The following is a 124,115-nucleotide window of genomic DNA, read 5'->3' on the forward strand; positions in this document are numbered from 1 at the left end:
GGATTTAGCAAGAGCTCCATGGACAAGTGTCACCATGGTTCTTCATGGACACCTGTCTCACCAGAGGTGCATGGGGCTCCAGTAGACCTCCATGTCACCAATATCAGTCTCAAGAAATCATTTCCCTGGGCAAGGGTTCTTCTGCTGCTGCACAGAGTCCCATGGACTTGGACACCTGTGACACTGGCAAGGTCCCGTGGTCTACGGATCCAGGCCCAACTTTACAAGTAGAGAGTGTGAAGGTCCTCTTGCTCGCTCTTGTATGGGAACTGTGCCAGGGTCCCAGAAGGTGATGCAGACCCACAGCTAAGCTCATCCAGAGGAGTTCTCCTGCTTAGTCTTGTCTTTAGAGGCCTTGACCCACACCACTCGAGGAGATGAGGTTCTGACACGCTCTAGTTTGTCTGTCCCTGAACTTGTAGTAAAGACTTTCAAGTTACACTTAGTCCCATCGAGGAACTGGTTAGTTGTGATCGTTTCAAGATACTACTGAGTTAAGAGTGATACAGTATTATCTTCAGAGGACTCAACATCTCAGGCCTGAGTGTTGACAACTCTTTGTTAGTACTGGCCCAGCTAAGAAAGAAGTGTTCAAGAACACTATTGCTTTCTAGCCTCGTGAGGCTATCAACGATTGGACTCCATGCCCAACATATAGCCAGGAGTTCACTCCAGGTACCTCATGAGGATAGGGACAATAGTCTGTCCCTCACACTCGGAAGAACCTGTTGGTTGTACAGGTACTATTAAGACAGAAAGTTATCTAGGCTTTACACTCTGTCTCTCTACCTTCAGGACATTGCCCACTTTTTCCCTGGTCCTGCGCTGGCTGCTCAACAGTTTGTGTAGCTTGCCCAGCTCCCGTAGTGGACAGTTTGCATCTTGCCTCAGGTGTTCAATGACAAGAGTGAATGTGTGTGGGGCTGGCCCCCTCCCTCCTCTTCTATCTTTCCTCACTTGCAAAGAGAGAAGTGCCTCAGTGGCATGGTCGATATGGTGTTGGCCTACCACCTCGGTGGCCGCGAGTTTGATTCTCAGGCAATCCATTGAGGTGTGAGAGATGTGTATTTCTGGTGATAGAATTTCACTCTTGATGTGGTTTGGAAGTCGCGTAAAGCCATTGGTCTCATTGCTAAATAACCACTGGTTCCATGCAATGTAAAAACACAATACAAAAAAACAACAAACAAACTTGCAGAGAGACAAGAAGCCATCTGTCATGCTGGTTGGGTGGGCCAGGCAGGTGAGCTGAGTACCCTGTCTATAATCTTAAAGTAATAGATGCAATTCATCCCCTCTCTCTAGCAAGGGGAGAGGGCTGATAATAAAATTACCCATTTGTTATTTCTAGTTTTATTGTCTCTGACACTCTAGGTTCATCCAAACCTTTTTAGAAGCAATGTTGCCACACACATTAATTCGAAAGATCCAGAAGTCTGACAGTTGAACACACGGTTGTTCACACTCAAGTTCATTTTGTCACAGGCATGGCCTTCTTCCTTTGCTCTTTGTATGACCAGGTAGGAGGCCCAGGTGAGGCAAACTACCAGTTAGTTCAGAAGCTTACTCAGATTCATATCTCTAAGGAAGTAAGTCATCCTATTGTAAAGACCAGTGGTTTGTATATTGTGTAGGAACAAATGACAGATTTTTTAAGTATGTATGTATATTTCTTAACTATACAAACCTGAGGTCTTTACTTTTATATATGTATATTTCCTAACTATACAAACCTGAGGTCTTTACTTCTATACCGCCCACCTCAAGCCACCCCTCATTCTGCTCCCTAGGTCAAAAGGCAAGGTGAATGCTTACTGACTTGGGTGGGTGTGACTCCCACCCATTGTCTGTAGTCAACTACATATTTAGCTACCTGGTTTAAGGTTAAATGGCTGATCTTCAGTTGCACTGAAGACCTCAGGTTTGTATATAGGAAAAATACAAATTACTTTAAAAAGTTGTCATATAACTTTCAAAATCCAGTTTTCTGATTGGCAGAACAAAGATGAGAGGCTAGTGTCACAATGTCGTTTGTAGTGCAAAACTATAGCTGTGGGGCACTCCAAACTATTTTCATATTTACAATGCCGCAGTCAGCAGAAAGGTGCTAGACATGCAGCTTTGATCCAGATTAATTTTTATCCAAATGCTGCACCAGTAAGTTTTCTGGACTAAAGTATGTTGAAAAGTTGGACTTTTACTGTATATCAGACAGAAGGGAAATCCTAACAGTTAATTATGCAATGGAATGGAGTATACAGTCAAACCCCCTAGTCGCGGATTCGCCTATTCACGGATTTTTGAATGGGGCACCTATACATATTATTCACAGAATATTAGCCTATTTGCAGTTTTTACATTAAGAAATATTCACTAATCCCTGTATTTTTTTATTTTCATGACAAAAGGACAAATTTTCTAAGACAATTTGTATATTTCATAGCTACAAACCTTCAGTCTTAGCAATACAATAATTAATTTTCTAGCACATAGCTGGATCCGGTTAAATCGCAGATGAAAAGCAAGGAATCTTGAGAGATCTGGCAATGCGTGCATATATCGGGTGAAAACTGGCCAAGGACCACGCACCCACGCTACTGCATTCAGTCTTTCCCAACCCAGGATGTCTTTCTTAACCGCCTGGGTGAGTCATGGTTGCCCTCTCTTGGCCTTTTACCCGGTCCATTGCCCGCTTTCGCTTGTGATTCTCTGTGTGTGTGTGTGTGCTTGTATTATGGCTTCTGCCAACGTATGTGCCAGGGTACACAAGGTTTCCCGTGTTCTCGTTTCCTGGCTTCTTCAGCAACAGACCCACATACCACTTGCAGTAGGTGTCGTTCTAATGTTTGCACCATAACGAATCCCAGCCCGAAATGTTGTGTGTGGCCTAGAGAGCAGTGGAAGTTATTTTATATTAGAGGGAGCATCGTAGTTTTTACCCTTCCTTTGTAGGAGGGATTTTCATCTCTTCCCGATGCTTCGTCTCCTGCCGCAGTCACACCCCATACTAGTGTAGTGCCCATGTCTCCTTCCTTTTCTTCCATCGATTCATCGTTGGAAGTATCGGGAGGCCCTCACGCTGATTTATTATGTAATATCACCCCTCTTCCTCGGGAGTTGCTTTTTTGTCAGTTTCTTTCGTTTCAGAGTCGGAGGCGTCCAAAATGGCGGTGCTCTGGGAGTCGCTTTGGCTATGGGGTCCACCCTCCTTGGAGGGTTTGTTGACACGCTTCATGGATGCTCGCCTTCCCCCTCCTCAGGCTACCCAAGCTCTCCCCCCCGCCTCCTGGCCTCGTCTTCATTGGTAGCCAGGGTCAGCCATATTGTATTACTCTGCCAGTGACGCTTGCCGCTTCTTCGAGTCAGAGAAGCCTTGGCGTTGGTGCTGCTGGTGATGTCACGGGGTCAGCCATTTTGTATTCCTCCCCCAGTGACGTCACTTCCATTGATGACGTTACTCCCAGTTTCCTCTGCTGCGCTGCCTCGCTCATGTGTCGTCATTGTTTGCTCCTGTGACGTCATTGCTGCCATCCAGTTTGCTGCTTCTCCCTTCCATGTCCTTGTACTTGTATGGTGTTTTTACGTTGCATGGAACCAGTGGTTATTCAGCAACGGGACCAACGGCTTTACGTGACTTCGGAACCACGTCAAGAGTGAACTTCTATCACCAGAAATACACATCTCTCACTCCTCAATGGAATGGCCGAGAATCGAACCCGCGACCACCGAGGTGGAACGTTGATACCATACCAACCAGGCCGCTGAGGCGCTTCCCTTCCATGTCGTCAGCTCCTTCTCTTGCTGATCTGTCTGAGGCTTTATGTCAGGCAGTTCTAAGAGATTGGACTATGTTTTGGAAGATAGGTTTGCTGCCATGTCAGCTGGGAGGACTGGAAGCAAGTGTGTTGCGTCGCTCCCTCCTCCTGCAGAGATTGTGTAAGGAGTCAGTGCTGTCATCCTCTCCTTCTCCCCCATCTCCGCCGCGTCGGCATATCAAGCGTCGGAAAGTTAAGGACTTTGCCTTTTCTTCGTCTACGAGTGTTTCTGCGAGTGTTAGTGTTTCATTCCTTGTGCAATCCGCAGTGGCTGCTTGGTGCTCTGCATCGAGTTGCAAGTGTGTTGCAACCTCGCACATTCATGCACATTGCTAATTCTGCTTCTCCAGCACCAGTGCCTATTCGTCGCCTTCTCAATGCGCCTTTGAAGAGATCGAAGGTTGTGAACGCGGAAATAGTGCAGCAGGTGTGATAAAACTATTAAAATACTAAGGTATAGGCATTTTTTGTATTTGAACTGTCAAAATAGGCAGTTCAAAGAGTTTATATTGGTTTTAAGTATTCGCAGATTTTAGCTATACGCAAGTATGTAGGCCACTGTAAAAAGCCAAAGGTCAAGCACTGGGACCTACAAGATCATTCACTTCTGAGCAGTTCTTTATATAACTCTCTTTCCCATTCTTTGTTGCTCAATCACTCCTACCAAGAGATACACTGTAATTCCTATGTAAATTTTTCGTCTCCAGTTTTCTGTATAGGAGATGGCATAATTGGCAGCAGCAGCACAGACACCAAAGGAAACATCCCCACAATCAGTGTCAAACGAGGCTGTCGTGTCACGCTCCGTATAAATTGTTTGGCTTCAAGCTCTGGCTTACTAAGTCCTACAATAGCCTAGGTTTTCCACTGGCCATTGGTCCTAGTCAGGTCTCCAGCGCCTGTGAACCCTGATCCAGAAACGAGTCTGATGTTATTTTAATATGATTTTGCTTGCACAGGAAAAGGAGTATTCCTTATTGCAATCTGGAACTGTTTTTTGAAACTTGGTAACACAGTAGTTATAAATGGTGGTTGAGGGGGTGAATGAGGAACACTCCTTCCCACCTGCCTTCGTTGAGCACTTTTCTTTGGCCTTTGTCGAGTGAGCTACTACTTTCTGCAAAATTGAAGTTTTATTTTTTTTTAATGCTATGCTCTCATGGAAAATATGTCATTATCAGAGGTGTGAAAAAATCTTAAAATTGCTTGTCATGATTCCAAAAATGGCCATGTTACATTTGTAAAGCCAGATATAAATTTAATAATGTGTATAATTGCCACAGTAGAACAGCTTTACATCTGGCTAAGAATAACTTAAAAAAAAAAAAAAAACATCTTGTATCTCACCAGTACCCCTGAAATTGGTGCTGCTTGGCATTAGACAAATAAAAATTGTGTAGAACATTAGTAACCCTTGCAAGTACTTAATGGAACTGGTTGCTTGGCATTAGATATAAACATTCTTGTTCAAGGACAAAGGATGCTGCTTAAATACTAGTCTCATTTTAGTCCCAAATCAGTAAATATAAGGAGTAAAAAGTTAACTTTGAGAGCTCTGAAAACGGTATCTTTGTTAATCCATAAAGGGGTAAGTGCACCTAATCATAATTCTTTGTTTGTCTGTCACACTGCCTACTTCTACTTAAGAACTTTTTCTTCTTCAAGTAAGGATCATTTACAAAATTTATTGGTCTTTGATAGGATTTCCTTAATGCTGAAACAGGCGAAGTAAGGACCACCATATATGTACCTCATTTGGTTTTCTTATCTAAATGTGTCTCAAGTTATCTTTGGTTTCTAAATGGAGAAAAAGCAGTCTTTGGTTTCTAAATGGAGAAAAAGCAGAAGTCTTGGCCTTGCCATTAGTATTATGAACATTCACTTAGAAGACAGTTGAGTGACACTTGGTGCTTGTAGCACAGTGTAGTATTAACACATACTTTTTCTATAAAAGAAGACTAAAGCTAGTGGATAATAAAAATTATAATCAAATGCTACTTTATATTTTTGTACAGGGTTATAAAATATTAAAATATACATATCTACATAATACGCATAATACCTTTTATTAGTTGAATACATTGATATGAAAGATAGGTCAAAAAATGTCATGTAAAAGAAACTTTCACAACACATTATATGGAATGAAATCATAAGTTTTTAAAAAGTAAAATGTCAAAGCTGTCTATTTCCTTTGTTGATTACTTAAAAGTGTAATGCATGAGTATGTATGTCTAAAATTATAAATTAAAAGATATACATTGCACTTGAAATAGCCTTAGTCTGTTTAGTCCACATCTTAAGTTGATGATAAAATACAATCTAAGTGATAATGAAAGATTGGTTAACAATATTTTATGTATAAGACTTACTCAAAAAAAAAAAATATATAAAACAATTTTTCCAGATATTTGTCACTGCTGGCTGAGTACGGATTTAATGACAATTAGGAACTACTTTTTTTCAGGATTCCCAATAGTACTTATTTTTCAGCCTCCCTGCTGGAACTATTTTTCACCAATTGTTTTTTCCAACAATGAACTTCATGTCTGCTTGTGATGTCTTCAAAACCGAACTGATGTAGACATGAAAATGTTTAGCAAATGAAACTGATTTTAATATTCTTTGATTGACTTCAGGGACAAAATATTTCATATATTCAACATTTTACAGCAGTTTCATTGAAATTGTGTAAAACTGTTTACATTCCAGATTCAGTCTCAGTCACTTGACATAACCTACACAAAATGTTTTATTGTTAACTGATTTTATGTGTACATGTAAACAAGCATTGTAATGCTTTTCTACATGTGGAATAACATGGACTTAAGCCTGGCCATTTTCAACTGCAAAATTACCAATAATCATCAATTCTTTGCAGTTCTACTGTCAAATGAAATGTTCCTTTTGATTTACTCCACTTATGTTTGTACTTATGTTTGGATTTATGAAGTCTAAAACAAAACTTGTCTGAAAATTCCATTTGACAAAGCACACAAATGTATGGTTTTGTAAAACCTTCAAAATCATGCAACATATCAGTGGGCTCCCCCTTTTTAGAACATTTATGAATTACAATTTCACCTCTATGGTTGGAGGTACTTTTCCCACTACTGGTTATTGCAAAAGGTTTTACCCTTTTTTTACTAAGTAAACAATCATTTACATGAAAGCTGAGTAGTACCCTGCTTGAAAATATTTTCCCACATGTCTTACAAATATGCTGTCTCCTGTTTGCCTTCAAGTCCCTTCTGTTGGTAACATAATCACTTCCATTACCATTATGTACAACTAATCTATGGCTGTATAAATGATAATAAGATCGAAAAACTCTACCACACGCAGAACAGGCGTGGGATCCTGAAGACATGTTATTCGTATTTGTATCATCCCCTGTTGAGGTTCTAGGGCCAAACTCCTCCATTAGTTTTCTATAATGCTTGGGTGTCTTGTTAATGTCATCATCAAAGTTTCCATTAGGAGAGCACGTTTTATCAACAGATTTTTCATATGATTTGGGCCTACATTTGAGTGTGTGGTATTTTAAACTAACTTTATCATCACACACCTCAAGGCAATACAGACATCTTAATTGTTCATGTGCAAAAGGCATATGGTTCTCAAAATCATTTTGACCTTTCTTCTCTACATATTTGGAATCTTGGCTGCTACCCACATCAGTTTGTCTATCAGTATTAATACAGTTATTATAGCCATTAATAATACTCTTTGGAAATAAGGTATTTTCAAATGGAGAGTTAATCTTTTCCTTATTAAGCTGAGAGCCAAGACTGTTTGTAAAACATGCTGAAATTTTGCCCTTACATCCAGAGTAATTTTCCAAAGATTTAGTACCTTGATAGGATCTGAAGTAAAGACTGGTTTCATGAACATTATTAACATTATCACAATCCTCTGCTGCATACAGATTACTACAATCTTCTGTTACACGAGGTTTTTCAAACTTCCTGGTAATTATTCTATTTCTACACTTTTCCCGAATATGATGGTTTCTTAAACTTATTTCCCAAAAGCCCTTCTTACAGAATGAACACTCATAGGGTTTAAATGGTGTATGAGTAAATAGGTGTTCGTACAGACACCATAAACTTTGAAATAATTTCTTACATACAGGGCAACTCAATTCATGTCCTGGAGAAGTTTGTGAGGATATTCTTTCCTTATGTTCCTGCAGTTCCTCACACAGCCTTTTAATACATTTTCTAAGATGTAGCTTACCAAATTTGTGATGCAACTTTTGCCCACAAAAGATACACTTTTGTTTAGAACTGCACAGAATTTGTGAAGAACCCTTACAAATTACTCTCTTTTCTGTATCTATATTAGTCATTTGGCTTAATATATTACTAGAAGTAGCTACATTGTGCCTCATAGCATTTTCAATTATTCTGTTTCTATAGGTGCTATTAAAACAATTCACCTCAGATACCTCTATCATTGACAAAATTTCAGATCTGACAGAGTCAGAGTTCACAATATCTGCATGCACTCTGAAAAGGTGGTGTACAAGTTTGAAGTTATTTTCTAGTTGACTGGGGCAGAGAAAACATTTGACAGATTTTCCATCACATTCAGATTTCTTTCTTGTTCTCCCTCTCTGTCTTCTCTTAAAGCACTTTTGCATGTGAAGAACTAAATGTTCTTTATTTTTAGAAGCAAATAAACACTGTGAACATTTGTATGGTTTAAGACCAGACACTCTCTTAACATATGTATAGTCACCATAATTATTTTTAAGCGATGTGGATGATTCCTGCAAAATTTTACTGTTATTAAGATTAGTAGAATTCCAATCAGCCTCACAAGAATTTATCTCTTGAATTTCTTCACAGCTCCATAGGTTATCATTATTTGGACTTGCAATCTCCATATCTTTCTCAAGAGCTGGCATCATTACATTACCACCATTTAGAGGGCTGTTTTGGAATGAGTGATTTTCTGCTGTTTTATGTAAATGCACTTCTGAAACTACTTCCTCACCTTCCCATTCATCTACATGATAAACCTTTTCAATTCTGAGATGAATGTCACCATCTTCCCCTAATATATTTTTAGGGGTACTTCTATCATATTCCTCAGCAGCAGTCTTTTCATGAATTTCATTACTATTAACATTTTCATGAAATATATCTTTTTCTGTTGTATATACATCATCTACTTGAGAATTAAAAATACTATCTGTGTTTCCAGCAACACTTTTGGAAATTCTTTCATTTAATTCTTTTTCTGTATACAGTTCATTTAAATATAAAAACTTCCAACTCTGTGGATGATATTCTTCCAGAAAAAGTTCAGACTCCCTTGGAGCACTCTCTTTACTGTGGTTCTCCATGCAAATTATATCTCCATTAAAATCTTCTCTTTCTTCAACTGATACCATATTTTGGTTAGTTCTTGTATCAGTGACCACAGGATCCACAATTTCTATTTCTTTCTCACATTGGATCAGTTTGACTTCTCTTGAATGTTCTTTCATTTCCGAAGTTCTGGGAACACAATGTTTGTTTGTTTCACTTACTGAAGTATTCATAATTTCATCTAGTTTTCTTACGGTCTCGTCTAAAAATATTATTGTACTCTTATCATTTCTAGAAGCAAAATCAATCCAGTCTTGGTTGCACGGAACATTTGCTATAATAATTTTATTGTTGCGTTCCTTTCTTGTACGGTTTCTCCCACGATTACGTGTTTTTTTAGATTTAATCTCATTTTCACCATTATCGGCATTGCCATGAAACAATGCATATCTTTCATTTTTACTACTTTTTGAATAGGGCAAGTCCATACTGAAAAGTGACTTCGATACTTTTGTAGTATTTCTATTCAACTGTGTCAGTTCATTAATACGAACATTAGTGGTGTAATCATAGTTAATTTCTTTTCCAAGAGACAATCCACATTCAAGTTGTCCTCTTTCACAAAAATTATTGTTATCTTTTTTTGTGGCTTGACTGCTAATTGTAGTATTACAAGATAATTTACCATCTGCTTTTTCTTGCATGATGCTATTGACATTTTTCTTCTCAACACCCACTTCGTCAACGATATCAAGATCTACATCAGGCAAACTTGACTGGCAGTGGTATTTACTACTTATGTCTAACATTTCATCACTATCAGAAATATAAACAACCTCTGCAACATTTGAATTACCTGGTACACTTTTTAGTTCACTGTCTAAAAACACTTTTTCAATATCAGGTGAAATTCTTTTTTCTTCACAAAAACCAAGCTCTTTTTTTGTTTGAAATTTGTTTCCACTTCCTAGAAAACTAGTAAAATTTTTTTTAATATCATCTGCCTCTATAAGAACTACCCCTTCCACATCATCTTTACAATCTTTTGAGGAAAGTCCATATAATGACAAATTGCTATGCTCATACTTTATGTGATCTAACAATATACTTGAGCTTGTGAACACAGCATTACAAAAATGACAATCAAACATCCTTTCTTTACAAGTCGAGGGCAACTTCAATGGATAACCACTTAACCCATGAGTTTCCATTTTCCTTGGGCACAACTACTCCATCCAGCAAAGTTCCTCTATTTTACAGTCTGACATCTATGCTGGAAAGCAAATAAAACTAATTATTTCATTTAGAAAAAGTATACTACTATAATGCATTACAGTTTACATTACACAACATATAGTACTGTACAGGCAGTCCCCAGGTTACGGCGGGGTTTCATTCTGAGCAGAGTAATGAAGGCCGAAAATCGCCTCAACCTGAATCATCATAATTATATAAAGGGAACAAAATAAAAACAGCATTGTAAATCCAGGTTACAGTGCTGTGCAGCAGGTTAACAGTGCCATGAGGCAAGCACCTTAAGTCCGGAACGACTTAACCTGAACCTGACGTAAACCAGAGACTGCCTGTACACATTATAAAATGAAGTATTTATGATAAAACAAAGTTTTATGAATACTTACCTGGCAGATATATATATATTTTAAGGCCCACCCACCTCCCCTCAGGAGACAGGTCGGGCAAGAGATGATCTGAGGAATAGAAAATGGGAATGGTTCCAAGTACCACCCTGTAAGGGTTGTTAACCACCTAACCGGACACCTACCACTCGGCGGTTGCCGCGAGTTTTGAAAAATCGGCCGAACCAATAGAGACTATAGCTATATATATATATATCTGCCAGGTAAGTATTCATAAAACTTTGTTTTATCATAAATACTTCATTTTTATGAATAGAACTTACCTGGCAGTTATATATATATAGCTGATTCACACATTTGGAGGTGGGTGAAAGACAGCCAACATCATTGGGGAAACAACTAAAAGTTGTAGGTTATAACCTTGATTCCTTACCTGCTAAGGTAGCTGACTTCAAAAGTTCCTGCCTCTTGAGTCGCTTTCCCTTAGGAGCGCCAGCCAGGATGAGACCTGCTATGCTGAAACCACTCAATAGAGTCTGTCAAATGGGGCGAGACCAACAACGTGACTAGACTTCTGCACTACCTATTCCCCTTTTAATTAACTGCAACCTTACTCAACCTAACCACCTAACCTTGCAGACTAGATATTTTATCTATCTAGCTAGACTGAGGGTGTCATCTCGACCAGACCACTCCTCAGACAACCATAAAAACACAAACCCCAATAAAGGTATGTCAAACTAAAGTTAAGGTTGAGGGGAGGTTGTAACTCCTTCGCCCAATAACGAAGACGTAGCTACGTATGGACCCAAAGAGTAACACTTCTCGTAGTCTACTCTTACCTCTCTGAGATAATGAGAAGCGAATACAGAGTCGCTCCTCCAAAATGTCGAGTCCATTATTTGTCTAACTGACATGTTCTTCTGGTATGCCAAAGACGTAGAAATAGCCCTCACTTCATGGGCCTTCACTTTTAAGAGACCGAAGTTCTCCTCCTCACATAAGAGGTGAGCTTCTCTAATTGTTTCCCTCAAGAAGAATGACAATGCATTCTTCGAGAGGGGCCTTTGAGGATCTTTAACGGAACACCATAAAGCACTGGAAGGTCCTCTTAAACTCTTGGTCCGTGACAAATATGTCCTGAGAGCTCTAACTGGGCAGAGGAGTCTCTCCTCCTCTTGACCCACCAAGTTTGTGAGGTTAGGAACCTCAAACGTCCTCGGCCAGGGTTTGGATGGGTTCTCATTCTTAGCGAGGAAGTCGAGCCTTAAGGAACACACAGCTCCGTCTTGACTGAAGCCTACGTGCTTCTCCATCGCCTGAATCTCGCTGACCCTTTTAGCTGTGGCGAGAGCCATCAGAAATAACGTCTTCTTAGTTAAATCTCTAAGGGTCGATTGCGAGATGGGTTCGAACTTCCTACAGCATAAGAACTTCAAAACCACATCCAAATTCCAAGCCGGGGGTCTTACTGTGTGTTTAGTAGTTTCAAACGACTTCAAGAGATCCTTCAAATCCGTATTTAGTGATAGGTCGATGCCTCTATAGGAACAGAAGAAAATCAGCAATCTGACTCACAGGGAGTGATTGAGGACACTTTGTGTCGTTTACACCAAGATCTAAAAATTTCCCACTTCGATTGGTATACTCTCTGCGAAGATATCCTCCTCGCTCTTGCGATAGCTCTAGCCACTTGCTCAGAAAAGCCTTTCGCTCTGACAAGCTTCTCGATAGTCTGAATGCAGTCAGCTGTAGAGCGAGGGGGTTTTGATGATACCTCTTGAAGTGGGGCTGTTTGAGAAGCTTTGGACTTGGAGGAAGGCTTCTTGGAAAGTCCACTAGCATCTCCACTACCTCTGTGAACCATTCTCTTGCTGGCCAAAAAGGTGCTATCAGGGTCATTCTCCCTGTTTCGAGAAGGGCGAACTTCTTGATGACCAGATTGATGATCTTGAACGGGGGAAACGCATAAGTATCCATCCCTGTCCAGTCCATCAAGAAGGCGTCCACTGCTATTGCTTCCTTGTCCGGTACCAGGGAGCAGTAGTTGGGGATTCTCTTGTTCTTGCTGGAGGCGAAGAGATCTATCGATGGCCTCCCCCATAACTTCCACAGTTCCTGGCAAACTTGCAGATCGAGGGTCCACTCTGTTGGAAGAACTTGCCCTTTCCTGCTGAGCATGTCTGCCCTCACATTCTTCTGTCCTTGTACAAATTTCGTTAACAGATTTATTCCATTCTCCTTCGTCCATAGAAGGAGTTCCCTTGCTGCTTCGTATGGGGACAGAGAATGAGTTCCTCCTTGCTTTCTTATGTACGCCAGGGCTGTGGTGTTGTCCGAGTTGACCTCTACTACCTTCCCCGAGACTACTTTTTTGAAGGCTTTTAAACCTAATAAGATGGCCATCAATTCTTTCTTGTTGATGTGCCATCCTTTCTGTTGCACTTCCCAAGAGCCCAATGCTTCCTTGTTCCCCAGTGTTGCTCACCAACCTGACTCCGAAGCGTCTGAGAACACAACACTAGGTCTGGGTTCTTCTTGTATAGGGATATTCCTTCCCTCAATTTTGCGGGATCCAGCCACCAACTCAACTGCCTTTTGACGTCTGCTGGAATGGGAAAAGAAAAGGAGGAGTCCTGATTTCTCCTGTCCCATACTCTTGCAAGGAAGTGTTGCAGAGGTCTGAGGTGCAACCTTTCCAGGGAGACAAACTGCTCGAGCGAGGAGAGGGTGCCCAGCAAACTCATCCACTCCTTCGCCAAGCACTTCTCTCTCCCTAGGAATTGCTGCACTTTCTCGAGGCACTTGTTCTGCCTCTCTTGAGAGGGAAAAGCCCCAAAACGAGCCGAGTCCAGAACTATCCCCAAATAGAGAATTGTCTGACTCGGTTCGGTCTGGGACTTCTCCTTGTTGATGATGAGTCCCAGTTCCTGGGTCATCAGAAATGTCTTTCTTAAGTCCTCCAGACACTTTTTCTTTGATTGTGACCTTATCAGCCAGTCGTCTAGGTATAGGGATACCCTTATCCCTTCTTGATGAAGCCAAGCCGCTACGTTCGACATTACCCTGGTGAAGACTTGAGGGGCTGTACTGAGGCCGAAACAAAGGGCTCTGAACTGGAAACACCTGTTCTGAACCACGAATCTTAGGAATTTCCTTGAAGTCGGGTGGATGGGGATATGAAAATAGGCGTCTTGCAAATCCAGGGACACCATCCAGTCCCCTGGATGAACTGCTGCCAGCACAGACTGAGCCGTTTCCATGGTAAATTTTGTCTTCTCTACAAAGACGTTCAGTGAGCTGACATCTAGAACGGGTCTCCATCCCCCCCGAGTTCTTGGGTACTAGAAACAGGCGATTGTAAAAGCCTGGTGATTCTAGTTCCAGTACAGGTTCTATGGCTCCCTTTCCTAGCATCTGGTCTACTAGATCTAGGAGAGCCTCTTGTTTCGTAGCGTCCGAGTATTGAGCCACTAAGCTCAATTTGGTAAAGCTCTCAGCCAGGTAGGTATATCCCAGGCAAACGGAATGTGGTCGCAGACAAACTCGGTCGCTGGGATCAGATCCTAGGCACAGAGTGGTCCCTTCATCAAGTAGTGGCAGACAAGCTTTTCTAGATTTGGGGGAGACCCATGCTGGACCTTTTTGCGACTCACTTCAACAGGAAGCTGGAGGTGTTCTGTTCAGTGGTTCCAGATCCTTTAGCATTGGCAGAGGACGGATTCCAACATCCCTGGGACAACCTGGAGTTGTATGCCTTCCCTCCGTTTTGTTTGATCCGTCAGGTTCTGAACAGGCTAATGAGTTCACAGGGTCTCAGGATGACTTTGGTAGCCCCTCTGTGGCCTCAGGCAGAATGGCTCCCAGATCTGCTGCTGTTGTTGACAGAGGTTCCGAGGGAGATTCCTCCTTGGTGACGTCTCCTGTGTCAGCCCCATGCAGAAAGGTTCCACTAGTCAGTAGAATCCCTGTCTCTTCATGGTTGGAAGCTATCAGGTATCTCCTCCGAGCGAGAGGCTTTTCTCAGAGAACAGCTGGGCCTATGTCCAGCATTCTTAGAAAGTCAACCTCAACAGTTTACCAAAGCAAACGGGTGATCTACTGTGAATGGTGTCGTAAACGGGGTTTTTCTCCACTCGCAACCTCTATTTAGTGAAAAGCAGACTTTTTAACCTTACTCAGATACGAGAAACGTTAGTCTGTTTCTGGCCAAGACCCAAAATCCCTCTGTGCATGGTGACAGGTTCACTTCGTTTTCCATTCCATCACTGAATAACTTTGTGGGTGGTGATGCTTAAGAGCTTTTGTTGTGCCCTGTCCAGGCCCTGCGTTGCTATCTTAAAAGGACTCGGTACCTTAGACCAGGCTGCTGCAGGCTTTTTGTTAGCACAGGCCGTACGAAGAAAGAGGTGTCTAAGAATACTATCTTTTTTTGATACGGAAGCCATCAGACAGGCATACTTGACTCTTGATGATTCCACCACCACATCTGTGCAGGCTAGAGCGCATGACGTTAGGGGTATTAGTTTCTCTCTGGCTTTCAAAAAGAACTTAGCTGTACATAGAGTGCTGAGAGCTGGTACTCTGTTGCACCAGTCCATGTTCACCTCCTTCCCTCTTCAGGATGTTGCCCACAGATCTGCGGACATGTTTTCCCTGGGTCCTGTGGTGGCTGCCCAACAGGTTGTGTAACTCATAGTTGACCTTAACAGGGTACCTTTGTATCTTACCTAAGATGATTGTGTGGATGAGAGAATGAGTGAGTTGGCTGGTCTCCTTCTTTCTCTTGTACTTTTCCTTCTTCCTTCGGGCGGTTTAAGGAATAGACATGTCATTCGCTGGACTGGTCTGATATGCTCCACTCCTTGGCAAGGAGGGGCTGGGAGTAATACAAACCCTGGTGTCTTGGTTTGTTATTGGACAGTCAAAGTTTTTCTTTGGTTCCCTATACTATGGTTCTCGCATATATCATTGTACATCACTCAGGTTCTGAGTGATTAGATATCAATTTATCTAACTTCTCAACAGGCTTCAGTCCCTCTCCAGAAATCATTTCTTTTGGGAGCTGGGCTGGTGGGTAGGCCCCCAGCCGGTATAGGATGTCTTGTACCTCCCTCCAAGTATAAGTCTATCCTATTGTTAAGACCAAAGGTATGTTCACGTATGAACAAATGACAAATTTTCTAAGACAATTTGTATTTTTCATAGCCACAAACCTGAGGTCTTAACATTATACTGCCCGCCTCTAGCTGCCCCTCTGTTTGTTAAGTAATCCTGAATTGGGAAAGATTGGTGTAGCGGCGTGGTCCTTGACCACTCCTCACCCGAGCTATGCTTGCGTTGCCAGATATCGCAAGATTCCTTGCTTTCATCTGCATTTTAACCGGATCAAGCCAGGCACTAGAAATTATCCTATTGTTAAGACCTCAGGTTTGTAGCAATGAAAAATACAAACTTTCTAAGAAAATTTGTCATTTTATGATAAAACTATGATTTCTGTACTAATTACAGTGTTCTGCTGTGTATTAATGTACAGTAGAGCCCCGGACTTCAGTGCTAATTTGTTCCAGAGGTGACGAGATTATTTTTGTTGAGATCTGAATTAATTTTTCTATAATAAAACTGAAAATGGATTGATCTGTTCTTGAAAACTAGTTATTGCCCTTAACCCTAACCTCGTACATTTTTCATTTTTAAATAAACACTGGTCCCCCGTATTCGTGGGGATGCGTACCAGACCCCCCCCCTCTCCCGGTGAATAGTTAGAACCCGCGAATGTTTGGAACCCCTCTAAAAATGCTAGAAACAGTCTGAAAAACCACTAAAAATTTTCATACTTGGTTTTTTTTTAAGTTTTATCACAATAAGTGAATTCTATGATGAAATTGAAAAGAAAAACCCAGGAATTTGTGGATATTTCTCATAGTAAAATACTATGAATGCGCGAATTTTCCGCGAATAATGCAGGGAAATGTTCCCGAGAGAAATCTGTGAATGTGTGAGTCCGCGAATCTTGAGGATGCGAATGCGGGGGTCCACTGTATACTGTAGTAAAATAACTGCCTTACATACACCCAATTCACCCAACGTTATTTGCCATCTCTATAAAAATAAAAATAAAAATCGCAGGCAAAATTGATGTTCAAAACTAGCGAGGTTACAATCAAGTATTGTGCCACTTTTAAACCCCAACTTTGTTCATTTACAAGGAAGTATCTAAATTACATATCTTCTACCAGCCAAGTGTAATGGCAATTAAGATATCGATAGCTCAATCGGCCGAGATTTTGAGAATGTTAACAATATCTAATACAAATGGCATAGATATCAAAGCATTTATCCAGTAAAATACTTTTAACTTTTTCAAATTATAATTTTCTCCAGAAAATATTTATGTTTAGGCTTATATAGACCTCAGTTTTTAGAATTACGGATAGAGATCCTACTCCTGTAACAAAGTGTGAACTCGCTCATCCTAACGTCTAATTATGGTAATTATCCACAGTAATTACAGTATTAAAAGTTGTATCACTAATGATCCATTTGAATAACCTATGGTTTTTACCATTATTAGGTTTCAAATGTTTTGTTTACAGTGTCAATAGTTAGTAGATAGTTGTGACTGTAGCCAACTATTGATACAACTATCGACACTTCAAGGGTTAGCCTATCATTAAAAATCTCACATGATTTTAAGGTTGTCACAGAATGCCTCTTACTTTAAAATTTTCTATAATCATAAGTTCAATTGTGGTTCTTACCATTTTCCTCACCAAATGAGCATGGGAACAATGTCTATTAGCGGCGACTGACCGAAGTGTAATTAATTAGCTTATTGCCGGGAGAATTATTTAGGAAAATAATTTAGTTGCTAAAAGAAACTAATACATATATTAATGTAATTATTTTTTATTTTGTGCTTAAAAGTTAAGGCACAGTAATTTATATTTCATTAAGAGAGAGAGAAAGAAAGATCAGCTTGGGATGAGAATAACAATGATGTGTTGTTTACGTATGAAATTTATATTTTAAATGTTTCTACAGTGATTAAAGATGAAACATCAACAGTAATAAAATATTTTCTGGGTTCGACCTGTGTCTGCCGGTGAAAAATCCCTGTAGCTCATTTTTCAAGTATGTATAAATATATCCTAATATATACCAGAGAAAAAGCTTACATGGTATGCTGAAGTTACTACCCTCAGCGCGAGCACCCCGAAGGGTGTCGGTATAAGTAAAGGGCTGAAGTGGTTACTATTCACAGATCCTCTGCCACTTGGAAGATTCCCTCTTCAAAATCCCTCTGCGGTGGGAGCCGTTCCAAGCATCCCCCGCCTCACCCTCCACTCGCAACTACTACTAGTACCCATGCGCATCCTCATTCCTGTAATTAGTGGTCTTGTGTGTGCTGCACGTCTTTTTCGCTCCAAGATTTTTCTCCAATTCTTCCAAGTTTTTCATCATGGCTTCCTCAGATGTTACTAATACACCAAAGTTGAGTACCCCAATTTATGTGTTTTTCATTTTATGTTGGTATTTCCCCCATAATTCGCCTTCGGCCCTTCAGAATAGTATTAGAGGCGCCGTCGGCTGAGCCGCCATTTTGGGAGGGTCATCGGGACGCGTGCAAATTTTCAGCACACGAGACCTACGAAATTTTACAAGCCTACCTCTTCCGGGCCGGGCTGGCCCTGGGCCATCCCGTCCTCGGAACTTATGTATATATTAGTCTGATATTGGTTGTAAAGTCATAATTTTTTATGTCCAGTCTGTACATATTAATCCAAGTCACTTTAGGTACCATGTGGTACTTTAGTATTACCAGTTCTTGTATATATTACTCTTAAGTTGTAGTTTAAGCCATACTTTAAGTAGTATATAAGTTTATTTCTACATTAAGTTTAGTTATTAAATTCCATTTTATTGAAACCTAAGGTTTTATTAACCCCCATTATTGTACTGGTTTGTTTTCTATTTGGCTTGGATGGTATTCTCTTATATGTTTTCACCGGCAGACACAGGTCGAACCCAGAAAAGGGATTTTGACGAAGGAAAAATCTATTTCTGGGGGAAGACCTGTGTCGCCCGGTGAACCTAACCCTTTTTCTCTTTCGCCTTACTCTTCCCCACCCTTGGCCAATCCAAGCCTGGAGGTATATTCCAGGAATGAGGATGCGCGTGGGTACTAGTAGTAGTAGTTGAGGTGGGGGATGCTTGGAACGGCTCCCACTGCAGAGGGATTTTGAAGAGGGAATCTTCTAAGTGGCAGAGGATCTGTGAATAGTAACCACTTCGCCCCTTTACTTATACCGACACCCTTCGGGGTGCTCGCGCTGAGGGTAGTAACTTCAGCATACCACGTGAGCTTTTTCTCTGGTACATATTAGGATATATTTATACTTGAAAAATGAGGTAGTACCTCGAGATACGAAAGGCTCAACATACGAAAAATCCAAGTTACGAAAGCCAATGCGAAAAATTTTACTGCTCTACATATGAAAAGTTTTCAAGATATGAAAGGTTGTTGCTGTAAAGTCCCGAGATTCGCCCGGACCACCGAGAACAATTTTAAAACTCCCGCGCCGCCAAATGAGTAAACTCGCCACCATCCTCCCACTCTCCCATTGGTTCCTGATGCTAGTCACCCCATAAGGTCCTGCTCTCCTATTGGTCAGCATCTACCCCTTGTGCTTTAAGTATTCTATTGGTAAAAGGTTGCTGTAAATTGAAAAACTTATTCATGCAATACATTTAATAAAAAAAAACATTAGGTAAAGATAGAATAAAGAATAGAAATGAATGGTTATTATACTGTTTGGTAGTTTCAGTAGTTGAAGAGAGATAATTAAAATTTATGGCTTACTGTGTAAAAGTGATTGCTTGGCGATTGTTCGATACTCGTAAGTGCTGGATGTAAACAGACGTTTGGAAGCTTTTTTTTTTGTTTGTTTATTATAGTTAATGGTTACTTAATAATTTATTTGTGAAATGAGTCCACTGCAATACATTTAATAAAAAAAAATAAAAAAAATGTTATTGTTATGATACAATAAAGTTTGTTCATACTTACCTGGCAGATATATATATAGCTGTATTCTCCGACGTCCGACAGAATTTCAAAACTCCCGGCACACGCAGTGGGCGGCCAGGTGGTTAGTACCCATTCCCGCCGCTGGGAGGCGGATATCAGGAATCATTCCCATTTTTCTATTCAGATTTTTCATATACTGTCCCCTGAGGGGAGGTGGGTGGGTACTTTAATTATATATATCTGCCAGGTAAGTATGAACAAACTTTATTGTATCATAACAATAACATTTTGTTCATGAAACTTACCTGTCAGATATATATATATGCTGAATCCCACCATTGGAGGTGGGAAGGGACAGAATAGAAGGATTTAGGAAACACCTCAAGTGCAGATGATTGACATCTTGATTCTTACTGTTGAGCATAGCTGACTTCTTGATTACTGTCACCGAAGTCTGCTTTTGCTTTACTAGAGTTGCCAACAAGGTAGTGACCTGTGTAGTTGGTGCGCTCTAGATGATCTGTCAACGGGGGCGTGACCACAATGTGACTAGACCATATTGACCATACTGTGAGGGCAACGAAGCTAAAACCACCACCTGACCTAACCTATCGAAGTTAGTCCCATAACTTCTAGGCTAACGAAAGGGAAAGCGCCTCAAGCGACCAACCCTTCAAAGTTAAAAGCACACCTATCCCTTTTTCTATAGGATAGGATTCGTGCTGCTTCCTGCCTCCAATAATATTTCTACGGATAGTATGGTCCTAGCGACTCGCAGATCTCATATGTCGTCTTCACATCCCGTCGGGAGTGTGAAGCGAACACAGAGTTTGCTTCGCTCAAACGTGGCACTCAGGATATTACTGAGTGTTCATGCTCTGTTTGAAATGCTTCCGAGGCCGCGCCCTCACCTCGTGAGCATTTACTTTAAAAGGTTTCAAATCTTTGTTCAAACATGACGAATGAGCCTCTTAGAAAGACTCCTTAAAAATAACGCCAGGGCGTTCTTCGACATGGACAAGTCTGGTCTGTTTACGGAACACCGCAGATTGTCCGAATGACCTTGACTTTCTTTAGTTTTATCAAGATAAAACTTGAGAGCCCCGACAGGGCACAGGACTCTCTGTGGCTCTTGCCCAATAATTTGTGCCATCCCCTTGATCTCCAGGCCTCTGGGCCAAGGGTTAGACGGGTTTTCGTTCTTTAGCAAAAGAACGGAAGGCTTAGAGGAACACCGAATTATGTCCTCTAAAGCCAAAACCTCTGATGATGGCTAAAAAAAAAACCTCACTAACCCTCATTTCCGTAGGCTAGAGTGGTTAGAAAATTAGCCTTTCTGGTCACGTGTATTAAGTTTACAGAAAGGGAGGTTCGAAATGCTTTGACATCAAGAACTTCAGACTACGTCTAAGTTCCATCAAGATTTCCGCAGACCTCAAAGATCGTGAAGGGCTTTGTTGTTTGACAGATCCGAATCTCTGAGCCTAGAGGCCCGTCAACAACATATTTCCGTATTCTACAATCGTTGGGACTGTTAGCTTATCCCATACTTCAGACGGAATGGGAAGGCGGTAAAGTCATTCACAGAGGTCAGAGGTAGAGGAACAGTCATTCTTCCTGCCCTATGTCCAGAAACGGCCCACTCCGATTGGTACACTGCAAAATATGCAGCATTGCTTTGCTTTGGCAATGAGACTTGTAATTAATCTTGAAGATCCATCTCGCTTCTCGACAGTCTGAACGCATCCAGACTCAGAGCGGAGAGGTTTTAGGTACCTCTCGAAGTGAGGCTGTTAGAGTAGACCGATTCTCTCGGGAAGGTCCTTGGAAAATGCCCTCTGAAGGACGTGACCTCTGTGCAATCCAGCTCTCGAAGGCCAACATGGGGCGATCAGCGTCTTTCTCGCTCCCTCTGACGCCAGCGTTATCTTATCAGCTTTCCTAAGCTTTTGAATAGGGGAAAAGAGACTAACCACTATTCCCCCATTCCATACTATAGATTGGCGTCTATTGCTACCGCTCTCGGATCGGGGAGGGGGGGGGGGGGGGGGAATAAGGGAGCAACGTAGAGGAAGCTCTTCGTCTTCAATATTGCGAAGAAATCTACGAAAGGACGTCTCCAACGTCTCCACAACTCTCGACATACTTCTAAGCGAGGATTACTCAGACGTCAGTAGTTGCTGCCGCCGATCGAGAAGAAATCCGCACGGACGTGCAATAGTGTAACGAACCTCTTGAGGATCGTTCACGGTTCCGTGCCTATGTCGATAACCATCTCTCTCTTCTTGGGATATGAGAGTAGCTGCGAAAAATTTACTGAGATGATTGGACCAATCGACCAAAAAACTCACTCTTCGAGGAACTGGAGAGCCAACCCAATTGCTTCCAATTCTCTTAGATTATGTGCCAGGACCCTCTGTACCTCTGTCCGGATGCCTGGCACCCTCTCGGTATCACCTGAGGTGATCATCAACCCATTGAGAGATGTTTAAATTTTTAATTTTTCTAGATCTTTGATGTTTTTTATTATTCAGTCCCTCCCTGCAGGAAAAAATACTGTAGAGGTCTGAATTGCAGTCTATTCAGGGAAACAGCTTCTCCAGCGAGGAAATGTTCCCCAGCAGACTCATCCATTCCCTCACTAAGCATGCTTCCTTCCCTAATAAGGCTGCGCTTTGCATAAGCAGGAGAGCATTATTATAGTGCTATGCCGCGGTAAACTCGTACAGAATTGCTGTTACAGTGCGGTAAGCAGCGCTGAACAGGTCTAAAGAGATATCTCTGTTGAAAATTTCTTAGCAATAGGAAGTCGTGTTTATTCATGATTACTAGAAATCCCCTCAACCCGAGGCGAAAGTCATGATTGTAGGGTAGAGATATGGTTTCGTCAATCAATCCCGCGGGAGAGAGACGTAACCGACAGAGCTTAACAGCGAGCTACCTGATACTGAGTTGGTGACACTGTGACAGTCACAGGCAGCAGGCATCAGCTTATGTTCACCTTCTCGCAGTCTTATGCCGAGTTGCCAGCTATTCTATTCATCTAAGGAATAGATTTTACATTATTTGAACAGAAACTCTCAAGTTGGCATATTTAAGCGAAACAAAATTCGCTAAATACAGAAGCTGATTTTGTGTTGTCGTAACATTACGCTTAATTAACCAAATGTTAAATCGGAAAACTCTGGAAAGTTGCCTGGAGTACCGATTTAAATATACTGCGTCATCCACAATGACAGCAACCTCTCGTCTCGCACTATTCTGCCTGAGTTACCAGCTACTCTCTTCTACGAAGGAATAGGTTTGTTACTATTATCGATAAGGAAATTCTCAAGCAGGCATATTTAAGCGAAACATAATTCGCTAGATGCCGACGCTGAGTTAGTGTTGTTGTAACAATACCTTTAGCGTTGTCCTTACAGCGGAAACTCCTGGAAGTTTGCAGGAAGGACCGATTAAATACATTTACAATAACCGTCTTTTCGGTTGCCATCTGGGTAAGGAGGTAACCATGAATATGCGTATATGACTTGAACCCACCTCACATTAGTAATATGACGCAAAGATAAATACGTAAGTATTGTAGTCACTTGAACATAAAATTCTCTCTAATGAATGAGAGCTCTCTCGAAGTTTGTTAATGAGAGCTTATCCGCTTAAGCGATAAAATGTTATGAAGATCTTTGTCAATGAGAACTAACCCATTTACATGACAGAAAAGTAATCCAGGAATTCGAGGCATATAGTTTTCCCTATTCCCGCAGAAATCGAGGAGGGGAAGGGGCAAGATTCCTAATCAGAGACTGGGCTTACGACAGGAAGGACCTTAATGTTCCCCTTCGGCAGCGCAATCCCGAAAGCAGACGAGGCGTTTTATGACACCGAAATCTGCTTACAGTTTTCCTGGAATTCATCAAGTGATGGATTCTATTGAACGCTCCCTTCGTAGAAAGCGAAGTAGACATCTTGACGAGACCAACTCCTTCCTCTACTTCGGACGACGCCCTCTTGAAGAGCGTTCTTGCAGGAATCCTGCCGACGTCTTGATGCGTAGGACGCCTATCGTTCTGAAGAACGTCCTGGCCAGTGCTCTACCGAGCGTCATGACGTGTAGGATGCCGCAGCGTCTTCAAAAGCGTCCTCGCTAGCGTCCTGGCGAGCGTCCTCGCTAGCGTCCTGGCGAGCGTCCTCGCTAGCGTTCCTGCGAGCGTCCAGATGTGTAAGACATCGAGCGTCTTCCAAAAAGCTTATCAATGTTTATGACGTCGAGCGTCTTCCAGAGCGTCCTGATGAGCGTCTCTTCGTGTAGGACGTCGAGCATCGGCAAAAGCTTCCTCACGTCTCAATGCGTAGGACGTTGAGCATCTTCCAAAGAGACGGTCCTCGCGAGAGTCTTACGAGCGTATTGGTGCCTAGAACACCAAGGGCATCTCAGAGAGGGATCTTGTCGAGCGCCCTGATGCATGAAAGGCCATAAGACTGACCATACCGTAGACTTAAAAGTGAATTCTCTACTACATTCATCTTCTCACTAAGCATGTACTCTAATAAGCCATGCTTTCGTAAGCATGAGAACATTATATAATATATAGTGTTCTGCTGCGTTAGATTCCTTTAATAATGTTACCTACGGTAATCAGCATTGAAAGGCTGGAATATCTTTCTTATTGAACGTATCTTAGCAAAAGGCAGACAATATTTTATTTATGTTTGCTTAACTATCCCCTCAATCCGAGGCGCTAAGACCGCGATTGTAGGGGAGAGATACGGTTAGTCATTCCATCCCGCAGGACCGACCTCTCATGACTGAGCAATAGATGGTTACTGCGTTGGTCTAAGCGATAGCAGCCCCCTCCGTTAGCGTCTTCTGAAAGGCCACCCGAAAAGCGTCCTGGAGAGCCGCACACTGCTCCTGAAGTGTGAGAGCCCTATAGGAAGACGTAAGGCTATCGTCTCCAAGACGGCCTTAAAGACTTTCGTTACCTTCTAACAAAGACGGTGGCCGCCTGTGCAACATTTTGCGTCTTAGTAATGCAAATGAACATATCCAGACACGCGCTCAAAAAAGGAACGCCGAGCGTTCCGAAAGGCATCGTCGCGAGGTGCTTGCCGAACGTCCTGATTGCATTCTTTGAGCGTCTTGAAGAGCGTCCGGAATAGAAGAGCGACGAACATCAAGGGAAGCGTCATAGTGAATGACGTGCGTCAACACGAGTAACTTGAGAGGCTTCCTGGCGAGGGGAGAGCCGCTCATGAAACGCGGAGGCGTCCTAAGCATAAGTACGGTGATCGTCATCAGGACGAGTCTTCAGGACGTTCGCCACTCTTGACAAAAACGACGGCCGGCTGTGCGACATCTTGCGTCTTTGTCACGCTCATCGACACTGCAGAAGGGCATTTAAAAGGACGCCTGTGTGTTCTTGGGTATGAGGAATTCTTTGCCCTTCTCCTGTCGAAAACTAGGATATCTGTCCAGTGTCATCTCTGTCCGCTGACAGAGCGTCCCTTAGGGACGAGTAAGATGCGTCTTGGCGAGCTGTTTGACTATGCAAATCAGCTTGCCGGACGTCAATCTTATGAGCTTGAACAATATCCCGTTTCGTAGTAAAGCGAACGTCACATAACGTATACATAACGCCATGAGGGGAGGAGGAAACCTTAGCCGATGACAAATAAGACCTCCTTGGAGCGTCCATCCAAATTGGCGAAATCTCCTTGAGAAGAAGAACGGTGCTTTCAATCCTGCTTCTTCTCCTGTTTCGTACCAGAATCCCAGCTCTCCCTTCAGTCTAGATGGAGGAAGTGCAAACGAAGTCTTTCCTCTCGATAGAGCGTTGAATGTCTCGAAAGGCGTCCTTGTGAGGGTCCTGCCTTAAGGACATTTTTAATCTCTTGACTCAAGACGACAGCCGCCTGTGCGACATTTTGCGTCTTTGTCACGCTTATCGATATTAAGTCAAGCCGAAGGGACGCCAGATCGATGTGGGTTCCCCGTAACCCCTCCTTCGGCTTTCGACATGCCCTCTCCCTAGTCCTGGGAGTCCGACAGAGGTCCAGGCCCTAGAGGCGTTATGGGGCGGATCTGACGTTCCCTCCTGACGAGAGAGAGGACGTGAAGCGTCCTCTTCTCTAAAGCTTCTTAGAGGGCGCGAGTCCTTCCGAGAGCCCTCCAACCTTGCGGGGAGGACGCCTCGGAGGACGAGAAGCAATCTTTCATGATTCGTGCACGTGCACGTCTTTGGCATCCTTATCCTGCCGAAGGGACGCCAGATCGGTTGGGGGGGTTCCCAGTAACCCTCCTTCGGTTTTCAACTTGCCCCCTCCCTGGTCCTGGGCAATAGGGAGTCCGACAGAGGTTTAGACCTAGAGGCGTTATAGGACCGATCTGACGCCCCCTCCACAACACTAGGGGCAAAATCAACATCACTACACTCACAACACTGATTGGAGAGCGAGCACTTTTTCAGTTTACTTGATGTAATCCACAATAATAGAAAGGGCATTACTTCTCACAGAACTTCCTCTAGGCCCGTAAGCCATACCACAGGGTTTTAGGCAAAATAAAGTCCTACTGGAGGTTAGTAGGTTCATTATCCTAACTTCTGTTACTGTGGAGGAAGACCTCCTGATTCTATCACGCTCTAATTTGCGTACATACGAATCATACGTCTCTTTCGGAATCAGTCAACATTACACTAATTACATTGATCTCTCAAACAAAGAAAACATGTAAACGTCATGTATACAAACGAGTGTCTACCGAAGGTTTCGGTAGCCTCCCCTTACCCGTTGCAGACAACAAAACAAAAAAAAATCTGAAACTAGGCTACCTAGATTCAGACATCATATGCAATGAAAAAATTTTAATTAATTTATGATAGCGTATGCCTAGCCACAAATCCAAGTCAATCATTCAAAAAAAAATAAGTAGGATACTTAAGCGGCTAATGAAGTTTTTCAAAATCCTAGGCGGAGGTAGTGGGAACACAGGTGTTTTCACTACCGCGACAGAGAAAAATCTGAATAGAAAATGGGAATGATTCCTGATATCCGCCTACCCAGCGGCGGGAATGGGTACTAACCACCCATGGCCGCCCACTTGCGTGTGCCGGGAGTTTTTTGAAATTCTGTCGGACGTCGGAGAATACAGCTATATATATATCTGACAGGTAAGTTTCATGAACAAATTGTGAATTAGATATCATAAAATATAAAATAAATCAGACTGCCAACAAATATGTATTTTTTAGAATTCTTCTTCTGTTTTATTATTAAGTTACGTATACGCATGTTTCATTATAGCTGTCAGTAACTCGGTATCTTCATTAGGTAAAGATAGAATAAAGAATAGAAATGGTTATTATACTGTTTGGTGGTTTCATTAGTTGAAGAGAGATACTAATGACAATTTATGGCTTACTGTGTGCTAGGAAAAATGATTGCTTGGCGCTCGTTCGATACTCGTAAGACGGGTAAGAGCTGAATGTAAACAATCGATTGGAAGGTTTGTTTTTTATTTGTTTGTGTATTATAGTTAATGATTAATTAATAATTATTTGAAATGAGTATATACTGATTATTTATACATTTTATTGGCATATTCTAAGCTTTTAGCTCTTAGGTTTAGATGTCAAAATCATAGACTAGGCTACAGTAGCAACCGCTAACATAGGCTAGGCTTATTGCTAAGGGACATATGCTAAAGTCCTAATATATGCAGTAAAAATGGGGTTGAACATTACATGCAGTTGAATATTACTCAAGTATGTACAGTATTTTGCCTTTTTGGAGTCATATTTCTTCCGTCGTAACCCTAGAACATGTGTTTTAGGCCTGGAAATATAATTTACTGGGGTGTTTTTGGAGGGCTTGGAACGGATTAGCCATTTTACATGTAAAATGTGTTCCAAGTTACGAAAAACTCATAATACGAAGGCCGTCTCAGAACGGATTAATTTCGTATCTCGAGGTACCACTGTATAGGGATTTTTCACCATGCGACACAGGTCTTCCCCCGGAAATAGATTTTTCCTTCGTCAAAATCCCTTTTCTTGTATACTGTTATAATAATAATAATGTGATAATCATAGTCAGCTAAACTTGTAATGAAGCACGGTTCAGTAAATCAGAGGATGAAAAAGAAATATGGCAAGAACTACCTACAGTAACAATTACAAATGTCGGGACAATCTTGTTTTCTTTTAACACATATGATAATATAGATCAATATTATAGTTTATTCTGTAAGAGAAATAAAGTTTGAGAGTAAGCAGTTGAGTGATTTTGTAGGATTTTATTTTAGCATGTTATTGATATTTTGCCATTTACTTTGATATTATTATTTGAAAATTAAATATTTTTTTTATCTTAAAAATTTGTATTTAGTCATGAAATTGAAATTAAAATACAGTAATTAGTGAATATTGTTCTATGAACAAATTTGCAAAATAGTCAATTTTCTGGGATATACTACTTGGAGATAAGCTCACCGAAAAACCAGCAATTTCTGAAACGTGAGTAAGTGAGGACCCACAGTGTATATACAGGCAGCCTCTGCTTATTAGCAATGTCTGTTAATGGTGTTCCGGTTTTATAGTGCCTGGTTGACAATGATTTTAACCAGAGTTTTGGCGACTGTAAGAGATTTTCGGCGTTGGCAAGTGGTAAACACAATCATGTACGTAGGGTACACATGTACTATGCAGGGTACACATGTACTATGCACACACTCATTCCATACCATCAGTGAAATTACTACAGCCAATTTGGTTTTGTCTTGCTTACATATGAAATGTGCATTTAAAATAGTTATGTACTACTATATGTGTAATAATCATAGTACTTAGAGTCAACTAAACTTGTAATGAAATACAATACAGTAAATAGAGCAAAGAAAAAATATGGCAACACCTACCTATGTGCACATGCACTCATAAACTCTTAAGATTTTTATCGAGTTTGGTTCAGTCTTGGAGAGAAAATAATTAAATTTTGAAAAAATTAATATTGAGTTTGGTTCAGTCTTAGAGAAAATATTTTTATTTTGAAAAAATTAAGCTTTGAGAAAACGGCAAAACGAAAAATTTTGGACTTTGAAGAATCCTGAGAATCAGGGCATCTTGAGGAAGTTTATCCCTATTAGCCTATCACTAGAGAGAATGGGACCTGGCAAACTTTAGGTTAGCCAATTTAAGAAAGATACATCAATGGAAACAAGAAAATACACATGGTTAAAAAAAAAAAAAAAATTTCTGTACCATCCAAGGGAAGTTGAAAGTGACAATTCACAACCCTGTATGGGGCTTTTTTTTTTTTTTTACAAGACACTTCTAAAAATTTTCTAATTTTACAAAGTTATACATGTTTTTCTAATGTTTTATGTTTAGTCAAATTATAATTAAAGCTGGCACAATATCCTAACAGATAAGAACTATAATGTGTATTATTTTAAAATATTTATATTTACTGAGATGAGAGATTCAGTAACTTTGTGAGAGGTATACATATTTTTTTATAATATTTTGCAAAATTACAATTATAGCTGACACTATCATACAAGATAAGAACTAAAACCAACAGCAATCCCTGGGTATATTTATGAGCAAATTGTAAATAAAAAGATGTCATGGGACAGAGGGGTAATTAATTTTAATTCAGAATGGAAATAATTTTACTATGTATTGTGACTATGTATTGGAATGGCTGCTTTTAGTGAAAAGAAGAGGGAAAGAAGTAAATTTCTGCCAGGTGCCTTACCATGTTGGGGTGGTTGGGAATAATGAGAAAGCTGACCCCGAGAACCCACAAGATGCTTACTGCCATATCAGGATTTATATCCTCTAGTAGGTCTGAGAATTAAGAAATGTTGGCAGTCCCAATGGGAGGATATTTTAACTAGACAAAAAATGTGCAGTATCACATCATAAGTGTCTCCTTGGTCATATCCCTATATGCCAAGGAGACATGAGGCTAGCACTGTGTGAACTTACATTCACCACATTTTAAAAAATGGAGAAAAACGCTTTCAAAGTTTTCAAAATTGGTAATGCCATAGCTAGTTTATTATTTTAGAACTAGTAAAAAAATTATACTTCAGAACTTATGCTACTAGAAGCTATTAAATAGTAGTAACTGAATTTGCTAAAGCATTTTTTGGCATTTGAAACTTTAAACACGTTTCTTTACCGCTTAAATAGTCAACAAGTTAATTTCCAATTGTAAATTTGTTACTTAGCCCAGATACGATTTTCAGACTTTTCATTTGCTACTAGAAGTGTCTAATAGGCACCTACAAGTAGCAAGCTTATAATGAAAAAAAAACAAAAACACACAAAAACTGTGTAAAAAACAGACTTAAATAAGAGCAAAGGAGAGTTCTGTTACAAAGCGACGCTCCGCTCAGCTGCGGCTGGGTAGCTCGCACACCATTGGCTGACACGTGACTTCAGTGGTGAAAGTAAGCTCTCGCTCGCCAAGAGAACTCTTAAAAGCAAGAACTTGCATTCGTATAAAAAAAATACTTATGTATAGAGGCCATATGGTTGACTTTACAGTGCCCAATCTTAGATTTGCCCCCCATTCCCCCCAATAGTTTAGTTGGCGAATAAGCGTTTTAGACCAAAAAACGCATTTTGACCAGCTGTGGCAAATGCAAGTTCTCGCAGTGCTAGCCTCACATCTCCTTTGTCATATCCCTATATGCTAAGAGACAGGAAAAGATGTGCAGATGGAGGATTGGCCATAAACGATTCACTCATGGGATCTTGATATCCCAGGAAAATCCTCCATTTTGCGATGACTGTACTGTGCCCTTGACTGTGAGACATTCGTTGGTCAAATGTTCCATACTTGGGAACTTGAGACACAGTTCCTGCCCTGTGTGCATGACAGAGATGGTAATTTTATTCTAGCTAGAATTCTTGGAATTTATTGTAATATAGAGCGGTTGTATGTCCTTTTGTGGGAGGCAGGCCTTCTCAACCAATTTAGGATGCATGCATATAAAGTACCAAATGTAGCATAATTTCATGTTTTTTTTTTTAGCATAATTGGACCCAAGAATTGGAGCTTTGCATAATTTCTTTCACACTTGGGGTTCTAGTACAATTTTAGAATGTATTTTCACTAAAATTTTAAATAAAATGCAGAAAATTTCTCAATTTCATTCATACACAGCTATAGTGAATATATGTATCTTCATAGTGAAATTGCCTCAAAAGCAGCACTAACAAATGAGTTAATTGCTAAGTTTGAACCCAACTAAGGAATGTTAAATTTTTGTGAATATAACATAATAAATACCCACAGTGGCATGACAAACGATCAGTAAAGTGTTAATAATGTTTTTTTCTTCATGAGTAAAGAATTACTTTTTTTCCTTTTTTTTGAATTTTGTTTTATTTTTTTTCAGTAGTTATCAAAATTTTAATTATGTCTGAAGTGATTTTCACACAATTTTCAAGTATTTATTCAATGTGTAGGTGATCTGTGGCATGATAATGATCAAGTAATAAGTACGTATGTTTTTCTTCTTGAGTAGAGACTGGTTTGTTTGTTTACCTTTTTTTTTAGTTTTAATTTTTCAGTAAATATCAAAATGTTATATTTGAAGTAATTTTCACACATTTTCAAGTATTTATTAATTGTGTATGTGACCTGTTAAAGAAAAATGGTTCTCAGTGGCATGATAATGATGCAGTAAGAAGTAAAATTTGTATGTTTTTCTTCACATTTGTATGTGTGATCTTCACACATTTGTCAAATAGTATACTAGTGATTGCGTATGTGATCTATTAAAGAAAAATGGTGTTTTATTTCGAGTTTATTATAATATTGTCTGTTCGTCACTTTGTATCATTTCACCTAATATATAAATGTTTTAAATTTCCATTACATCGTTGTTTTAGCTCAAATGTATTAGAGAAATGAGATAATGATAGATTAATAGCATAATTCTGGCACAAAATTGCCCCACCTTTGGCATAAATTCTTGCTTGGACCGACTAGCATAATTTAGCAAAACGGTTGGTAACACTGGTGACGCCACTCAGCATTGTTTAAAGTCCGCAACTATTGTTTACAAACATTAACATGTGTCGTGTCTCGTACATCTTGCGCACATTTCATTTGCTTTTCGTTGGTATCAACTCTATACGCAGTTACCTTTTGATTCATCTTGGGTCCCAACATTACTACTGGCTGTCTATGTTCAAACCTTTTGCTATTGTTAATCTCTGAAATAATGGAAAAGTGTTTACATGGCATCTCGCGTTTTCCTTCTTCAAAATGTTTCTATCATTTCCAACTCCAAAATAAACCTTAAGTTTCGTCTATCCTCTCCTCTGCATGAAAGTGATGAGCGAAAAAAAGATTTAATCAAGCACCCTTGCTTGATTTTTTTTCAAGCGTAGACCTATTCTAAAACCATGTTCACACTTGAGGCGCGCGTTTCAGTAGCAAATGCAATACTTATTTAAGTGTTACGTTTGGAGTGAAAGCAATGTTACGTACGTAGGTTACATGTGCGGTTCGGTAGCGAATCCAATCTTTAAACTTTGCTAAGCTTGCCGGTAAAGAAGAGGTTAGCCTTAGCTTAAATCAGAGAAGCCACTATGCCATATTAAGTACGTAGTAATTAAGAAATTAAGACTAATCTTTTATGTCGTACTGTAATACGTCTGTTTACGTGTAAGATTTGGTAGTGAAACCAGTTACATATGTAACATGTTCGGTTCGGTAGCAACGCAATCTTAAGCTTTTTAAGCTTGCCGGTAAAGAAGAGGTTAGCCTTAGCTTAACTCAGAAGCCGCTACGGTATATATTAATTATAGAAATTAAGTAGATTCTTTTATGTCTACTGTAAAAATATGTCATTGTTTACATGTGAGATTTGGTAGTGAAACCATTGTGACATACGTAACGTGTACCGTTCGGTAACGAATGCAATCCTGAGCTTTGTTAAGCTTGCTGGTAAAGAGGAGGTTAGCCTTAGCTTAAATCAGAGAAGCCGCTATGGTATAGAATAATTATAGAAATTGAGAAGATTCTTATGTGTCTACTGTAAAATGACGTCAATGTTTACGTATGAGATCTGGTAGTGACGCAGTTACATATGTAACGCGTGCTCGGTAACGAACGCAATCTGTATGCATGGTTTATAAGCGTCCTCGTAAAAAAGAGGTTAGCTTGATATTAAACTCAAGAGATGCTGGTACGTAATGGTATAGTAATTATAGAAATTAAGAAGATTCTTTTACTTATACATACGTATATATGTACCACGCAGTACCATAATAATTGTCAGTCCAATAAGACGCACCTTTTTTATAAGGACATTTATGAAACAAAATCGTTAGTATCATAACATTTACTGAAAGATAATTTTCAAGCGATTTTGTATACAGTATTGCAGTTGACTCCGTAAAAGATTTACCATAAATTAATATCGAATGTAAACGTTTCTAGGCTTATAGCAACGATATGGTTTGTTTACTACCATAGTCCCGCTATAAACCACCAGGTCTGGCTATGGTTTGTTTACATCCTTAAGTGCCGACTTACTGTAGGCCAATTTTCCTAAGTTTTTTATCAATGTAAATTGGGTTTAATTTTAATACTTTATTAATTTACTGTAATAATTAGACTTGCTTTTCAATGTTTCTATTATGTTAGCAACACGTTTTATGCCTACCCACTACACTATGTTCTACTTACTATTTACCTAGGTAGCCTATGGCGCTTGGTCAACAATCAGTTGGACGCAGGCCAGTTTTCTTTAATACATATATTATACATTTAAAATTATAAATATACGTTTAACATGATATTTAACTTTTGACTGATTTAGTTGTAAGTTACATGTAATGTATTGTATAAAAAGGCAAGGTTAGGGTAATAACTGATGGTCAAGAACGGATTAATCCATTTTCAGTTATTTCTTATGGGAAAACTTGATTCAGTTCTCGAAATAATCGAATTTCGACGCTCCTTCTGGAACAAATTAGCGTCGAGAACCGAGGCTCTACTGTATTACATTTTTTTATTCTGGTATGAATACATAACTAAAAGGAATGCAAGTGAAACTTTTCTTTTTGCATAAAATGAAATAACACATCAATAAATACATATATAAAAACTTGTAATAAATATAAAACTAAATATAAAATAAATGCAGAATACTCGCTCGTAATCCTGACTCTTCGTTCTGTTCTTGTTGTCTCCCTCCTCCATTGAAGAGTCTTGCATTTTTTTCCTCTCGACATGATGAGGTACAGGTGGAGGAGGGAGACACGCGTCCTTACTGCTGATGGGCAGCCGCCCTTCGGTGGCCCTCTGCGCCCTCCATTGTCCCTTGGGCAGGCACACTCCAATATACAGTGGGCCCCCGTATTCGCGTTCTCCGGATTCGCGGACTCACACATTCGCGGATTTCTCTCGGGAACGTTTCCCCGCATTATTCGCGGAAAATTCGCACATTCACGGCATCTTTCTATGAGAAGTATCCTCAAATTCCTGGTTTTTTTTTTATCAATTTCATCATAAAATGCACTTTTTGTGATAAAACTATTAAATAAACCAAGTATGAAAATTTTTAGTGGTTTTTCTTGAGTTTTAACTAACAAAATAGGCTGTTTTTAGCGTTTTCATAGGGGTTCCAAACATTCGCGGGTTCTAACTATTCATGGGGGGGTCTGGTACGCATCCCCCGCAAATATGGGGGGACCACTGTATGGCACACCCGGCACCGTTTCTGCCTGCGGCCTTGTAGGAGCTCGTGTGTGATCCCTTTGCTGCAGCCGACACACAGGGTCCACTATCTGACGAGAAGTCTGAATCTGAGCGCGGCCGGGATCATCAAGGACGGCGGCAGCAGGGGCAGGAGCAGGACGACCAAAGTTGGCCCTCCTAACACCTGCTCTTTCCTCTAGGGGCAGATCTGGAGTTCGGGGCAGGGGGGCAGTGATGGAAGGCCACTCATTGGGACTAAAGTTGATGAGGGCATTCCCGGCTACCTCAAGAAACTGGATGTGGGACAACCTCCGGAGTTCCGAATTGTAGTACCCACAGTAGAGGATGTAGGCATTCTGGAGGGCCAACTGAAGAATGTATTTGAGGACTTCTGTATCCACCTCCTGGTTCTCCTGGTGAAGGGATAATACTGGATGAGTTGATCAAAGAGATAAACTCCTCCCATGTGCCTATTGTAGTGCCCAATGACGGTAGGCCGCTCGACACAAAAACTCCTCATACATAACTCGGCCCTGCCAACGTGCTTCTTCAGCTTGACAACCTCTTCTTGGATGGGTTCATGACTCATTGTATGGGGACGAGTCGGACCCCCCTTCCGACACATGATGAAGACAGCTCCCTTCCCCCACCACTCTTGTCTCTTCTCTTGCCAGATGTTGCGGCTGGTTAGCAAACCTCTTGAGGACATTCCGGGCCCCACGCACCAACCAAAGGGTACCACTGACGTGCACATCTGCTTCATACAGTTCCTGTCCTGGGCCAGGGATACCAAGTTATAATAATTATCCATAAACATGAGGTATCCCTGGTTACGGAAACGATCCACAAGACTGAAGACAATATCACGCAGCGTGGAGAAGACCCCGGAATACACCAAGAAGTCCACGACGTATCCAGTGTTGGACTCCGTAATAAAGAACAATTTCACACCATATTTCTTTGGCTTCTTGGAGTTTTACACATTTATGCTCAGACGTCCTTTGTAAGGAGATCGGGGTTATTACGGGGTATGGCCCTTCGGTTGAAGGAATTGAAATACCTGTCCAACGCCAGGAAACTATCACGGGGCATAACGCCGGGCACATTGGGAGTACTTAAAAAAAATTCCGCCTCCAATATTCCAAAAAAAAAAAATGTGGAGCCCCAAAAAATGCGCCATGTCGGCGAGGTTGCAGCCCCGCCAGAGATACGACAATGTCGTCTGTAGTTCGTCACGGTAGTACCAATCGTAGTCCGCCGTCTCTGCTACCAGGTATTCCAGCAATTCCTGCATAAGGAACAGCTGAATAAACCCCAGAGCAGTAAAAGGAACAGGTGTGGTAAGCCCAGGTGCTAACATGAATGGGTGCATGTTAGGTGGGGTGAGGTCCTCCGACCACCCCTTGTGACTCTCGGACAACCGACCTTCACTTTGGCTGGTGCGACGCTTCGACCTTCTACGTGCTTGTGCGTGCTCGGGTACGGTTTCACACTCGAAACCCCCCAACTGGCCCATCTCCCTCACTTAGGCCTTAGCTTTCTATGTCGTCATCGGCGACAAAACTAGCCGATAACTCCTCCTCCTCCTCAGATTCCCCCTCAAAAGCACTAAAACCACTAAACTCCAACTCATTTTCAGCCTATAACCCTCGTACGGACACTGGGGGCAAATATTCGGGAGTGATGTCCTTGTCACTAAATGACCAACCGTCATCAAAATGAGGACTTGCGACATGCTCCCGATCAAGCTCGTAACAAGTAATTGTCAATGTCCTTGGTTCGAGGCCTCCCAAATGCCTACAAGTGCCCCTCAGGACACCTCGATGCTTCCTAGGGGTTATAAAAGGCACACGAGACTCACGTTGTGGTGCTTGAACACTTTCGGCTACACAAGGCCGCAAGGAATGGCGTTGAGGAGATGGGTCATCTTCGGTGCTTGGTCCCTCGCCAGCATCCAAGTCCAAAATACGTCTCACACGATTCCTCCAAGAGGTAAAACGCGCCTTTCGCACTCCATACGACGTTCAGACATCTCTACATACGTCTTGTACCACCACAAATGCTCAAACTCTCGCAAAAGTTCGGCAAAACATGATTGCGCCAAAAGATCGCTCTCGGACAACGCAGCTTGATCCGTGAGCTCCCAGCATCCCTTGAGGCACATGATTCGAAAGTGTTTGCCTAGTAGGCCTATAACTATTTTTCTGCGAATTTTTAAAAAAACTATTTTGCATTAACGTACATGTCGGTTCAGCACCTGACAGACAATTTTCGTCGACGTTTAATAGATCCAATCAGCGTTTAAGGGTTAATGCTTTGGAAGTTATTGAAAGGTCTGTAAACTGCATTTTTATCAGTTTCAGAAAAAAAAAAAAAAAAAAATTATATTGTTTTCCCTTCTTGGAGTTGTATTTCTTCCGTTGGTTCAGCATCATGACCGTCATAGCCCAGGATATGAACAAACCAGGAAATAATTTGCGAGGAAAAGTTTCGCAACCTCTGATCATCGTCAGCCGGAACTGTTGTAAACCTGGGACTGCCTGTACATGTAATATCCTAGCCTGGGCTTCTTAGTGGAGTTGATGTAGCTTACCAGGGAATCTGAGATACAACATCCTAGCCTAAGATTTTTTTGTTGAGTAGTCATAAGCTGCTTGGGAAATTCTAAGTATAGGATCCTAGCCTAGGCATCTTTGTTGACTATCTGTAACAGTATTACCTAGCCTAGGCTTCTTTGTTGACTAACTTAACCCATTATGTTAAAAGAACTAGCTTATTAGAATATTTCAGATATAGTACCCTAGCCACAAGATCCTTGTTGAGCTGTTGTAGAGAATCATAGATACAACATCCTAGGCTAGCCACGTTTATTGAGTAATTTATAGCCAGTTGGGAATTTTTTCTAACTAGCTAGACAAATTCTGTGGTGAGTAGTCAAAAACATACTTCAGCATACAGGCAGTCAGCGGCTTATGACGTTCCGAGTTTGTGGCCCTTTTCAATTATATTCATCAGAAATTATTTCCGGGTTTACAACACGTTCTAGGATTATGACGCAAATTCAATGGAAGAAATATTACCCCAAAAAGGCAAAATACTGTACATACTTGAGTTATATTAGATTGCATGTAATGTTCAACCCCATTTTACTGCATATATTAGGACGTTAGCTCATATCCCTTATAACGTTGAGTTCTGATTCTGGTGTAGGCCATGTTAGCAGTTACCTAGGATAAGATTCTGACATCTACAACTCAGAAACTAAATGCTTGGAATATGCCAATAAAATGTATAAATAAGCAGTATGCAGTATGTACTCATTTCAAATGATTATTAATTAACCATTGACTATAACAAAACCTTCCAACCTTTTGTTTATGTACATGGTTTTGTTAACTAACACTTCTGAGTAGTGAACTATCGTCAAGCAACCACTTTTAACTAGCACACAGTAATCATGAGTTTTCATTCTCTCTCCTCAACTACTGAAACTACCAAACAGTATAATAACCATTCATTTCTATTCTTTAATCTATATTTACCTAATGGAGATACAGAGCTATGATGAAACACATAATGACATTATAACAGAAGAATTCTAGAAAACATTTGCTGGCTTCAGTGAGAGCAGTCTATGATTAATTTTCTGTCTTATGATATTTGATTCACAAATGTTTGTTTTCTTTTCATTAAATGTATTGCATAAATTAGTTTTTCAATTTATAGCATCAATTTACCAATAGAATAAAAAAATACAAGACTTTGTGAATCGCGACTGAAGAGTTATCAGCTGGGGCTAATGAGTACTTTGTTTCCATTCAGGAAAAGAAGGTAGGCCGCACTTATTAGCCTGGAACAGCCGTAAAATAAAAACAACATAATAGATTCTCAGATAAGTAAAACAACATCTATATTTACTGTCGTGGTCATTACATGAAAATAAAAGTTTGTTGAATTCTGTGGAAACAAATGCTGCTTTATTGACTTCATCAGGAAATCCAAAGAATGTGGTAGGCTTAGCCTTGTCCCTAAATTTTGCACTTTTCAAATATAGAATCAACAAAACAATAATAAAAGATTCTCAAATAAGTCTAACAACATATGTATATATTGTCTGTTGTCAGGAAATCCAAAGCCTAGGCTTAGCCTAGTGTCAAAATCTTGTACATTTCCAAAGCTGGCCTCTACCACATGTAATTTTCAATCCCAAAATTTTAGGCTATAAAACTGATCTTTAAATATCAAACCTTACAAGAGTATACACATTAAACAATATTTGAAGGTTTTTTTATGAAAAACAAAATAAAAATACAGTTTACATAGGTTTCAATAGTCACGCAAACCATTCAAAGTAAGGTTTTCTTAATATTTTTTATTATTTTCAACAATTTTCTTGCTTACAATAATTTTCGGTTTACGACGCATTTTCCGGTTTGCAACGCATCTCAAGAACGGAACCCCCGTCGTAAATAGGAAACTGCCTGTATACTGGGAAGTTTTCAATACAGCACTCTTTCTACCCTAAGCATTGTTATTAAGCAGTCAAAACAATACTGTATCTCACCAAGGAATTTTCAATCAGCATCCTTGCCTATGCTTTTATTGTTGGTCATGCTAATAGATAAGAGGAATACTTCAAGAATACAACATAGCTATATACTCTCCTCAGACACTAATACCACAATCACCACTGATAGAATACAGATGTTAACCAAATGCCACTTCAAAAGAGCATAAGGGTAAAAACTTGTCCTGATTGTGCTGTATTCTCCAAACCTCCTGCCAGATGGGCCAACAAAATCAAGTGGGTCGCAAAAGGCCTTTTAAGTAATTCTTGAAAATTTTATTTCTGTGCACCCATGATGTGAATGTTCATACTACTATAAAAAAAATAAATTAAGTAAAGGCCATATTTAACATTTTAAAGGACACATACTCACAGAGTGCATGGAAAAGGATAGTTATAGCAAGGTCCTGCTAGCTTTGCAGCTAGGCCCCGCCCACTGATTATGTCACGACCATTTCTTGAAGCTGATAAGCTAACAGTAATTTTGAAAAGTTGGTTAATGTGTGGTTCTTGTCACCTTTATTTATTTTGCAATGGTTATTTTACCAAACTAAAATTTCTCAGGGGTCTCAGGGCTATGCAGACTGGTATTTCATGTTGATTTCGGGAAATCATACTGTATTTTAATTGTCTTAAAACTGATTCATTGGAATCGTTTACACCTTCGGGGGGGATGACAAGCAGTGACTGCAAGCTACAAAACCAGAATATATCTTTAACCAAAAGTTTCAAGTCATATTGGATATAAATTGCTGAGATTTTTCTTAACGACATTATCTCCTTATGAAATATCATAAAAAATTATGTAGGCCAGCAAGGTTGTGCATCGATTAATGCAGCTTATGACTTGGATTATACGACTATCTTATATTCAGCTGTTTTACTGTGGTTATTCTTGTTTTGATGCTGTTTTATGGTGCTTGCAATGTAGTGACTTCAAAAATTTTTCATATGGTATCCCAACATTGCATACTAACCAAACAAACTAAACCAATTCATAAAATACGTGTAAAGAATTATCTGCCTACTCGTTAACTGAAATATAGTAGTTTGTTTTAATTAAAAGTAACTGACATCTTTATGAAAATAGTAAATGCTAGAATATTCACCTAACAGAGAGAGAGAGAGAGAGAGAGAGAGAGAGAGAGAGAGAGAGAGAGAGAGAGAGAGACTGGTTTGGATCATCTCATACATAACTTTTCAGCTATCTTATAATTTTCTTATTTCATTAAGTATCTTAGATGCCTTCCTACCATAGCACTCATTTTAATAGAAATGCTACAGCAGACTTATATTTACTCATCACAATAATATAATTCTTTATCCCTTTAGTAACTATATTTTCAATATACGTACTACAGGCAGTCCCTGGTTATCGGCGGACTTGGTTTATGCCAATGCAGTTTTATGGTGCTCGTCTAGCACCATGAAATCTGCGATTTATGGCACATAACAGGTCGATTTTCAGTTATCGGCGGCATAAGGTGCTGATAGTAGTTATGGTGCCACAACATACCCAACAGAGGTGCCATTAACCGGTTATCAGCATCATAAGAGCCATAAATTGCAGAGTTTCAGTTAATGGCGGTTTTCGCTTATCAGCAACCCGCTGAGAAAGGAGCCCCCCCATAACCGGGGACTGCCTGGAGTTCATGGACATAAGTTTTTCTTTTATTGGTATAAGTGGCATTACAGTTATTATGGCCGTTCATGCATGTATATGTGCTCTAACCTGTACAACTACTATCCGACTTACAACCTGCTCGACATACGACCACTCGTACTTACAACCTTACTTCAGACAGTTGACCATTGAGTTACTTGGCACTGCGCCATCTCATGAGAACTCTCATCACTCAGGCAGCATCAGTTTGAGTTGCCCTGCCCTATCTGCAGCATCATTTGGTATTAACTGTACTGTAGACTGAATTGCAAACCAATTTACATAAGAATCAACTTCTGAAATGCATGCAAGAACCTAACCCCATTGTAACTCAATGCCTGATTGTACGTAATATATACTATTACATAAATGATTAAAATGTATTAGTAGAAGTACATTATGGTAAAAAGATTGAAATAATGATTGTACATTACATTACAGTACTAAGTAGGCACTTTTATATAGCAAAGGTTTGATAGTATACCCTACCCAGTATGTTGGCCACTTTCTAAGGTTCGACTTACATCCATTCTGACTTACAACCAGTGGGTCGGAACCAAACTTGGTTGTAAGTAGGATAGTACTTGTACATGTACATTCAAAGTAAAGCATACAGGCTACATTCCATATTGTGGAATTGAAACTACTATAGTAATCAAAAGCTACTCTATTTCCAACAGGTATTGGTAGAAAACTTTGCAATAAGAAATTGACATGTAGGCCCATGGCCTGTCAGTCTCAAAATATACAAATTTGACGTGTAGGCCTATCCCTGACATTGTTTCAAAATAAAAGAATTTGATAATTTGATGAGTAGGCCTAAGCCCTGTCATTGCCTCAAAATATGATATTGTAATGATACAATTAAGTTTGTTCATACTTACCTGGCAGATATATATAATTAATTACCCGCCCACCTCCCCTCAGGAGACAGTGGAAATAAAAATTATGAATAGAAAATGGGAATGGTTCCTGATACCCGCCTCCCAGCGGCGGGAATGGGTATTAAACACCTGACTCCCACTACGTGTGTCGTAAGTTTTAAATTCTGTCGGTGTCGGAAATTATCAGCTATATATATATCTGCCAGGTAAGTATGAACAAACTTAATTGTATCATTACAATATCATTTTGTTCATGCAACTTACCTGTCAGATATATATATAGCTGAATCCCACCTTTGGTGGTGGGAGAGACAGAATAGAGGATTTAGGAAACACATATGTGCAGATAATTGATATCTTGGTTCCTTACCTGTTAGCATAGCTGGCTTCGTGATTACTGCCACGTAAGTCTGCTTGTGCTACTAGAGTTGCCAGCAAGGTAGAGACCTATGAAGCTGGTGCACTCCAGATGATCTGTCAACAGGGGCGAGACCACGACGTGACTAGACCATGGACCATACTACTGAGGGCAACGAGACAAAAATACCACCACCTGGCTTAGTTTACCAAAGGTATCCCACTTAACTAAGCTAATGGAAGGGAGACCCGCCCCAGGCGGTCACCCCACAACCATAACACAAATTAAAAACCCCCCTAATCCCTAAAGGATAGGATGAGCGTTACCTCCTGCCCCCAAAACAGTGTCTGCAGCAATGTATGGTCCGAGGGAGAAGCAATTTTCGTATGTCACTTTCACCTCCCGCAGGTAGTGTGAAGCGAACACCGAATTGCTTCTCCAAAATGTGGCATTCAAAATATCTTTGAGTGCCATATTTTTGTGAAAGGCTACCGAAGTAGCAATAGCTCTCACCTCGTGAGCTTTTACTTTCAGAAGCTTTAAATCACTATCACTACACTTATTATGCGCTTCTTGAATCGTATTCCTGATGAAGAACGCCAGTGCGTTTTTCGACATAGGAAGATCAGGTTTCCTCACTGAACACCACAAATTGTCCGATGAACCTCTGCAAGCTTTAGTTCTCTGCAGATAGAACTTTAGAGCCCTGACAGGACACAGGAATCTCTCACGTTCGTTTCCAACTATATCTGACAACCCTTTGATTTCAAAGGACCTCGGCCACGGGTTGGAAGGATTCTCGTTCTTTGCTAAGAACATGGGACTTAAAAGAACAAACCGCACTACTTTCTGAAAAGCCAATCTGCTTGCTAATGGCCTGAATTTCGCTAACCCTCTTCGCCGTCGCCAGAGCGGTTAGGAAGATCGTTTTCTTCGTCAGATTCCTGAAAGAAACTGAATGAAGCGGTTCGAAGTGACTTGACATCAAATATTTGAGCACCACATCCAAGTTCCACGAGGGTACTTTAGGCTGGACTACTTTCCTAGTCTCGAACGATCTAATGAGATCATGAATGTCTTTATTATTAGACAAATCGAGTCCTCTGTGTCTAAAGACTACAGAAAGCACGCTCCTGTAGCCTTTAATAGTTGGAACAGCCAACTTCACTTCCTCTCTCAAATGAAGAAGGAAGTCAGCTATCTGGCTCACAGAGGTTGTGGTGGAGGAAATGCCCTTCTTCCTGCACCAGGATCTGAAGACAGCCCACTTCGATTGGTACATAGCGATCGAGGAGGGCCTCCTTGCGGTGGCAATCGCCTTCGCCACAGGTCTTGAAAAACCCCTCGCTCTGGCCAACTTCTTGATAGTCTGAACGCAGTCAGACTCAGAGCGGGGAGGTTTTTGTGGTACCTCTCGAAGTGGGGCTGTCTGAGTAGATCTTTCCTTAAGGGTAGAGTCCTCGGAAAGTCTACCAGGAAGGACATCACCTCTGTGAACCAGTCGGCTGCCGGCCAGAAGGGGGCGATGAGTGTCATCCTCGCTCCTTCCGATGCCGCAAACTTCCTCATCACTTCCCCGAGGATCTTGAGCGGGGGAAAAGCGTATATGTCTAGACCCGACCAACTCCAAAGTAGGGCGTCTACTGCGACTGCTCCCGGGTCCAGAACTGGGGAGCTATAGAGTTGAAGTCTTCTCGTCCTGGACGTTGCGAAGACATCCACCTGTGGACAGCCCCACAGGTTCCACAGCGACTGGCAAACCTCTTGGTGAAGGGTCCACTCTGTCGGCAACAGCTGTCCTCGACGACTGAGAAGGTCCGCTCGCACATTCTATACTCCTGACACGAACCTTGTCAGGATCGTGACTTCTTGCGCTTTCGCCCATAAAAGGAGTTCCTTTGCGATGGCAAACAGAGAAGGCGAGTGAGTTCCCCCTTGATTTCTTAGGTATGCCAGCGCTGTGGTGTTGTCCGAATTGATCTGAACGACTTTGCCGGATACTTCTTCCTGGAAAAACCTGAGAGCCAGATAAATGGCTGACAGCTCTTTTAGATTGATGTGCCAGGACACCTGTTCCCCTCTCCAGGTGCCCGACACTTCTTTCCCTCCTAGTGTTGCTCCCCAACCCGTGGACGACGCGTCGGAAAACAACACTAGGTCGGGGTTCCGAAGTTTGAGGGAGAGCCCTTCCGCGAGCTTCCGAGGATCTGACCACCAACTTAGGTGATCCTTCACCTCTCTCGTTAAACACAAGATCGCCTCCAGATCTTGCTTGTTCTTCCAACTGTTGGCTAGGAAGAATTGAAGAGGTCTGAGGTGCAGCCTTCCCAGAGAAACAAACTTCTCCAGTGAGGAAATGGTCCCCAGCAAACTCATCCATTCCCTCACCGAGCATGTTTCCTTCCCCAGAAAGGTCGCCACTTTCTCCAAGCATTGAAGTTGTCGCCCCTGGGACGGAAAAGCCCGAAAAGCCACTGAGTCCATCTGAATCCCCAGATAGACTAAAGATTGAGACGGAGTCAAATGCGACTTTTCGAGGTTTACCAGAAGCCCAGGACTTTGCTAACGTCATGGTCGTGTGCAGGTCCTCCAGACACCGTTCCCGCGATGAAGCTCGAATAAGCCAGTCGTCTAGGTAGAGAGAGATCCGTATATTCTCCAAATGAAGCAGCCTTGCCACGTTCTTCATTAGAATGGTGAAAACCATCGGCGCTGTGGTCAGACCGAAGCAAAGTGCCCTGAATTGGAATACCTTCCCCTTCAGGACAAATCGCAGGTATTTCCTTGATTGGGGATGGATGGGGACGTGAAAATATGCGTCTTGGAGGTCTAGTGAGACCATCCAATCCCCCGGTCTCAAAGCTGACAGCACCGATTGAGTCGTCTCCATCTTGAATTTCTTCTTTATCACGAAGAGATTTAGGCTGCTGACATCGAGGACGGGTCGCCACCCCCCCGAATGTTTCGGCACCAGGAACAGGCGGTTGTAAAACCCTGGCGATTCCAGGTCGAAGACCTGTTCCACCGCTTGCTTCTCGATCATTTGCTCCAGCAGATCGAAAAGCATTTTCTGTTTCTCTCCTCGATAAGAGGGAGACAAATCCTTTGGTGTTGAGGATAGCGGGGGTGACTTCAAGAACGGGATCCTGTACCCTTTCCTCACGACATCCAGCGACCAAGGGTCGGCATCTCTCTCTTCCCAGGCTTTCGCGAATCGAAGAAGCCTGGCTCCTACCGGCGTCTGAAGGACTTCCAAATCACTTCCTACTCTTTGACGGAGCAGGGGTTTTTCCTCTGGAAGAGCCTCTTCCTCGGGAGGCTGCTTTCGAGGAAGGTCCAGCACGAAAGGGCTTCGATTTCTTGGCAAACGAAGCTCCAGAAGATGAAGCAGCTGCTGGCCTTCTAGAAGACTGTGCCAGAAGATCTTGTGTTGCCTTTTCCTGAAGGCTTGAAGCTATGTCCTTAACCATAGCCTGGGGGAAGAGATGGTCGGAGAAAGGAGCGAAAAGCAAGTCCGCCTTTTGCGTTGGAGAGACGGATTTGGCCGTGAAGTTACAAAAGAGCGCTCTCTTCTTGAGAATCCCCGAGCTAAAGTGCGTAGCCAACTCCTCAGAACCATCCCTGACGGCCTTGTCCATACAAGAAAGTACGCTGGACAGCTCCCCCAGACTAATAGTATCAGAACTCCTTGACCTGGCATCTAAAACTCCAAGACACCAGTCAAGAAAGTTGAAAACCTCTAGAGTCCTGAAGAGGCCTTTAAGGTGAAAGTCGAACTCATTATGGGTCCAAGTGACTTTTGATGAAGACAGAAGGGCTCTTCTGGAGGCGTCCACGATGCTCCCGAAGTCACCTTGAGCAGAGGCTGGTAGTTTAACGCCTATGTCCTCTCCTGTCTCATACCACATGCCTCCTTTACCGCAGAGTCTTGAAGGCGGTAAAGCTAAAGAGGACTTTCCTGACGCTTTCCTCTTCTCCATCCACTCATGGACTTTCCGGAACGCTTGCTTCGTGGAAAGCGACTTCTTCATTTTAATGAACCCCGATGCCTTCGTTGCCTTAAAAGAAGAAAATTGAGAAGGAGGAGTACGAGGGGCTTCCGGTTGAAAAGTTTCTCCGAACTCCGACTGTAGAAGACGCATCAACACTTTATAGTCCGATGAGACAGTAGCTGGTTGCTGTTCTTCCTCTGCTTCTACTAAATCATCGCTAACTCCTTCCTCAGAAACTGGAGAAGTAGGAGGAAACTCTGAAGAAAACTGACTAACAGGAAGGGTTCCTTCATCCACCTGAACTTGCATTGGTGAGGAACTGGTGTCTACCAGCGCGCGCTTGGCGTCCGAATCCACACGTTTGGCGCCGACAGGTGCGCGCTCGACATCTACTAACACACGCTTGGCGTCCACTGGCGCGCACCGAGCGTCCACTAGTGCACGCTTGGCTTCCACTGTTGCGCGCCGAGCGTCAGTCAGCGAGCGGCTGCCGCCCACTGGTGCACGTTTATCAACAACAGGTGCGCGTTTGGCGGCACCTGAAGCGCGCTCCACTTGCACAGAAGCGCGCTCGGCGTCCACCACTCGCTTGCGAACATACGAAGACTTGCGAGCGGGAGATATTTCATCCTGAGAGCGAGAAGCGAACTTCTCACCTCCTCTAGAGAGCTGCTGGGGAGCAGAACGAACTCCAGAGGGAGACTCGAACGAAGAGAGAGGCGAGCGAGGAGAAAGAGCGGGTCTTGACTTCTTCACAGGAAGCTTCTCATCCTTTCTACGACGCGGAAGAGACTCTCTAGCAGCAGAGCGTCCTGAAGTTGCTGCTGCAGTGACTGAATCATCCTCTTGTTTGGCGAATCTTCCTGCTCCGGGGAGGGACTGATCCTGTGAGCAGAGAGCGGCGAGGGGACGCCTCCCTCCTCCTCCCAGGTACGGCCTCTTCCCGAGCTCTGGAGCGACCGTATCGCTCGCACGAGCTAACTGAATCCAAGTCCGAAGACTCTCTACGCCTTTTCTGCGGCGGAAAAGCGGCGAACGCACTGTCAGGCGAAGATCGCAAAAGCGGAGAACTAGGACGTGAAGCGTCAACATTACGCGCCGTCCTTTTCAGCGGACGTGAAGCACCTTGAGAACTCCACCCTTTACGTGGGGATGAAGCCTCCGATGACGAAAAACACTCCTTGAGGAGACGTGCACGCGCACGCTCCCTGGCAGTCTGGGGATTTTCATCAGTAACTGCCGAAGGCACGTCAGATCGGTGGGGGTTCCTTGTAACCCTCCTTCGGCTTTCGACATGCTCCCTCCCCAGGTCCTGGGAGTCAAGCAGAGGTCCAGGCCTAGAGGCGAAACGAGGCCGATCTGACGCACCCTCCACTACACAAGGGGTATCACTGCACTTTTGCACGTCACTTTTGCTCTCAAGAGCCAACACTTTCGATTCTAGATTACGAATCGACTCCAATATTAAGGATAAAAAAGTATTACTCCCTACAGACACTGCTTCAGGGCCCGGAGGCAAAACTACAGGGTTAGGAGCATTAACAGAAGGAGGGTTAACAGGGGAAACATTAATTTCTTGCACGCCTGAAACACTCCTGGAGGAAGACCTCCTTAACCTATCCTTCTCAAGTTTCCTAAGATAGGTATCATACGCCTTCCACTCAGAATCTGTTAGTCTTTCGCACTCCTTGCAACGGCTTTCATACACACATTCATGCTCCCTGCAACTCTTACAAACCGTATGTGGGTCTACTGAAGCTTTCAGTAGCCTACCTCTACAATCAGTTCTAGAGCAGAACCTAGCGCTAGCTGTACTAGACCCTGACATATTATCCAAGAAAAGTCCAAACCAAATTCAAATCAATCCACTAATAACGTGTGCCTAGCCACCGATCCAATCAATTAATCCAAAAAAGAACCAAAAGGGATACTCAAGTAGCAAAAAGTTTCCAAATCCAGACGGAGGTGCTGTAAACAGATGTTCACAACACCGGCGACAGAAAAATTATGAATAGAAAATGGGAATGGTTCCTGATACCCGCCTCCCAGCGGCGGGAATGGGTACTAAACACCTGACTCCCACTACGTGTGTCGTAAGTTTTAAATTCTGTCGGTGTCGGAAATTATCAGCTATATATATATCTGACAGGTAAGTTGCATGAACAAAATAAGAATTTGACATGCAGGTCTATGATCGTCATTGTCTCAAAATATAAAAAATTGACGAGCAGGCCTATGCCCTGTCACTGCCTCAAAATACAGGCAGTTCCCGGGTTACAACGGGTTCGACTTATGACTTTCTGAGGTTAAGGCGCTTTTCAATTATATTCATCAGAAATTATTTCCAGGGTTATGGCACCTACAACGCTATCTGGCAGATAAAAGTACACAAAAAGAGCAAAATAATTAATATTTGAAGGTTTTTTGATGAAAAATGCAATAAAAATGCAGTGTACATAATTTTCAATGCACCCAAAACATTAAAAGTAAGGTTTTCTTAGGATTTTTGACGATGTTCCGGCTTACGACGAGTCTCAAGAACGGAACCCATCGTAACCCGGGGACTGCCTATATAAAAAATTGACGGCAGACCTAATCTCTGAATGATATTATCATTTGACATGCAGGATTATGATACACTAATACCCAAACATCGGAACTGCCTGCATAAGTTCTATGCTTCACTTCAATTGTGGTCCATGTCGGATCACTTATGTAGGCCAATACTAGTTTAAAAGAAAATAAGCAAGATGCACATGTATTTCGGCTGTGCATGATGAAAAAGAAGAAAAAAATGTACAGACAAAATGATACAAGATGTTCATAATGATATATAACTTTATAATTTTTATCAGAGATGTTAGTGTGATGTCATTCCCCTTTGAGAGCTGGCCAATCATTGGTGAGCAGTGGATGGGGCTTAGCTGCAAAGCTAGGTGAACTCTGCTATAGGTTTTTCATTTTTGGGGGTATATTGACATTTTCCAGTGCCTTGGTTCCAGCCCAGTATACCAATGCATAAGAGTTGAAGCCCCATTTTATTTTAAGGGGGGGCCAGCCGGAACCCTTATATATATGGGGGTATAGGGCGAAAAATGCAAAGTCATGAAAACATTAATGGAGCTTCGTATGGCAATGCAGAATACATATACGAAGTATTTCGTCAAAATTCCTCTTACTTTAGTAACTCAATAGGCCAAAATCATTGATCCGTACAAGAAAATGCAATATTTCTTCTATTATCGTAATTTTTGATAATTATTGTCAAAGAAATTGTGATCAATGGCATCTGTAGAAAGTCCATGAGTCGCAGAAGGGAAGTCGGCAACATGATTCAGTGCGAGCACAAACCTGAAGTAGTGTTCACATTCGAATTTCACCTCTGACATTCGCTTGTCTTTACGTATGTTTACCTTTGCTTCGGCAAGAATTTCATCATGCCAATGAGGAAAAGACAAGCAAAACATCTCGCTAACATACAGCCAAAGAAAATTTGCTCTAATATGATTACAGACTATCATAATATACGTTATATTAGTGTAGTTAGTGAAGAGAGAGAGGGATGGTTGCATAGTAAGTAATGCTCCCGTCTTGCCTAACGTACACATCACACTGTGCCCCAAGCTACGATCTTTGAGCAAAGGGATCTTCGTTTATGATAAATAGCATAGTTATGGTTTATTAATACCCAAAAAGGAATATGAAATTCATAATAATCATGATTTATTTACATAGTTTTTGTAAAAAGAGAGTACAAGTTCAAGTTTCACCTCTCACATTCTCTTGCTTTTACGTTTGTCTTTATTTCAGCATGAATTTCATCATGCCAAAGAGGAAAATACAAGGAAAACATCTCGGTAACATACTGAAGAAGAAAATTTGCGGTAATTAGCCGAGTTAGTGAAGGAGAGAGAGAGAGAGATTGCGTAGGAAGGAGTGACCCGTCTTGCCTGACGCAGAGCCCCAGGCTACGATATATGAGCAAAGAGATCGTCATTTATGATTAAATTATGATAAATAACATAGTTTTGGTTTATTAATACACAAAAAGAAATATGCATTCATAATAATAATTTATATTATCTTTAAAAAATGCAAAAGAAAACTTTGAACGCCTGTTATCTCAAAACTATACTTATTGACCTTCAAATTCTATCTTCTCACTTAGTTTTAAAGCTATAGCATTGAAATTTGGTATGTGACTTAAAAACATTACAGAACAATCAAATAGAGCACTTTTTTTCCAATTTTCTAAAATCTTTTTTATATTTTTTTTTCCTGATTTATAGGGTTTATTTTTTTACCATAATGAAAAATTCATATCTAGCAAAAAATGACTTACCCTCCAATCTTCACTTGATTGGAGGGTAATTCTAAGCCCTCATTCTGCGGTAGACTATGGCTGTTGACGTTTTCCTACGTTATTTTACTTACTGAACAAGAATTTAAAGTAATATTTATTTGGAAGACTGTAATTAACCCCAAGGGGGCCAGTACTAAACACGGCGAAATACATTGAATGCCCCAATCCCTAGTGGATGTCGTATCCACGGTTACATTCCTTGTACGGTAATTCTAAAGAATGCACATTGGGTTATGATGATTCTGTACAAAGAGAAATTGAATAACATTTGACAAGTTAGCCTCGCCTATACGATGATGATGATATCATGGTACATGTATTGTATATATACGATTACAGTAGCCTTGCCTTCAGTATACTGTATACAACATATACGATATAATTTAGTAATTTATTAATAAAAGCCAATTTTGGAGTATCAATGTATTCTGACTCTGACATATCAGTGGAAAACAAAAATAGACACGAAACGGGAATCAGATTCGGACCGACATCCATAAATTATTATTATGAATATGCATTCATAATAATAATTTATATTGTCTTTATAAAAATGCAAAAGAAAACTTTGAACGCCTGTTATCTCAAAACTATACTTATTGACCTTCAAATTCTATCTTCTCACTTAGTTTTAAAGCTATAGCATTGAAATTTGGTATGTGACTTAAAAACATTACAGAACAATCAAATAGAGCACTTTTTTTCCAATTTTTTAAAATCTTTTTTATATATTTTTTTTCCTGATTTATAGGGTTTATTTTTTTACCATAATGAAAAATTCATATCTAGCAAAAAATGACTTAGAAAAAACACTCTTCACTTGATTGGAGGGTAATTCTAAGACCTCATTCTGCGGTAGACTATGGCTGTTGACGTTTTCCTACGTTATTTTACTTACTGAACAAGAATTTAAAGTAATATTTATTTGGAAGACTGTAATTAACCCCAAGGGGCCAGTACTAAACACGGCGAAATACATTGAACGCCCCAATCCCTAGTGGATGTCGTATCCACGGTTACATTCCTTGTACGGTAATTCTAAAGAATGCACATTGGGTTATGATGATTCTGTACAAAGAGAAATTGAATAACATTTGACAAGTTAGCCTCGCCTATACGATGATGATGATATCATGGTACATGTATTGTATATATACAATTACAGTAGCCTTGCCTTCAGTATACTGTATACAACATATACGATATAATTTAGTAATTTATTAATAAAAGCCAATTTTGGAGTATCAATGTATTCTGACTCTGACATATCAGTGGAAAACAAAAATAGACACGAAACGGGAATCAGATTCGGACCGACATCCATAAACCTAGTGATCGATGTCAGGCTGCTGAGGGCTAGCACATATATTTATGAAATAAATACACAATGAATATGCATCTTTTCTGATTCTTTTAAAAGTTATACATTACAGTATCCAATAATATTGTATGTAACATATTCTCATATTATTGTATCATAAAACACTAACAAAGCAGTCAGTGGTTTGGCTTAGAAATCAGCTGATGGTGAATATGAGTTTATTTCTCCATATTTAACTCATTTCAGAGCAAATTGTCTTTCTTCTAGTTCGCGTAAAAATATCTAGATACTCTACTTATATGAGACAAAGTAATTTGTCATTATATGACGTGTTTTCAAGTCGAAATATGAATTTAAACCGTCTCGTGAACTAAAGTATTTTCTTCGTTAACAGACTGCGTTGTGGGCATGTTTATTGTGTAAAAATATTACGTGATTCCGTTCGCTATTTACATTTAATTTCATCGTAGTAGTATGAACTTTACCATTACTTTACTTATCTTGTATCGGCATGAAAGCAACTGTAAAATGTGTTCTTTCGAGACCTGAAGTTTTGATTAAAATAATTTCTCTCAATTTTATCTACGGTTGTGTGTTTGATGGCATAAGTTTACTGGAGTTGTTGCAGATGCACAATAAAAGTATTATAGCCTTACTTGCTATGGATAATAGATCGGCAAGGGCGTATACTGCTAAATTTAATTTGTAAGTTTTAGCTGAAATTGAGGAAAGAATGCTGATACGCTAATGACTATTATCGTGCATCAGCAATGTGGATGAAACTTTCACAAACTTCGGTATAGTACCATCAAACTTGACTGTAAACAAAATTTGAGAGAAACGTGTTTTAATCAAAACTATTGGGAATGAAAAGAACACACTTTACTGTATTCGTAGTATTCTGATGAGATAGATATTTGAAAATATCGAACGGAATGTTGATTTTTGTTTACGCAATAAACATGCCCTCAGTGCCATCTACTAAAGAAAAAAATTACTAATTTCATTCACAAACTATAAGTTTTCAAACGGTATTTTCACTTGAAAACATTTTATATAACGTAAAATAACCTTGTCTCGTATAAACAGAGCATCTTGAGATTCATTTGCGCTAACTAGAGGCAAGAAAGTTGCTCTGATATGAGTTCAACACAGCAAAACAAACTTACTTCGCAATCGCCCTCAGCTGATTTCCAAAACAAAACACTGATTGCTATGTTTGAATTTTATAATAAAAACAAATAGTAATATGAAAATACATATAATTTTATTGGATGCAGTCAAGTAAAACAAAGCTTTTTAAAATATCCATGGAAAAGATGCATATCTATTATGTTTATTTTATCATATGATACTAATATATGATTATTACATACTCAAATTTTATATCTCATGTAAGATGCGGACCCCTTAAAATTTGCTCAAAAATTAGGCTTCAAAAGCCGCATGATATGCGAGTATATATGCTTAAAGCTCTTACATCCTACAATTAACCCTCTTACGCCGATTGGACGTATTAAACGTCGAGTCAAAATGTCTCCCGTATGCCGATTGTACGTATTATACGTCGACTCAAAAAAAGTTTTTTTTAAATTCGCGGAAAAATACTTATAGCCCTACCAGCCGAAAACTTTTGAATCACGCGCCTTGGGGGATGCTGGAAGTTCACGGATCAAGGCGTTGTTTTGTTTACAATCGTTACCCAGGCGCGCAAGCGCGAATTTCTTTCTTATCGCACTAAAAAGTATCAGTGACATCTCAAAAATTATTTCGTCACTTTGACATAATTTTTGCACCGTTTTAAATTATCCGTTACATGGAGTATTTTATATATTAAAATGTGCGCAATTTCATGTAGAATACAAAAAAAAAAAAAAAATAGCCATGATTGTAGCTTTTATCAGTTTTGAAATATTTTCATATAAATAACGATAAGTCCCAAAATTTCAACCTTAGGTCAACATTGACTCTACCGAAATGGTCGAAAAACGCAATTGTAGGCTAAAACATTTATATTCTAGTAATATTCAATTATTTGCCTTCATTTTGCAACAAATTAGACATCTCTAGCACAATATTTCGATTTATGGTAAATTTATGAAAAAACTTTTTCCTTACGTCCGCGCGGTAACTCTTCCAATAAATTTTTTCGTGCGGTTGTCCTAATGTTTGCACCATTTTAAATTTGCCGTTACATAAAGTTTTATGTATGGAAATGTGCGCAATTTCATGCACAATACAACTAAAATCAACCCATGGTTGTAACTTTTATCAGTTTTGAAATATTTTCATATAAATAACGACAAGTGCAAAAATTTCAACCTTCGGTCAACTTTAACTCTACCGAAATGGTCGAAAAACACAATTGTAAGCTAAAACTCTTATATTCTAGTAATATACAATCATTTATCTTAATTTTGCAACAAATTGGAAGTCTCTAGCACAATATTTTGATTTATGGTGAATTTATGAGGAAAAAAAAAAAAAAAAAAAAAAAAAAAAAAAAAAAAACAAAAAAAAAAAAAAAAAAAAAATCCTTACGTCCGCGCGGTAACTCTTACGAAAAAAATCAAAAAAATTTTTTTGTGCGATTGTCGAAATGTTTGCACCATTTAAAAATGATATTGTTATGATACAATAAAGTTTCATACATACTTACCTGGCAGATATATACATAGCTAAGACTTCGTCGTCCCCGACAGAAATTCAAATTTCGTGCCACTCGCTACAGGTAGGTCAGGTGATCTACCGGCCTGCCCTGGGCGGCAGGCCTAGGAACCATTCCCGTTTTCTATCATATTTTCTCTCTTCCACCTGTCTCCTGCGGGGAGGCTGGGTGGGCCATTAATCGTATATATCTGCCAGGTAAGTATGTATGAAACTTCATCGTATCATAACTTATCATTTTCATACAATCAACTTACCTGTCAGATATATACATAGCTGATTGGCACCCTTTGGTGGAGGGTAAGAGACAGCTACTTATGGAATAGACAGGTAAACAACATATGTTGTAGGTATAAACCTTGGTTCCTACCTGATAGGTGGTAGACTTCGTGGGTGCTGCCCAGGAGTCTGCATCACCTCAAGAAACTTTAGCGAGATATATGATCTATGGCCAAGAGTTCTTGTGGGTCTGCCGATGGGGTCTTATCCGCTTACTCGGCAGAGCCTGAAAGGACTTTGTCAATGGGTGCTGATCCACTTAAATGACAATACACCTTATGAAGGAGCAAACAAACAAACCCGACCACCTGATCCTAACCACCGTGTTAGTATTAAAAATTGTTCAGAGTTATCCCCAAACTCTTCACAACAACCATAACTCAAAAACACATTACGCACACACATATAATTAAAAAAAAAAATGATACTCATCTAATAAGATATCACAAGAGTTCCTTACTGAACAATCAATAGTGACTGGCCGCCAGTGCGACGTCTGCACTTTGTCAGCAGAAAGTCTAGAACATATCTAATAGACGGTAAGTATAAATTAAGGATTGGTGTTAGCTCCTATACCCAGTATCGTATCCGCTGACACGAAAGGACCTATAGAAAAACAATTCTCATAGGTCACACGAACATCTCTCAAGTAGTGAGATGCAAATACTGAGTTGCATCTCCAAAATGTTGCTTCCAAGATGTTCTTTAGCGACATATTTTTATGAAACGAGAGAGATGTTGCTACTGCTCTTACTTCATGAGCTTTCACTTTTAGAAGTCGAAAAGCGTCGTCAGGACAGATCTTATGCGCATCTGTAATGACGCTTCTTACAAAGAACGCTAGAGCATTCTTGGACATCAGTCTTGTGGGGTCTTTTACCGCGCACCAAAGACCTTGTGTTGAGCCCCCCATCTGGTGTTTTTTCTGAAGATAAAATTTCAGAGCTCTTACAGGACAAAGAGATCTTTTTGCCTCTTTCCCGACGAGACTCGATAAACCTTTAACCTCGAAGGTCCTAGGCCAGGGATTCGAGGGATTCTCGTTTTTAGCCAGAAATAAAGCTTTAAACGAGCAAATGGCCGAGTCCCCCTTAAATCCTACTTTATCCTCTAGCGCATGCAGTTCACTAACTCTTTTTGCTGTGGCTAAAGCTAATAGGAACAAACATTTTCTAGTCAGGTCTCGAAAAGATGCCAGATGAGGAAGTTCGAACTTATCAGAGGAAAGGAATTTTAAAACTGCATCAAGGTTCCAGCTAGGAGGAGCTGGCCCCGACGACTTCGTAGTCTCAAAGGATCTTATGAGATCGTGGAGATCCTTATTCTCTGTTAGATCTAGTCCTCTATTCCTGAAGACTGCAGAAAGCATACTTCTGTAACCCTTTATTGTGGGTACAGATAGATGCGAATCTTCCCTCGAGAATAATAAGAAATCAGCGATTTCCGTCAGAGGTAGTGGAGGAGGACAACTTCTTAGACTTGCACAACCTTCTAAAAACTTCCCACTTAAGACTGATATACTCGTCTAATGGAAGCTCTGCGGGCTCTCGCAATCCCGCTTGCAACTTTGCGAGAAAATCCTCTCGCTCTGACAAGTCTTTCGATAGTCGAAAGGCAGTCAGAGCGAGAGCAGGGCGGTTTTGATGATACCTCTGGAAGTATGGTTGTTTGAGAAGATCCGTCCTTCTTGGGAGGGATCTGGGAAAATCTACTGTCCACTCCACCACCTCTGTGAACCAGTCTTGTGCTGGCCAAAAGGGGGCTATCAGGGTCATCCGTGTTCCTTCTGAAGCCACAAATTTCTTCAGAACTAGTCCCAGGATCTTGAACGGAGGAAAAGCGTAGACGTCTACGTGAGACCAGTCTAGTAGGAAGGCGTCTACCATCAGAGCTCTGGGATCTTCTACTACCGAACAAAATACCTCCAGTCTTTTGGAAAGGAATGTGGCGAAGAGATCCACATGAGGAGTTCCCCAAAGAGACCAGAGACTCTGACACACTTCTGAGTGGAGGGTCCACTCTGTGTGAAGGACCTGGTTCCTCCTGCTGAGCCTGTCCGCCCTTACGTTTCTTACTCCCTGAATAAATCTCGTAAGCAGGGAGATATTCCTCTGGGAAGTCCAAAGCAGTAGGTCTCTTGCCAGTTCGTAAAGGAACAAGGAGTGAGTCCCTCCTTGTTTCCGAATGTAGGCCAACGCTGTGGTATTGTCCATATTTACTTGAACAACTTGGTTCGATACAAAAGGTTCTAGGCTCTTTAAAGCCAGATCTATGGCAAAGAGCTCCTTGCAGTTTATGTGCCAGGACATCTGCGCTGCTTCCCAGATGCCTGACACCTCTCTCGAGCCTAAAGTTGCCCCCCAACCCTTCTCCGACGCGTCGGAGTATAACACTAGGTTTGGGTTCTGAACCTTCAGGGAGATTCCCTTGTTCTCCTTCAATGGGGGCAACCACCATTCCAAGTACGGCTTCATCTCCACTGGAATGGGAAAGGCGTCTGATAGATTTCCTGTCTTCCAACTCCAAGACCTCTTGAGAAAGAATTGAAGTGGACGAATATGCAATCTTCCTAGAGGAAAGAACTGTTCGAGCGAGGAAAGGGTTCCCAGAAGGCTTAACCATTCCCTAGCCGACGTCCGTTCTTTCCTTAAGAAGAGAGAGACTTTCTCCAAGCCTCTTGCGAGTCTCTCTTGTGAAGGAAATACTCGAAAACCCCAAAATCCATCTGAATCCCCAGATAGACTAAGTTCTGTCTGGGGGTCAGCTGCGACTTCTCGAGGTTCACGAGTAATCCCAACGACTTGATCAAGTTCATGGTCAGAATAAGGTCCTCCAAACACTGTCTCTCTGATCTGGCCCTGATGAGCCAGTCGTCCAGATACAGAGAGATATTCACCCCTTTTAGGTGAAGAAACCTCGCCACATTCTTCATCAGGCTTGTGAGGACCTGAGGAGCTGTGGAAAGGCCGAAACACAAGGTCCTGAACTGAAAGATCCTTCCCTCCGCCATGAAACGGAGGTACTTCTCCGACGAAGGGTGAATCGGTATGTGAAAATAGGCGTCCTGGAGATCCAGAGACACCATCCTTGGCGTAAAGCTGGACCGAGGCCGAAGTCTCCATGGAGAACTTCTCCTTCTGAACAAATTTGTTCAGAGCACTGACGTCCAGTACTGGTCTCCAGCCCCCCGAGGCCTTTGCAACCAGAAAAAGGCGATTGTAAAACCCCGGGGAGTTTTGATCCAGTACTAGTTCTATCGCTCTCTTGTCCCACATCTGATCCACCATCAGTCGAAGAGTATCCCTCAGTACAGGGTCCCTGTATTTGGCTGACAGTTCCCGCGGAGTTGACGTTAGGGGAGGACTGTCGTGGAAAGGTATAATGTATCCTTTCCTTATCATGGACAAAGATGAGGCGTCCGTGCCTATACGTGCCCAGGCCTCTGCAAATTCCAAGAGCCTGGCACCTACTGGTGTTTGGAGGAGAGAAGCATCATTTACCCTTTTTAAAGGGACGGAAGGCAGACCTACCTCTCTTCTCAGGAGCCTTCCTTCTTGAGGGTGCTCTGGAGGTAGGGCCTCCTCGAAAGGGCTGAACCGAAGTACTCGGTCCTTTCTTTTCCACCGCAGTCGCAGGTCTCTTCTTCCTTGACTGAGAAAGAAGGTCTTGAGTCGCCTTCTCAGTTAATGATCAGGAAATGTCTTTCACTAACTGAGAAGGAAACAAAAAGTCTGATAAGGGAGAGTACAAAAGTGCTGCTCTCTGAGAGTGGGAGACCGCTTTGGTCAAAAAAGCACTGAAGACTGTCCTCTTCTTAAGAAGTCCCACTCCAAATAAAGATGAGATTTCTAAAGAGCCATCTTGTACCGCCTTGTCGATACACGACAGTATACAAAGGAGAACTTCTGGGTCGAGTCCTTCTGAATCATGCGCCTTCTTGGACATCACCCCAAGGGACCAATCTAAGAAGTTGAAAACTTCCAATACATGGAAGAGCCACTGAGGAGATGATCCAGTTCTGAAATGCCCCAAGTCACACGGGCAGAGTTCAAACCGTGTCTTCTCGACGCATCGACTAACATCGAAAAGTCCGCTTCAGCCGAAGACGGGAAAGAGAGGCCCATATTCTCTCCCGTCTTATACCAAATGCCCTTTTTTCCAGCGAGTCTCACTAGGGGCATGCAGAAGACCGTCCTGACCAGCTCCTTCTTCGAATCCATCCACGAATTCAAAGACTGAAGAGGCCTCTTCATAGAAATGGTGGGTTTCATTCTAAGAAAAGACGAAGACTTCTTAGCCTTTGCGCTCGAAAACAGAGCGCGCGGAGAAGGAGAAGCGGCAGGGGTTAAAGCGTCTCCATATTCTTCAAGAAGCAGGGCTGTCAAGACTTTGTAGCTTGACAGTCCTTCTCTTCCACGATTTTCGTCTTCTGAGTTCTCCTCGAACTCGGGGTCTAGAGGAGACTCCGTCGAAAAATCAGGACGTCTTTCCTCTGGGGGCCACAAACTCCTGATAGGAGAGGGACTAAGGGAGTGATAATCTCTCCTCTTCATAAAAGTTTGAGCTTTGTGAGAAGCTTCCCGCTTGGCTGGCGCCACACGCTTAGGCATCTCCTCATATAAGGATGACGCCTCGCGCTTGGATGACGCCTCTCGTCCGCCAAGCGTCCTGGCTGACGCCTCGTGCTTGGCTGACTCCTCACGTCTGGACGACTCCTCGCGCCTGGAAGAAGTCTCGCACTCAACGGGCGTCCTGGCTGGCGCCAAAAACTTGGCTGGCGCCTCGCGCTTAGATGACACTTCACGTCCAGAATGAGTCCTGGCTGGAGTCTCGCGTCTGGCTGATTCCACACCTCTGTATGACGCCTCGTGCCTGGAAGACGCCTCACGTCTAGCTGGCGTCTTGTCTTGCGCTTCGCGTCTGGTATATGCCTCTCTCGATCTCGATCTAGACAGAAAATCTTCTTCTACATGTTTGGAAGACGAAGCTTCATGTCTGAAAGACGCCTCGCGCTTGGCAGGGGAGAGAGGACGAGACTTCTTGATCGGAAGAGAAACGTCCTTCTTACGAGGAGGATCTCTAGCCAAAACTCCCACCTGCTCTTGGACAGCAAGAAGAATTTTCCTTGAAGCTTCTCCCACGTCTTCTTCAATGGGAGGAGAAGGAGAATTCGAAGGCAAGCGATCCGCTACGTCCATGTAGGGAGACGCTGACGCAACCTTCGCCTTTTTGATTGAAGAGGGAGCTTCATCTGAGAAGTGCTCCGTGCTTGAATTCAAATCAGGTTCTCTATAATGCCTTTTCAGGGGCCTGGAAAGGTCCGAATCCTTCCACCCTCGTTTAGGTGAAGGAGAAGGAGAGGAAGAGAAACACTCTCGCAGGACGCTTTTTCTAACGCGGTCCTGAGCAGCCTGAAGCGAAACAGAGCCTGCTGAAGGGACGTCTGACCGTTGGGGATTCCCCACGACCTCCTTAAGGCTTTCGACTTTCCTTCTCCTCTGGGCATGGGAGCTTGGAAGCGGTCTAGGCCTGGGAGCGTCGCAGAGACGATCAAACGCCCCCTCCACAACACTGGGAGCACTCACTTCACTAAACACTTCTCTTTCACTATCCTTACCTTGTAAGACCACCATTTTGGACTTCATCTTAGAGATAGTAGCCTTCAGATCGGCGATTTCAGAGGCCGATTCTGAAAGTAAAGCTTGTGAATGATTCGACACAGAGGGAGAATCATCATTAAGGTTAGAGATAGGGTCAATAAAAGGCTCAATAGGCCTTGTACTCACACTCTTCAAACGTCTAACTCTATCCCTCTCTAACTTCCTCAAATAAGAAGTTAGAGTCTTCCATTCTTCTGCATTCAACCCCTCACATTCATGACAGGTATTAGAAGAAGAACATTCAAACCCCCTACATCTACGACACACAGTGTGAGGATCAACCGAAGCCTTCGGTATCCTCACCTTGCAGCCTACATTCACACACATTCTCACTCTCACATTTGAGTCAGACATACTGAGAAAAATGAAAAAGCAAGTCCAAATCCAGTCCACAGTAGCGAATGCCAAAAACCACGATCCAGATACATCACCAAAAAGTCGAGAAACGACGATCAAAAGGTTGAAATAAGAATCTAAGTCAGGAGGTAGTAACAACAATATTGATACCACTGGCGACAGAGAAAATATGATAGAAAACGGGAATGGTTCCAAGTCCTGCCGCCCAGGACAGGCCGGTAGATCACCTGACCTACCTGTAGCGAGTGGCGCGAAATTTGAATTTCTGTCGGGGACGACGGAGTCTTAGCTATGTATATATCTGACAGGTAAGTTGATTGTATGAAATTAGCCATTACATAGTTTTATTTATGAAAATGTGTGCAATTTCATGTAGAATACAACCAAAAATGATTGAAGGTTGTAGCTTTTCTCTTTTTAGAAATATTTGCATATAAATCAAGATAAATAGAAAAAAAAACCACGTTCGGTCAACTTTGACTCTACCGAAATAGTCGAAAAACGCAAATGTAAGCTAAAACTCTTACAATCTAGTAATATACAGTCATTTATCTTCATTTTGAAAGAAATTCGAAGTGTCTAGCACAATACGTATTTAGATTTATGGTGAATTTAAAAAAAAACTTTCTTTCCCTCCGTGCGTCGATTCGCGGCCGCAAATCTCCGAAATGCATACGTCGCATTCTCCTAATATTTGCTCCTTTTCATATTAGGCGTTTTAAAGTTTTATATATGAAAATGTGAGCAAATTCATGAAGAATACAAACAAAAATATTTGAAGGTTGTAGCATTTCTCATTTTTGTAATATTTGCATATAAAAAATATATATATAAAAATTTCTACATTCGTTCAAATTTAACTCGTCCGAAATGGTCGAAAACTGCAATTCTAAGCTAAAACTCTTACAATATCGTAATATTCAATTATTTGTCTTTATTTTGAAACAAATTGCAAGTCTCTAGAACAATATTTAGATTTACGGTAAATTTTTTTTTTTTTTTACGTCTGCACGTTACGAATTCATGCATCATTTTGTGATAATATTTTTTCTGTGTTGCTTTGATCGTTTTACTATGTGTTATATATAAAAATGATCGCAATTTAGTGTACAAGACAACGGGAAAAAAGTAACTCGTTAGCTGTAACAGTTTCTCACACAGCTCGATTTGAATACAATTATGTATGATATTTTTTTTGTCGCTACCATATATCGCATTATTTATATATGATAATGATATTTTTTTTCATTTCTGATGGTTGCATACTAAACTTCAGGCAACGACAAAAAAGGAGCCAAAAATTGACTCAATCTTGAAAACTAAGCGCGCTGTGATTTTTTCTTTCAATTATTTTTTTCTGCTTCCGCCCTCACTCCAAACCCGCCTCGGCATACGGGAGACGTTTTGGTTTTTAGGGCTTAGGCGTAAGAGGGTTAAGGGGAGGGGGGGCACCAATGAAATGTACAAGTTTTTGGCTTTGGGGAAACACAATCACAGTGAAAGGATAAGGATATATCTAAGCATCAGCACAATAGCCTACTTCTGTAAGTTTTTATTATAATTCGATAAACTATTATACAGCAAATTATAATTGTATCTCGAGGCTAAAAATTTGATTTTCCAGTTTCAATTATTGAATGTTTTCCAAATATTATTTGATAGCAAATAAGTAGGTCAGACCTAGTTTTATAGAAACTGGCTGCTTTATTCAAGATCTGAGAGTAATTAAAATTTAATACGGGTTCTCAAGACATGGTATGCAAGAACCTAATGCCCAATGTTAGATTAGGTCACAGCCTTATGTTAAATGTCCTTCCCCTATGTTAGATTAGGTCACAGTCTTATGTTAAATGAGTGCCCTAAATCAATATATGGAGGTGAAGTCCTACCAGCCAGCCCCCTAGGTTAGGTTAGGTGGGGTTGGAGACAAAAACTTGCTTGTTACCTAATCAATGCCTTGGTAAAATAAGTAAAGTGGGGATCCTTGGGGATATGCCCCCCCCCCCCCCCCCCGACACAAGATAGGTAAGAACCATGCCCTATGGGTTAGATTAGGTGGGTCGAGGAGGTGCAAATCCCCTAAGCTCGGTAGGGGCTTGGGCCCTTGAGTTAGGTATTTTCTGAATTGTGGCCACCTGAGCGTCAGGGGTGTTGCATCCAAATACTACATTTTAATATGAAGTGCCCTAAGGTGCATCCAAATACTACATTTTAATATGGAGTGCCCTAGGGTACCTACTATATCAGTTAGATAGGAGAGCTAAAACCAAAAACTACTATAGCAGCCTAGTTCCCCCTGGCTGGGATACTTATTGCCTTAATGTAATTTAAGTTCATATTTACTATCTTTTGTTTATGCTTCTACTCATCTCCATGGGGCTGGTGCTAAAAATGATGCTAATTGTGCATGTAAACTGATATTTACCAAACTAGAGAGGCTTTGTAGTGTCATCAGTTTAACCAGATGAGGCACACAAATCCGGTTAGGCTGTGAGAATGCCATCTGTATCATTTGTTATCACTTGTTCCCAACCCCATCCCCCAAATGGGCTTCCCTCAGTGAGCCATTTTCTTTTTTGTCAGAAAAGGGTGTCAAAGTTGTTTTAACATAAATGGGGTAAACAACCTCAGTCGATCCATCGTCATCGCGTGGCTTGGCCTTATTCACTCAATATTTAATTGGCGAAACAAGAATACAATTACATCGTTAAGCATACCATTCAAAAGATAGAAGTTTCGTCAGCATAATGTGATTTGTGAAAGCGCCATACTAACTAAAATAAGCATGTGAACTCTTCGTAAAATATGTTTTCAAGGCAGTTTTGAATCCAAAATGGCAGCAGCCACTTCACTTGCTGTTCGTAACCAGACAATCCACCAGCCTTCCCAGCACTCATTTGAACAATGTTAGCATATATATGTAACGTTGATTGAACTTACTCAAGATTGCAGTTGTAATCATCACAATAAAACAACATTTTGTTGCCTATATTAGTGAAAGTATGAAACTTTTTATTCCCGCAGTCATGGTTTGAACTGAAATTCATTTTTACCTTGTAATCGGTGGTTTTATCCTTACTGCCATCACAGCTGAAACTCCACAGTGCTTGATTGTAATTATACACATTTTGGTCTTAATTAACTCCAAATTGCACTTCAAACACATTGCGGTTCCTGGCTCCTAAGGGCTCACTCCACAAACACAGTTACGGGCAGCACACGAGTACACGGTTTTTGAGGTGCTAAGCTTTATTCCATTAATTGTTTACTTTACTCATTATTTAGTTTAACTTTACTTTACTTCAAATTGTTTATTTACTTCATGTCTATTATCCCTTTTTTGCAAACACAATAACCCCGAAAAATTACAGATATTTCTTAAGTACTTACGAGCAGATGACGCGATGGCAAAATGACTCACCGTTGCCAATCTAGTGGAGCTCCATACATACGGCAATGCATTTACAAACTGTTTCCATGAATTCTAGTTGTCATAGTAATGCAGTAATGATAAAATTACAGTAATTATGTATGTATACTACAGATAGATACGCTAATTTCACTTATTTCCCCGGTTTTGTGTAAGTCTTATTACCCAGTTTGGAGGGTAAACACATACCAATGACAACACTGATAAACAATTGAAGAGCGCAAAGAATGCCGTAGTTCCCTTGGATAAGTAGTGGTTGGAAGTCGGTGTTTACGATTGTGATGAAAGCGGCCCTGCATCTATGGGTACAAGTGGTGTGTGGATTTAGCACAGGAAATGGGAAGTTTGTTGACACAAGCGACTCCGCAAACATCAAGATGGCGTCAATCTTCAAAACATTTTTAGTTGCAAGTAAAAACTTTGAAAGCCTAAAGGGGGTAGTGTGGACTGCATTTGGTCCCACTTTTCATTACCCTCTGATTAATCTTAAAATATGGCCTTAATTTCTAACTTTGGAGAAAATATGGTAAATCTTTATAACTCTGGGTCAGATATTTCTTTGGAAATTACAGTTTCCTATAATATTCAAGTTGCTTATTAAGAATTTACCATTTTTTTTTTTTGGAGGGGGTGGACTGTAATTAACCCCCAGGGGCCAGTACTAAACACGGCAAAATACATTGGACGCCCCAATAGCTAGTGGCAGTCCGTGCAAAGTTATTCTTTCGAATTACCAAACATACATACTTCGAAAGGAGAGTAGCGGTCTCGAGTTGTTCCTTTCACCACCAACAACTCATGCCTGATGACCATCTCCAGTGTCAGGACGTGTTAAAGTACTTTTTCAGAGGGTGGCCACAAAAGCGGTAGTCAGTGGGTTGGCTAGTCCAGTCGGTTGTTTATCCTAGCTTTCATGAAAACATGGGCTAGCCTATAATTTCATTTAACTAGCCTAAAAATTTCATATCACCGTTTACCACCATGCATTTTCTACCATTCACATGGGTAGAAATTGTCCATTTTCCGCCTCCCTTCCCATCAACGCTCGGTTCCCCATAAAATAGGCTAGCAAGGGAGTCGTAAAACCTGTGGTTTGCACCAATAAAAATATCTAAACATGCACGAAACTCATGGTAACCAGTGATAAAAAACATTCTTGATAGTCTACTATCAAACTACCAAAAGGAAATTTAAGCTATGCCATCGAAACCTACCGAAATAAGAATGGGTAGCCTACTCTAAGTTGCCGACTGAATATTAAAACCCAAGTACAATCACTTGTGTTTACATGACAACAGTCTTCTTATACTTATTTAAAATAAAGGTACCAAAATGACCCTACATTCTTAGAATATCCACACATCAAAGGAACTTATACGACGTACCACCTACGTGAAAATGGAAAAATCTAGGACCTGCGTCTACGACTCTACGTGCAATACTCATGTTTACAAATGGACTCGTACGTGAATGAAGATTCTTAATCCTTGGACATTAGCAACTCGATAGCAGAAGGCGTTTCCCATCTACAGCCTTTGTTTCGCATCGTGTGATGGCATTTTGTCATCCACGATCATTAAAACTCACAATAGCAACAGAACAGGATCGGCACATTATACCAAAACTTTACCCAAGCACCTTTTCAAGACAGAACAGCATAAAATCGACCGTTTGCTCACTGTAAAGCCAAGAACTGTTCTAGGGACTCCTTCTCCTTGGCTTGTTACATATCACATTTACATCTTGACCAATTTGATAAAAAGAACTGTTAAGATGAATATTGTAATATACCATTTTGGCAAAAGGCCAAGCGCTGGGACCTGCAAGGTGGAAGTCGAGAGTAAAGGTTTGAAAAGTGTGGCAGGAAGAAATCCTCGCTGGTGCTCTATGAAAGTGTTAGGAAATGGTGTAACGTACGTACGAAGGGACACTGCAAAGAACCTTTACATGCGGCCTATAGTGCACTGTATGAGGTACACTGGACTGATGGGACTAACCACCGCCCCCGCCGGCAAAGGAATATATCAGTAAACTTGTAGGACAGTGAAGCACTAAAGAAGTGTAAAATCAAGATCATTTAGACCAGAAACGTATATACCGTCCCCTTACTGTTCTAAATAATTCCCTAGCTCTTTCCAAGGGACCCGCACACATAATATGCTATTTAGGCAACGAGGATTTCGTGTTGCCTACGTATTATGGTTACTTTAAATAAAATACCAGCTTCCTCGCATGAAAAAAAGTTCGTTACGTTAATTATCTATCAATAATATGCAGTTTTTCCTCGTGAAAATCTTAGGCCACTAATGGGTCAATTTCTTTAGATTACTCCTTTTCCGTAATTCTAAGGGATAAATGATACGATTTTATTTTACAGGAATGAATGAATGATTGGGAGTTTTCTGGCATCCTGACACCGAAGGTCATTCACGCCGTTATTTCACAGGAACATTTGCATTTGGAAATATAGACGGACCAAGAGAACTGAAATGCCAACGTGAAATGCATTGGAATTCCCATTACATCCTTTCAGTCATATCTTGCTTACATTGCTTAAATTACATAATGATAATAATAAACTGTACATAGTACGTACACTAGCACTTTACTAAAAGGATGTTGCTCATAAAGACTGTAAACTTTTTTATTCAGGAATTTGGCATACTTCTGAAACGGATTGACATGGTCTACCAGCCCACGTGTGAGGACACGGACGACCAAAAAAGAATGCTATAACGCAGGTCGTTTTTCATTCAGGAATTTGGCATACTTCTGAAACGGATTGACATGGTCTACCAGCCCACGTGTGAGGACACGGACGACCAAAAAAGAATGCTATAACGCAGTCGTTTTTCATGTTATGTTGAATGTGCATCAAGTAGGTAGTACACTATGGTAACACATCAGATGTAAGTGACAAAAATAACAAGTGTCGTAAATTTATATTGAGAAGGATGCAATACTCCAGTACATCACCTCGTAAATTTAGAATACCGGCACTGAAATACAGTGATAAAAAGAAATGTTTCAAGAATACATTAAGTTTCCGTAAAAAAAATTTTTATAAACATGATGCTGAAAATAAACGTGTATAAATATAAACATTTCTTCTGGTCATGGTTACCTTTATCTATTTAAACAGACTGCGTAATTTATTAATATATATATATATATATATATATATATATATATATTATATATATATATATTATACATAATCTGGTGAATAACATGAATATGATATTTTATATGCTCGTTGACGAAGAATCTCATAATCACTGGAGATGACTTTGGTTTAGCGGTGAACTTGAGACTAGTAATATAAAATGATGCTAAGACAACTAGCGAAGGTTGGCGAGTGAAAATGCATGGGAACTTGAGAATATAGGATTAATGAATCATATGAACTTCTTGGTGGTTGTTTTACTGGAAATTTAAAGGGGGAAAAGGCTCCACGATGGTTTCAGTGACCAAGAATTGGCTGATAATTTTCTTTAACTTTTCAAGGAAGAAATTGATAGTGTAATCGTCAGTTCTGTTGAAATACTGAATCAGAGGAGTACTGCGCCCCGTTACGAATGAAAGACTAAAGAGATATAATAGTGCAAATTACGCAGAAGTTACTGTGGTTATTAAAAATGCAAAGAAAACAAAATGCGCACTTGATCCGACGCAAATAACTGAATTTGCTGGAGAGGAAAATTCAACGATAATTTTTCTTCCTGGCATACAAAACCCCATGTGACAGGAGTATTTATGCGCGCATGCGCAGACGGCTAAGGTAGACTTAATTTAAGAGAGTAGCAGCTATAAAAGGTGCCCGAAGGACTAAACTTCCCTTTTACGGGCTGCTCCAGGAGCAAGAGCCCCGTGCCAGCCCAGGGCTGGCTTAATCTAAGGAGAAATAATCCCCAATTTAATAAATTCTTAGCCATCGCGTTAAGAAATGCTTTTTCGCCCGCGTTTTACTTGCTTTTCTTATATTTCTGTGTATGTTGAGACCCATGCGAATTAGTGCAGTGAATTTCATAGAGTGCTGTGTTTTCTCCAACTAACCCCATTCAAGATGGAGACACCAAAATCTGTTCTGGCAGTTATCAGGCAGGAGACTTCACGATCTCCCTGGATCTTCAGGATGCTCATCTCCAAACACCAATTCATCCTTCCTCCATGATTTTTTTTTTTCCAGCACAGCAAACTTATCAGTTCAGGGCCCTCTGCTTCGGGTTAACATCATCTACCAAAGTCCTCCCCAAAAATTTTTCAACTCATTTATGCATGGGCCTACAAGAGGGTATCCAACTCTGCAGGTATCTGGACGTTGCCTCACTCTGTCTCCTTCAGCAGCCCGAGCCAAGAAGGACAGAGACCTGGTATTACATAAGTGCAAGACCCTGAGATTCTCATAAATTTCAAGAAATCAGATTTAGTTCCACTCAGAAAATCAATTACCTGGGAATGATGATCAATACAGATTTTGAAGGGAACTGATGAAGAATTGGCAGACTGTAATTGGACACCTATACTCAGTTTTTTCCATCTGTCCACCTGCCTGTGGTGCTTGCGCATGGTAACACTGCGTCCCGGGCTTTTAATAATTACGCTGTGTTAAGTTTTAGGTAAATAAAAGGATATCTGGGTGTACATTTGCAACTGAAAAGTGTTTAAATAATTTACTGTATGCAAATTACATCGTTAATATTCGAAATAGGATATTGTTATTATTGTTGAATGCAAGCTGCCTTTTCGGGGTGGCGAATGGAACAGCCAGACACAGTGGCGGGAAAATTGCTTCTCTCGCTGTTCACTACGGCAAGATGTCAACTTCATTGGACCACACCTACTCTGCTACCAAGCTCTGTGTTACTTCATTACATGTAAGTATATCAGTATATACTTTTAATTTTTATAAAGTGCGCTTTAGCACTTTTCAGCCACTGCGTCTGGCTGTTCCATTTGCCATCCCGAAAAGGCAACTTATTTTCAACAATAATAACAATATCCTATTTCGAATATAATGGTGTAATTCGTATACAGTAAATTATTAAAAAACTTTTCAGTTGCAAATGTACACCCACATATCCTCTTGATTACCTAAAACTCACACATAGCATAACTATTTAAATCCCGGGACGCAAGTGTTACCATGCGCGAACACTGCATGTGGGTGGACAGATGGAAAAAAAAACAAGTTTAGTGTGTCTGGAAACGTTTCCTACAATGGGAGTTGATGGAAAACAGCCTGACTCACGAGCTTGCAGAAAACCTGATTGCAATAACCAAGGACAACAGGAGACTTGCAGTGGTGGAGAAAATCAGGAAAATTATCTCGAAGGAATGAATTTGGGCCAGGCAGCTCCAGAGATGCTAGTGTTTTCATCCAGGTTAGGGAGCACACTTGAACGAAAAGTGTGTTTCAGGGACTTTGAACAAGACAGAAAAGCACCAACACATAAAATGTTCTGGAGGTGAAGGATGCCTAGTAAGCTCTTCAGTTCTTCAAAAAGGACCTGAAAGGAAAAGCAACAATCTTGATGAGCAGTAACAAGTTGGTTATCTCGATTTCTCCTTAGGTCCAGTGGTTGCGGCTCAACAAGTGGTATGTAGGATATGATCTTCGGCTTCGTTAGCATTACATTGGGCAGTCGTTCTCCATTGTACTACAAGGGTTTGGCAGGGAGTCAGAAAAACCCACCCAAAAATTCTGAGTATCTAGAATCACCCTTAAATACTGAATCCTCCGAGATGGGGTCAAAATGGATTTCTCCTTGTTGATTAAAATTCCTAACTCATGAGTTAGGTGAAGAGTTTTCTCCAAGTCCTCCGCACACTTCTCCTTTGACTCTGAGCAGAGAAGCCACTCATCATATAGATTGATACTGATTCCAAGATGGTGAAGACAATTCTTGAGAGGAGCGAGCACTCTGGTAAAGACTTAGGGTGCCATTGAGAGAACGAAGCAGAGCGCCTGAAACTGCAAGACTATGCCCTGAAAAACGAACCACAGGAACTTCCAAGAGTCTGGATGGAGAGGAACATGGAATTAGGCACCTTGCATGTCTAGGGAGGCCATCCAATCCCCCTGCTGAGCTGTTGGAACGGTCTCCATATGGAACTTTGTCTGAGTACAAAAACATTCCAGGCTCTTGCATCTTAAACAGACCTCCAGCTCTGACGCCTTCAACCACAAAAAGGCAGTTGTAGAAACCCTCAGAGTGGAAAATCTCTGACTTATTTTACTACACCTTTAAGGAATAGCGAATTCACTTCTTGAAAGAGCTGCATGCTTTGATTAACCTTTTGAGCATGCCATCAAGGTGACTGGAAACATTACCAATGGAGGAGCTTTTGTGAATGGGATGACATAACCTTCCCTGAGAACTTTAAATTACCAAGGGTTCCGCTCCTCTCGACTCCCATTCCTTCCAAAAGGAAAGAAGTCTTGCTCCTACATGAGTGCAGAGGACTATACTCTCACTTCTGAGACATTTTAAAGGTGGACTTCTTAATCAACTTAAGAGGAGGTTGCAGGTTGGCTCTTGGTCTAGATTGAGTTTCCTGCTTTTCTCCTCGAAAGGGCTGAGTCTACACGGGAGAGGCAGAAAAGGAAACCGAGGGCGTAGTCTGTCTAGGGAATCTACTAGACGACTGATTCAACAAATCTGTCATAGATGACTTCTGAAAGTCTGACAGAATGTCTTTAATTGTCTCCTGAGGGGTATGAACCTTATCCAGGGGAGCAAAAAGTAAGACTGACTTCTGAATAGTCAAGACCCTTTCGAAATGAACGAGTATCAGAGCTCTCTCTTCCTTGACACTCCCATAACAACCGTCTCTGACAGCCCTGTGCACACAAGACAGCATACCTAGTAAGTCATATGAGACGTGTTCGGCAATCACTGGAGAATCTTCTATTTTTGATCCAAAGGCTCCAATTAGCCCAGTCAAGAAAACTAAAGATCTCAAACACCTTAAAAAATATTCTTGATAAGGTGATTGAGTTCAGGTGAGGAAAACATTACTTTCACAGACACAAAAGTTGTTCTTCTAAAGGAATCCACTAGTGAAGAAAAGTCCCCTTAGGAGGAGGCAGAAACTCCCAAGGAGGGACCTTCCCCGGTAGTGTAGAAATTATACTTCATCGAAATGAATATGCTAGGAAGAATAGCAAACTTCATCATAATGAATATGCTAGGAAGAATAGCAAAAGTAGCTTTGCCCTGCTCCCTCTTAGAGGCTAACCACTCAAGCACCTCGCAAAAAGCTCTCTTGGATGATGAGGAAAGAACTAACTTAGGCAGTCTGGGGTCTTCTGAAGTACGTTCCCTCATCAAAAGGGTGGAGGGAGGAGGACGGAACGGCAGGTGTGAAGTAGTCTGGGTATGAGGACGACTCTTGTATGGTCTCTTCCTCCTCTCAGTAAAGAAGAGTAAGCTGTGGAAGGAGTAGACTCTTGTACGGTCTCTTCCTCCTCTTCTGACGAAATCAGAGGCAAGTCCGTGTCCTTTGATTCTGAAGCAGCAGAAGCTATCTTCAAAAAACTCATAAGTTCCAAGAGTTAATGTTGTACAGGGGTTGAAGCAAAATCCTCATGCACTGAAGATGTTGGAGGGCGCTGGGCACTCAACTGTGGGCACGGGGCACTCAGAAAAATGAGATCTGTCTGTCGGTGTTAGGTGTACATAAGCAGGCGCCTGGCGAGAGGATGTTAGTGCTGAGCACTCGGAAGCATACAAAGTGTGAGAAGGTAGGTGCATGGCACTCAACAGCAGATGGATTTTCAGGTGCTTGCGTAAGGAGACTGGGCGCTCTGGGCAGTCTCCTATCCAATCATGTGAAGTAGGAACAATCTGAACGTGGAAAATGTAAGATGGTTGAGGGCTGACTTCTCTGAAATTCTTGCCAGCCGTCTATAGGTGTTGGTAAGTACATGTCTTTTTAGAGTTTTTCATTTTTTGCTTGTGATCCCGCCACAGTGCCATAAGATCAAATTGTCGTAAGTCAAGGATACACTGTATGTATCAAAATAGGCTTTTCTAAGCGTTTTTAGAGGGGGTTTAAGTATTCGTGGTTTTTGGCTATTCACGGGGGGGTTGTGGTACACATCACCCACGAATACTGGGGGCAGACTGTATTGTGTAGGAACAATAAAAAATAAGTAAAATATAAACCGAATTTTCTTCAGTGAAATTGAGTTTCCTATACAGTCACCACAGTGTATAATTAAGACCACCGAAAACAAAGTAGACACATCTTTTGGTGGTTTGGTATAATGCTGCATCAGCCGTGGCCAATGAATCTTTAACCATGGTCCAGTGGGGGCCTATAGTATATTGTTGCCAGAAGCACTCTGGTGGTTAACTTTAACCTTAATTGAAATAAAAACTACCAAGGCTAAAGGACTACAGTTTGCTATGTTTGATGATTAAAGGGTGGATGATAAACACCAATTTGCAGCCCTCTAGCCTCAATAGTTCTACAGTTTGCTATGTTTGATGATTAAAGGGTGGATGATAAACACCAATTTGCAGCCCTCTAGCCTCAGTAGTTTTAAAGATCTGGAGCCAACAGATATGTGCAGACGGACAAACAAAGCTGGCAAGATAGTTTCTTTTACAGAAAACCAAAACCAATGGAAAGGGGCTCCTCTCTCACCTGTATCCGACCACTTCCATGTATGATGGATTACTTCTCTCCAATGCCTGCCAGTAGAGGAGAAAGAAAGGAAGAAGACCAGTCCTCCCCTTCACTCACTTTAAAAACCAAAATCTTAGGAACGATACAAACTGCCCTACTAAGGGCACTGGATGAGCTACACAACTTGTTGAGCCAAAACCACTGGACCCAAGGAAAAGTGTCCAAGGAACTGTGGGCAATGTCCTGCATATACTGTAATACCCTGAACTTCAGTGAGGTTAGGTTCCAGACTGCACCACCCACCCGCCACAAGGTGAATTTTCACATAAGTTTGGCATGTTCTCTAAAAATGCTAATAAATGCTTACGTCTATAGAGTTTGAACATTAAATATGACCATAATCATGCTCCCTAAGTATTAAGCTAACTTTTAAATGAAATTAAAGTTTCTGTATTTTCATAGAAAAGTTAGCTTAATATATTACCCTTAAAAAAATATAAATGGTTGGTAAAAATATAGGTGTGAAGATTACGAATGTACAATGTATTTCTCTCGTCTTTACCCCATCTGATGAACCTATCTACTTTCAGAAGTTTTCTCAACCACTTTTAAGAAATTCTTTTCTGGGCTCAGCCTGTGTCGCTCCATGAAATGCTTCCTTTAGTGTTCATTTCTAAGGTAAAATATTGCTATAATTACCAGATAAAAACTAAAATAGTAATGCCAGAGTAAACTGGCTCGCTCACCTTTAATAAAGGTATCGGTATGGTATCTGGGGCGAGTGGAAACCACTACCAGAGGTCTCTTGCCATTTAGATTATCCCTTCCTCAATACCCCTCATCTACAGAGGAGCCGATCCAAGGCCCCACTACCCACTACTACTACAACTAGCGCCTTTGTTTTCATTCCTTTCGATAGCATCGTTCACACTAGATCATTTTGAAACGGTTTTTGACATTTTAAGCCAAGTTATCTTAGGTTTTATGTGCAAGCGGTAACACATGCGTTGCCGGTCCCGCGTCGCCTCTTCTTGGCTCGCCAGCCGTGTGATGATTCCCTGCTTTCTTGCACCAATTGGTCTCCCATACTAATTGGTCTCGATTGCACTTCAGCAGTACTCTATATAATTTATTTTAAGATGCATTTACCATTGATGTGTTTAGTTTTTTAGTCCGTTCACGGGGGATAGCCTACTTCCAAACCGCATGCTTTCGGTCGTGGCGCTCGCTTTCCTTTCTTGCATGGAGGTTGTCATATCAACCCTTGTTTATCAGTAAGATAGGATCTCTTGACTTGATTACTTTTACGAAGGACCCTAGTTCCTTCGTAGCCTTTCCGTCCTTGAGCCACCCTGGCCGCTTGCCCCTTGATCATTCGTTACGGCATCTATGCTAAGCCGCTCTGAGTTTCTAGGCTAGCATTTCCTTCATTGGATTTTGCTTAACCTAGTTTCTCAAGGACCTTTTCTTTCTCTCTCACTCCTATTTTATTTTGCTGCTTTCCCCTGTGTTAGGACAGGATATTTATGTTATGTGTTTCTTCTTGTAGCCGGCACCTAGTTGGCCAAGGCCTTCTTGGATCAACTGGCCTCTCTCACAGTGTGACTGTTCACCCGGCTGAGAGTATCCCCAGTCGATCGCGAATGAGCCACCCTGCTACCGACCCCTCTCAGTTCCCCCCACCCCCCCTTGCTCACCCACTTCGGTGGAGTGACGACTAGTCTCCTGGGGGGGGGGGGGGGGGGGAGAAGAGGGTTCACTGGGGGGTTACACTCGGTGAGCAGGCCTGCCATACTCTGCCGCGCTGCTAGTGGTGTAGGGGGGGGTACCTCGCTCGACCGAGCCATGGTTATGGTTGGCCACCAGGCGCGGGAGAGTGGGACACTCCCCAACCCACTAGGTAGTGTATCCATCTCACTATCTAGGATGCCCAACCTTCCCCCGCACCGCTTTGGCGGCCTCAGGGCTCCGGCACAAGCCGGACCCAACCTCGGGATAGCATTGCTTCTTTGGATATGTGAAGGCTCCGGCCTATCTATGGGATTACATTTTGCATGCATGTTTTATTACACATAATAACATCCACCTTCTATTGTAAGTCATTCCTTACTATACCCAGTTTTTTACCCGGCGGAGTATCCAACTCCGCCAGGTATTTTAACCATCCCACCTTGTTCTGGCTCGCTCTTCACCCTGTGTCTGACTTGGGTTATCCCTCACTCCAAGCATGTGGAGGACAGCTTGAATCCACTTAATCGGTCAGATTTTATAGCTCCAGCGTCGCTGGAGCTGCAGTGGAGCCACTTAGTCCCCATTATCTGCCTAAGATGTTCTAATAGGTATACACGGGACGCCGGAGCTAGTAGTAACCGGGAGATATGTTATTGTGCATGATATATGCTGATGCCGAAGTTACTCCGGCAGCATTAGTATACCGCACACAACCACGGACCTACTCCGAAAGGTTGTTGATGATACTCTCCCACCAAAGGGGTCGAGGACCAAGGTTCCCAAGGAGAAGGCTCAGCCTTCCTCCTTTGACCCTGATGCTTTCTCGGATAGCATCATGCAGCGGATGGGCAACATGGTTGGGGACTTGATCCAGACCAAGTTCCAAGAGATGTTGCCCCAGCTGTCAACTATACACTGGAAGCATCGGGACAAACTATCCAATCCTTGTCGGAGAGGATAGTAGCCCAGGAGAACATGATGTCTGGTCTTCGAGAGAGTATGGCAGCAGGACAAGCACAGCCCGGCCAGGCAACTCATGTATTGCTGATGCCGGACTCATCCAATCTCCCTCCATTTAAACCGAACAACCCATGGAGGGTAGCAGCCCACGCTCCGTTCGCAGAGGGTATGCTGACTATTGAGGGTTGTGGAACTCGAAGGCTAGAGGACTTCGAGTTCTATCCTGAGGGACTCCAAGCCCCTTTCTTTGGCTATGTCCGTTTAACGGATGCCACCATGAGCAGGGAGGATAAAGTCCTGAAGGAAACAGTAATCCTCCCCCGGGACCAAGCTCAACAAGCTTGGCGCCGGAACCTTGATGAATGGGAATGCGTAAACACAAAAGTTACTGCATTCAAGAGCCCGTTTACAATTTTCACGGTAAATAAGGACACTCCGGTGCCATTCATCTCAAAAGTGACAGAGGCAACAGCCCAGACAGTCCTGAAAAACGAGCCTATGCCTCAGCTCCGGGAGACGGAACTGACTACCCTTCTGCTCCCCGGATCAGCGGAGTTCTACTCGGATGCTCCTGCCACCTTTTCAGTGGGCAAACTCAAGCCAGACTGCGGTAACACGCTGTTCAGCGAGAGGTTGCCTAGACTATCGGAAGCCCTAATTCAAGCTGAATACGACGCTAGGATGAAGCTCAGCAGGTCCCTCAGTTCACTGACGATGACTGAGATGGCTTCTCTTATCTACGGACAAGAGACGCTATTTAAAATCATGACCAAGTCACTACTGCATACAATGCAGTGTGACTTGTATGATTTCATGGTAGCTCGGCATAACTGCTGGAAGCATGTTCTGGCAGAAGCCACTATCTGCCATGAACCGAACAAGCTGATCGCCTCATCCATATGGGGCACGGACCTCTTCCCCGCCACTGTGAATGAGGTTCTGTGCGAAGCGGCTAGGGTGAACCAGAGCCTGAAGATTCGTTGGGGACTCGTGTCCAAACGCAAACCCAAGTCCACTGGATCGAATCCCAAATCAAAGAAGAGACCTAGAAAGTTCCAGCCCTTCCAGGCTCCCCAACAGACTTTGATGCAGGCGGTTCTGATACCCCAAGTACCTCAACCGCCGACATCCAAAGCACAGCCGCAACAGCAGTTTGTGCTTTTAACCCAACCGGCACAATCACAAGCTTCGACCTCATTTGCAGTTTCTCCGGCCTTTAATGCGACCCATGAATCTCATTCCTTTCAACGATTCAATAGGTTTGCTAGAGGCAGCAGAGCTAGGGGTCCCTCCCGTCACCGGGGCGACAGAAGAGCCACCAACCGGGGCAAAGGCTTTCGGGGAGCAGGAGGTGGCCGTCCATCAGCAAATCAGTGAGAATCCCCAGGTAGGAGGGAGGCTGTACCTCTACCAACATCGGTGGGGGTTCAGCAATTGGGCACAGAGCATTGTGACCAAAGGTCTGGGGTGGAGTTGGCTTCAAGGTCCTCCTCCATCCAACACCTTTTACCAAAAACCAACAGCGGAGTTGGTGGAGTATACCCAAGAACTTCTTCAAAAGAGGGTATTATCAAGAGTCAGAAACTTAAAGTTTCAAGGGCGCTTGTTCAGCATGCCAAAGAAAGACTCAAACAAATTAAGAATAATTCTAGACTTGTCCCATCTGAACTCATTCATTCATTGCGACAAGTTTCGAACGCTGACTGTTTCACAGGTGTGGACCTTACTTCCCAGTGGGGCCTCTATAGATCTTACAGATGCCTACTATCATGTCCCAATAGCAAGACACTTCCGCCCATTCCTAGGCTTCAAACTAGGAAAGAAGGCTTACTCCTTCAGAGTAATGCCATTCGGGCTCAATATAGCGCCCAGAATATTCACAGAGTTGGCGGAAACAGTAGTACAGGAGTTGAGAACTCAGGGAATAATGTTAGTAGCCTATCTGGACGTTTGGCTCGTATGAGCCACAAGTATCGAAGAATGTCACAAGGCGACAGTCAAAGTAATTCAGTTTCTGGAACATTTAGGGTTCCAGATAAACAGAACCAAGTTTCGGCTGCCGCCGGAGTCACGTTTCCAGTGGCTAGGAATCCAATGGGACTTAAACTCTCATACTCTATCAATTCCGCCACAAGGCAATTTCTCTAAAACAAACAGACGTCCTGGAGGAACCAGGAAAGAATCCTAGGTTCACTCCAATTTGCATCAGTAACGGACGTTCTGTTGAAAACCAAACTAAAGGATATAAACCGAGTTTGGCGCTCGAAAGCAAACCGAAGATCCTGGGACAAGATGGCTCCCATTCCAGCGATCTTACGCAAGAGGCTCCGCCCTTGGACGGTAATCAAGAATCTGTCAAAGACAATACCCTTGCAATTTCCTCCGCCGGCCCTAGTAGTCCACACAGACGCCTCACTAAGCGGCTGGGGCGGTTACTCTCAGTACAAAAAGGTACAGGGAACCTGGTCTCTAACATTCTGCCAGCTACATATCAATGTACTGGAAGCTATGGCAGTGTTTCTTACCCTGAAAAGGCTACGACCAGCCAAGAAGTCTCATATCAAGTTGGTATTGGACAGTGCGGTAGTAGCCCACTGCATAAACAGGGGTGGCTCCAAATCGAGCAACGTGAACCATGTCATGATAGCCATATTTGCCTTAGCAGACAAGAACAAATGGCACCTGTCAGCCACTCACCTAGCAGGAGTCAGGAACGTGGTGTCAGATGCCCTATCACGATCCGTCCCGCTAGAATCGGAGTGGACATTGGACAAGGAGTCATCCAGATGGATCTGTCAACAGGTACCTGGACTTCAGGTGGATCTTTTTGCCACAGAGTCGAACCACAGACTTCCTTGTTATGTGGCGCCCAACCTGGACCCTCTGGCTCACGCCACGGACGCTATGGCTATAGATTGGAATGCATGGAAGAGAATTTACCTCTTTCCTCCAGTGAATCTACTCCTGAAAGTCCTAAACAAGCTCAGGACGTTCAAGGGTCACATTGCACTAGTAGCCCCCAATTGGCCCAAGAGCAATTGGTTCCCTCTACTGTTGGAATTAGGACTCCGGCCTCAACAGATTCCCAATCCCAAACTGACGCAGTTGGTTCAAACGCGGACTGTGTCCGCTTCCTCAGGAATTCAGAAAGCCCTAACTTTATGGACTTCATGTAGTTTGCAGCTCAGAAAGATGCCAACATTGATCCTCAGCACATCCTGTTCTTAGAATCTGACAAACGGGAATCGACCTTGCGTCAATATGACTCAGCAGTTAAGAAACTAGCTATATTTTTAAAGGACTCAAATGCACAAACCATGTCCACGAATCTGGCCATAACCTTTTTCAGAACCTTGTTCGATAAAGGTTTAGCAGCTAGTACAATTACTACTACCAAATCAGCACTTAAGAAGATCTTCCAATTTGGTTTCAACATAGATCTAACAGATTCGTACTTTTCATCCATTCCAAGAGCTTGTGCAAGACTTAGACCATCTGAGAGACCCAGGACGGTCTCATGGTTTTTAAACGATGTCATTAAATTGGCTTCTGACACTAATAATGATTCCTGTAATTATATAACCCTCTTAAGGAAAACGTTATTCCTAATAAGTTTAGCCTCAGGCGCCAGAATTTCTGAACTGTCGGCCCTTTCTAGGGAATCAGATCATATTGAATTTCTCCCTACAGGAGAACTACTCCTCTCACCAAATCGTCAATTTCTAGCTAAAAATTAGGACCCACAAGATAGATGGGCTCCATGGAAGATTGTACCACTTCCCCATGACACATCCCTATGTCCAGTTAATTCTCCAAGAGCATATTTAAGCAGGACTGCCCTGATATCTTCAGGCCCCTTGTTCATTAGGGAAAAAGGCGGCACTATTTCCCTAAAAGGGATTAAACAACAAATTTTGTATTTCATAAAACAAGCTAACCCGGAATCCTTTCCAAGGGCACATGATGTTAGGGCAGTAGCCACCTCCATTAATTATTTTTAACATATGAATTTTGACGATCTTAAGAAGTACACAGGCTGGAAATCTCCGACAGTATTTAAGCATCACCACTTGAAGTCTTTAGAGGCCCTTAAATTTCCAGCAGTGGCAGCTGGAAACACAGTTTCCCCTGACATTGCATAATTAATAATAAGTAGTTATATAGCCTATGTCTCTCTTACATCTCTCTCTCTCCTACCTGCCTCACTAGCATTCTTGCCGTAGCTCAGTCGTTACCGGGTTCATACTTTACCTTGGATAGCACTTTCTGTATATATTGATGATTTGTACTATATATAGTTGTATCTGGGTCTATTTTCCCTTGTGATAATTTGTTACTGGTGTGTTATTTGAACCTTTGTGGGTTGTTTAACCCCTCTGTGTATAAGTTAGTTTTAAGGATCACTGAAACTCTCAATTACTTGTATTTTGTTGTTTATTGTAATAATTAATTACCTACATTATAGTATTTAACTCTAATCAAGTTTTAATTTACCTGTAATTATTGATTATCTACACTATTTCACGGAGCGACACAGGATGATCCCAGAAAAGGGATTTTGACGAAGGAAAAATCTATATCTGGGCAAGGACCTGTGTCGCCCAGTGAAATCCCACCCCACTTTTCTTCCAGACCCTATTTGGCCCAGCTTGGGTACTATGTACGGGAATGAAAACAAAGGCGCTAGTTGTAGTAGTAGCGGGTAGCGGGGCCTTGGATCGGCTCCTCTGTAGACGAGGGATATTGAGGGAGGGAGAATCTAAATGGCAAGGGACCTCTGGTAGTGGTTTCCACTTGCCCCAGATACCATACCGACACCTTTATTAAAGGTGAGTGAGCCAGTTTACTCTGGCATTACTATTTTAGTTTTTATCTGGTAATTATAGCAATATTTTACCTTAGAAATGAACACTAAAAGAAGCATTTCACTGGGCGACACAGGTCCTTGCCCAGAAATAGATTTTTCCTTCATCAAAATCCGTTTATTCTGTCTCTTTCTCTTTGTTCTGAAATTACCTACCGCTCACACACACACAGAGAGAGAGAGAGAGAGAGAGAGAGAGAGAGTTGCCTTTATATAAGTATTGAGCTAACTTTTAAATATAATTAAAGTTACTGTAATTTCATTTAAAACTTAGCTTTTCTGGGCTCAGCCTGTGTCGCTCCGTGAAATGTCCTTTGATACTCATTTCTGAGGTATAAATATTGCTCTATATACCAGAGAAAAAAGAGAAACGATAGTGCCAGAATATTCTGGCTCGCTCACCTTTTAATTAAAGGTGTCGGTATAGTAAAAAGAGCGAGTGGAAACCACTACCAGAGGTCCCTTGCCATTTAGTCTCTTCCTCCTTCAAAATTCCTCATCTACAGAGAAGCTGAACTAAGGCCCCGCTACCCGCTACTACTACGGTCAGCGTCTTTGTTTCCATTCCTTTCAATAGCATTGTCGGCGCCACACGCGTTTTTTTACTCTGTGCTGTGTTTCGCCAAAATCCTATCTTTTTCTTTACCAAGATGGACCAACAAGCTTCTGCATCCAAGTTAAGTACTGCTATTAATGTTTTAGATCCATTTATGATGATCTTCGACGTTTTAACCGTGTTTTTTGAGTTTTAGAGGCTCGGTAGCGAGAGCATCATCGTTCCTGCGCCATCTTCTTCCGACTCATCGACCGCATGGCGGTTTTGCGTGCACCATTTGGTCCCCCATACCAATTGGACTCGGTTTAATGTTAAGCAGTATATTATACATCTAATTACATGCAGTTAGCTTTGTTATTTTATATCCTAGCCCTTTCACGGGGGTTCTCTGCTCTGACCGCATGTTTCGGACCATAGCCTGGCCTATTCAGATCACGATTCCCTGGTGTTAGGAGTTATTAGGCCCTCGTGCCCTTACATTAGGACCTTGTCCCTTCGTATTCTTTGTCCTACGGCTCCCTAGTCGCCTGTCCGATTCTTTCGGCACGGCATACTGACTAGCCGCTCTGAGTTGCTAGGCTAACACACCCAAATCTTCGGATTTGCGATTAGCCTATCCGCTCTAGAACAACCTTTTTCTCTTCTATTTTTATTTATTTCATCCCCCCCTGTGTTAGGTCAGCTAGAAATTTTTTAAATATACATATTTTATTATGTGTTGCTATGCTGCGCGGCTTCAAGTTGGCCAGTAGGCCTTCTTTGGCCGGCTAGCCCTTCACACCGCGTGTCTGTTCACCCGGCTGGGAATGTTTCCAGTTGATCGCGTATGAGCCACCCTGCTACTGACCTATCCCCTGCCCCCTTCCTCCCCTCACCTACCCGTTCAACCACCTCGGTGGCGTGACGAATCGCTCGCTACCCAGGTAGCCCACCCGAGTCTACGTAGTGGGGAGGGAGTACTGGGAGGGGAGGGGGATACACTTGGTGCTCAGGCATGCCGTAGCCAGCTGCCCCGCTACAGAGTGCAGGGACACGTCCTACCCCCCGAGCCATGGTTGGCCACCAGGCCCGGCAGGACGGGATACCCCCCGACCCTCCAGGTAGCACTCCCCCCCCTTCTATGTCTGTTAGACCTTCTCCTCCCTCCCCGCTCCGGCGGCCTCGGGCTCCATCTAACCCCGGACCTGACCTTGGGAACAAGATACCTCAGACATAAGGCTCCGGCCTTCTCGTGGGAGATTTAATATTACATGTGTTTTTACATTTGTCATAGCATACATATAATATTAGATTTCTTACGGCAGAGTTCCTACTCCACCAACGTAATTGTCATCCTGTTTCTACCTTTGATTGTCACATACTCCGGCGTCTGGGGACACTTTGAGTTCATTAATCTGTTAAGATTCTACTCCGGCCCCGCCGAAGTTCTATTGAAGTCAGACTCCCCTTAGTCCGCTCGTGACATCACGTTAAAGTATACAGGCCCCGGAGTTGGTCGTGACCGGGTGACACTTATCGTATACCTATATAATATATATATATTTATATATATAATTTCATATATATATGTATGTGCTACCGCCGGAGTTACTCCAGCAGTAGTATCATACCTCACAACCATGGAGTTATTCCGAAGGTTGTTGATGATACTCATGTATCATTTGACTTACAGGTTACCTGTTCTCAAGAGGAGGGCTGCAACGCAATTCTCCAGGACCCCTGCGGCCATGAGGTATGCCGATCCCACGCCGGATGTGCAGTGAGAGTGGAGGACTTCATCGTGTGGCACCACGAGAACTGCTCTGTGTGCTACATTCTTGTGAATGAAGCCTCCGCCGAAGTATGTCGCATTCCAGGCTGTATATAATGATACAATGAGATTCATTAAATTGTGTTCTTGTTTTTTTACTAAGTTAAGTCTGTCTCTAGTGTTAAGTACTGAAACTAACCCCTCTTACAGGGCTTGGAAGCGGTTCGGACTGCGGCTCTGACCACCCTGAAGACCTGAGTCGGAGGGTTCAGAAGGAACTCTCCCAAGGGCCGACCCTATATCCTGGCCCAGGACATGTCCTCCCTCATCTTCCCCGGAGCGAAGAGGGGCTCAGCGGTGGACCCGGAGGTAGCTGCACCCCTGATCGCCAAAATCCAGGCCATGGTTGCACTTCCGGAGGACGGAGGCATCGCCGAGGCGGTCACGGGGGAGGTTGCGGCCCTCGACCTGGATTTAGAGCCCATGGCTGTTGACGTCATGGGCAACGGTAAGGGTGTTAGTGAGGCAGATCCTGTAGGGGCTCAGGGGCTTTCCTTGAGCCCTTCCTTAACTTCTACCCCCTCTAGTACTTCCACTTCCTTCAGGGGTTTCACTGAGAAGCCTAGGTCAGTCAGGCCAAAGTCTTCTCCAGCGATCCCCAAAGTTAAGTCTTCTACACTCCAGCGATCCCCAAAGTTAAGTCTTCTACAAACTTCAAACCAAGGTCCAAGACCCTGCCAATAAAGACTAGTTCTAGCCTTGTCACTAAGTCGCCAGCTCACCATCCCGGGGCGGACAAGGCGAAAGCTATTCCTTCTGCCAAGATGCCCAAGCATACACCTCGCAAGGAGAAAGCCCAGTCTTCCTCCTTTGACCCTGATGCCTTCTCTACTAGTATCTTGCAGCAGGTGGGCAACGTCGTCGGGAACTTGGAGATGTTTGCCCAACTCTCAAATACAGTAGAGGCATCGGGCCAGTCAATCCAATCCCTGTCGGAGAGGGTGGTGGCCCAAGAGAACGCTATGACTGGCATCCGGGACACCTTGGCAGCAGGGCACTCTCAGTCCGGCCAAGCAGCCCTACCCTCGCATATGCCAGACTCGTCTAACCTCCCTCCATTCAAGCCTAACAATCCTTGGAGGATAGCGGCATATGCTCCATTCTCGGGGGGGTATGCTGTCGATTGAAGGCTGTGGAACTCGAAGGCTTGAGGACTTCGAGTTCTACCCTGAAAATCTCCAACCTCCGTTCATGGGCTATGTCCGCCTAACTGACGCGGCCATGATGAGGGAGGATAAAGTCCCGAGAGAGACTGTAATCCTCCCCCGGGAACAGGCTCAACAGGCCTGGCCACGGAGCTTGGAGGAGTGGGAGTGCGAGAACACTCGGCTCACCGCTTTCAAGAGCCCCTTCACCATTTTCACAATGGTGGAGGGCACTCCATTACCTCTCACTCTTAAAAGTGTTGGAGGCCACTTATCAGGCAGCTCTGAAAGACGAGCCCATGCCCCAGCTCCGGGAAACAGAGCCAACTTCTCTCTTAATCCCCGGATCTGAGAACTATTTTGAAGGAGCAGCTCCTACTTTCACCGTAGGTAAACTCAAGCCGGACTACGCCACGGCACTGTTCAGCGAGAGGTTACCTAGACTCTCAAGAGAGCCTTATCCAGACGGAATATGACGCCCAGACTAGGCTCAGCAGGTCCCTCAGCTCCTTGACTATGGCGGAAATGATGGCTCTTGTTTACGAACAAGAGCCGTTATTTAAAGTCATGGCTAAGTCGCTACTGCATACAATGCAGTGCGACTTCTATGACTTTGTCATAGCATGGCGGAACTGCAGGAAACATGTTCTGGCGGAAGCCACCATCCGCCATGAACAAAATAAATTGATCGCCTCATCCATATGGGGCACAGACCTCTTCCCCAACCCCGTGGTGACTGAGGTCTTATACGAGGCCTCCAAGGTAAACCAGAGCTTGAAGGTCCAGTGGGTCTTTGTTTCAAAAAGGAAACCCGAATCCACCGGATCCAACCCAAAGTCAAAGAAGAGGCCTAGGAAGTTCCAGCCCTTCCAGGCCCCTCAGCAAGCTCTGATGCAGGCAGTCCCGGTACCTCAAGTACCACAGCAAACTGCGTCAAAAGCACAGCCGCAACAGCAGTTCGTGCTCTTGACGCAGCCATCTCAACAGCTCCAAGCGTCAACCTCCTTTGCTGTCCTCCGGCCTATAATGCGGCTTTCGAGGCTCAATCCTTTCAGCCGTTCAATAGGTTTGCCAGAGGTAGCCGAGCCAGGGGCCCCTCCCGTTATAGAGGGGCCGGAAGGGCCGCCAGCAGGGGCAAAGGTTTCCGAGGAGCACGTGATGGACATCCATTGGCAAACCAGTGAGAGCCCCAAGGTAGGAGGGAGGCTGTACCTTTTCTGTCACCGGTATGGGTTCAGCAGCTGGGCTCAGAGCATTGTGACCAAAGGTCTAGGGTGGAGTTGGCTCCAAGGCCCTCCTCCACCCAACAACTTCTATCAAAGACCAACAGCGGAATTGGTAGAGTATACCCAAGATCTTCTTCACAAAGGAGTAGTATCAAGGGTCAAGAACTTAGTTTCAAGGGCGCTTGTTCAGCGTGCCAAAGAAAGGCTCAGAAAAGCGAAGGCTAATCCTAGACTTGTCCCATCTGAACTCATTCATTCTTTGCGACAAGTTCAGGATGCTGACCGTTTCGCAGGTACTGACCTTACTTCCCCGTGGGGCCGTCACAACCTCTATAGATCTTACAGATGCCTACTACCATGTTCCGATAGCCAGACACTTCCGCCCCTTTCTAGGCTTCAAGCTAGGAAGACAAGCTTACTCCTTCAGAGTAATGCCATTCGGGCTCAACATTGCACCCAGAATATTCACAAAGTTGGCAGAATCAGTCGTCCAAGAATTGAGGACGCAAGGAATAATGTTAGTAGCCTATCTAGACGATTGGCTCATATGGGCCGCAAGTGCCGAGGAATGCCACAAAGCGACGGTCAAGGTAATCCAGTTCCTGGAATGCTTAGGGTTTCAAATAAACAAGACCAAGTCCAGACTAACACCGGACTCACGCTTCCAGTGGTTAGGCCTACAGTGGGACCTGGGATCTCATACTCTATCAATCTCGCCGTTAAAAAGGAAAGAAATAGCCAAGTCCACGAGGCAATTTCTCAAGAACGCTCAGACATCTCGGAGGAACCAAGAAAGGATCTTGGGTTCACTCCAATTCGCTCCAGTTACGGACATTCTCTTGAAAGCCAGACTGAAGGACATAAACCGTGTCTGGCATTCAAAAGCAAACCGGAGGTCTCGGGACAAATTAGCCCCCATCCCGGCGATCTTACGGAAGCGTCTCCGTCCATTGACGGACATCAAGAGTCTATCAAGAGCAGTACCCCTCCAGTTCCCCCCGCCGTCACTAGTGATCCACACAGACGCTTCACTATGCGGCTGGGGTGGGTACTCACAGTACAAAAATGTCCAGGGAACCTGGTCCCTACCATTCCGCCAGCTACATAACAATGTACTGGAAGCCATGGCAGTGTTTCTCACTCTGAAAAGGCTTCGACCGTCCAAGAAGTCACGTCAAACTAATACTAGACAGTGCAGTGGTAGTCCACTGCATAAACAGGGGCGGATCCAAGTCAAGTCACCTGAATCATGTCATGATAGCCATATTTGCCTTGGCAGACAGGAACAAATGGCACCTGTCAGCCACTCACCTAGCGGGCGTAAGGAATGTGGTAGCAGATGCCCTATCACGCTCCGCCCCGCTGGAATCGGAATGGACCTTAGACAAGGAGTCATTCAAATGGATCTGTCAAAAGGTTCCAGGCTCCAGGTGGACCTCTTTGCGACGGAGTCGAATCACAAACTCCCTTGTTATGTGGCCCCCAACCTGGACCCTCTGGCCTACGCCACAGACACTATGGCTATAGACTGGAATGTGTGGAAGAGGATTTATCTGTTTCCTTCAGTAAATCTTCTCTTGAAAGTACTGAACAAACTCAGGACGTTCAAGGGCCACATCGCGTTAGTAGCTCCCAACTGGCCCAAAAGCAATTGGTTTCCCCTACTCCTGGAGTTGGGACTCCGGCCTCAACAGATTCCCAATCCCAAACTGACTCAGTTAGTACAAACGCGGACTGTGTCCGCTTCCTCAAGAATTCAGAAAGCCCTAACTTTATGGACTTCATGAAGTTTGCGGCACAGAGGGATGCCAACATCGATCCCCAAAACATCAGATTCTTAGAATCCGACAAAAGGGAATCGACACTACGTCAACATGACTCAGCTGTTAAGAAACTGGCCTTGTTTCTAAAGAGCTCAAATGCACAAACCATGACCACAAATTTGGCCATAACTTTCTTCATGACATTGTTCAAGAAAGGTCTAGCAGCAAGCACAATTACTACTACCAAATCTGCACTTAAAAAGATCTTCCAGTTTGGTTTCAGGATAGATCTAACAGATTCATACTTTTCATCTATTCCAAAGGCTTGCGCTAGGCTTAGGCCGTCTGAGAGACCCAGGTCAGTCTCATGGTTTTTAAATGATGTCCTTAAATTGGCCTCTGAAATTGATAATGACTCATGTGAGTATATAGCTCTTTTGAGGAAAACATTATTCTTAATAAGCCTGGCCTCAGGAGCTAGGATTTCAGAACTGTCGGCTCTTTCTAGGGAACCAGGTCACATTGAATTCCTTCCCTCAGGAGAACTGTTACTTTCTCCAGATCGTCAATTTTTAGCCAAGAAAGGTGTGCCCCATGGAAAATTATACCACTTCCACAGGACCAGTCATTATGTCCAGTTAACCCTTAAACGCCGACTGGACGTATTTTACGTCGACATTTTTTGTCTCTCGGGTGCCGACTGGACGTATTTTACGTCGACATACAAAAGTTTTTTTTAAAATTCGCGGAAAAATACTTTTAGGCCTACCAGCCAAAAACTCTTGAATCACGCGCCTTGGGGGATGCTGGGAGTTCACGGATCAAGGTGTTGTTTTGTTTACAATCATTACGCAGGCGCGCAAGCGCGAATTTCTTTCTTGCCGCACTAAAAAGTATCTGTGACACATCTCGGAAATTATTTTGTCACTTTGACATAATTTTTTTACCATTTTAAATTAGCCGTTACATGGAGTATTATATATGAAAATGTGCGCATTTTTATGAAGAATACAACAAAAAAATACTCATGATTGTAGCTTTTATCAGTTTTGAGATATTTTCATATAAATAACGATAAGTGCCAAAATTTCAACCTTCGGTCAACTTTGACTCTATCGAAATGGTCGAAAAACGCAATTGTAAGCTAAAACTCTAATATTTTAGTAATATTCAATCATTTAACTTAATTTTGCAACTAATTGGAAGTCTCTAGCACAATATTTCGATTTATGGTGAATTTATGAAAAAACGTTTTCCTTACGTCCGCGCGGTAACTCTTCCGAAAAAATCATATATGCGATGTGGTAATGTTTGCACCATTTTAAATTAGCCGTTATATAAAGTTTTATATATGAAAATGTGCGCAATTTCATGCACAATACAACTAAAAACAACCCATGGTTGTAGCTTTTATCAGTTTTGAAATATTTTCATATTAAAAATGATAAGTGACAAATATTCAACCTTCGGTCAACTTTGACTCTACCGAAATGGTCGAAAAACGCAATTGTAAGCTAAACCACTTATATTCTAGTAATATTCAAGCATTTACCTTCAGTTTGCAACAAATTGGAAGTCTCTAGCACAATATTTCGATTTATGGTGAATTTATGAAAAAAAATAACATTTTCTTTCCGTCCGCGCGGTAACTCTTCCGAAAAAATCATACGTGCGATTGTGGTAATGTTTGCACCATTTTAAATTAGCCGTTACATAAAGTTTTATATATGAAAATGTGCGCAATTTCCTGTAAAATACAACAAAAAATAATTGAAGGTTGTAGTTTTTCACATTTTTAAAATATTTGCATAAAAATCACGATAAATAGAAAAAAAACCACGTTCGGTCAACTTTGACTCTACCGAGATGGTCGAAAACACAATTGTAAGCTAAAACTCTTACAGTCTAGTAATATTCAGTCATTTATCTTCATCTTGAAACAAATTCGAAGTCTCTAGCACAATATTTAGATTTATGGTGAATTTTAAAAAAAATCTTTCCTTCCCTCCGCGCGCGGATTCTCTGCCACAAATCTCCGAAATACGTACGTTCCATTCTCGGAATATTTGCTCCGTTTCATATTAGGCATTTCATAGAGTTTTATATATGAAAATGTGCGCAATTTCATGTAGAATAAAACGAAAAATATTTGAAGGTTGTAGCTTTTCTTATTTCCGAAATAATTGCATATAAAAATATATATCTATAAAAAATTCGACATTCGGTCAACTTTACCTAGTCAGATATGGTCAAAAACTTCAATTGTAAGCTAACATTCTTACAGTATAGTAATATTCAATCATTTGTCTTCATTTTGAAAGAAATTGGAAATCTCTAGGACAATATTTAGATTTATGGTGAATTTTTGAAAAAAATATTTGTTTACTTTAGTGCTTTACGAATTCATGCATTATTTTGTGATAATATTTTCTTTGTGTTGCTTTTATCGTTTTACGATGTGTTATATACCAAAATGATCGCAATTTAGTGTACATTACAACGAAAAAAGAAGTAACTCGTTACCTTTAACCATTTTGCGCACAGCGCGATTTGAATACAATTATATATGAAATTTCGTTTTTGCGCTATCATATATCGCATTATTTATATATGATAATGATAATTTTTTTCATTTCTGATTGTTGCATACTAAATTTCAGCCAATGACAAAAAAAGGAGCCAAAACTTAACTCTTAATCTTGAAAACTAAGCGCGCTGTGATTTTTTGAAAAAAATATTTTTTCCGCTTCCGCGCTCACTCTGAAACACTTCCGGCACACGGGAGACATTTTTTTTTTACCGCTTCGGCGTTTAAGGGTTAATCCCCTAAAAGCATACTTAAGCAGAACTACCCTGATATCCTCAGGTCCCTTGTTCATTAGGGAAAAAGGTGGTACTATTTCCTTAAAAGGAATTAGGCAACAAATTTTGTACTTCATAATACAAGCTAACCCAGAATCTTTCCCATGGGCACATGATGTTAGGGCAGTTGCCACCTCCATCAATTCCTTTCAACGTATGAACTTTGACGATCTCAAGAAATACACAGGCTGGAAATCCCCGACAGTATTTAAACGCCACTATTTGAAGTCTTTAGAGGCCCTTAAATTATCTGCAGTGGCAGCCGGAAACAGTTTTCCCTGACACTGCATAGCAAGTAATTACTTAGCCTATATCTCTCTTGTAGCTCTTTCCCTTCTACCTGCCTCACTAGCACCCTTGCTTAGCTCGGTCGTCACTGTATTTACTTTACCTTGGATGTAATTTTGTATATACTGGTTTTTATCACTTTTATGTTTGGGCTTAGTTCCCTTGTCAATTTAGTGGTTAATTATCATATCTATTAAAATGAAGTTTTGTGTCCTGGTGTAGATAAGTTACTTTAAGGTTCATTAAAACTCAATGTTGATTTGTATATTTATCATTTTGATGTAGGATTAAGCTTTATATTATAGCAATTAACCCTACTTGTTTTAATTTACCTAGTATTATTTTCTATCTGCACTGACCTTTCCAAGCTTGAAGGGGCCAATTCTCTGGCACTATTTCACGGAGCAACACAGGCTGAGCCCAGAAAAGGGATTTTGACGGAGGAAAAATCTATTTCTGGGCAATGACCTGTGTCGCCCAGTGAAATGTTCCTTTGATACTCATTTCTAAGGTATAAATATTGCTGTATATACCAGAGAAAAAAGAGAAACGATAGTGCCAGAATATTCTGGCTCTCTCACCTTTTAATTAAAGGTGTCAGTATAGTAAAAAGAGCGAGTGGAAACCACTACCAGAGGTCCCTTGCCATTTAGTCTCTTCCTCCTTCAAAATCCCTTGTCTACAGAGGGAGCCAAACTAAGGCCCCGCTACCCGCTAGTACTACGGTCAGCGTCTTTGTTTTCATTCCTGAAGATAGCACCCAAGCTTGGGTCAAACAGGGTGTGGAATGAAAGAAAGAAGGGGTGGGATTTCACTGGGCGACACAGGTCATTGCCCAGAAATAGATTTTTCCTCCGTCAAAATCCCTCAATACATTACCTTTAAAAAAAGAAATAAAAGGTTGGTAAAAATGTGTGTGAGGATTAGATACATATGGAGAGAGAGAATTTTCTATTTGATTTATATGAACTTTAGCATAATGCCAGGCACTGGGGCAATCAAGGTCATTCAGCACTGAAACAAAAATTGACAGTAAAAGGTTACATAGGTGTAACAGGAAGAAACCCTCGCAGCTGCACTATGAAACAATTGTTAGGAGAGGGTGGACAGTAATATTGAAGAAAGAATATGAAAGGAGGTATAGTAAAAGGATTTAAAGTAGTTGCAACTAGGGGCTGAAGGGACGCTGCAAAGAACCTTGCATAATGCCTACATTGCACCGAATGAGGTGCACTGATGGCACGAGAGAGAGAGAGAGAGAGAGAGAAATCATTGCCTGCTAATGGCAACACTCCCCCTCCTGTCACATTACTTGACAGCTATAGACACAGCTTCTTGGCGAAGTTAAGAAGATGAAGGGAAATAGAAAAAATTTTATGTGCATCATGTTGTAATTACAGTTATATTATTATTATTTGAAAATATTAATAAAAAAAATGCATACATGTAACATAAAACTTCTCTCAGAAATAGGGAAGTTGTTCTTACTTAAAATATTATTTCTTTAAAATACTATCACACACGAATTTTGTAATTATTATCATTATTATACTAATATTTGAAAATATTTATAAACATAGTACATACGCAATTGTAATAGCTACAATGCCCTCTTAACTTTTTGAATTCTTTTCTCTTAATTGGATACGCTTCTCCACTATGCAAAGAATTCCAAAAGTTAATTAAGAGGGCATTGTGGCTATTACAATTGCATATGTATCTAGTAAAAGTGACAGTAAATTCTACATAGTACATACATGTACTATAAAAATTCTCTCACTTCAGTAAGAGAGAATTATTATTATATTTAATGTTATTTAATTTACACATAAAAGCTTGAAAACTTATGAATTACATTAAAAAAAAATAGACGAACACTTTTGCAGTTTCTTCAGGATTAAAAAATTTTGTGTTTGCGTGTCTGTGAAATACTTGCGTATAATAATTTGTTAGGTTTCAATGAAAAGTTTGCGCTATTGTGAATTTGCACAACTCTAATTGCTTAAGGTGGTTTGGCGAAGCCATATAACAGCCTTTAAAATCCTTTGAACCTTTCAGTTCTTTTTGAAAGCGATGGAAGGACCTAGACCCCTAACTATGTGCTCTTGTATGCACTATATTGGCCTCTTGAATGTGAAGAAGAACTGTAGGCTTGTAAGATTACTGCATGTAGCCAAAAGCACAGTATTCTTGAAAACTTGCTTCTTGTTCCGGCTTGTACTGACAAAGTCTTTAACAACCTGGTCTGATGTGTCAGGTCCTTTTTAGATAGTTGCACTGTTCCCTGATGGAACATAAAAGCAATTCTTCTGGGTCATTGCCAACAAAAATCTTCAAGGAAAAGGATAGAAAAACACTCAAATCTGTCATTGTGAACAGAGGGATTTTGAGTTTTAGCCATGAATTCCAGGACAAATTTGAAGGCTACAGACCCCCAATCCCTCGTGTTTCATGTCAAAAGAGAGAGTGTATAGTTCACTAACTCTTTGAAGAGGCTGAGGCTAAAAGGAAGTCTTGAGGATTAAGTTTCTATCTGATGCAGCCCGTCAGGATTTGTATGGACTATGTTTGAGACTATCAAGCACCAGTGTTAGGTCCCATTTAGGAGGTCTAAGATCTTTCAGGGAACAGGACTGCTCAAAACTCCCAAGAAGCAGAGAGATTTCCCACGAAGACGATAGGTCTACAATAGACCCCCTTATTTGTGAGATGGGTACCTGACCCTCCACGCATAGCTAAACACTGCGAATGCTTAAAAGCACTCTAAAAACATTTAGCATTGCCTATCTTGATAGTTAAAATACACACACAAAAAAAAAAAAAAAAACCTAAAATTCTTAAGCCCAAATTTTTTATTAGGTTTATCACAAAAACTACATTTAGTTATAAAAATTCTATAAAAATGCAGTAATTTAGTAATATTTCTAGGTGGAAAATACTGCAAAAAGGCAAATTTTCCACAAATAATGGGTACATGTCCACAGAAAAGTTCACGAAAAGTGGGGGTCAGCTATATATCCTTCAAATGTACACATAACTAAACCTAGAATAGCCCTACAGCCCTTGATGGCCAACACCAAATGCAAAATGAGAAGTCTTCTACTTGTTGAATAGTACTTCCCACTGGAGAGATAGCCTGTTGATGATACCAATCACAGATGACGGCCCACTTTCCCTTGTACACAGCTGTAGACCGCCTTTGATAACTAGACATTTTTGTTACTGCTCTGTCAAAAAAGCTTCTCACTTTCAGGACATACTCGATAGTCTTCAACTCCGAAGAGATAGGGACCCCACCGACTGGTGAAAGCTCTCAATGTGCAGTTGGCATAGAAGATTGTTTCAAGAAGGAACCTCTCTCAGTGCTTGTCAGCAAGGCTAGTAGATCTAGGTACCATTCTGGGTGTGGCCACAAATGAGCTACAAGTCATCCTCAGAAATCATCACAATGTTGATAACTTGGCAAATAAGCAAAAAAATGGTGGGGGGGGAGGTGTAGATGTTCAGACTGTCCCAAGGAAGTTGAAAGGTGTCCTCTGCCACAGCCCAGGGATCGAAGATGACTAAACAAATACTTCCAGTTTTTTGTTTTGTCTGTAGCAAAAAGGTTTAATGATGACCTTCCCCAAAGATGAAAGAGCCTTTCCATCACATCCTGACACAGTGACCACTGTTCTCAGAACCCGGCCCCAATGACTCAACTTGTTTGCCACCACATTCCTCTTGCCTGGGATGTACCTGGCTGAGAGGTCCACAGATGGGAGACCTTCCCCCTCTTGGTGCAATTGTACTGTCAAGTTGTGAAGATGATGAAAGACTTGCCACCGTTTGTTGACATAAGCTACCACTGTAGTGTTGTCAGACATCAGAGCTATGGAGTGCCTTGTTACCCTTCCTCAAAACTCCTGCAGTGCTAAGGCTGCTGCAATCTACAGGATGTTGATCTGCCACTGACAAGTGGGCTACTTCTGTTCGTGCTTTGCATGCTATGGACTGGAATCACATTGGACGAATCCTTAAGAATGTCCCCCTACGTGAAAGTGGGAAGCTGATGGTCAGCAGCCTTTGTTACTGAGAGGAGATAAGGACTTTTATTCTAGATAGGTAGAACAAGGGTCATTTGCTATTTACCTGTACTGATTCAGATTCACCATGTACTCCAACACAAATGTTCATAAAAATGAGTTGAGGGGGAAAATGGGTCAATGCACATGCCATCTTTCCCATTTGGAGCCACACTGTAGCCAAAGCACTGGAATGGTGTTGTCATCATAGTCTGACTTCCATTTTAAATAGTAAACGGTTGGTTTACTTATTACAACGCCATAAATCTTAGGTTAGGTCTAGGGATAGTAACCAGGTATGGACTAGGCACCCATGATCAGGTTAGGTAATGTTTGGCTAAACTTGTACATTCCCTTTATTCTACAGTGGACTTTAGTTAATTCCCTTAAGACTACACTGGTCTGGTTAAGGGGGTTACCAGCCTGGTAAAGACCCAGTGTCCTAGGTTAGGCTAGGTTAAGATGTATCCTTGTAGTCGTTTGTGCTATACTTCCTGGCTTTATACCTCTTTAGAGGAGTTACTCTGATAACAATGACATGCATAAGGTAAGTAATTTTTCAAATTATTATATTATTGATTCATTACTAACCCTACCTTTCTGACTTGTGCCCCCACAACCATAACAACCTATTTTCCAACTAGGGTTAATAATTATTGAATTGTACTAATGGGGTACTGAAGTATTTAATAAACCTTCCTGGATGGGAGTTAGCTTATTTATTAAGCACAAAACCATTCAAATGAATATACATAATTTTGTAAACTGTCAGTCCCCAAACTCACGAGAATTTCAATATTATTAATGCAATACATAACTAAATTTAGGGCAGAACTAGGAAATCAGCTCCACATGTGGTATTATGTTGGAAATTGATTTTTCTATATTTATTGAAGAGCCAGTTGATAGAACATTGACACCTGCATAAATTAATAAAGCTCATTTCCTGATTAACTTGATACCCATAAGTATGCTCGGTAATTAACAATACACTTCATAACCACTTTAATAAAAAAAACTAAAATAGAATGAAACTTCTCAGTCTATACAGTGAACCCCCGTATTCGCGTACTCACACATTCGCAGATTTCTCTTGGGAACAGTTCCCCTCATTATTCATGGAAAATTTGCCTATTCATGGTATTTTTCTATGAGAAATAAGCACAAATTCCTGGTTTATTTTAATCAATGTCATCATAAAATGCACTTTTTGTTGATAAAAACTATTAAAAAAACAGGTATGAAATTATTTAGTGGTTTTTTTCTTGAGTTTTAATTAAAATTTTTTATAGGGGTTCTAAATATTCACAGGGGGGTCTAGTATGCATCCTCCGCAAATAGTATGGGGGGGGACCACTGTAGATTTTTTGCACAACCTGAAATCGCTCATGCAAGTTAGTAGGTTTGCCAATCCCTAACTTATTCATAAATAGCTCCACCCACTTTTTCCCCCCATCGAATGACATTAACTTAAATGACATCACAGTAGTTACCCCTCCCATTTTCTAATAGCATGATATTTTCTTGGAAAACAATTGGGTGATTTTTGAAATTCACTTTCTATCTTATTTGTAACCTGACTACTCATAGCCAATCATATTCAATTTGGAAATAAGTTTGAAAACCTTCGACAGTTGTAAAAATATGTAAGCCCAACTAACTGAATTCATTATGGCTACTGTAGAAGTTAGTTGTGCAGGTGATATACCCAAACTGCAATTTCCCTTGTACTTACAGTGAAATAAAGCACAAGTTCAGTTGTAGATGGCACACACGCATTCTGAAAACTAAGCGGACACGCCGCTGTAAGCCTGTTAAAGGCACATTCCTTGACAACGTTCACCTTCCACCTTGGGAAATGGTTATATTTGTTAATTGCTTGGCTTCAAGAAACCTGAAATCACAGTATACTATTATTCAGTGCTTAAAATGGAAACATCGTACAAGGTTATGTTGTTGAAATCGACAAAACATTATTCATTTGGAGGAAATATCAAAGTGGTCGACAATTAACTCAAGTGTGGTTACTTGGTGACATTGAGAGTTCCCAAGAAAGTTTATCATTCCTCTTAATCAAGGACAAGACAGAAGTGCCAAAACTCTCATTCGTATCATTAAACATCATATTCTTCCCGGATCAGTTGTGATCAGTGACAGTTGGGCAGCGTACCGGAATCTTGCTAATGAGGGCTTTTTGCACAAAGTCATTAACCACAGTGAAGAATTTATTGATCACAGACAGCAGTGTGCACACACACAACATTGAAAGGCTCTGGAGAGATATAAATGGGCTAGGTCCCAGACCAGGAAACAGACCCCAATATCTGAAACAGTATATATATCTAGGTATTTGTTCCTCAATCATTATAAACGAAACTAGTGTCACCATAATTTTTTCATCAGTGTCGGCAAGTTGCATGGGCCGCATAGTGATCACCAACATCCTCAAGTAGAAAGTGATGCTTCATCAACTTCTGATCAAATTCTAAAGGTAAGCAATGGTTTATATTTTCAGTAAAATTTACAATACTTGTGCAGCTTTAGTAATCAGCCCCAGTCAGGTAACACAGCCTACTAGGTTAGGTTAGTAAGGTAACCTTTATTTTAGGTTTCCTTGATAATTCTATAGGAAAGGGCCACACCAGTTTCTATGTGTTAAACAGCTTAAAATGCTAAAATAACAATTTATTTAGGCTTCAGTATCATTAAATAAGTGAGGAAAACCCTTACAACCACCAACAATCTTGGGGACTATAGGTGGGAACTGGGGGTTTTGGGTGGGGGAGAAAAAACTAATAAAATAAATTTTAGCAGTAATTTTTTTGCACATTACTGCCTTCAGTTTCGATGTGGCGGAACGCTTATCTGCATTTTGAAACATTCTTGGTAAGCACTTTCGTTCTGGCAAGCAGGAATGCCACAAGAGTTACAGGGCCCAGGCTGTTATGTTTGTACAGAAACGACACGTTTTTTGAGTGTCACCCTGGTCGGGTTGAGGTCGAACCACTTACAAACTGCAAAAAACAAATATCACCATACGTTATGACACAGCTTTCACATCAAAAAGGTTGTAAGTTTGTTTCCAGGTAAGTTTTCGACAGGAACACCCGTAGAAGCTACTGCCATGATGACCAGGAATAAAATAGCCGTGTAAGAAAATTTTCCATATTCATTGTGTAAGAATGGATTATAGAGAAACAGGGTTTACCCTGTACGTATTGCATTCTTCACTTTAGTTGTTGTTATTTTTTTTTTGTCCTTCATGCAAGCGCTAATGCAGACGTGTCTGTAGTTGACTCAGTAAGAGACAGAGCTCCCTCGAATTAGTTTTTCACAAGTTTTTACATTTTAAAGTGACTTTTTTGGGACCAATAAGCATTTCCTCAGAATTCTATACACTATTGTCCATTACTAGTATCTAAGAATTCTATACAGTATTCTCCATAACTCTTGGTAACTACTTTTTTTATAAGCCCATGTGACCCTTTCCTATAGAATTATCGTTTCCTTTAATGGGGATTCTGGGGACGAAGCCTCCAGCCAAGAAACATGGTCTACTAGGTTAAGTTAGTATGATAACCTATATTTTGGGATTCCTTAAATAGGGGTCCAAGGGGTGGAGCTCCTGGCCAAGTAACTTGGCCTACTAGGTAAGGTTAGTATGATAACTTTTATTATAAGTTTCCTTAAATAGAGGTCCAGGGGGGCAAAGCCCCGGCCAAGTAACGCTGCATACTAGGTAAGGTTAGGGGGGTTAGGTTTGTATGTATGGTTTCCTAAATTGGAAATGTGTTTTCCCAGTTAATTTTGATGTGTTATGCACAAATTTCATCTTCATTTCTGTCAGCAATTTATGTATTTGAGGTATCCTCCTAGCGGGGGTTATCTTTAAAAAAGTGCCGTGTAAATGAGGATGAAATTCATGCAAAACACATGAACATTACCTGGGAAAACATTTCCTGGCCCTTCGGGAAAGGGGGGTTCCTCTTTATCAATATGGTAGATCCATATTAATATTCGGCGGCGGCGTAGACTATGGCAGTTGCGGTTTTTCTATGCAGTTTTACCTCCTGAAAAAAAAATTTCAAGCAATATTTATTCGGACGACTGTAATTAAACCCCAGGGGCCAGTACTAAACACGGCAAAATACATAGGACGCCCCAATACCTAGTGAATGTCGTATCCGCAGCTACGTTCCCTGCAGTCCGTGCGGAACTATTCTAAAGAACTACCATAAATATTAAAGATTTTTCATTGTAGTTGCTCATTACAAATTAAGAATTATTTTGTGTGTTAACCGTAATTAACCTGAATTGTTATTGTATGCTAGATATTCTATAATGCTATTCGGTAGATCTATATTACTATTCCGCGGCGGCCTAGACTATGGCAGTTGCAGTTTTTCTATGCAGTTTTACCTCTTGAACAAGAATCTTAAGTAATATTCCTTCGGACAGCTGTAATTATCCACCATGGGCCAGTACTAAACACGGCGAAATACATTGGACACCCCAATTCCTAATGGATATCGTATGCACAGTTACATTCCTTATTCCTTACAGTCTGTGCAGAACTATTCTTTAGAATTACCTGGTATCCCGCTTACGCAGTATTATAAGTAAGCTTTTGGCAAAAAGTGTTGTTTCCTTCACAAGGACCCGGGGGTTCCCCCCTCATTAACATGGCCTACTAGGTTAGGTTAGTAGATCCTTTTATGATAGGATTCCTTAGCCAATCCCTTCTTGAATATACGTATCCAACGTGCATTGTGTATCCAAGGAATCATTCCCGATTGGCCATCACAACATGTCCGTGCTCTCTCGCTGAGTTGCACCGCACCCAAACACCCCATTCCCATAGGGTCTCCGATTAAGATGTGAGGTTTATACCTAATAATTGACGACGACAATCAACGGAACACCACCACCTCCTATGTCAGTAAGACAAAGGTATATGAAAAATCAATTTCCAAGGTAATAAACCGTGTTGACCTATTTGTTAGTTTCACCAAGAGTTGTTTACCAGCCTACATACACCAATATATCAGTTAGACTAGAACTTCAGTAAAAGAAAAAAATATTTAAAAATCCTACCTGGCGCTTCGTCCAGTAGGCTATCATGTGTGGCTTGCTTTCATATAGTACACCTCACTGAACTAGGTATTATATATAACTATTTGCACGAAACTACCACTTGCAGACAGTATGAGGCAAGAGCTGCAGGATTTACCGAATCCCTGAACTCTGAGTTAGCCAGAAAGCCAAATTATTTGTTATTTGCTTTACGGTTCGGTAGCTTAAGTTACTGTTTTCTTTTCCTTTCCTGTTTGCTACATGACCACATCGTCCGATGGTTGTTCTCAGCTGTTCAAACACATTAATAAGGGGGCGGAGTTACATTCACGACCCCCGTCTGCTTTGTTGCCAATGTTTAACGAATCAGTAAATGGTTCTTTTGTCGTATTTAGTAGTAAAATTAATTGATGAGGCCCATAATAATAATGTCTTTCTCCGTTTTGAATAAAGACGACATGTTTTTTTATACAATAGTTATTTTTGAGTGTCATCCCTGTGTGTTATATGACCGTTACATTTAATATTATCCCTGTGTTCCTTGGCTCTTTGTAGATTCTGTTTTGTTTACACGGCCTGCAGAATGTAAACAGTGATCATAGCCAAAGTAAAGCTCCTGCCTAGATTTGCATATTATAGTTTCTTGTGTATATGCAAAGGCAACATGCATTTAAGTCATTTACTGTTGGGCTAAGTTGTGTAAAAACGTCAAAGTAAGGTTTAAAAGCATCACTTTTTAAGTATAAAAACGTTAATTTGCAGTTTGATCGATATAGCCTAGAATGACATGTTCTGTAGGTCAGATAATATTTAGGCAACAGCCTAATGCAATCATTTCTTGCCTAATCGTGGACCAAATAGTTTCCAGTATTTGGTTTTATGTATTTCTGTTACATAGTGTTTGGCTAAACGCTTTGTTTTAGTATTTCATCTATCCTAGTGTAACTAACAACGTGTCCGTGTAAATAAGTGAATTTGAAAAGGAAATTTGAATCATATATGTAGCCATTGATAAACACCACCAAAAAATACTACTGACACCAGGCAATATCATCAAGGATAAATCCGAGCCTATACTACCCAACCTAAGCTAGTGTGTGCTTTCCTGAATAGTGTCAGAAATTTCCGCCTCCAACGCACTAGTCAAAAGGATGGAGTTTGACTTAAAATAGTCTGTCCAGAACCAGAAGGGCAAAACCAACAATCGTCGGTGATTAATGAAGCCCTAGCATGCAAGATTCGGTTGGATTTTTCAACGTTATTATAAAAGAATCAAGCCATCTAAATTTAAAAGACATTGAATCAAAGGAGAACTGAATAATAATATTTATGGACCACGAGGTCTGCAACAATGTGTATAATTCAAATGGAAGAAAAATTTATATCTACTAAAAACGCTACTGTTTCATATTAACGTTACATTTGAATGACCAAACAACATTCTAAGGGAACTCTGCTGATGCCAAGTCGCAGATGGCAAAAATACAAAGGGATTACATATGAACATTACACGGACCCGTGGCTGAGGAAAGCGAGATGGATACGAGAATCCTGCTTGATGCTTCTCGTAGTGGGCCTGTAAAAAGACACAGAACCCACTCTTATGTGGTCTCTCGTCACCTCATGTTGCACCTTAATTTCTCAACGTTAGGTACTTTATTCAAAATTAATCATCATTTGCTAAAAATGGAGTTTCATTACTGTACTACGTGTTACTATTTATGTAGACAATGTTAAAAATTTTACTCCAGAACCTACATTTACAGGAAAAGGAAACCACAGTCTCAGCCACTTGCTTTCTTCTTCTGGTCGCTAATCCAGAACATTGTGAAGGATTGTCAAGGGGGAAAAAACCGGATTCAATTTTTTCATGACATTCTCCACACCAGAAATTCTGGCCAAACCAGACAGCAATATGAAGTTTAAGCAGGTGAGGATCAAGGGTCTGCGGTCTTGTCATGGCCTACGCTGCCTTTGGTATAGTTGAAGAGTAATCACTCTCAGAAAGCTTACTGACACCTAATTCGTGTTGTACATTACATGTAACAAGCTAATAATACAAATACACAGTGGCGGACTGGCCAGGTTGCCAGCTTGCCCGATGGCAAGTGGGCCCCTTACACATGGGCCCTTTACACATAAGACCATGGAAAATTTCAATACTGAACAAATTCCTTTCTAAATGTATATATATATATATATATATATATATATAGATATATACTGTATATATATATAGAGAGAGAGAGAGAGAGCGACTTATGACTAATTGGGCTCCAAGAGGCCCCTGGCTTAGAATATTACTGGTTATTGTCCATCCCACACAACAGTGACAGTGAGGGAAAGTAGAGATTTATTTGTCACTAGTATATGCAGCATGGTAAGAGAAATCATTTTGTGAAATATATATGTTTCTATATATCAATAGGAAATATCTTCAAACTCGAATATAAGAAAAGAAATGGCTATTCTTAGAAGACAAAACATACATATTAATATAATTGTGAATTATATATATATATATATATATATATATATATGTGTGTGTGTGTGTGTGTGTGTGTGTATGTGTGCGCGTATACTTTATATGCAGCTTTCTGTTTCAAAGGGTTGGGTAAACATTCCTTTTAATCAATCAAATTCTCTCTCTCTCTCTCTCTCTCTCTCTCTCTCTCTCTCTCTCTCTCTCCACACACACACGGTGCTGTGTGTATGTGTGATATATGTATGTATGTATGAGAGAGAGAGAACAACTCACAAGTATCGTACAGCACGGTACAGGTACGGAACACGATCACAGTCACTGTTGTCAAGATTAAAATATCACGATTTTCGTTAGGGTCATTTAGGTTGCCATCTGTGGATATCTTTTAATTTTATATAAGTTAACTAAGTATATATTACGCATGTTAATACACGCATTGACACACGGGGACGATCCCTTATCTGAAGTGCATTGTGGGCATTGAAAAAGACAATTCCTTGCACAACTGTGCAGTGGTAGGACTGCAGTGGCTCAACAAGCCTCAGATGTCGTCCACGGACACAGTCAGTTCTGTAGCAGTACTGTAATGTATTTGACTAGTGACTGAAGTGTTATTACCTTGACTGACTTCCTTAAAAAGTGAGTTGCACTGATTTTTTTTTTGGTAACATGTCCTCTTGGTCTATCAGCATCTGATAGATCTAGCGAAGATGATGAAAAAATGTCCAAGGAAACATGAAAATTCAAAATTATAATTTTCCTGATAAGCCAGATCCCCTTACTGTACTACGGTCTATGGCAAAATAAGTGCAATGTTGATATTGAAACATGACATAGCTATAAGCTTCCAGGGCCTAAGCACACATTTCTTATTTCGCTGAATAAAAGGAGAGAAGAAGTACTGAAGCAGAGAAGTATTGTTATGAGAATTATAGATATCATAAAGATGTTCAGCAAACAAGCACTTCCTTTTCGAGGTCACAGAAATGAATCGGCCTACACTTTAGATAACGATGTTTTGAATCATGGTAATTTTTTTAGCTAAAGTGCAGTTAATGGCAAAATATAACAGTACTATGGCAGCTCATGTTTTTCCGGTGCAAAGCAAGTCTGAGCAGAGAATGAAACGATTAGAACAACAAAAAAAGGTTCACAGTAAAGGTCGTAGTGGACTTGTTACATACCTGAGTAAAACAACTATAAACTATTTAATCAACATTATGAAAAATATGATTCAAGAAAAAACTGGGCAAGAAGTTAATCAACAAAATACTATTCTATACCGGTTGATTCAACGCAAGATAATTCGATATGTGCTTAAAGGTAATATCTATGAGCGACTACTTTCAGTTGTACCAAGTAATGATGGAACAGGACGGACTTTTCGATCTATTAATCATAACGTTACAACGTCATAAAATTTACCCAGAAAATGCGTATCCGATAGCACAGATGGCTCTGCAAGCTACCATGGGCAGTACAAGGGTTTACAAAGTAGAATTGCTGTTGTGGCAGATCAACATGTTCATGTATGGTGGTATGCCCATGTTTAGAATCTAGTGATAACTGAGACTACAAAATGTTGTGTGCCTGCAGTTTCCTTTTTCAATTGGCTTCAGAATTTAGCTACATTTGTGAAAGCATCATACCAGCGAATGGCTGTATGGATAGAAGTGGTAGGAAAACATCTGGGACAAGAAAAAATTAAACTATTAAAACTAATAGGTGAGACTAGAAGGTCAGGGAAATCAAATGCAGCAACAACTATATTTAGATGCTTTGATGATGCTTCTGTGATTACTTGTGTGGATTTATTGGTATGCTTAACAATGATTCAAGAATCAGACAAGTTTGATGCAAAAACAAAGTATGAAGCAACGTTTTTTTTCAAAGTCTAGAAAAGTTTGAAACCATATTGACTGCATTTACTTATTTGTATATATTTGAAATTACAGCCCTTTTATCAAAATACCTGCAGATCAATGGATTAGATATGTTTACTGCATGGAGTTTGGTACAGCTACAACAACGTTGAAGGAACAGACAAGAACATTTGATAATATCCACAGCAAGGCTTTTGAATTTGTAACGAAATGTAGTGAGGAAATTTCGCAGATGAATTTGAATGAACAGATAACATTTCAAATTGATGCTTTGGAAGATGCATTGCCAGTTAAGAGAAAGAAGAAGATAAAAATGGCAGATGAACTTGCTAGTGATGAAGGAAGCTCCTCAGATCCCCTGGTTGGTTTTAGAATAAATGTGTTCAATTTAATAATGGATCGTATTGTTCAGTCACTGGAATCCCGCTTTGTACAACACAAACAGTTATATAAAGATTTATCTTGCTTGGACTCTATAAATTTTAAAACTATTGCTGAGAAAGGTCTTAAATATGGAGCATTGAGAGGAATTATCAAGTTGTTTCCACAAATCATCAAAGATCAAGTGAAATTGGAACTGTGTTATTTTTTTTTTCTTTTTCTTCAAACTTTGATGTTTTAAAGTTATTGCTTCATGATGGTGAAAATGTGGGCAGCAGTTGCACCAAGAGTAAAATGTACACTACTTGCCCATCTTGTATACTGAAAATTCTAGCTTCCAACAGACTTCATGACAAGGCATATGATAACCTTTATGAACTTTGTAAAATAATTTGCACATTATCTGTTACCCAAGTAAAGTGCGAGAGGGCATTTTCAAAACTGAAGATTATAAAGACAAGGTTAAGAAATTCAATGTCTGAGGAAAACTTAGAATCTTACATGTTACTATCCATTGAAAAGGAAATGTTAGATGAGCTGGACAATGAAGTAATTATTAGCATTTTTGCACAATCCTCCAGTGAACTTAAGCGATTGCTCCTAATATAGTGGACTGCATGTAAGAGGTTTTTGTAGTTTTTAACTGTCTATATACAAATTGTGTAGTACAAGTATGCTTAGATATATCCGAATATTATTTCAAAATTCTTGATAAATTGGTAGTATATGCATGTTATACTTCTGTATTGAAAGTATACTTTTATTTTGTGTATTTCACAATTATGAAAGTAATTAATCAAAACCATATCATATCTAGTCTTTTGATGGGCTAGACTAAATAAAGGGGAGGTGATAAAATTTGACATATGTATGATTAATGATAAATGCTATATATGTCTAAATTATTTGAAAGAACACTTAAGTAGAAAACGTATAAAGAATGCAGGCTATATGTATCTTCTTGATTTTCTTTACAGGTTTATTGGATTACATTTTTAGTTTGCAAACATTTCAAAATAACACTACTTTACATGTCATTAAACTTTTGGTTAGAAATTCAACTAAGCAATTATGTATCTATATTTGGTATTACTTTACATTATGTCTAGGTGATTTACACTTATTAGTAAAAAATAAACGTTCCAATAATTTGTCTTCTGTGTTTCCACATGTGCATTTTCAAATATTTTATGTATTTGTTATGTGAACTCTATTATATAGTATTATGGCTGAGGGTTGGAGTGGGCCCCCTCTTTTGTCACCTGGCAACCACAATTTTTAGACCCAGTCCGCCACTGCAAATACACAAGAGCGCCGCTCATGACGGCAGGGTGAGGGCTATCTGTTGAGCACAATCACTTGTTCTGTCTCACCCCATCCAAGTTCATCTTTCTCTTAAGAAGCAAAACATCTCGTCGCTCTTTCCACACTGTTCGGTGTCCTCATTCCAACTCGCTTATCGATTTGTTCATCTGCTGTCTCTCTAACTTTCTTCATCCTCGTCTTTGTCATATACATTCATCCCAAGTGGAATAATGTGCTGCACAGCCCACAGACTGTCTTCTCCTTCGTAGAGCACTTTTGACTGTATGATGCAATAGTAATTGGGGTATTCTACATAGTGGCCAGTTTTCTTTGGTCAGGTTTAACCAACACAATGTCTCCAACAGCTAGTATTGTCTTGGCTCCCAGTCGGAAGTTATGTTTCTGTTGTAATGAGCTCAGTTACTCCATCTGCCACTGATGTTGAAAGATTTGCAGGGTGTCAGTGAGGCAGAAATATTGATGACATATCTGCTTTGTCATCAAATTGTAACACATCTTCATGCAGCATAACAGGAGGCATTAAATGGATCATGGATCCTCAGATTAGATAAGAGGGAGTAAGAATTTCATTCTGGTGGGTATCACCTGTATTCATAAGAGGCCTGTTATTCATGACTGGTTCTGCCTCTTTCATTAGTGTACGAACCTGCACTTCTTTGAAGCTTTTGAGTCTGAACGATACTTCTAGGGTGCTTTTCACAACCTCGATTAGACAGCTGGAAAAAAAAAACCTTTCCAAGGATCTCACAGTGCAAAAGGTCCATTGAATCTTACACTTCTGCAGGAACTGTCGAGTGTCGTCTTCATCATGGATATCTTGTAGGAATGTGCTGGAGGCATGGAAAGTCTGGTAGTTATCACTGTATATGCTATAGGGCATGTTAGTCAATGCTAATGGGCATGACATATGTTTTCATGTGATAGGCTTATCCGATTCGAAGGACCAGAAAAGATGTCACGAATTATTCGGTGACTTTTGATACCAGCTTTGCCAAATCTTGTTGGCATATAGGCCTACCTGAAGGGACAGCTCTCAGCCCTTAAACAAGGACAAATGAACAAGGTTTCACAGCTTTATTTAAAAAAAGAACCGACTCTCATATCTACCTAATATTTACAGCTAAATCCTTTGTAAAGACAATGTCTTTTCAATGGTTTTAAATTTTCAACAAATTTCTAAGATCCCATGTATATCAATCAATGTAGAATTCTCTGGCCTTCCTTCCAATATAAATATCGTGTACACACAGACTGCGTCTCTGCATATTATCATTTATTATATGTCTGTAAACAAACACAAATTGTTGGTCTTAGTGTTTCAGACCTTTGTCGACATGTCCCAGGTAATACATGTCCGTCCGCACCTGTCATTGTATACCCGTGCAAGGGCAATAAAGCATCAGTACCCAGATACCTGTCAATGATGGTAAACATAGTGGTTTTGGCCTTGCTATTAACGGACTCACTACAGCCACTTACCTTTAGAGAACCTTTAACGGAATAACACGGCGACGCAAAATCTAGATCTCTGAAAGCTCCTTTTGTCGGTTGACACCAACAATACTTAACAGATTCATTATAACAGACTCATTATGGCGCACCTTTCCAGGTGTGTTCTGGTGTCTTCGAATGGTTTGGCTTCTGCCATTAATGACACGTCGACCGCATTCAGAAGTCATTAACGGAACCACATGGCGTCTAATCTTGACTTCTGATGAACCCGACACCATTCACGGACTAAATACAGTGCTTTTGTGTTTTGGTGTGTAAGGCAGTCATGATGACAGTCTGTGGTACACAGTTCTTCTGATGACACTCAGATACTCCACAACACTCTCACATCCACGAGAGTATCATCCGGCCAAATAGTCAAAGTGTCACCATTCTCACAACAGAATACGGCATCATGGTTCCTGCTTCAGGGTAGCAGGAATCACGGACGAGATGGCCAAGGCCGACATCATCATAATGACACTTCCGAGGAGGTTTTCAGTCGCATCACCCGTGCTTGGACCTTGGAGGAATAATGGGAGGAGACGCCTTGCTGCGGGATAAGTGAAGCCACTCAGGTCCCTGGCCGCCATATTGGGACTGGCAACTGAATCCCTGGGTCGACCGTAGGTAAGCGACCTTGCGATGACTAAGGTGTCATTCTTTTTATTTTTTATACGCTATGTTATTTTAATTCGTTCCTTTAGTTTTCTTGTGTGCGTCCTCTTCTGCTTACGGTACACATAATTTCGTACTCCATTTTATCCGCAGACAGTTAACACGTTTACTGAAACTATAATGCCATGATGAAAAAAATAAGTGAATTTGAGGGAAGTGAAGCTACTATTGAATTCATTATGGTATTCAACACCTTATTTGACATATCAAATTCTCGAAATCTAAATATCAAAGGATTTAAAAGACCAATTCAGAAGAATAATGCAATTGATATTAAAGATTTTCTAATAAAAGCAGAAACATATATCAGATCTTTGAGACTTCAGGATGGTAAAGACATCTTAAAATAAGATCGAAAAACTGGTTTAATTGGCTTTCTCTATTGCATACGAAGTCTTCAGATTCTGTACGAAACCTGTATTGCATCAGATGGTGGGCCTTTACAATTTTTGATGACCTACAAATTCAGTCAGGATCATATTGAACTATTCTTTGGTCAAGTAAGAAGTATGGAAGGCCATAATGATAATCCAACAGCGAGACAATTCTCTGCTGCTTACAAAAGGCTACTTGTACATAATGACTTAATGCCATCAGAGTCGGTGCCCATACTAACTGTTTCAAGCAGCATAAAAGAGCAGGTTGCAGTTTCAAGACATCGAGTTTTAGAAGTTCAAGAAGCATATTCAGATGGCAAGGAAGATGATTATGATTATATTCCAAACCATTACCACTTGTCAAAATGTTCAAATAAAATGGTAGCTTATATTGCAGGCTTTGTTGTTTTTAAGTTAAAAAAAAAGTCTTTACAGTGTGAGGTCTGTATTGATGCATTAACGTTAACAGACGCTAATTTTCGTCACACCCTCATCAAATTAAAAACCAAAGGAAAATTGGTGTATCCATCAAATGATGTTATTGATATATGCAATACATGCGGAAAAAAATAAGGGAAATGTTGTCCTGCAACAAAACACAGGGGAGAGTTAACTTCCATAAATTAGTTAGTTCAGTATTGGCAGCTTACAGAGGCAAAACAATATTTTCAGAGTTCGATTATCACATGTATGATACTCAACCATTGGACAATCACTTGCACTTATTGATTAAAACAATAATTGAAAAATATTTGCAAGTGAGATATAATTATGCTGGTAAGCGGATTACTGCTAAACCTCAATTGCAGGTCGCAGGAGAGAGCCGCCAGATATATACTAAGTTAATTCATTTTAGCAGTCAATAATTCTTAATAGTAGGCGATAACAAACAGTGAGGGCTAAGGAATTAGCAGACATAAAGAGAATAGCTTTAAATTTGTGCCAGTAATAGGTTATATGTATATAAGTTTGTGAAAAATTTGTATTGTATTTCTGAGTAATAAAGCAAGGTATTAAGTATGATGAAATAATTAACTATGTTCTTTAAAAGAATGATAAAATGTCTAACACTTTTCGCCCCCATTTATGCCATGAAAAGACGCATTATGATAATAAAAGATGTGAAAAGTAACTGAAGCATTTCTATTAATCCTTATGGTGTGGTCTCTCTTTTGCCAGTCCTAGGCGTGGCTGCCACACGGTAAACTGGCTTCACTTTACTGAACGGTCTGACCCATGCGGGGCATCTCCTCCCATTATTCCTCCAAGGCTCGGACGCACAGGCTGGTGATATCTTATGGGGACCTGAGGAATAAACTCGTCGGGACACACTCCCTTCCCATTCTGGTGAAGGCCACCTAAGTCCTTTACCTCATCAACCAGCCCTGGGAGATATAACCCAAAGACACCTGGGAGATCAACCTGTTATGGGAGATTTTCCTACGACGCTTCCACAGGACGTGAGGGCGCAGATTACTGAGGCGGACACACTCCCGATGGATGTTCTGGTTGACAGGGCCCAGAAGCTCCACGAGGCCGCCAGGGCCTCAAGATATGCCACGACACCTTCAACTAACAGGATGGTGGTGCAGGAACCTGACGAAACGGACATGAACATGGTTTATCAGAAGAAGGCGCTCCCACAACAGCAACAGCAGAAAAATAATTCTTTGTGATGCTGTTATCATCAGCAGTTCGGGAAGGAGACGCCAGGAATTGCAGATCACCCTGTTTCTTTCCAAAAAACTAGGATGGTAGCCACACACAACAGCAGCCATGGCTGCAAACTCTACAAGATCCCAACCAGTGGGTTTCTACATCTGCGTTGCCATATCTGGTTGTAGGATGCTGGTGGACACAGGCGATGCAGTCGGCATTCCTGCCATCAGAGGAGGACCACAACCACACATCTGACAACACGGCTACTCTGGCAGCTGCAAACGGGAGTCCCATCTGCTGCTACGGGGCCTGGACCCTCAAGATATCCATCCTGGGCCACAACTACGACTGGCCCTTCATCATCGCGGATGTCAAGGCTCCTCTGCTGGAGGCTGACTTCCTGGTGCAACATGGACTTCTGGTGAACAAGGGCTGCAAACGTTTACTGGATGTAGGGACTTGCTATTCTTGACCACTCTCAGCTGGACCAGGCCATTCTCGACCACTCACAGCCCGATTGGGCATACCTGCCGTATGTTCCCTCTCACCACACAAGTACAACGTCCTCCTGCAAGAGTTTTCCGACGTCTTCAAACTGGAACTGCATCAGTTGGCCGACCTCCTATACATGCCAAGTTTCACCGTCTGCCACCCAAGAGGCTCCAGGACGCCAAAAGCACATTCGCCAACTTGGAACAGATGGGAATCTGCAGAGAGGCGTCTAGTCCATGGGCATCTCTCCTCCACATGGTGAAGAAGTCCTATGGAGGAGTTATGGAGTTCTTTTTGACTACGTCTGTGTGTCTGTGAGAGAGAGATAGAAAGGGTGTACTGTATGGATAGTTAACGATTGAATTGGCTGTTGGTGAGTTCTGGGTTGTCTGCTGGTGCTGTTAGAGATCTTTAGTCAGAAGCTGTGATAATCAGTAGTGTTGACAGTGGTCTGTGGAAAGTGTTGAGGGATTGGTTAACTTATTTAAGTGTGTTATTGGTTTGTTGCTGATTGTTGTTGGGTTTGATATTGGTTGCTTAGTTGTTGTGCTGTGAGGTTTTTGTTGAGTTGTATGTGAGTTCCTGTTGGATTATATGTGAGTTGTTGTGGTTGAGGGTTGTTGATAATGGATGTGTGTGTTGCCTGTTTGTGTTGTTGTTTTATTGTGTTGGTAAATGTTTGTGCATTGGTCTTTTGTTGTGTTGTTGAGTTTTTGTTGTTATATGTGAGGTTGTGGTTGTGTTCCTTGGTTGTTTGCTGTCTTGTTAGGTTGTGGTTGTGTTCCTGTTTTGTTGTTGTGTTCCTTTTTTGTTGATGAGTTGTGGGGTTGTGGTCCTTGGGTGTTCTGTGTTGTTTTGTTGTGGGTTGTGGTTACAGCACAGCATAGCCTGGCGTGGTTGGTAAGTACATGTGTCTCGTGTTTTTGTTTTTGTGTTGACTATTTGTCAATTGTCCTGCGTGAATTCTGTAGTGTAAAGAGGAAAGTGTGACAGAGAGTGACTTTGGCATCTGGATTGATTAGGTTAATGTTGTGGGGGGCGGTTTGCCACTTGTACTTTTAGCTTGTGATCCCGCCACATTATTATTTTGGAGCCCGAACAGGGACTTGGTGCAGCAGTTGCAGGACGATTGGGGTATTGAGTTGTGTGACTGGTGGAGAAAGTGATGATGGAAGGGTTGAAGGAGAGGTTACAGTTGGCGAGGGAAGCTAAGGAAAGATTGGAAGTGGAGAATTAGAGGTTGAGGGTAGAGTGTGAGGAGCTGAAGAACGATTTAGAGGAGTGCGAAAGTGGAAATGAAAGAAAAGGTGAAAGGAGCAGAAGAGAGAATGGTTGAGAAAATGGACAAAAAATTTGGGGGTAATGATGAATGCAGTGCAAGAGATGATGCAGGAAATGATTAAGGGATTCATGGGAAAGGGAGCAGTAGGAGGTAGGCCTACTCGGTCTTGTGACAGGCCAGGAGTGGTAAAGGAAGTGAAAGAGCGAGTGGATGAGAGTACGAGTGACAAAGGTGACTTAGTTGTGATAGGTAAGGGAAAGAAAGGGAAGACACAGAATAAGGATAAACCTGAGGACAAGAATAAGAAGTTTTTTGAGGAAAAGAAGAAGACTAAGAGAAAGAAGGTTAGTAAGGGTGATGGACAGGATGAGACTAGGACTGAATACATTGGGGAAAGGGCTGAGAGTGATTTAGATAGTGGTGAGTGGAAACAGGTACGTAGAAAGAAGAAGGGTAAGAAGAGCGTAGTCGAGAGTATGGACGTGAGTAAGGAAGTGGATTCGCTGTATTCAGAAGAGGGAAAGAAGGGTCAGAATGGAAGTAGCGAAAGTGAGAGTGAGCAGGAAGTACGAGAGGCTGTGTATATGAGAGAGGTACCCCGATGTGCACAATACAAGGAACATGGTAGTAGGGACATAAAGGGACTTTTTTTTAAAGAATATGAGAGGTAATGTGAGGCAAAGTATGGGGATAACAAGAAAGTGAGGTAGCTTTTTGACAGGACTTTTGTTGAGTATGCATGGGGTAATGATGAGCGTATGGAATGTGCCATATGAGAGTGTAAAAGCTAGGATTGTAGAACAGGCAGAGGATAAAGAGTAGCATTAAATATAGGAGAAAGCAAGATTTTGAAGAGGCAAGAATGAATGTTGGTGAGTCCTTGTCGATGTATGTCTGTAAGTTAGAAACATTAGCCAGGAAAAAGTTTTGGGACGAAGGGATAAATGAGTGTAAGGAGTTAGTGCGGATGTTGTTGGCGACTGTACCAGAGAGCGTATATGAGTTTATAAATCTGAAACATAAGGAGAAAATGCGATGGACAAATGAAAGGTTGACGTGGAACAATATTTTAGAGATAGTAGAAGATTACAAGTTAGATAGGTGTATGAAAGAGAGTAGAAGTGTTAGTGTTAGGACTGAGGTAGCTGAGGTTGTGCCAGAATTTAAAAGCTATAGGGAGGGAGTTTTGGAAGAGCCGAGGCAAATGGCAGAGCAAGTAGTAGATAGGAGCGTTAGGGTAAGTAACGTGAGTGTAGTTAGCCCTAAAAGAGATAGGAGTGCGAGTGTTGGAAGAGTAGGGTCAGTTAGTTGTGAGCGTGAGCAGCAGCATTATAGATGTGGTAAGCCAGGACACAGGAAGAATGAATGTCGATGGGCGTTAGGAGCATGCTTCGGGTGTGGGCAAATGGGGCATTTAGTGAGTGAGTGTAAGAAAGATAGGGATATTAAATGTTAAAGGTGTGGACAGGCAGGGGACATAGCTAGTGGATATTGGGGTACCCGTATGAGCGTGGTTTGCGGCAACTGCGGGAAGAATGGCCATTATGCTAGGATGCTTAAAGAACAGCATGCGAAGTGTGTTGAATGTGGAATGGAAGGTCACTTGGCAAGTGTGTGTAGGCGAAAGAGGATGGGTCAGGCTGGGAATTCAGGAAACTTCATGAAAAGGGGATTCACTTGGGTGGGTCCGCTAGTATGCGACAGTATGTTAGGGAGAATGTGATGGGTGAGTGGTTGACAGTGAATAAATGTGAGCCGAGTGTCTGTGAGCAAATGGGTCTGGGAGATCGGCAGTTAGTGTTGGTTGAGTATGGAAGAAAGTGGAAGAAGGTATGGAAAGGGATAAACATGAACTGCATGATAGAGAGGTTAGTGTTAGGGTAAAAATGGTGGATGAGGCGTGTAATACAGATGACTTTGAGGGGAGGAATGATACATATAGTGTGTGTGGGTTTGAATTATCAGGGTTTAGTGAAGTTTCACCAGGAAGGAAATCAGGTGGTAAGGATGTAGTTGGCAGTATTAATAAGTCTCTGGGAGTTTGGCAGGAGTGTAAATGAGGTAAGTGATTTGGTGGCAGAGTTACGAGAGATATTTGGACAAGAGTTAGAAGGGTTAGATGAGATAGTGAATGGGATTTGGGAGGATGGTAGTGAGGGAGATGGTAATGGGAGTCTGACTGGAAGGGGTCTGGGAGAAGTTGATGGTGGTGTAACTGAGTGTGTATGAGGGCCCTCGAACAAGATCCAGGGATCCGTGGGTGTTGCGGAAGTCTGTTTAGTGTGGGTGTTGTGAGTGTAAGGAGACATTGTAAAATGTAATGGGGGAGGAAATATGGTGGAGTTATAGAGTTCTATTTGACAACGTCTGTGAGAGAGAGATGGTGTACTGTATGGATAGTTAATGATTGAATTGGCTGTTGGTGAGTTCTGGGTTGTCTGCTGGTGCTGTTAGAGATCTGAGTTTTGTGTTTTTAGTTAGTTTTCAACCAGTCTTTAGTCAGAAGCTGTGATAATCAGTAGTGTTGACAGCAGTCTGTAGAAAGTGTTGAGGGATTGGTTAAGTTATTTAAGTAGTGTGGTTTGTTGCTGATTGTTGTTGGGTTTGATATTGGTTGCTTAGGAGTTGTTGTGCTGTGAGGTTGTTGTTGAGTTGTATGCGAGTTCCTGTTGGATTATATGTGAGTTGTTGTTGTTAATGGATGTGTGTGTTGCCTTTTTTGTGTTATTTTTTGTGTGTTGGTAATTGTTTGTGCATTGGTCTTTTGTTGTGTTGTTGAGTTTTTGTTGTTATATGTGAGGTTGTGGTTGTGTTCCTTGGTTGTTTGCTGTTTTGTTAGGTTGTGGTTGTGTTCCTTTTTTGTTGTTGAGTTGTAGGGTTGTGGTCTTTGGGTGTTGGGTTGTGGTTGTGTTCCTGTTTTGTTGTGTTCCTTTTTTGTTGTTAAGTTGTGGTCCTTGGGTGTTGTGGTTGGTATCTCTGTGACCTCGACCAGCAGACAGCACAGCATAGCCTGGAGTATCTGGAGTGGTTGTTAAGTACATGTGTTTTGTGTTTTGTGTGTGTGTGTGTAGGTATTGGTCAATTGTCCTGCTTGAATTCTGTAGTGTAAAGAGGCAAGTGTGACAGATTGTGAGTTTGGCAGCTAGATTGATTAGGTTAATGGTGGGTGGGGGGGGGGGTGTTTGCCACTTGTTTTTTTAGCTTGTGATCCTGCCACAGTCCAACAGTACCTGGAGGCGCTGTGGGGACTATCGCAGCCTGAACCTCATGGCGAACACCAGACCACTACCCTCTGCCGAACATGCAGGACCTCACTAGGGTCCTTCACAGGGCCAAGGTCTTCAAGTCCTACTTCCAAGTTCCTGTACATCCTGACGACATTCCTAAGACAGCTGTCACCACGCCATTCAGGATGTACACATTCTCTTACTCCACTTTCGGCCTTAGAAACGCTGGGGCTACTTTCCAATGCCTGATGGATGGCATCCTGGGGATCTGCTTTTCTGTGTCTGCTACGTGGGCAATGTCCTGGTCTTCTCCAAATCTGCAGAACACATGAAACACGTGTGAGCGGTCCTGAAACGCCTCCAGGAGAATGGATTGGTCATCTGTTTCGACAAATGCATCTTCAAAGTGGAAAGGGTAGATTTCCTCGGCCAAGATCTCCCTGACTGGTGTTTGCCCTATAGTCTTGAAGGTTGCGACAGTGAAGGAGTTCCCAATGCCAGCAACAGTAAAGTCCCTGCAGGAATTTATCAGCATGGAGAACTACCGCCACCATTTCACGCTGGACATTGCCCGCATCATGTCTCTCTTAACGGAAGACCTGAAGGGGAAACCAAAGAAGCTGAAGTGGGAAGCCCCCCAACAACCTGCCTTCAAGTTAACAAAGGCATCCCTCACCAAAGCCGCCATATTGGTTTACTAGGATCCCGACACGGCCCTGAGACACCACCGACGCCAGCAACATCGCCTGCAGGGCCGTGTTGGAACAGATCATGAATGGTTCCTCTCGACTGTGTGCTTGCTTCAGCCAAAAGCTCAAGACACTGAAGACCCGTTATAGTACGTTTGACAGGGAACTGCTTGCCGTCTGCCAAGCTGTGCGGCACATTAGGTACCTCCTCGAAAGCACCCCTTTCACCATCATTATGGACCACTGGCATTCATGAAGGCGGGAGACGCATGGTCAGCAAGACAACAACTCCACCTGGAAACCATTGATGAGTTTGGCTGCACCATCAACTACATCCTGGGCAAGATGAACCCTGTGGCCGACGCCTTGTCAAGAATCAAAATCAACTCCATTCACCTGGGGATCGACTACGAATATCTGGCATGGGAACAAGCCACCAATCCTGAAGTGCCAGCTACTGCACAGCGCTTACCACACTGATGTGGGAAGACTTCCCTGTAGGCCCATCTGGCTTAATGCTCCTCTGCGACACCAGCATGGTCCGCTCCGGCTCATTGATACCAACTTCACAAAGGAGACAAGTGTTCGATATAATACACAGACTATCTCATCCATCAGGACGACGATGCAGCTGATGATGGGAAAATTCATGTGGCATGGGATCAGGAAGGATGTACAAGAGTGGGCCAAGAGGTGTGTGGCTTGCCAAACAAGCAAAATTAGCAGACACACAGAATCAAGTATGGGGGATTTCCCACAACCCAGGCAACTGATTGAACACATCCACATCGATGTTGTGGGCCCTATGCCTCTATTGGGGGATGCCAGATACCTCCTGACTATAATCAACCAATCCACAAGGTGGCTCAAGGCGACTCCTAAGACAGAAGCCACTACTAGCGCATGTACGGAGGCCCTTTTCTCATTCTTGATCAGCTGCTTCTGCGTACCAGATGACATCACCACAGACCATGGTCCTGTCTTCCTGTCCGACCTGTGGGCCTCCCTGGTTTGTCTGATGGGAACGACACCCCACAGCACTACTGCATGCAACCCTGCAGCCAGCGGCATGATGGAGAGGACCCACTGATTATGAAAGGCCGCCCTTATGGCGCACTGCATGGACGAGAACTGGATGTCGCAGCTACCCTGGATCCTGCTGGGTCTACACACCGCACCAAAATCAAACAGCGAGGCATCACCCATAAAGAAAGTCTACAGCAAGGCATTAGCCGTACCTGGCAAATTCTTCCCCACAGATGCTGCCGAATCAGATATGTCAATTCTGAGACTGCAGGAAATCGCAGGGAAATTCATGCCCTGTCTGAAAGCCTTTTCCGACAGGGCCAAATGCTTCAAGCCCAATGGCTTGGATACTTGCCAACTTGTCTTTGTGAGGAATGACGCCCACTGGCCCCCACCCTGATGAAACCTTACTGGGGGCCATACCCCATCATCAGCTGAATGGACAAAGCCTACCTCGTCATGATACATGGCTGCAAAGACTGGGTCTCGATCAATAGATTAAAACCCGCCTTCCTGATGGACGATGACAACACCAGGGAAGAAACTGGCAGGCACTCCAGAGTACCACCACAAAACAAGGATGCTCTCAAAGTCCCCAGCATGCCTGAACATGGCCGTGGATGCCCACAGATGACAGTTGAACCCCCCAAGTGCCACACCAGGGGAGGCATCCTGTCAGCCAAAACGCCGAAGGACTCAGCAGTCAATACCGCCCCACGATAACTGATCTCAAGGACATGGGTTCAACTCCTGCCTCCATGAAGATACTGCGACTAGTCCCTCAATTAATTTAATTAAATTTTCCAATCATTATTCATAATAATTGTCCCGGGGGGGGGGGGGGGGGGGGAGTACTTGTGAAGACACGTCTTTTCAATGTTTTTATTATCATTTCAACAAACGACTTGCTAAGATCCCATGTATATCAACCAGTGTAGAACTCTCTGGCCTTTCTATGGAGGAGTTATGGAGTTCCATTTGACAATGTCTGTGTGTGTATGTGTGTGAGAGAGAGAGGGTAATTGGTGGTTGGATGGTTAACGACTGAATTGGCTGTTGGTGAGTTCTGGGTTGTCTGTTGGTGTTGTTGGAGATCAGAGTTCGGTGTTTTGAGTGAGTTTTCAGTCAGTCTTTAGACAGAAGCTGTGAGAGACAGTAGTGTTGGCAGCATTATAGTGAAGGCTGTGATATTCAGCCGAGTTGTGCATTTTTGTTGTTATTTGGTTGTTGTTAAGTTAGTGTTGTTTGCTTAGAGTTGTTGAGCCTGTGCTGTTGGGATTTTTTGTGTTGTTTGTGTAGTGGTCTTTTGTTGTGTTGTTGAGTTTTGTTGTTATGAGTGAGGTTGTGGTTGTGTTGCTTGGTTGGTTGCTGTGTTGTTGGGTTGTGGTTGTGTTCCTTGGTTCTTTGCTGTGTTGTTGAGTTGTGGTTGTGTTCCTTGGTTGTTGTTGTGGTCCTTGGTTGTTGAGTTGTTGGTTGTAGTCCTTGGTTGTTGTGTTGTAATTGTGTTATTGGGTTGTGGTTCTTGGTTGTTGTTGTTGGTATCTCTGTGACCTCAACCAGCGGACAGCACAGCATAGCCCGGAGTATCTGAAGTGGTTGGTAAGTACATGTGTTTTGTGTTTTTTTTTGTGTGTGTGTGTGTAGGTGTAGGTCAATTGTCCTGCATGTATGCTGTAGTGTGAAGAGGAAAGTGTGACTGGGGTGAGTTGGGCAGCTGGATTGATTAGGTTAATGTGGGGGGGATTTTGCTACTTGTTTTTAGCTTGTGACGCCACGTTTCCACCAATATAAATATCATGTGTACACACAGACTGCATCTGTGCATATTATCATTCATATGTCTGTCTCAGCATTTGGACCTCTGTAGACCTGTTCCAGGTACTAACATGGCCATCCGCACCTGTCATTGTATAACCCACACATGGGCAATAAAGCATCAGTACCCAGATACCTGTCAATTTATGTCCTCACACTCAACAGCAAATTTCCCACCAGCTTGGTAGTCCACAGGGAACACGGGACTTCATGGTCACGGGAAAAATGAACTTTGAATCTTAATTCACTGATGAAAAAACCATTCCACATTCACTGGGCTTGAGATCACTTCAACCATCCCACATTCACTGGGCTTGAGATCACTTCAATTTTAAGTTGAGTATGACCCTACTTACTATTAATAACAACTATAAGGGGACTCATGATTACCACAATGGAGAACGAAATTTTGGCGTAAAACTTGGAGAGAATTTAGATATGTCACACCTTGCTGGTATCTGTTAAGGGAAGGATGATCCCTGGTGCTCAAGGTGCTATTGTCCTTGACCAGGTAGTCACTCTCCCTGCTCTCAATTTTCTTACTTTGATTATGATTCCCCAATCTCAATAACAATTTCATCTTGACAAAACATATTGAAGTGACCTCTGTGACCTCACGTGGATTACTCAACAAAGGGTACAAAAATATCTCAAAATTGACAGAACCATTGCGTTTTTGCTACCAACGGGTTTTCGCACAGTAATGTGATTCTGAGGCAGACTCAAATCAGGGAAAATGGTGCACTCATTTTTCATGACACTCCCCATCATCAATTATCAACTACACAGACAACGTTGTGTGTTTTTATACCTCTTTTCATGGCTGTGTGCAAATTCGATTCAAGTTCAACACTGTAAATAAACAAATGTTCTGTGGTGTTAGCTTGCTCTCTACACCTTATATATAAAGCTGACGGTCGGACTGTGTATGAATGTATATCTACTACAGACGGCAAAACTATTGGACTGAATTGAACCAAAGATGGACCATATATGTACATTTTACAGGGGATGGTTTTAACCTGGTACCGTTTTGATCTAGCCATGCCACCTTCTTTATTATTATTTGTAGAGAAAAAAGAAACTCATATTCCGATAGAACTTTATACAAGGATTCCGAACATGCTCTTACTTTTCCTTTTGAGCGCTTCAGTGGCGTGGTTGATATGGTGTTTGCGTTCCACCTCGGTGGTCGCGGGTTCGATTCTCGGCCATTCCATTGAGGAGTGAAAAATATTGATGATATTAGGGGATGAATTACTGAGTGCCGTTTTTATTTGAATATCCGGCCATGCTAACCTCTTAAAAATTGGTTTTAGAAAAAAATACTATGCTGATAGAACTTTTTGCGAAATTTCAAATATGCTTTTTTCTTCTATGATGAAAAATAACGATGATATTACAGTTCAGACAATGCTAGCCTACTGTTGGCAGCCGCTAGGGGCTAGGTTCATATGTCCTGTGTTTATTTCTATTATAATTGTTTTTACTCTTATATTTTCTTCAAGATGTTTATATGTGCCATGATAATGGAAGCTGCTTTGGTGGTTTTTATCTACCAACCTGAAATTCGTGGGTTTTTATTTTATTTATCCATTCTTTCACACAACAATTTGCTGTTTTAATCTTATGTCTTATCTTTCCTACCTTAGGTAGTTAGATACAGTCAGCTCTTTCGGCTGACACGGGGTCTTGCTTTTCAACAGGCCTTATTGCATAGAGTACTTGAAAAGAGAACTACTGATTCCGCTGCTCGGGTCCTCAAGGTCTGATCCCAAACTGGATTAGCGCGTTCTTTAACAAACGCTCTCGCATTAACTTTTGGTTGTTATTTACTTAAGTTTTTTTTATTTATATTTGATTTCCAAAAACAAAATAGTCATTTATCACTGTTTTCCAATATACACCATTTTTCTAATAAACATTACTCTTACTCTCATACTCTAATTTTTAATACATGAAATCAGTACAATTATTAAAGAGATGCAATATTTTTTATTTATATAAGGATGAATATATGAAACTAATAAAGAAAAAATATCAATTACACGAAAAGAAAAACAAATGTGGAAATTTGCATCACTGAAGAATTACTTGATTTCTCAGATCCATTAAAACAAAAGTTTTTTTTTTATTGCTGATTATCTTGTTCATAAATATGGGGTAACAGATGCAAGTGAAGGTAACATTTCAATTGAATTTTCAGAGGAACTGAATCATGGTGGCCTTTGTGTTCCTTCATTTGATATAAAGTTCTTGTTCATAGTGCATTCCTTTGTTTGAGAAATTAAGTGAGCCGAGAAAAATATTGTGGAAATTACGTGGCTAAGCTTTTAGCAATGATTGATTCTTCTTTGGTAAAAAAAAAACAAGAGAGCTTGTCAATCTCAAAAATATTTTGTTCAAAGTTTATGTTTAAACAATTCCAATCAAGAGAATGAACTAGGTTGCTTAAGACAACCAGAAAACCTATCAAATTAAGATTAATTGATAACTGAAAGTATGAATTTAGATGTGTTCTTTATTTTTCCATGACATTTTTGCACTGATTTATTTCTCCTTATATCTTGGAACTAAAATACTAAAAAAATTTATCAAGATCTGCCATATCTACAATTATTGTTTTTCTTTTATTATTATTGATATTTTGTCCTATATTGGTATTATATTTTTATCCTTCTTACATAAAAAGATGTTGCATCTTTATTTAATAACTGTACTGATTTTATGTATCTAAATTAGAGTAAAATAAAATTCAACATTTTTTTATTGATAACAAAATAACATTTAAGTGATGTTTATTAGAAAACATGGATAAAAGACTTTCCTTTTTTTTTAGAAAATCAAATATCATATTAAAAAAAAAAAAAAAAAGTAAACAACAACAAAAAAAGTTAAGGTAAGAGCGCCGTTTGGGACCCGAGCAGCAGAGTCGGCGGTACTGTAAGGACAACGGTTTTTCTATATTTTTATTGTATTTCATCATCAAGCTGCGTTATTCCTTTAACCATTCTATAGACCGTTCCGCGACCTTTCTGCCGATGTATAACTCGTGTAATTTCATTATTTGTATATCTTATTATCTTTAAATGTATGTTTCCGAGAAAACAAATTCTTCTGGCCCAGACCCAGTTTCTCTCTGTTCAGGTAAGATACTACATATCCATCTGCAGCCTCCTTTATAGCCTGTTTTTACCTGTAATAAATCAGTACCCAGCTACCTGTCTTACTTTCAGGTCCTCACAACTGGTGACCTCCCAGAGTCAGTGACACTGTTTTAGGCCCAGCCTTTAATGGACTAATTACGGCCGCTCACCTTCAGAGAACCTTTAGCGGTCTCAATACGGCACCACAGTTTAGGTCTCTGAAAGCTCCATTCCGAGGACGATACCGACACCATTAACGGACCCATCACAGCTCAGCTTCCAAACGTGTTTTGGCATTTTTCGAGGACGGGTAGCTGGGTGCTGGTCAGCCAACACAAAATCAGGCAGTGGTCCAGAAACCTCCATTCGACGTCGTGGCCTCCTTTTCTTCAACTGGGGGACGCCAGATACCTTCTCGACCCGTTGAACCTGCTAGCCTCCTCGGTTCTTCACCCTGCGCCATTGCAAATCCTGTGAGTTCCCAGGCAACCTCCTGACGCCACTGCTGCACCCAGGGTCCTGCTTTAGCCGCCTAACATTGCTGCCTGTGGGCCTCCTCAACACCCGACGAAGCGCCTCAGTGGCGTGGATGGTATGGTGTTTGCTTCCCACCTCAGTGGTCGCGGGTTCGATTCTCGGCCATTCCATTGAGGAGTGATAGATGAGTATTTCTGGTGATAGAAGTTCACTCTCGACGTGGTTCGGAAGTCACGTAAAACCATTGGTCCCATTGCTGAATAACCACTGGTTCCATGCAATGTAAAAACACCATACAAAAAAAAAAAAAAAAACAACCCCGACGGTACCGTCAGTCCGTCACTCCTGGGGCTCACTCAGCTTGCCCGACATCGCTGCCACACCTGTGGACCTGCTCACCCTTCTGACGTCATTGTCTGTAGTAGGCCTCCTCAATCCATCGACACAGCTGCCACACCTGTGGGCCTCCTCTGCCTGCTGCCGCTGTTACCTGTGGACCTCCTCTGCCTGCTGCTGCCGCTACCTGTGGGACTCCTCTGCCTGCTGCCACCTCTACCTGTGTGCTTCCTCGACCTGCCGACGCTTCTACCTCACCTGTGGTTCTGCACAGGATTAATAGAGTACAGGGTTAGACAGCTCTGAATAGAATACAGGGTTAGACTGCTTCTGACCAAAATAGGACAATCTCGTGCATGACGTCACGTGGCTGATCTGACTGAGGTGCAGGTAAAAAAAAAAGTCATCAGTCAGTATTTGACCCCACCAGAGTGAAGAACAAGGAAACTATCTTCCAGCACCTGGAGATTAACAGGGACCTCTCTCACACAAGGTCGTGAAAGAGATAGGTAATGGGTGTGGGCAAACAATTCCTATAGTTACCTTTAATTTATTTGTTTTCTTTGTTTTCTTTTATGGCCACCTACCAATTACGTCATAAATATGCGCAGTAACGACGGGACGCTCTAACCCTGTACTCTATTAATCCTGGCTCTGGGCTGCCTGCCGGACACTGCTGCTGCGCTAGAGACTTCCTCAGGCCAACCTACACCGCCACCGCACCTGGGGGTCACCACAGCCCATCACACGCCACCACCACATGCAAAATAGCTCCCTCCACAGTCTTGGTTGCCCTCAGTCGACAATAGAACCACCAGGGGAGGCATCCTGTCACCCAGCAATGCCGAAGGACTCTATATTCGGTAACGCCCAATAATAATACACGTGGTCGCCTCCTGCCTCCAAGATATTTTTCATCCAATCATTATTCCATAATGATTGTCTTGGCCCAAGGACACGGAGTCGCCTCCTGCCTCCAAGATATTTTTCATCCAATCATTATTCCATAATGATTGTCTTGGCCCAAGGACACGGAGTCGCCTCCTGCCTCCAAGATATTTTTCATCCAATCATTATTCCATAATGATGTGGCCCAAGGACGGATCGCCTCCTGCCTCCAGATATTTTTCATCCAATCATTATTCCATAATGATTGTCTTGGCAGGACACGGAGTCTCCTCCAAGTCATACAATTTATTCCAATAATTGTCTTGGCACAAGGACACGGGGTCGCCTCCTGCCTCCAAGATATTTTTCATACAATCATTTTTCCATAATCATTGTCTTGGGGGGTAGTATTTGTAAGGACAACCCTTTTTCTATATTTTTATTGTATTTCATCATCAAGCCGTGTTGTTCCTTTAACCATTTTATAGAGCGTTCTGCGGCCTTTCCGCCGATGTATAACTCATATGATTTCATTATTTGTATATCTTATTATCTTTAAATGTATAGCTCCGAGAAAACAAATTCTGGCCCAGACCTAGTTTCTCTCTGTTCAGATGGGATACTACATATCCCTCCGCAGCCTCCTTTATAGCCTGTTTTTACCTGTAAATAATAAATTATCAGTACCCAGCTACCTGTCTTACTTTCTGGTCCTCACAGTCCTCTTTTCAAGCAGTCAATGCCTTAATGTCATGTTTTGCATGTTTGACGAGACACTCCCAGCATCTCTTATACAATTCCTTAATCTGATCTCCCGCTATCTTTAATCTTTTATCATCTGACGTTATATTATATTTTCAGCTAACCATATGCATGTTTCTGTAAATAATCGCTAACATGGTGTTGTTGTTACCCTATAAGTCTCAAATATTATATGCAAACTAATGTTCTTGACACTACTTGTGGTGAAACTAAACTGAATTTTAGGGCCACATTCGGTACGATTTCATTCAACCTTAAGCCCTCCTGCACTATCTTTGAATGAGACCAAGTTACAGTGCTGACGAGTTTAGTAACTTACTTAAAGTCAAGAAAGCTTGCATTTTATTCAACAAAAGTGCAGTTAAGAAACAATCAACTGTATTTCCTGCACCATTTTTTTTTGGGTGATGCCACACGGGTTCACAAATACGCATTTAAAGGTTTAATACATATAATTAATATTTAAAGAACAGAACAATTATTCAAATTACGTTAAGAAGCAAGAAAACTAACACATTACTGCAAAAATTATTAACAAAACGTTACGTTACTTCGATAGAAATAAAACTTAATTGGCAAACAGGATCTCAGAATATCCTAATGAAGAAGTTACAGCAATGGCGACGACGATTCACGAGGTGATGTGGCTGGATCTTGCAAGAATATCTTCTTTTACTTGCCTTCGT

The 124,115-nt window shown here is 41.5% G+C and overlaps 1 protein-coding gene across 10 annotated transcripts; it reads right to left on the reverse strand.

The window, feature by feature from the left end:
* Positions 1-5,802: 5,802 nt before the first annotated feature.
* Positions 5,803-99,344, reverse strand: LOC135215591 (uncharacterized). 10 transcript variants are annotated; one of them, XM_064250466.1, is made up of 2 exons: positions 99,031-99,344; positions 5,803-10,401 (listed from the first exon to the last, which is right to left on the reverse strand). In XM_064250466.1, the coding sequence occupies exon 2, from the start codon at positions 10,342-10,344 to the stop codon at positions 6,670-6,672; it is 3,675 nt and encodes a 1,224-aa protein (XP_064106536.1). In that variant the 5' UTR covers positions 10,345-10,401; positions 99,031-99,344; the 3' UTR covers positions 5,803-6,669. The 10 variants fall into 10 exon arrangements, with proteins under 10 accessions (XP_064106536.1, XP_064106528.1, XP_064106531.1 ...); XM_064250458.1 differs by having other exon boundaries at positions 5,803-10,406; XM_064250461.1 differs by lacking the exon at positions 99,031-99,344 and adding an exon at positions 65,822-65,968 and having other exon boundaries at positions 5,803-10,406.
* Between the last annotated feature and the right edge of the window lie 24,771 nt (positions 99,345-124,115).

Source organism: Macrobrachium nipponense, chromosome 5, assembly GCF_015104395.2.
Source record: "Macrobrachium nipponense isolate FS-2020 chromosome 5, ASM1510439v2, whole genome shotgun sequence".
Lineage (NCBI taxonomy): Eukaryota > Metazoa > Arthropoda > Malacostraca > Decapoda > Palaemonidae > Macrobrachium > Macrobrachium nipponense.

Coding starts and splice junctions, on each gene's coding strand:
- LOC135215591 (XM_064250466.1), bottom strand. CDS start 10,344: ATGGAAACTCATGGGTTAAGTGGTTATCCATTGAAGTTGCCCTCGACT.